General features: G+C 37.3%; 4 protein-coding genes across 6 annotated transcripts in view; 1 reads left to right on the forward strand and 3 right to left on the reverse strand.

The window, feature by feature from the left end:
• The first annotated feature begins 24,479 nt into the window (after positions 1 to 24,479).
• LOC132109903 (fibroblast growth factor 18-like) lies at positions 24,480 to 41,260 on the forward strand. The gene is made up of 5 exons (XM_059516353.1): positions 24,480 to 25,636; positions 35,230 to 35,269; positions 35,667 to 35,844; positions 37,573 to 37,679; positions 38,823 to 41,260. Exons 1-5 carry the CDS (start codon positions 25,605 to 25,607, stop codon positions 39,090 to 39,092), a joined length of 627 nt encoding a protein of 208 aa, XP_059372336.1. The 5' UTR covers positions 24,480 to 25,604; the 3' UTR covers positions 39,093 to 41,260.
• A 6,032-nt stretch (positions 41,261 to 47,292) lies between these two features.
• LOC132109904 (F-box and WD repeat domain-containing 11-A-like) lies at positions 47,293 to 71,218 on the reverse strand. Of its 2 annotated transcripts, XM_059516354.1 has the most exons (14): positions 71,062 to 71,204; positions 62,528 to 62,632; positions 60,881 to 60,949; positions 59,738 to 59,957; positions 59,189 to 59,375; positions 58,017 to 58,107; positions 57,753 to 57,890; positions 56,073 to 56,191; positions 53,527 to 53,776; positions 53,324 to 53,442; positions 52,094 to 52,204; positions 51,884 to 51,962; positions 49,203 to 49,367; positions 47,293 to 48,138 (listed from the first exon to the last, which is right to left on the reverse strand). In XM_059516354.1, the coding sequence occupies exons 1-13, from the start codon at positions 71,098 to 71,100 to the stop codon at positions 49,206 to 49,208; spliced, it is 1,689 nt and encodes a 562-aa protein (XP_059372337.1). In that variant the 5' UTR covers positions 71,101 to 71,204; the 3' UTR covers positions 47,293 to 48,138; positions 49,203 to 49,205. The 2 variants fall into 2 exon arrangements, with proteins under 2 accessions (XP_059372337.1, XP_059372338.1); XM_059516355.1 differs by lacking the exon at positions 62,528 to 62,632 and having other exon boundaries at positions 71,062 to 71,218.
• Positions 71,219 to 72,822: 1,604 nt separating this feature from the next.
• On the reverse strand, positions 72,823 to 83,201 carry LOC132109906 (eukaryotic peptide chain release factor subunit 1-like). 2 transcript variants are annotated; one of them, XM_059516356.1, is made up of 11 exons: positions 83,050 to 83,201; positions 82,669 to 82,762; positions 78,209 to 78,384; positions 77,299 to 77,438; positions 77,079 to 77,217; positions 75,975 to 76,165; positions 75,650 to 75,779; positions 74,505 to 74,678; positions 74,234 to 74,298; positions 73,251 to 73,398; positions 72,823 to 73,149 (listed from the first exon to the last, which is right to left on the reverse strand). In XM_059516356.1, exons 2-11 carry the CDS (start codon positions 82,752 to 82,754, stop codon positions 73,067 to 73,069), a joined length of 1,332 nt encoding a protein of 443 aa, XP_059372339.1. In that variant the 5' UTR covers positions 82,755 to 82,762; positions 83,050 to 83,201; the 3' UTR covers positions 72,823 to 73,066. The 2 variants fall into 2 exon arrangements, with proteins under 2 accessions (XP_059372339.1, XP_059372340.1); XM_059516357.1 differs by having other exon boundaries at positions 82,939 to 83,073.
• Positions 83,202 to 99,764: 16,563 nt separating this feature from the next.
• The window catches only part of LOC132109907 (testican-1-like), a 242,044-nt gene continuing 197,629 nt past the window's right edge, over positions 99,765 to 144,179 (reverse strand). The window contains exons 8-12 of the mRNA XM_059516359.1: positions 103,147 to 103,263; positions 102,308 to 102,529; positions 102,146 to 102,208; positions 101,926 to 102,063; positions 99,765 to 100,781 (exon numbers count right to left, since the gene is read on the reverse strand). Coding sequence (XP_059372342.1) covers positions 100,585 to 100,781; positions 101,926 to 102,063; positions 102,146 to 102,208; positions 102,308 to 102,529; positions 103,147 to 103,263 — 737 coding nt within the window. The 3' untranslated portion in view covers positions 99,765 to 100,584. The remainder of the gene's footprint in view (positions 100,782 to 101,925; positions 102,064 to 102,145; positions 102,209 to 102,307; positions 102,530 to 103,146; positions 103,264 to 144,179) is intronic.

Genomic DNA, 144,179 nt, shown 5'->3' on the forward strand with positions numbered 1-144,179 from the left:
GGAGGCCGGCAATGATTGGGCAAATCAGTGGCACCTGCGGCCCACCGCCGGTCTCGAGTCCCACGTAGGAGATGGAAGGATATAAAACTGGAGCGATGACAGTGAAGGACGAGAGAGGACCAGGCCTGGGCTTTTAGTTGTATTTTGGTTTTATTTTGTGTGCATCAGTCGTCCGTGAGGGGCTGGTGCGCTGTTTTGTAATTAAAGTTTCATTTTGATTGTCCGCCGGTTCCCGCCTCCTTCTTCCCGACGATTACAAAGGTTAATTCATTACAAACACTATGGCTAACATTCATTTCAAATGTAAAACAGCTGTTTTAACTTTTGCAAAGAGGTGCATCTTCTGATCAGACTTTAAACAGGATCCTCATGCAATCATAAACCTACTGTGATACTTTGTATAAGGCTGCTCCAGAAACACAGGTTCAGAATTTGTGCTGGTTGGCTTTGAGGCTAGACTTGGCAAACAAATATTCTGTATTTGTGTGAAGCTTCTGGGCTGAATTATCCTCGTCATTACAGTAAGAACAATGATATTTGACCTATGACCCATGACTCACTCCTGAATGTCAGACGAGCGCATCAGCTGACAGACTGGAGGGAAAACACATTTATTTTGCCATTTAAAAGAGGACTAACTATATATATTTATAAAAAAAATCCATGCACCACCCTGCAAACCCCCCATTATACTCCTACCACATACACACACTCATAATAAGTTTTCAACACCTCATTTCTCAACACTCAGATTATTCCCTAACGCGTTTAAAAAAGTTCTCTGTCTGTGTTTCATTTTCTATTTCTCTTTCTGTGTCTTATTCCCACATATTGTTCCAGAATTCTGTCATATTCCTTACATCCATAGTTCTATATGGTTCTGATGGTGTTCCAGAACTCTCTCACCGTTCCTTTTTTGTCACTTTCTAAAATTCTGCCACATTCCAGATGAGCGTCGGCCTTCGTATCGCTGTCGCATCTTATATTCCCAACTCACTCTAAACATAACGTGACAAACTATGCAACTAAGTGTGTGTGTGTGTGTGTGTGTGTGTGTGTGTGTGTGTGTGTGTGTGTGTGTGTGTGTGTGTGTGTGTGTGTGTGTGTGGAAAAACCCCATCAGGGACACTAAAGAGGAGAGAGTAATGGAGGAGGTGTCATCGGATTTGCACTTGTTTTTTCTCACCATTTCTTTTTACTTTCTGAAGAAGAAGGAGTGGAGAGAGAGAGAACAGATGGATAATAGTGCCAGAATTATTTTGTTGATTTTTATCTTGAACTTCAATACTTTAGACACTGAAGCTGTATCGAGAGGATCAATCCTCAGGTAATAATATCAATACTGCTTTTTCAATGATTTGATAACTTGATAGTTCAAAATAGTGAACAAGTTAAAATAGTGTCATATACTGTACGTACCATTAAGTTGTTCTAAACACAAAAGAAGATATTCTGAAAAATGTCCAAAGAACACTGGACCCTATTCATGTTTGCTACATATGAAATTAAATTAAATAAAATTAAATTGTTGCATATATACAAGAAAAATAATAAATATAATTAATAATAATAATAATAATTTTCTGTAATTAATCCTTATTTTAAAATTTGTAATCATATTTAATATAAAAAACAAAATAAAGACTGTATATTTTAAATATTTGTTTAACAGTATCTGTTTACTAAGTAATACAAATAAAAACCAGTATCATGGATAGCAATACTGATTCTTATGCCTCTAAATTTATTTAATTGATTATTTTTATTATTATTATTGTTTGATAAATTTCTGGGGTTAAAACGAGCAACTATAGCCGTGTAACATTACAGGAAAAAAATTTGGCATAATTTTGTAATATTTAATAGACCTAAACAACTGTTACACAAAATAAAAAAGATCTTAATTGTAATTTTTATAACAAACTTCATATAAACCAATCATAATAAAAGCCATACAGACAGACAGATAGATTTGGAGATACCTGGTATTGAGTTCAGGTGAAATTGGAGTTGACAAAGGGCCGTGTGCTGCTGGGGGGTCTGAGGGCATTATGACCCAGGCTGGGCCAAACCGCACGGGGCAAGAGGGAGCTCACGGCAGCCCCTCCAGATGGAACACGTTATAGAGCCGCGCTAATGAAACACAGACGGACATCAGGCTTCACGCCCGGCTATTCTAATGCTGCTTAATTTGTTGTAATATTTGTTGGACAAACGAGAGCTCTCAGATCTCTGGGGGCAGGGGTAAAGATTCAAAGGTCACGGGGTGGAGCGTGGAGACATGTCTTAAGCCCAGGGTTATGAGTGGGATCAGGAACATGTTTAAAATAACACACTGAGAATTTTGCTTGAACCAGTTTTAGAGCCTTGACAAGCATCGTACGGTTCTTTAGATCCCAGCTGTGTTGATGGTAGAGAATTGCGTCCAGCCGTCAGCGAGCAGAAAGACAGACTGAAAGAGATCCACATTAAAGCCCCTGTAATCTGTGGAGTGGTAAGTGATTGTGGAAGAGACAGTGAAAGGCACACGTGTCACGCGCACACGTTTACTTAGTCTAAATGGGGAAATTACATAGACTTTTATTGTTTTAATATACAGCTAGGTAAAAATATAATAGCCCAAACTTAATCTTACAATCTTTCTTACGGGTACAAATTTGTCCTCAAAATATGTAGATATACACACACACACACACACACACACACACACACACACACACATACACTCACTGGCCACTTTATTAGGTACACCTGTTCAATTGCTTGGTAACACAAATTGCTAATCAGCCAATCACTGAAGAATGGGGAAGAAACGGGGTTTAAGTAACTTTGAATGTGGAATGGTTTTTGGTGCCAGACGGACTGATCTGAGTATTTCAAAAACTGCTGATCTACTGGGATTTTCACGCACAAACATCTCTAGGGTTTAAAGAGAATGGTCAGAAAAAGAGAAATATCCAGTGAGTGGTAGTTGTGTGGACGGAAAGGCCTTGTTGATGTCAGAGGTCAGAGGAGAATGGGCAGACTGGTTAGAGAAGATAATAAGGCAACAGTAACTCAAATAACCACTCGTTACATCCGAGGTATGCAGAATACCATCTCTGAACACGCAACACATTGGACCCTGAAGCAGATGGGCTACAGCAGCAGAAGACCACACCAGGTGTTGCTCCTGTCAGCTAAGAACAGGAAACAGAGGCTACAATTCACACAGGCTCACCAAAATTGGACAATATTAGATTGGAAAAATGTTCCCTGGTCTGATGAGCCTTGATTTCTGCTGCGACATTCAGATGGTAGGGTCAGAATTTGGCGTAAAGAACATAAAAGCATGGATCCATCCTGCCTTGTCTCAACAGTTCAGGCTGCTGATGATGGTGTAATGTTGTGGGAGATATTTTCTTGGCACACTTTGGGCCCCTAAATTGAGCATTGAGTATTGTTGCTGACCATGTCCATCCCTTTATGACTACAGTGTACCCATCTTCTGATGGCTACTTCCAGGAGGATAATGCACCATGTCACAAATCTCAAATAATCTCAGACTGGTTTCTTGAACATAATGAGTTCACTTTACTAAAATGTCCTCAAAAGTCACCAGATCTCAATCCAATAGAGCAGCTCTGGGATGTGGTGGGTCGGGAGATTCACATCATGGATGTTGAGCCAAAAAATCTGCAGCAACTGCGTGATGCTATCATGTCAATATGGACCAAAATCTATGAGGAATGTTTCCAACACCTTGTTGAATCTATGCCACGAAGAATTAAGGCAGTTCTGAAGGCAAAAGGGGGTCCAACCCAGTACTTGCAAGGTGTACCTAATAAAGTGGCCAGTGAGTGTGTATATAAAGCCAATTATAATGACTATAGACCAACAGAAAATTATTTCACTTCATTTTTATTCCTATTATTCTCAATAATAATTCTCAGTAAGATAACAGTTTATTTCACCTAAATCAGCATGAATTTAACATACACCAAATGTCAACCTAATTTAAAACTAGGAAATTTAAATGTATGTAATATATATATATGTATATATATATATATATATATATATATATATATATATATATATATATATATATGCTCATTCAACTGATCAAAAGTGACAGTAAATAGTTAAACATTGTTATAAAAGTTCTATTAATATTTATATATTTATATATATTTATATATTTATATATAAATATATTCTATTAATATATTTATTTTATTTATATTAAGTTCTTTTTTCAACTTTCAGAGAATCCTGAAAAATATCTATTATGGTTTCCACAAAAATATGAAGTAGCACAACTATTTTCAACATCCATATTAATAAGAAATGTTTCTTGAGCAGCAAATCAGCATATCAGAATGTTTTCTGCAGGATAATGTGACACTGAAGATGATGCTGAAAATTCAGCTTTGTAGAAATAAATTACATGTAGAAATATTTAGAAATCGAAAAATAGTTATTTTAAATTGTAATAGTTTTTCAACATAATACTGTTTTATTGTATTTTTATTAGTCCTGTCAAACGATTAATCGTGATTAATCGCATCCGAAATAAGTTTTTATTTACATAATAAATGTGTGTGTATTAAATATATTTATCATATAAATTATATGAATATAAATGTAGACATGTAAATACATGTAAATAGTTTCAAAATAGATGTATGTTTGTGTATTTATATTTACATAATAAATATACACAGAACACAAACATATTTTTTGCAAACTAAACTTTACTTTGGATGTGATTAATAATTTATTAAAATAAAAAATTCAAATAGATGCAGCACAGGTGAGCATAAGAGACCCTTCAAAAACACACACACATATATATATAGGTATTATATACACTGCTCAAAAATAAAGAAACACATTTTAATCAGAGTATAGTATATCAAGTCAGTTAAACTCCTGAGATATTGAACTGGTCAGTGAAGTAGCAGAGGGGGCTGCTTATTAGTTTCAGCTGCTTTGGTGTTAATGAAATTAACTAGATGGGCAACAATGAGACGACCCCCAAAACAGGAATGGTTTTACAGGTGGAGGCCACTGACATTTTTTCCCCTATTCATCTTTTCTGATGGTTTTTCACTAGTTTTGCATTTGGCTAAGGTCAGTGTCACTACTGGTAGCACGAGGCGATACCTGGACCCTACAGAAGTTGCACAGGCAGTCCAACTCCTCTACATCAATATGTGCCATTGCCAGAAGGTTTGCTGTGTCTCCCAGCACAGTGTCAAGAGCATAAAGGAGATTCCAGGAACCAGGCAGTTACTCTAGGAGAGCTGGACAGGGCTGTAGAAAGTCCTTAACCCATCAACAGGACCGGTATCTGTTCTTTTGTGCAAGGAGGAACAGGAAGAGCACTGCCAGAGCCCTACAGAATGACCAAACAATCAGAAACATACTTCATGATGGTGGTCTGAGGGCCCGGCGTCCTCTAGTGGGCCCAGTGCTCACTGTCTGGCACCGTGGAGCTAGACTGGTATTTGCCATTAAACACCAGAATTTCCAGGTCTGCCACTGGCGCTCCTGGAAGCGCTCCTGGAAGGTGTTTTCACAGATGAGAGCAGGTTCACCCTGGGCACATGTGACAGATGTGAAAGGGTCTGGAGAAGCTGTGGAGAATGTTATGTTGCCTGTAACATCATTCAGCATGATCAGTTTAGTAGTGGGTCTGATAGTTTAGAGAGGAATATCCATGGAGGGATGCACAGACCTCTGGAGGCTATAGACAATGGCAACCTTACTGCCATAAGGTATCGGGATGAAATCCTTGGACCCATTGTCAGACCCAACATTGGTGCAGTAGGTCTTGGGTTTCTCCTGGTGCATGGCAATGCCTGGCTTCATGTGGCGGGACATTGTCAGGCATGCATACAAGCATATGGAGCCATACAAACTACTCTACTTTTTTTTACTATCATTCTGAATTGCTGAAATAAAATTTCAGCAAAATAGACTCGCCTGCTGCATAATTTTTTCACTTAGATTTCTGGCCGGATGTCTTTGAATTCAGCCCTCTGTAGGTTGATTGATTTCATCATCATAATCATGTAACACTCTAGACTGAAGAAATTGATGCTGAAAATTAACAAAAAGAAAAGAACAGGATTTAAAGAAGCTGGAAAAGTCTTACACTTATTCTTAAGTCAAACCATAATGAAGTACTACTCAAATACAGTAGGTCTAGCTATGTAAGATCAATATCAAATGTCACTGCATCCCAAAACATGCCAGAACACAATACTCAACAAAGGGCGCTGTAGTAGACGTAGAGTAAACCATCTTGTGAAGAAAATGTTAACGTAATCATAACTAACATTTGTATGCTTTTGAGAACAAAATGTACCAACATGTGGTGTCCTGTTATTCAGTGTAATTCTGACTGAGACCACTAGGGGGAAGTAGCATTTGAGAGGGAGATACTGGAAGGAAGAAGAAGAGAGATGAGCCCAAGTTGTGTGCGTTAAAAGATAGTGAGAAATAAAGAAAACATATAACCCATTCACTTGTTGCACCTGGCTTCATTTGATAACGAGAATACAACAAATTGGCGACGAGGCGACCCACTATTGCTGCAAAGATGGCATTGTCTGCACCATTTCCTAACTTATTCTTACCTGCTCCGGGCGATCCCGCGATTCCTTTCAAGACATGGGAGCGGATGTTCCAGAATTATTTGCTAGTGATCGATGTTGACGGACAGGAATGGTCGGAAGCCAGGAAAAGAGCCCTTCTGTTACATTGCCTGGGCACGGAGGGGCAGAGAATATTCTACACGTTACCAGAAACTGGCGATACAATGGCCACTGCTATTACTGCTTTACATGCTCACTTCACACCCAAGTTGAACGTGGTTATGGAGAGACACACATTCCGGAAAAGAACTCAACAAGCTGGTGAATCTATAATCCAGTATGTTGCTGCACTGAGAGAACTTTCGTCTACGTGTGAGTTTACAAATGCAGACGATATGATTCGCGACCAGCTGGTGGAAAGCTTTACTAATCCGCATATCCGAGAGAGACTTTTGCTGCATGATAAGTTAACACTAGCAGATGCTGTTACAATCGCACAACAAGTCGAATCTGCTGGAGAGCATGCTAAAGCAATATCAAATACACAGAACTTTCCCGTACAGACTGTGAATGTGCAAAGAAACGCAAAAGTACATGGACGCGGCGCTGGGGGATCTAAAAATAGAATGGCTGGCGCGCACTCAAATGCTTCATTCACATCGCCTCGGACGGTTACTTCACGTACCTGCTTTCGCTGCGGATCGGATAAACATCTTGCAAATGCAGTAGAATGTCCAGCAACCAAGGTAATCTGTAAAATTTGCAAGAAAAAAGGACATTTTGCACGTGTCTGTAGATCGACGCAAACTCACACAGTGCATGAAGTAGTAATGCCTGAGTACACGCTACTGTTACTACAAGGAAGTGATGTGAGCGCTAAACTCCACTGCACTGTTCAAGTTGAAGCAGGTGCGGTTCAGAGGCCTGTTACACTGGCTGTTGATACTGGTGCTTCTGTATCAGTTCTGCCAAAGAGCATGTATGATGATTACTTTGGGGAAGTACCTCTACAACCACCTGCAGCACGCTTAGTCACTTATTCGCGTACGCCAATTCATGTGATCGGCTGCTTGCACGCAACTGTAGTAAAAGAGTGCTGCAAATGCTCAGTGAACTTCTATGTGGTGGATAAAGGAACTGCATTAATGGGCATGGATCTCATAACAGCTCTCAACCTGTGCATTAAAGGAGATACAATCCTGCCAGATCATGCTACAGCCTCCACATTTCACTCTTCGGAACCAGTGTTGCAGCTTTCTACTCAAGTGGACACACCCTCAGTTGGCTGTGTTGAAGGGTTTATGCATAAAGTCAAAGTGTCCGATTCAGTTGTGCCAGTTAGACAAAAACTACGACGCCTTCCCTTTTCCGTGAGAAAAGCTGTGTCCGCTGAGTTGGACAGACTACTTTTTGCTGGAGTTATAGAGCGAATTGATGCATCTCCATGGGTGTCACCGATCGTGATTACAATGAAAAAGACTGGTGGCATAAGAATGTGTGTAGATCTCAGGGAACCAAATAAGGCTGTAATGTCAATGTCAATGTCACCTTTATTTATATAGCGCTTTAAACAAAATACATTGCGTCAAAGCAACTGAACAACATTCATTAGGAAAACAGTGTCAATAATGCAAAGATGATAGTTAAAGGCAGTTCATCATTGGATTCAGTTATGTCATCTCTGTTCAGTTAAATAGTGTCTGTCCATTTATTTGCAATCAAGTCAACGATATCGCTGTAGATGAAGTGTCCCCAACTAAGCAAGCCAGAGGCGACAGCGGCAAGGAACCGAAACTCCATCGGTGACAGAATGGAGAAAAAAACCTTGGGAGAAACCAGGCTCAGTTGGGGGGCCAGTTCTCCTCTGACCAGACGAAACCAGTAGTTCAATTCCAGGCTGCAGCAAAGTCAGATTGTGCAGAAGAATCATCTGTTTCCTGTGGTCTTGTCCTGGTGCTCCTCTGAGACAAGGTCTTTACAGGGGATCTGTATCTGGGGCTCTAGTTGTCCTGGTCTCCGCTGTCTTTCAGGGATGTAGAGGTCCTTTCTAGATGCTGATCCAGCATCTGGTCTGGATACGTACTGGATCCGGGTGACTGCAGTGACCCTCTGATCTGGACACAGACTGGATCTGGTGGCCACGGTGACCTCGGAACAAGAGAGAAACAGACAAATATTAGCGTAGATGCCATTCTTCTAATGATGTAGCAAGTACATAGGTTGTTATGGGAAGTGTTTCCGGTTCCGGTTTACCTAATTAATGCAGCCTAAAAATCCTTTAACGGATTTGGATAATAAAAGCATATTAGTATGTTATGTGTATGCCAGGTTAAAGAGATGGGTCTTTAATCTAGATTTAAACTGCAAGAGTGTGTCTGCCTCCCGAACAATGTTAGGTAGGTTATTCCAGAGTTTGGGCGCCAAATAGGAAAAGGATCTGCCGCCTGCAGTTGATTTTGATATTCTAGGTATTATCAAATTGCCTGAGTTTTGAGAACGTAGCGGACGTAGAGGATTATAATGTAAAAGGAGCTCATTCAAATACTGAGGTGCTAAACCATTCAGGGCTTTATAAGTAATAAGCAATATTTTAAAATCTATGCGATGCTTGATAGGGAGCCAGTGCAGTGTTGACAGGACCGGGCTAATATGGTCATACTTCCTGGTTCTAGTAAGAACTCTTGCTGCTGCATTTTGGACTAGCTGTAGTTTGTTTACTAAGCGTGCAGAACAACCACCCAATAAAGCATTACAATAATCTAACCTTGAGGTCATAAATGCATGGATTAACATTTCTGCATTTGACATTGAGAGCATAGGCCGTAATTTAGATATATTTTTGAGATGGAAAAATGCAGTTTTACAAATGCTAGAAACGTGGCTTTCTAAGGAAAGATTGCGATCAAATAGCACACCTAGGTTCCTAACTGATGACGAAGAATTGACAGAGCAACCATCAAGTCTTAGACAATGTTCTAGGTTATTACAAGCAGAGTTTTTAGGTCCTATAATTAACACCTCTGTTTTTTCAGAATTTAGCAGTAAGAAATTACTCGTCATCCAGTTTTTTATATCGACTATGCAATCCATTAGTTTTTCAAATTGGTGTGTTTCACCGGGCTGCGAAGAAATATAGAGCTGAGTATCATCAGCATAACAGTGAAAGCTAACACCATGTTTCCTGATGATATCTCCCAAGGGTAACATATAAAGCGTGAAGAGTAGCGGCCCTAGTACTGAGCCTTGAGGTACTCCATACTGCACTTGTGATCGATAGGATACATCTTCATTCACTGCTACGAACTGATGGCGGTCATATAAGTACGATTTAAACCATGCTAATGCACTTCCACTGATGCCAACAAAGTATTCAAGTCTATGCAAAAGAATGTTGTGGTCAATTGTGTCAAACGCAGCACTAAGATCCAATAAAACTAATAGAGAGATACACCCACGATCAGATGATAAGAGCAGATCATTTGTAACTCTAAGAAGAGCAGTCTCAGTACTATGATACGGTCTAAATCCTGACTGGAAATCCTCACATATACCATTTTTCTCTAAGAAGGAATATAATTGTGTGGATACCACCTTTTCTAGTATCTTGGACAGAAAAGGAAGATTCGAGATTGGTCTATAATTAACTAGTTCTTTGGGGTCAAGTTGTGGTTTTTTGATGAGAGGCTTAATAACAGCCAGTTTGAAGGTTTTGGGGACATGTCCTAATGACAATGAGGAATTAATAATAGTCAGAAGAGGATCTATGACTTCTGGAAGCACCTCTTTCAGGAGCTTAGATGGTATAGGGTCTAACATACATGTTGTTGGTATACATGTAATAATAGACAGTTATCCCCTGCCTCACATGGAGGAATTATTGACTGCTTTAGCTGGATCTACAATGTTCTCCACAATCGATCTTGACAGTGCTGTCATCAAGTGCCTTTACATCCTGAGAGTCGTGATTTAACAGCGTTTATCACGCATGAAGGACTGTTCCGATTTTGCAGGGTACCGTACGGTTTGGCGTCAGCACCGTCGGTATTCCAAAAGATGATGGAGTGCATACTTAAAGGTGTACCAAATGTGCAGAACTACCTCGATGACGTCATTTGCTTTGGACGCACAGCAGCGGAACATGACATTGCACTGAACACAGTACTGAGCCGACTGAAGTAAGCTGGTTTACAGTTGAACGAACAAAAATGTCAGATTAGGCAAAAGAGCCTGCGTTTTTTGGGACACTTGGTTACAGCACAAGGAGTTCAGCCAGATACTGAGCACTTACAGGCCATTGTACAAGCTCCAGCTCCTAAGAATGCGTCAACTTTACGTTCATTCCTGGGTATGCTCTCATGGTATAATAAATTTATACCTAATTATGCTACCGTAGTTGAACCCTTACGTGCATGTCTCCGCCAAGAGGGACAATTTCAGTGGAGTGAGGAAACGGAGAACTGCTTTGTCACTTTGAAGAAATTGTTGGTTGCCAGTCCAGCATTAGCATTGTACGACCCTAATTTACCATCCATTATCTCTACAGATGCATCAGATTATGGTCTTGGAGCAGTGTTTACCCAGATTCACCCAGACAACACAGAGTGGACAGTCACTTTTGCCTCCAGATCTTTAACTCAGACTGAGAGGAAGTATGCAACAGTGGAGAAAGAAGCATTGGCATGCGTGTGGGCGGTGGAAAAGTGGAGGACCTATCTCTGGGGGCGTAAGTTTACACTACGAACTGACCATCAGGCTCTAACGACACTTCTCTGTACAAAAAGGAGCAGACAGGGCGGGAATGCCCATAGCTAGATGGGCTGCACGCCTGTTATGCTTTAATTATGACGTGGTCTATCGTGCAGGTTTGTTAAACTGTACAGCTGATTGTCTTTCAAGACTACCCTTGCCATCTACCACAGACATGGACTCGGATGCAGAGCCTGAGTTAGTTGCATTGCTGTCAATGTCTCTTACATCAGTGACTCCAAAGGAGTTTGAGTGTGCTTCTATGGCCTGTTCTGAGCTTTCTGCCCTGCGTGCTCAGATTGAAAAGGGATGGCCAGCTTCAGCGAAAGCTCTGGATTCCTCGCTGCAAACGTACTTCAAAATGAGACATGAACTTTGCGTGACGCTCATTCTAGTGTTCAGGGGTTCACGGTTGGTTGTTCCAGTGGCATTGCGCAGAACCATGGTCACTTTGGCACATGAGAATCATCAGGGCATAGTGAGGACCAAGCAGCGGTTGCGCGAGCTGTATTGGTTTCCAGGAATAGATGCTATGGTTCAAACTCAGATTGCAACATGTTCGTTGTGCCAGGAGTCAGATAGGACGGCTAAGATTACTGCTTCTCCATTACAGCCGGTACCTCTTCCTGACAGTCCATGGTTGAAGTTAGGTTTGGACATAGTAGGACCTTTTGAGACAGCTGCTTATGACTGTAGATATGCTATCACGCTGACCGACTATTACTCAAAATGGCCTGAAGTGGCATTCATGCCTTCCGTTACAACACCTGTAGTCATTGGATTCCTGAATTCTGTTTTCAGTAGGCATGGAAACCCTGAATGTCTGGTAACAGATAATGGACCACAACTTATTTCTTCAGGCTTTATTGCCTTCTTGGATGAACGAAACATTGCACACACCAAAACATCCGTATACCATCCTGCAGCCAATGGGGCTGTGGAGAGATTCAATAAGGTTCTTAAGGACTGTGTGCAAATGGCCATTTTGCAAAAGAAACCATGGAAACAAGCAGTCTTGGACTTTTTGCAAACATATCGTTCCACTCCACATGCCATGACTGGTGTTTCACCATTTGAACTGTTGTATGGTAGGAAAATGAGAACCAAACTCACTGTGTTCACATCTCACTCCAGTCACATACGGGACCAGGAAGTCAGACAACGAGTGTCTATTCGTCAACACAAAATGAAGCAATACACTGATGCGAAACGAGGGGCTCAGGTGTCTACATTTCAGGTGGGGAATAAAGTGTGTATACGCAAACCAATGCATGTTCCCAAAGGATATTCAAAGTTCACACGGCCAGTGGAAATAGAGAAGCAAGTGGGCCCAAGCATGTACAGATTGGCAGATGGAAGACTGTGGCACTCTTCTCACTTGTCTTTGGTTCCAGAGGTCTTGAAGTCGACCTCAGATCAGTCTGCTGTTGATGTTTCAGTTGGAAATGTTCCGAACATGGAACAAAGCACAGAAAGACGTTCTGGTCGCCAGTGCAAACCACCTTTGTGGTTGAAGGACTATGAAACTACATAAGAGCGTAAAGTGGTTTGTATTACTGACTGTATGTAGGTAAAGCCAGTTGGAGATTGAATATAGTCATGTTATGATTCTGTAATTCTGTTGGAATTATGAAGACTTGAAATTGAGAATTTAACAGATGTAAGTACAGTTGGAACTGTAGGAACTTAGTTGTAATAAGGCAAAAGCTTACACTTATTTGTTCATATCAAAATTTAGAACTGCTTTGAGTTACTTGGTACTATGTGAAATTGCTTATGTAACGGGGGAGATGTGGTGTCCTGTTATTCAGTGTAATTCTGACTGAGACCACTAGGGGGAAGTAGCATTTGAGAGGGAGATACTGGAAGGAAGAAGAAGAGAGATGAGCCCAAGTTGTGTGTGTTAAAAGATAGTGAGAAATAAAGAAAACATATAACCCGGTCACTTGTTGCACCTGGCTTCATTTGATAACGAGAATACAACACAACACTTTAGCCAAAGTTAGTTAGTGTGTTCCATAACAAACCATGACTTGAGTAACAAGTAGAAGTAATAAAAAAACTACTGAGGGGATCATGTAATGAATCGTGTAATCTTTGCAGCTTAGTAGAACACTAAAGATTTTAGTCTCAATTAGTAGTGTTAAAAAGGGATGAGACGTTGTTCAACTCAACAAGCTGTCACTAAAGAGTGTAATTTTGCAAGTGTCGCCAGAGACTTAACTCAGTAGTGACTTTCTACATCTTTCTACCACAGTCTTCTATGGTTGAGCAAGTCAAAGTTAGTTCCACTGTTGACTTGTTGGCAGTCTGCAATGATCACACATCTGGTTTAATTACAGACATCTGATAGAAACTCTATCAGCCCCTTGAGTACTGAGGTTTGTTACCACCGCTGTAACACGTTAAGCGCCTCATGGCTGCAACGCATTGGTCAAGCGTCATGTCTGAGTGTTTGTTTCTGGCCTCATTCTCCTTGGTGATTATAAGGTGCTTTATTGACGTGACTAATGAAGGAAGCCGTTGCCAAGAGTAATTACACAGCACATTAAACGCTTTCATAAACAGTACAGTTCCTCCTTTGCAAAGCAGCAAAATGATGGAGAGGAGAGAGGAAAAAAACCAAGGTGAAAAAAGGAGGAATAAAGTTGTAACCTGACAGACGAAGAGGGAAGCAAAAAAGGTGAGGAAGAGAAAAAAAACGACATCCAGAAAATTCAGAATCCAACACAAACCACATCTGCTCTCGCCATCAGCAAGGTCTGAAAACCTGACCTCATATTCCAAATATACACAATCATACCATACACCTTACACACACACACACACACACATACCTTACACACATGTCATCACAATCCACACACCCATCTCATAACAAACACACATATGTCAGGACAATCTGGAACAGGTTGACACACACACACACACACACACACACAGGGTCATGCAGAGGAGACAGCATCCGCTCCTGCTCCACTGGCATTGGAACGATGTTAAAAGAGTGAGAGAACAGGTTATAAATCTTCTCAGCATGGCTCTTAATTAGGTGACGTAATTGATTTGCTGACAGGCAGGTAAGTGGCTGCTCATTATGGCAGGATTACCGCTTGCTCATTTGTTCAGTTTATTACTGATGCATTCGATTTCTGAGGCGCTGTCAGCTGTTTTGCAAACTTCTGATAGATTAGCACAGAAGACAAATCTTAGAGTCACAAAGCAGAGAAAACAGTCCCCCTTCAGACATGCAATTAAAATGCTTTTTGCATCCGGCTAGTATATCGATATTTTTAGGCTTTTATTGAAATTGAAATGTATGTTAGGGTGATCTAATAGCATTTATCATGCAAAATCCAAAACTTACAGATCACCAAATGTATTTTTTGTGATAATGTGCCTGTAGCACAAGCTATGTGCAAATTACAGGGAATGTTTTTTTTTTTCTTTTTTTTTTCTACGTAATGGGGCACTAAGTTACAACTTATGCACAACTATATAATTTGCATTGCACCATTTCACTTAGTTGATAAGTAACTACCGGTATGTATGAAATAAATATTTATGGAAGTGACCTGGAATAATGATTGGAATTAAATAACAGATTAAACAGCATATACTATAAGCTTTTGCTTTTCCTGTCAGTCATAAATAATGATGTTGAAAGCATTATGTGAATAAATTATGTTAATGGCTGTGTGTACATCAGTCCATGTCGTGCATGCCAATTAAAAACAATCATCATAAATAAATGTTATTTCCTATGTTTTTGTATCAGTATATATTTATTGATCCTTACTGATTTCAAATACTGTCTGACTTTTTTTCTTTTTTTTTCTACATATATAAATATGTTATTTATTATTAAGTTGTATCATAAATTTCAATGGAAATGTATTTTTACTGTCAATTACGTGAGGCAAAAGAATTGGAATCAAGAATAAACTGAGATTCACTGAATTTCAACACAGCTGCTTCACGTATTTGAAAGCTGCTATTGGATCATTGAAGATAAACATCATATTATGCAGCTACACATTACTTGAATTATAGCTTACGACCTACAGCGCTTTGAACAATGCTGCTAGGAACAAGTGATTCAACCAAATAAAGTACAGAGTTAGCTATACATTACCAAGTAGTTTCTAAGCTTCTAGTGTCGACTTACATTCCAATTCAAGAAACAACTTATGAACTTTAACATAGTAAAGTGCAATCCAGTCGTGATTGAATAACTAAAAAATGCCAGGTGTAAACAATATATCTGTCATATAGCAAGGATATTTTTTGCATGCTATTGCAAGAAAAGAGCATCTTCATGTCTTTGAACCACAGTTAAGAAAATCAAAAACTTTAAAATATAAAGATTCTTTCCCAAAACATTAGCGGTGAACATAAAAACTTATAAAAGAATTACTACATGCTGTAGCCTGCTTGTGTCATTTGTTAATCCCACCCCAGACATTACCAATGAAATGGCAGAAAGCTTAAAAATTCAATAAAATATTTGAGTACTCATATGGTATGTATGATTTCCAGGATATGATCTCCTTCCCCGAATGCTTCGCCGGGAAAGAAGCAATTGCACGAAACATGAGTTTTTCCGTTCCAGCAGAGGACAAATGCTGCCATTTCAGCTGTGGAAGGGCAAGACGATGATGTCAGTTTGCTGTTTCTGTCAGTGGACACATATCAGAGTCAGTCAGCCATTCAAAAACAATACCTGCTGCTAATTATACAATTACCTGTTAACCATCTCTGCCTGTGCTTTTCCTGCGAATCGAGGAGAACGAGTTCCAGGATCTGAGCCCTGCAACCCCCTGCGTACTGACCCCAAAATCCCTCCAACAAACACCAACAACCGCCGCGCTCCTGGGCTGCAGTGCCATACCTGTTAGTAATTGTTGGCAGCGTTTGCTGTGTTCTCCTCCATTTAGACAAGTTCATTTGGCTTGTCACTCTGTTTTCTAAAGCCAGCGGCACACATTAGAACTCTTGTGTTTGCTGGGGAATGTTGGCTCTCCGCGCCAGGAACTTCAGGAATAAATTTACTCCAGTTGCTGGTATTTGCGGCGAAAAGATGTTTGCACTTGCTAACGGAGCTTTGTGAATTAAACTCATAGCTGACATTCATTGGTCCTGGCAGCACAAGTAAGCCACTACCTGCAAGGACACACTACTCCTGTCAGATTTGCGCCAATGTCCAAAGGCTTTGCCGACTGGGTCGTTGGTCGCATTGAACGAGTTGATCTGCATTTGCATCATTTGACCCAAACACACACTGTACTGTACATAATATACAAAGAAAGATGCCATGCTCAAATGTTGCTCTTTCGTAGCTAGAGAGACTTAAAAGTATAAACAACTTAGATGTCAGATGCCCTAAAATTCCTTGGGAGAAATAAAAAGAGACACAAATGGGTCACTAGTTGTCCTAGTAAGAGTCTAGAGATGAGCAATGAATTCGGAGGAGCATGGATCATTTGATGAGAAATGTTGGAGTTCAGATTGATTGGAGACTTTGGTATCTTGGCGAATCTGAGCACAGATTATGACATTATTGAAATCTTGTATCTTCTTCGCAGTAGAAAGCATGAATCTTTATCAAAAGTCTTTGATTTCACTCTCACAGAGAAAAAAGCGGTGTAAATTGGTGTTTTCAACCCATTTGGTTTCCATAAAGTGACATATTTGCAAGTGATAGATAATCTTTAATACATATTTAGGTATCTTGGCTTGACTTCATAGAAAGTGTCTCTATGGGACAGGTGACTGTCAGATTCACATCGACATCCAAACATGCTGCAGATTGGGTCGCTGGCCATGCAGAACCAGTTGATCTGCATTTGCCTCATTTATTCCAAAAACACACCATACTATACAAGTATACAGTTGTGATATAAAATTTATGCATTTAGCAGACGCTTTCATCCAAAGCGACTTACATTGCATTCAGGCTAACAACTTTCTCCTATCATGTGTTTCCCGAACCCCCGACCTTGCCCTTGTTAACGCAATGCTCTAATACTTGAGCTACAGGAACACTAAGAAATACTTAATATATAATAAGAAAAAATATTTTATAATAATATATTATTTAATATTATATTTAAAAATTATTTATTATTATAATATATTATTTTATATTATATTTAAAAATACATTTTCTTAATACTAAGAAAAACTGATATCCCAAAGAAATGTGTTACTGCTCAGAAGTTGCTCTTTTGTAGCTTAGGAGGCTTCAACAAAATGTTTTTCCTAACATTCCTTGGAAAAAATAAACACAGACCCAAATGTTATCATACATAATGTGTCTAGGAGCTATAAAATGAATGTAGATTGAGATCTCTGGAATTTTATTCCAGACATTGGTATCTTGGCAAATGCAAGCACAGATTGTGATCTTTATTGAGATCTTCTCTCTTTTTCACAGAAGAAAGCAGGGATATCTATCAAAAGTCGTAATTTTTACTCACAAAAGATATTTAGTTTGGGACTTGACTTGTTAAAAAGTGTCTCTATACGACAGGTGGTTGAAAAACAAGAGTGACTGAAAAGTCAACTTAAAAGGTAAAAAAACAAACACTTAACATATAAATTGTAATAATTTTCTTTAGACTAGATATGTGTTACTTATGACTTCATGGCTGATGCATGCAATTTCTGCACCACTTAGTGTTGGGGTCTCAAACCCTGCTAATGGAGAGCTACCTTCCTGTCCATTTCAGTTCCAACCCCAAACAAACACACATGAATTAGCTAATCAAGGTGTTCAGGTTTACCTGAAAATGACAAGCAGGTGTTTTTGATTACTTTCATAACTAAAGTTTGCAGTAGCTTGTTTGGAGGGAATTCCATGAACTGAACTGAGTGTGTCAGATAAGAGAGACATACAAAATGTGCATAGCAGTGGGTCCCCAGAACCAGGATTTAAAAACCCCCGACTTAGTATCAGCAAAAAAAAGAATTGCAAAAATGAGGGGTTTCGAACAGGTTTCCCAAACATTTCCACCATTTTCCACTGGTTGTCAAACAGACAGTCCCATCCAAACAAATGCCTTTGGTTGAGTCAGTGTTGCTGCGTCAGGCTTCTCAAACAAATGAAGAGACATTGTGAAATCAGTGATACTCGAAATTAACTGCCTTACAGCTGTTATTGCAAATGAAGTTGGGGGCAATTACAAAAGTAAGCTTTATGTGATTTTCTGGCACATTATCTAAGACCTATCCTTATCTATAAATACAGTATTGACTGTAACAGTCAGTGAAAGAGCAATGCTTTAGCAGCACTTGAGGGAAGCCTATGCTGCACCATCTCACCGGTGTCATGTTGAAGTGATCACATTCAACATTTCACACTCTTTTTATAAGAACTGCACTGTGGCGAGAAAAGTAAAGTTATCCCTCATCACCAAGACAGCTGTGATGGATTCCAAACTCGAAGCGAAGCGCGGATTGATCTCCTAGCGCAAGAGTCGGCACCCTGCCACCTACATCGTTGCTAATAAAAACAATATTTCATCTCTTATTCTTGCTCGCTCGCCCCAGTCTCCTTCATCTCCTCGTGGTGATATCACACACACACACACACACACACACACACACACACTGCTTGCTTTAATTAATTCCTGACCCGTTCCCCTCACAGCTGTCCTCGCTTGCGGTACAAGTGGCTAACAGGTTCTCATTTCAAAGCTCCGCGCAAATTCCGCAGCTCTGCGGCACTTGACGGTTTCGCCAGGGCCCGTCATCAAAGACACTCAATAATGTGTCTCATACATTTACACATTGGGGAACGGTTTAGATTTAGTGAGTCACTGATAAAAGGGGTTTCATTGCAGATAACGACTTTATGATGAGATGTGACGAGCTAGTTCAACAGCCTTTCTATCAAGTGTGCCCCTAATGAGAAACATGAGACTGTGGACTACAATCACTGTGCTGCGCTGGAACGGTACAATACTACAACCCCCCAAAAACCACAACTGTGTTGCCACAGATCTTAATCCAGTTTAGCTCAGGTCAGACAGGTTAACCAAGAGACCAGAAGGTTTGTAATCACTTTGCATTAATGTAAGCCCAGATTCGTCCAATCTGGTTTTATATCTATCAACCACAGATCTTTAAAAAGACACGTGCGGTTTCCTTGTGCAGTTTAAAAAGCTCTTTACTGGTAACCTGCGGACTTACCTCCCCACAGAGGGACTGTTATTTCCATACCAGACCCACGAAGTTCATCCTGGCCTGTGAAAATCTTACAACCCAGACCGTGAAGGTGCGATCAAACTGAGATGTTTCTCCTGTTTGAAAACACGAGAGGACATTGGTTTAGCTTTCTTTTTTTCTTTTTTTGATGCAGATTCATCCATTTCTTTTTTTTTACCTGTGAGAGTTTGTCTGATAAAAACCATCAGAACAAAAACATACAAGAACACCAACATAATATACATTTCCTGTGAGGAAACCAGGGTAATTTGCAAAGTTCAGAGTTAATCTTAAAAAGTGGATCTTAAAAAGTTTGATTCATCAGTCTGAATGTAATGAGTATAATTGTATAATAGTATAATTTTCCTATTCTTCATTTACACAGGTGATGTGTTGAACCATTACAAAAACAAACTTAAGAACTATTTACACTTTCTAAAACGTCAAATTATTTATGATTTTGACATTTTCAATGGCCAGAAGATGGTCTACCAAACCTCTCCCTCCTCCTCCTAATTCAAAACATTATTGCTTTCTTACACATATTACGTGTTATTGAACGTATTATGAATACAATTTACTAAAGTCACACAATAGAGTATAGATATTCAAAATATACACAAATTAAAGGGCACATTATATACCCCTTTTTATAATATGTAATATAAGTATCAGGTGTCCCCAGAATTCATCTGTGCAGATTCAGCTCAAAATACTCCATAGCTTATTTATTATATCATTTTGAAAATGCCAATTTTAAGTGGAAGCAGAAACATGATGTTTTCGTAAATGTCTCTTTAAATGCAAATGGGATGCTGCTCCCCGCCCCCTTTTCCAGAATAGGGCTGTGCCTTTACAGCTGGTCCCTCAGATACTCTGCTAAAAAAATCATGTGTATCAAGGCGAAATCATGTGTTTTAAATCCATATCAGTTTAAATTTCTCATGTATGTTTTTCGGAGCACACACATCCGAAGCACGTGCACAGAAAGCGGCTGTCACATGGCATGTGAGCACTAAACTAAGTTTTTCATTTCCTATTTTATGTCTCTTTCATGTCACTTAAACTGTCAAATACACACAAGTTTGTTAGAAACACACAAGTTACAAAAACACTGTCAGTTATGTCTGTAAAGGTAAACAGCTGGGGAAGAAATCCCATGTTTATATTAGATTGGTGTATTAAGTAACAGCAGCATAATATCTATAAATAACCCAAACAATAAAATAAAAACATAAAATCACTTACTGATCTTGAATGCATAATTTCTGTAGCTCTAATAAGAAGACATTTCTTACTTGAATGCTGCTTTTAATTGCTCTAGCGTGAAGATAAACATGGCGGATTGTGTGTGGATCACTCAGGGCGGGCTCTCTGCTAATACGCCAGTGTCTGTCAACAGTCGTGGGTGGGGCATGTAAATTGTGAAAATGTGATTTATGGGGATTAAAAAAAAGGTGTGGGTGAATTTGTATCATTTTAGGGTGGTTGTCTATGCACTGCCAACACACATTTATGTTCAAATAACATGTTAAATTTGGGATAATGGGTGCCCCTTCAATATATAAAAATCACACTAAATATCCAGAAAAATATGTTATTTATGGCTGTAACAATGTAAAATGGACTAGACAAAATACCCAAATAAACAATCCTTGCTGGAGAGTAAAATGCAGTGATTTCCTATACACATGCACAAACACCGATAGGGTACATAATGCTATGAGATCTGATCTAACAAGTCAAAACACTGTGATTTTTATAGTTGCTGACATGTCAGATTGATTCAGCCAATGGTGGATGTTTGGGACAGTACTATCTGTATTGTTGACACTTAGATTGACCAGTGGTGGATGTTTGAGGCGGGACTATTGTTTTGCTGACTAATGGAAGATGGGAAATTGAAAACAGTCATTATTTTTAAAATTCTGTTTGGTGACATTAGTCCGTGCCTAAATTTGCAATATAAATCTGCAATATGCTTGACATGTTAATATTAGTGTGTATTTTGTGATGAAGAGCATGTAGAGAAGCCAAGAGCCCACATGTGCACTCACACACACACACACACACACACAGCTGGTCTCGAGTCTTTGTCTGACTCAGACTGTATTGAGCTGCAGTGATTGATGTTAATTGTAGAACAGAATGGAGGTATTAAACACAGAGAAACTCACAGCCAAACACATTGCCAAGACAGACTCATTAACCCACACCTCTCGTACCATCTCAGAGCAAGCCATCTCAAACAGAGACAATACGTGTGTGTGCGTGTGTGTGTGTGTGTGTGTGTGTGTGTGTGTGTGTGTGTGTGTGTGTGTGTGTGTGTGTGTGTGTGTGTGTGTGTGTGTGTGTGTGTGTGTGTGTGTGTGTGCAGAGCCTCAGCCAAAGATCAATAGCCCAAAGCTGGAAAAGCAAAGACATGGGCAATCAATACTGCTGCTACAAGCAGCGAGCAGGGACTGAAGAGAAAGAGAGGGGGAAAGATGAGAGAATTAATTAAAGGGACAGGACAAAAAGAAAAACAATCTCCACAAATCAGCCTTAAAATTCAGAGCAACAAAGCCAAAGAATCCAAGAGTTGTACACTTAGCAAAGGGATCTCATACTTTTTTGACCAATGAATTTCTGTGACTTTTCCATGACCTTTCCAGTCGTTTGTGATTACTGGATGAGGATTCACTAATTAATCATTCAGAGCAATTTGTGAATCAGTGTGACTAATTCATTGAAAAGAAGCAACTCAAAAAGAACAATTTTGCACACAAATCAGACATCACTATGGCTCATGAGCAAGCTTCACTTGATACAAGAACAACATCTACCCGATGAAATATTTTAAAGCATAATTAGTGCACAGTGTGCGTTTACTATAGAAATTTCCATGACGTTCATGATTAATTTCCATGGCCTGGAAAGCATGATTTTAACATTCCTCAATATTTCCAAAATTTTTGTGATTATGGGAACTTAATAAAACAAATCCTTTGTTAATTTTACAATGTTTCACCTGAGTCTGAGCACATCAGGACATACACATGGAAAAATATAAAACATATTTAATAAACTGTAATATTTTGACATATTACACTCATTATATTTTAATATAATATTAATATCTAAATGGGGGAGTTGTGGGCTAGTGGTTAGAGAGTCTGACTCCCAACCCTAAGGTTGTGGGTTTGAGTCTTGGGCTGGCAATACCACGACTTGAAAGGCACTGAACCCCCAACTGATCCCTGGGTGCCGCAGCATAAATGGCTGCCCACTGCTCTGGGTATGTGTTCACTGCTGTGTGTGTGCACTTTGGATGGGATAAGTGCAGAGCATGAGTTCTGAGTATGGATCACCATACTTGGCTGTATGTCACTTTTTAAAATTAAATAACTAAACAAGCCAGATTTAATCTAAATCTGTGTGGAACTGCTCCATTGTATACTGCATATTATGTCAGATTTACATAATATGCACAGTATGCATACCATGCATTATCATTTTATATAACGCAGAAATAAGAATGGTATGCTACTGAGAAATCAGCTTAGGGTGAAAGAGGCCAGAGGTCCTATAAACACCCTCTAGTGGAAGCACAGCACAAAACACCAGAGGAAACTGGATGTTGGAAGTGACGGACGTTGGGATGACCGGAGGGAAACAGTCTCTAAATGTCAGGTGGATTAATAATGGTTCTTATCTGCCTCTTCTTTCCTCCTCTCCTTCCCTCCTTTCCCCTCTCTTCCTCTGAAAAACAACTTTCTTTCCAATGGCACATACTTCACGAGGTGGGAGAGATTGAACAAGAAGCAAACATGAATTCATTTAAGTCGATGTGTGTGTGTGTTACAATGGGTGGAGGGGACCAAAGGGATGACCTGCAAGTCCAAATCACTCACTAAATACTGACCCTCGTATCCCACTATTAATAACTGTCTCCCAGCTCACACACACATGCACGACAGTGTTGTGTGTATATACACACTCAGTTATACTTTGAGCTCAAAAAATGTTAGTTAAAAAGATAGAAGACACGCTGAATTAGACAAACGAGTCCTAAATATGGTTTTAATTGGGTACCTGCTTATAAAAACAGTCTAAGCATGATTAGGCGGATCTGTTCTCGCTTGATTTGGAGAGGTTTGCAGCCAGTCATGCTGAGAGACCAGCAAAAACTCTTATGCTGGTTTAAGTTTTTCAAGGGTAGGGAGGGTTTGGTTAGTTGCTTTAAGTCTATATAAAAACAACAGATGTCTATGGTATGTCCTCATTTAGATAGCGAAGTAAAAACGGTGCGTGTGTGTGTGTGTGTGTGTGTGTGTGTGAGAGAGAGAGAGAGAGAGAGAGAGAGAGAGAGAGAGAGAGAGAGAGAGAGACGAGTGGAGGGGGTTCGGAGAGGGTGGGTGAGTATTGGCTTGGCTGACCGTCTGCGGTTCTGTCGCGGTGCTGAGAAATGTTCCTTTTGGATCGGACCGTGAGCTTTCATACCTTCCTCTCACTTTCAAGCGAACCGTCTTTCTTTACTCTGCCCTCTTGAGTTTTACAGTCATGAAACGAAGACTTAAAATGCATCAAAAGCACTAAACTTCTGGAAGCACCGTAAAGCGATCTGGCTGATGTTGTGCTGGTCCCGGTTTACGCGAGGTGGGGGATTTGGGTTTGAACCCGTGGCAGATTTTTACCCTCTTATAGCGGCTGACCCGGCCTGGGCTTGAGGTAGGGGCGCGATGCGTCCCGGTGGGACCGCTGGCGCGTGCGCGCGTGCTCCTTTGTTGCGCATGGTGACATTGGCGAGTGTTTTCGCTGTAGTCGGGCGGCATCACACAGAGGCTGAGTAATCTCGTTTGGATCCAATAAGTGTGTGTGAGGGGGGAAAGCAAAAGGAGAGGGAGCGAGGGAAAGAGAAGGGGGGCTGGGGGAGGGAGGGTGGATTGATCTGAAATCTTGTTCTGTTTTTCTTCTTCTTCTTGGAGTGATTTCTGCGCTCTGCCGTGGAGCTTCAGAAGACAAACGAGCGGAGAGGAAACAAGCTGCGCAAACGCTTTCCAGCGTTGTTAGTTTTCTATCCAACGTTTTACGTGAATTTGTGAATGAAAGCGGCTGAGGAAGAGGAGGAGGAGCAGGTTAAGTGGACGCTGCTTCCAGTGCACGGATCGCCTGCTTTTAATGCGCAAAAAGAATACGCGTTTTCCCTCACAGATCGAAGCGCTTTAGTCGGGCAGACTTTTGCGCTGTACTGGGGGGAGCTGCAAACTTTCTTCATTTTAAAAATAAATAAAAAGCTCAGATTGCATTCTTTCCCCCTTCAAACATTTTGGAGGTGATGTCATCGGCCCGTGTCTTGGCTGCTGTTGCGCTGGAGCTCCAGAATTGAATCCGGGAAATCAGGTGCAGGGAGCTGCGAGTGTGTGCCGCTTTCCTTCTGCTTTCACTTTCTCCCCCTCATTTGACCTGGACCGCGCCGCCGTCTCTCCGGCGCAGCAGTCATGACCGAGCACGCTCCGCGATACCCGGAGTCCAGCTCGCCGCCGCGTCTTCATCACTCCATACCCGTCCAGGTGCTCTGCCTCCCGCAGCGCGTCATTTCGCCCGTAGCGGACCAGCAGTGACACGAACTCTCATGCGTGCGCATGTACTCCACGGAGTTTTAATCCTTATCTGTGCAAAGACATTTTCAGTAGGCAAAGTTACGCTTGGACTGCTAGAAAAACACTTGGCGCGAACCTTTCGCTGGCTGTCGAAAAGTTTTTACGAGCGGAAACGGCGCATAGGTGTGGGTCGCGTTTGAACTTCGCTTCACCTGTTCCTCAGACTCCGGAGGATTCAGCTTCGCCCCGCCTCCTGCCCGTTACTGACCGCGCACCGCAACCATCCGTGTCGACTGCCGCGGCGCGCTCACACCCCGCTGACCCCTTGCCGCCCGTTGACGGTGAAAAGATGCAATCCACCGGCCCCAGCGGGAACATCCGCGGACCCTGCATTCAAACGGATTAAACAAACTGGAAAGACGTGAAGCTGTGACCCCCAGAGTCGTTTCGCAAGCGCGCACGGAGCCATACGGACGCGGAGGAAGCGATGTGGGCCTTTCTCTCCACGGTGGCTGTCTTGTAAGTCATTTGTGAATGAGATCATGCAGAATGAGTCTTAATGAATCGTTGCTTAAGTTGTAATACGTAAATTCTTAATCAAAAGCAGTCTGTGTGCCACACGCTTCACTTGACGTGACAAACTCCAAGTCTTGCATACATAATGATCTCATGACATCACCCCTCTGGGTTGCCATGGACACACGTCAATCACACCCAGCTCAGGTAAGGCCCATTCAAATGAAAACAGGTCACTCCAAAGGTGTGTTTTTCTTTCTTTTTGGTTGTGCACACATGGCAGTCATCTTGAGATGGTTATCATTCCTTTCCAAACCTGCGGATGGGACCAAAGGGCCTCTGATAATCCACTCTGCCCAGAATCCCGACGCTCCCCCGGGCAGGCAGAGTGGCTGTCTGGTCCTGTCCCGCCAAATTACTAATAATAACGCCCAAGAATGGTTGTTCTAGCAGGCATGGAGCTGGCATCTTATCTGCTGTCTGGATAGAGTGGAGTGCCTGTGACCTTCTCAGACAGGAAACTGCAGTTTAGAGACAGAAAAACATCAAACAGAGCTTAATATTCTCATATGGTTGTGCAGAATTAGCCGGGAATTGTGCAAGTGAGACAAGATCGTGTTTGCCGTCTTGTTCTCAAGGCTGGTGTCATTACAGGCTGATAATAGTGGTTTCGGTGGTTCAGGGTCTGGTGAAACAGAAGATGACAGCAGATGCAGATGTGTGAAGGTCTTATTTTCCTGTGTCAGATACGTTAGTTGACGTTTATCAGACACGTTTTATTCAAAGCTTTTCTCAGTGGTGCACCTGCGGTTCAGTCACAAGCTCAAGGCCATAGCGATAAGCAGCAGACAATGGAAAATGATTTGATTTTGTGCACTCAGGCAATCAGAACAGAAGTTTAACCACATGTTCTTCAAAAAGAAATATGAAATGCATGGAATTGATCCTATTTACAAACCAATCAATCAACTCAACTGAGCCATTTCTGAGTTTAAAGTAAATATTACACCCAGCATTAATTTTATTGCTGCATCATCCATTTCAAGTTTATATCTCACAATTATGACTTCTGAGTTGTTGTTTTTTTTAGTTTGTTTCGCAGTGTTGAGTGTTTATATCTCAATTCTGAGAAAATAATAGCGAGATTTTATAGTTTTATAGCTCACAATTGACATTTCTTCTCAGAATTCCAAGTTTGCATCTCATAATTTTGAATTTAGCTCACAGAATTAGCAATTTTTAAACAAACTTGTGAGGAAAAAGTCAGAATTTTGAGTTAAAAAGTCACAATAACCTTTTTATTTTGTGGTAAAAAAATAAGCTCCCATAGCTTTAGTGCTGGTCTGGCAAAAGTGCTGCTCAACCACAATGATTTTTCTGATGCATCTGGTGACCAAGGAAGTCTGACTCTTACTGGTTTACACTGAGGGGAACGTCAGCAAGCTTAGATGCAAAACAGGTTTGAAATGAATCATGTGAACTTTAACAGAAGGAGTGAAAACCTAGGAAAAGACATTCCCATATCAGGACAGATACAGTGACCTTGAGTGAGTGCTGTGGAAACCAAAGCTTTTACCATGACATATGTAACATGCAAAAGTCCACAGATGGGACTTTCTGTTCCTGTAGTTCTTTCAGAGAACATTAATCTTGAGCGCCGACCCGACTCGCAGCACCTACAGCCCTGACTGCATTTCTCTTCCCTTCCCTGTGCTGTTATATTGTTTAAACTTGGCCAGCGGTGTAAATTGTGCTTGAAGGGTGTGCGGGGTGATTTGGGATATGACTCCACCTCTCTGTGCTCAACTCTACACACGAACGCCTTCAGGAATCGTTCTGTCTCAGGTTTGATGATGTCATCACCCTGCTTGTTTTGGCCACCGACAGTAGCGCTTAGTGGAGTAAAGCTTGCAGCTACTTTCTTTCTCTCTTTATCCCTCTCTTTCCCCTTTCCCCCCACCTTTCTCTCTCTCTCTCTGGCAGGCCGCAGACTCGTTGCGGTTTGGGAGGGATATGGAGAATCCGAGGTTGCAGTTGAAGTAGGTTTTTTTTTTTGCATTTTCTTTCCCCCTCACTCGCGCTCTCTCTCAGTGAAACACTACTGTTTTAACAGCTGAGAGTTCTTACGAGACCCAGAGCCAGTCTCACCTGTGCAGCCAGGGTTTGGCAGCTACACCAACCGTACGTGCACAGATCCACAGCCAGCGTGTGCTGATCTGCAGCCAGCATGCACAGATCTGCAGTTTGCATGTGCATACAGTGTGTGCAGAGCCACTGAGCATGCATGACCTCTGAGAAACAAACATTTGCAAACACGTATGCCATCAAAGCTCACTAAAGCACTAAATATACTCAATAACATTCATAAGACCTTATTAATGACCACATAAAATGTTTGACAGGCACAGAAAATGGAAGCTACAGTATATGTCTATTAGCTATTATATAGATGGTACAGACAATACTATTCATAAGTTGGGGTCAGTAGGATTTTTTATTTAATTAAAGAAATTATTACCTTAATTGAGCGGGGATGCAGTAAATTGATCAAAAGTTACAGTAAATAATGTTACAAAAGATTTGTGTTTTAGATAAATGCTTTTCTTTTGAACTTTCTATTCATCAAAAATCCTGAAAAAAAAAACTGGCCATGGTTTCCATAAAAATTTGAAGCAGCACAACTGTTTTCAACATTGATATTAATAAGAAATGTTTCTGGAGCAGCAAATCCGCATGTAAGAATGATTTCTGGAGGATAACGTGACACGGAATTCTGGAGTAATGATGCTGAAAATTCTGATTTGATCACAGGAATAAATTACATTTTATAATATATGCATATAGAAAACCAGTGATCAAATAAATGCAGCATTGGTGAGCGTAAGAGACTTTTCAAAAGAAATGTTACCAACCCCAAACCTTTGAACTGTATTGTTCATTTGTTTAAACAGCTTCATACATATTCACATCAGAAATGCAGACAGCGTACATCAGTGCACAACGGGTATGCATGGATTAAAAAACTGCACATAGGTGTTTATGTGAGCAGGTGCACACACATAAACACACATGAGAACCTGGTCAGCACATGCACATCTGCTCAGTTATTATGCGAAGTGTGTGGCCGTTCAGGGACTCGGGTACGAAGGGTCAGAACGCAGGTGTGTGTCGGCAAGTCTGTGCCATTTAGCATCAGGATATACAGTGTCTCTCTTTCATTTACATTTTAAACGTGTTACAGTGAACACAGAAAAACACACTTGCTTGTGAACATATTGGGCCAGTATGAGTGAAGAAAAGGGCCTTGTATCTGTTATGGAGTAAGATGCTCATTTTACATTTTCCTACATCTTGTTTCTCTTGACGTGGAGGAGTTTAGTAGTGGAGGGAAATGTTTTGAGAGTGTGGTGACACCTGTGTTTCATGACTTGTTTTATGTGCTGATTGGATGCCAGGAATTGAAAGAACAAAACGCCAGATCATCTCCAAGAATCTGATTGGTTGGAATTGCTCACAGATAGTTCAGCATCAAGGGCTTTTCCTAGTTAGCATGGCCCTGTAACTAGACCATCTTGATGTAAAAACCATCCAAAGTAATAAACGTTTTTCCCCAAATCACTCTGGAGCTGCAGGGAAAATATATAAAAACCTTTTGTGGCATAAATCCCATATACACTGTAAGATCATATCATATAAATTGAATAAAATTAACTATTAATCACAGCACAGGGTTTGGAATCATGGCTGCATCCAAAATCGCACACTTCCCTACTATGTAGTAGGTAAAAAGTATTTTTCTGAAGTGCACATCTCATGGAGACTTTACTATCCCATGAGGCCATGGGAGAGGATTTGTCAACTGTAGTAAAGCATGGTAGGCCACATGACAATGACAACATGATGAATGTAGTAGACTCATTGGTCACATGGCATGAATGGCTCAGGTGACTGGCTCACAAAACCTGTATTCAAAATACAAGGATGGCAGGTTTGCGTGCACTTTTTATTCTGAATGGGAACTCTTAACACGTTGCCTTTAAAAGCTTTAAAAGTGTCTCAGTCCCTGAGAGGTTAAAGGTTACAATGGATATATCATAGCAAACATTGTTTTTCTTGTCCTTCGAAATGAGAATTTGCTGTACTATGCAGACACTCTAACAATCACAATGGAAACTAAGTTACAAAACCGACTTGTTCAGAAATCATCATGGTTTTGACAGTTATGACATTTACATATCAAAGCCTATTTTCTGAACAACCCACCAACTATTCAGCGCTGTTCAGCAACTGAGCCTGCCATAGAGAATGACAGCCTGAGCCTGGATAAGAGAGAACATTCTCAGAACATTGTTGGAAGGTTCTCTCAAAGTTATGAAAAAACATGCTTCCAGTAATGTTAACAGAATGTTTGTTCATGTTCTCAAAACGTTAGTACAGAAACGTTATTTATGCATTTTTTTTGCATTATGTATGCAAAAAAAAAAAAGATGTTTTCATAACTTAATGGTAAGATCAGCAAAATGTTCTTACTGGAACTACAGCAGTACTCAGAGGTTAGTCAATAATAACAGATACGAATAGACATCTCTAATAATTGGCACATTTATCATTTACAGTCTTCCTCCAAGGGACTTGCACTTTTGTGGTAGTTTAGTAAAAATGCAGACAAGTATACGATCATAAGACAGAATATTAGTATAAATCATGTGAGGGTAGTTGTAAAGCATACAGCAGAGGTGAACATGGGAAATGTGGTTTTTTTACATTGTGCAGCTATTATTGGGTGTGTGTTCCTGTGGTTTGTTGTTTAATGTAGGGAGTGTGTAACTTATGTGCACAACACGTTTAGTGAATGAAATGTCACACACTTATTGCATTATGTGACTATATTTTGTATGCAAATGTGCAAATGAAGCTGAATACAATATATACATAGCTTTATGTATAAAGCAATAATATGATTTACTTTTTTCTTCACTATATGTATCCAGGTAAGGTTAGTTATATTTATACTAATTATTAATTAATTAATTTTAGTTATTAATGTACCTACAGAAGGTACACCAATAGCTTCAGCCCAAAATTAATATTTAGTTATTTAATGACCATTATGTCATTAAAAATTTTGAAATGCAAAAAAAACAAAAAAAACAAAACTGAGATGCTGCTTTTCATGAAAGTGGGCATGTAAATAAGTAAATAAATCACTTTTTTAAATGACCATAACAGTAGTCCATTTGACTCGTGCACTACATTCTAAGTACTCTGAAATCATATGTTTTGTATGAGAAACAAATTCATTAAAAAAAAATCTTAATGAATATTTAATTTAATTTATATTTTATAGTATTTAGCAAAAAAATTACATAAACATACTTTACTTGAAGGCAAGTTAATTAAAAAGTTGTGAGTGAACCATATTAGCAGGGTTATTTTATACATGTATTATATATTTATATATATAATTTTTTTAAATTCTTTTCTGTTTTTATTTAAATGATTTTGTAATTTTCCTTTTTTATTTTTATTAGGTTTTAATTTTTAATTATGTCTATATAGTTTTATTTTTCATAATTTTTTTTATTATTATTGCATTTATATTCGTTTTAAGTAACAAGTAACAAAAATTATTTTATGGTTAAATTCTTAACTAATAATCCTGTCCTGGAGCATTCCTTTAATCGTGTTGTTTTGTGATGCAATATGAACATGTGTATGTTAAGTGTGCGTTGACAGGCATGATGAAGAGAGCGTGTAAATGTGTGTTTGTGTGTGTTTGTGTGTGTGTTTGTGGTTGCAGCTGTCAGCTGGTTAGATGCTACCTCTCTCTCTCTCTCTCTCTCATATCTCTTCATAGCTGAGGCAGTGTGGGGGAGTTGTTCAATCTCTACTTCCAGATAGGGAAACAAGAGAGGAAGGGAGAGAAAGAGCGAGGGATTCAAAACGACAAGATGAGAAACACTCTCTCAATTCCTTTCCTATCTCCTCCATTCCTGTCTTTTTCCCCTCTGGCGTGTTTTCCTCTGTTTGCGGCGCCTCCATTGACCCCGCCAGTGATTTCATTTGCGAGCTGAATTTTTGGGATGTAAACAAGCGATGGGCTGCAGCTGAATCATCCGGAATAAATCAAAAACTACCGTCTTATCGCGATCGACGGAATATTAATGTCGAAAAGAGCCACAACCCTGCCACAATTCTCACCGTTCATAAAGTCATTTGGAGGAAACCTCATTGACTGGGAATCTCGCAGAATGAGCTCAGCGATTCGCTGTTACATCAGAGGTCAAAGGGCATTTCTGCAATTGATTGTGTCAGAATCACTGGAAGCATCTTGCGTCTGAAAATATAATAGTATATAAATAATAGTATTTAAGAAAAATAACACTGGTGCTCACATTCTAATCAGTGTGTGAAATATCTGATAGACATATTTAAAAATATTCAGATACATTCTGGACATCTGATGAATGTTGTAACAACCTAAAGAAAATGTTTTGGAAATGTAAAAAAAAAAAAAAACTATTAGCGAGAACATTTTTGACTAGCATTTTGGCCTCACAAGTATGGCAAAAGTTGTCCACACACCCACACACTCATGATCTCAGACATTCGGTCATGAAGAGGTCGAGGGGTCACTGGCGAGACGATAAGGAGGAAGTGATGTGTTCTTCTTGGTTCACACCCACTCTCAGCTTCTCAATGAGTGACATAACACTGACCACACCCACACCACCCAGAGAGAGAGGGGGGGGAGAGAGAGAAAGAGGGGGGGGGAGAGAGGGGGGGGGGGATGGGACAAAAACTCGATTGAAGCCATGAATGCTGAGTTCTGTAAGAGTCTCCTCAAAGTACAAAGGAACACTACGAACAACGCATGCAGGGCAGAATTAGGCCAATACCCTCTATTAATATGCATTGAGAAAAGAACGACCCCAACTCTTACCATTTTAAAGCCCTTAAAAACCATGAAGTGAACCCTGAAAAAAAGTCCCCTGATTCAGACGCTCCTGAAGCTGCAGAAACAAACTAACACGACTAACAACATCCAGCATCGGGACTTTTGTGAAATATTCATCCACAAAATTCGGCCCAACCAAATTATAAAAGCACAAAGGAAAATTATCTAAATTATTGGAAAGAAACAACAGAAAAACAAAGTAAACTTGAATGTTATTTGGCCCTAAATAGAGACTACACAACTGCAGATTATCTGAGTACTACAGTGAAAGATTGTAAATTAAGAGAAATGAGGAGGTACAGACTGAGCAGTCATACTCTTGACTATAGAGACGGACAGATATAAACATCACTGGCTGCCCAAAGAGAGCTGCATCTGCCCTTACTGTAATCATGGGGAAGTGGAGACCGAGCAGCACTTCTTCACCAGCTGCCCCAACTATGAAGATATTAGAAAGACATTCTATCCTAAATTTGAAACACCTTGCCCTGACTTCAAAACAAGATTGTATCTTACTAGCAGCAAGATACATTAATGCCTTTCACAAAAAGAGGGAGGAGTCAACAAATCAGTGATGCGCCCACAAACACACACCACATTGAATTTTAAATTGTTCATAGAATTCTAAAATGTTGATTAGTTCTACTTTTCAAATGTATACATGCATGTTTTTGCTGCAGAAGATGGAGAAGTGTGTGCATTAGCTGCAAGAGAGTATTATTGGTTAATTAAATTATTGGTTTATTATTAGATTATATTATATTTTGTTTGTATATTATCAGTTTTCATTTGAACTGTAGTAACATTTATTTAATAAAAACTATAAACTATCAATCAGAAGACAGAAGGCATTAGTAGTGTGTGTCCAACAGCAACGTTTTGATCATGTTGATCATTTAGAGCCTTCAGAAATTTAAATATAAAAATATGAAACCATAAGATCATAGGGTTAATAGCTACACAGGAAATCCTTGCTGGAGACTCTGGCATCTCAGATTCATCCAAGATTACATGATCTGAGCTAATGTTATAGCTCCATACTCTTAGTGTAGACAGCGTTGAGTCATTTCTGTCTAGTTTTATTTCTCATAAGAAGGAATTTTAAGAAACTGCATTGTGATACAATAGTGTCATCATTCAGCTCAATTTAGTTCAATGTTGTTTCAATTTAGTTTAAATAATGCTCCGAACTCAAGCCAATGATTGATCAGATGTTTCTGTGTGCCGGGAAGCTGAAACAGTCTGTCTCACAGAGTTGAATCAGCTGACAAATGGTTTACTTTTATTTGTCTCTGCATATTAAGCCGGGACAGGAGAAAGGGTTTTTACATCAGAGAAATTGCACACGTCATCGTCAAGCGTCTCTGAGCAGAAGTGAAATCTGTTCCCCCGCTGGTGTCTGACGTTTGAGTCCGCAGCAGGCGTTAGTCCCGTAGGGGCCTGTGGTCTCCTCGTTGGCTGTCATAACATCGGACTTTTCACACTGACTTATGTTGAGCAGACGCACTGATCCGTCCTGCGGGCCTGTTCGATTTCAAAGTGGCGGTCCCTTGCCAGAACAGGGCCTGTGGTGATGGAGAAGTTTAGCGCGGGCCCTCAGCCACTCGCTCTTATACGCTTAAAATCTTACTCACACCCACGGCCTTCCAAGTTTCCATGAAAATGTGAGTTATGCTTCAAATGTCAGGTTTTTCCCTTTTCCAACAACATGTGGCGATTAAACCAAGAAGGGAAAGTAGTTTAGAATTGTCATTCAATTAAAATTCACATCATCTATTTTCTAAATGCATGCTATTTTGAACAATTTATCTGTGCATGTTTCATTTCTTTAAAGTGTTTTAGCCTTGTTTAATCAAAACCCAGTTAGCAAAAATATGTTCTAAGAACGTTTTGTTAATATTCCTATTAATTTATGAAAGGAATAGTTCACCTAAAAAATCACAGCATTTTCATTTTTGGGTGGACTATCTATTTGATTTATTTTTCCATTCACATTCTGAGAACCTTGTTACTGTGAAAAGGCTCCATCCGGTACACTCTGATGTACATCACAATATGAAAAACAAAAGTTCTGTCACTACCTCTACTGCATTGTGACATTTGAATTGTCCCCTACACATGGAAACGTAGTATTCTGATTGGCCAGTGACAACTTTTCTGTTTTCTTTTTGTATAAATGGCCAAAGAATTGCATAATATCCCTGACGGCTTTTTTTATTTTTTAAATGCTGCACTAGTTTCATTTCTCTTGAATCACTCTGTGCGCATCTTCTCGTCACATTTTAAAATAATTTAATTCAAACCATTATTTCATATTAATGCATTTTATATTTAATAATTACATTGTAAAAAAAAAAAAGAAAACATGATTGGAATTTTAATGGTAAATAAACCCCTCTAGCTTGAAATAAGACCCGTCTAATTTTTTTATTTTGATAATGAGTTTCTAACTCTATATAATCCTTTACATAAACTATGAAACTCAGACTAGAGGATGATGTTCATCATTTTGACTTCACTTTCCCCGTAGACCGGATCCGTCAGCAGGGTTTTGGGATGCTGGGTGGAACTGTTTGTGTTACCATTGTAACACTCACCTGACCTTGATTGCTTTCTCTGTCTTTCTCTGGTTTCTCAGGTATATTCAGATGATGCTGGTCATGTGTAATCCTCTACAGGTGAGTTAACCTTAAATCAAAATAACCTGATTCCTGGTCTTATTGTGCATGATTCAATCAGTGCATGTTAACTTATGCATGTTAACATACTGCTGGTTATTGTAAAGTGTTACAATTATTTAAAATTGTCAAAACAAAAATTACAGCTAGTATACATGTAAAAGCTCTGGAGGCTGAATTTAGGCAGTAGATCATCCACAATCCACTGCAAACTCACTTTCTGATATGAAATACCTGCTTTAACAACAACACACCATAAATTCAACCTAGGCTGATACCGTAGTGCTTTTCTTAGTAGTGATGAGTTCAGAATTGTTTTCACAATGAGTTCACTTGAGAAAAATGTCTGAATATAAGGGGGAATAAAGACTGGATGTGTGTGGTCTGTTGCCTGCAGGTGTTTGGAGTGGACGGGGTGAATTTCAGCGTGCACGTGGAGAATCAGACTCGTGCACGAGACGCCATGAGCCGGAGACATCATCGCGTGTACCAGCTTTACAGCCGCACCAGTGGGAAACATGTCCAGGTGCTCGGACGCAAAATCAGCGCACGAGGAGAGGACGGAGACAAATATGGTAACAACACATACACACATAAGAAAGACCCCCCACTCCACACTCACACAGGAAACAGGAAAAGACAAAGACTCGGCTACTGCTGATACAGTGATTCACAGACAGAGAGAAAAAAGGCCAATGAATTCTGTTTTCTTGTAGGTATGTGTTGACAGTCACATCGTTACAGTAATATAAACCTATCACCTTAGATTTTAGCCACACCACCATAATTCCCACTGGTGTCAGTTCCAATATCTACAGCACATTTTCACTCTCTAGATATCAGTATTGGTGACTGGAAAACCTCTGTCAGTCAATCGGTATCCTCGTTTAACCCCCCCCCCCCCCCTCCCATCCATTCATCCATCCCCCTCTCCTCTTCTGCACACAATCAATGGATGTGAAAGTTGAAAGAGGATATCGGCACTCAGATCTAACAATGGGCCTGATTCATTCATGGGTGAATCTCACAAAAACATCCAAAATGCACAGAATGAATGAATTAATTAATTAAATTATTTATTTTTTGTATTTTGAGAAATAATTTTCTGAATACTTAAGCATGTTTTAACTCAAATTCTTATTATTGTAATGCATGGATACTTTGTTATATTATTACAAGACTTTAATAAGCAGGTTAGTAGCAGGTTATGATAATGAAAACTAAAAAAGAAAGCAATAAACCATTCATTAATTGAAATAAAATAAATACTAACGGAAATAAAATGTAAAAAAACATGTTGCTAATTTCCAAAGCAACATTTAGCAATTTTCATTTACTAAAATAGCTAAGATATAAATAAAAATACACAAATTACAAAAATTTTAACTTTTAAATCTTTTAAATGAGAATGCCTTGAAAATAGAATTAATTATTGTGCAAATAATGTTAGAATTTAGAAGATCTTTGCGGGCTTTGTTTTAATGATATATATATATATATATATATATATATATATATATATATATATATATATAAAATATTACTCCTTTCCTGTAAGAACATATGACTTGAACACGATCTTGACAGTTTTTGTGAGATTCACCCTCATAATTCTTTCATTCTTTATTGTGAAAATATTATTCAGAAAGCTTCCAGAGAGCTTGAGGTTTTGTGATCACCTCTCCTCGTCAGGAAATAAAGGGAAGAGAAAGACCGGGAGATGGGAAGAGGGTGAGGATGAATGTATTTACTCAGCGAGTCAGGGATGTCTGGATCAGGAGAGATTGGAGGAAGACAAAGAGGTTATTGATCTCTGGTGACCCCTGCACTCATAAAGGTCACGCAGGAGCCATTTCAGAGCTTCAACTGCCATATCCTGAAACACACACACACACACACACACACACACATGGGCTGAATGACCTCGCTAGAGGCTGACAGTGAACTGTAGCTGGAGGCTTTTATAATGCAGTGACAGAGAGGCTGATCAGAGTAGCATACTGCTATACTAATATTATTTCTACAGCATATGTTCTGCATATTGCCAAAATGTATCCCATAATGCCATGGCCCGGATTAAGAATTAAATTGCTGATGTGACTTATAATAAGCTTGATTTGGTTTTAAACCATCAGGTTTTATCAGGCCTCTGTCTCTTTCTGAACTGTTATTAATAGTGCCAGTCAAGGCAGCTGCTCAAACAGATCCACTGCATCAAATTATAAACAACGTCATTGAAAAACCAGAGCTCACAGTGATATTTTAGTAACGTCTGTCTGTCTCTCTGCCTGTCTCTTTACAAGCCCAGCTTGTAGTGGAGGCAGACACCTTCGGCAGCCAGGTGCGAATCCGAGGGAAGGAAACCAATTATTACCTGTGTATGAACCGAAGAGGAAAACTCGTAGGCAAGGTGAACTTCACTGCTGATTTCTTTGACTTTCTTTCTTTCTTTCCTGTATTACCTATTGAAACAAATTTGAGGCAGGATATGAATATAGATCTTGTCATGTTTTATAAGTAGCCATTTCTTTCTTCTGTGAAAATACAAAAAAATATATATATTTTGAAGAATGTTGGTAAACCAATGGTTTCGAGTCCCATAGTATGTTCCATAGTATGGACAGAAATGCCATGAAAGCCAATGGGACACGAAGCTATTTGGTTACCAACATTCTTCCGAATATCATCGTTTGTGTTCCACGGAATAAAGTCAGTAATACAGGTTTAGAAATAACATGAGGGTGAGTAAATGATGCATATTTTTGATTGTTAGGTGGACCATCGATATAAAAAAACGCAAATCCCTAATTACTGTTACCTTACCAAGTGTGTATTTTATTTAAGAGCCAATATATTTTCTAGTTGTGGCAAGAGCTAAAATATTTTATCAGGTAGAAATGGCTGAGAAATTGCTGTTTTGAGTAAAAAAAAAAATAAATAAAAAAAATAAAAAAAATAAAAATTGAACGATTTTTTTTACTTACGGAGTTATTAAATTAAATTCAAATGAAAATTCAATTATTATTATATCATGTTGAAATGACTAAGAAATTTACATTTAAAATCATTTTTTAAAATTTGCAAAAAGTTCAACTAAAAATCCTGTAGTTGTGAACTACTGAAAACGAAATTTTTAAACTTGTGGAATTAAATAATTAAATTATCATTATTATAATGATTTAACTGTTTTAATATGTTAGCACTCATAGTTTTTGTATAAACAAAAAGGAGCAAATTTGTCAATACAGCAGAAGTAACAAAAAAGATACTGGTAATTTGCTGCTTCTAAGTTTACAGACATTTCTTCACCCTAACACAGTGTAATGCACTCAAACAATCAATTGTTCTTCATATTAACAGTACATATTACACAAGTCCTATTTTACATTATGTGTAATATTAGCCTACATGGAACCAAAAATAGTTAAAACAACTAATGCAGATAATCTCAAATCTAACAAACATATTTGTGAATTTTTTTAACACAATGTTTATGGTCAAGCTAACACATTTGTCTCCATGTGTGTGTATATGGACTTTTCGGTCTACCCAGAAGGCTAGCAATCGTAGTGCAGACTGTGTCTTCATCGAGAAAGTCCTGGAAAACAACTACACGGCGCTAATGTCGGCACGCTACACGGGGTGGTACGTGGGCTTCACCAAAAGAGGGCGCCCTCGCCGTGGTCCGCACACGCTTCCCAACCAGCAGGACGTCCACTTCATGAAGCGTTTCCCACCCGGAGAGCAGCCGGATTTACCGCCGTTTCGCTTCACCACTGTCAGCAAGAGGAGCAAGAGAGTCCGAGCGGCGCGACCGCGCTAACGCTGAGGCCAATGTCCCACTGCTAACATTTACATGAGGACGAGGAACAAACCAAAAGTCCCAGTGAAAATGACACTGCTAATGCGAAGCAGGACTGTCTTGTCTTATTTGAACAGTGACAGCATCACTTTATATTTCACTGGGTTGGACCTCTATAACCCTAATAATAAATTCTAGCTAAATTACACCAGAGCTGTGGTTAAGACAGCTTGCTTCAGACATGGAGATGACTAACCAAAGCAAACGTCTGGCCCAGTGGAGGAAGCATTGGGCTGCGCATACATTGAGCAGCTCACAATGAAGACATGAAACAAAACACAAGCACACAGGCCTGTAGATGCAGATCGTGTGGCAACTTTTCTAAGACAAGACTTGGACGTGATTCCGCCTAAGGGAGAGGAGCGGAAATCCCTGAACCTGCGGAAGAAAGAAATGGACACTGACTGGAAACTAAGACAGAAGGGCTGTTATATGGGAGCTCCTGGGATCAGACCTGCCTTAAACGATGCCCTCAGACAAAAATGAAAATTCGGGCATCATTTACTCACTTCAAGTCACTCCAAAGGCATATGTTTGTTTTTTTTTTGTTTTTTTCCACTGCAACAGAGAATAGCACGCATGTTTTTCAGACAACAGTTCATAGTTAACGTCTGTCAAGCTCTCAAAAGGACAAAAAAACTAAACAAAAAGTTAATTACGACACAGCTATAAGTTAATATTAATTGTGACCCTGGACCACAAAACCAAATTAAGCTAAATTAAGATTTATACATCTGAATGATGAATAAATAAGCTTTCCATTGATGTATGGTTTATTGGGATTGGGCAATATTTGGCCGAGATACAACTATTTGGAAATCTGGAATCTGAGGGTGCAAAAAAATCTAAATTCTGAGAAAATCGTCTTTGAAGTTGTCCAAATGAATTCTTAGCAATGCATATTACTAATCAAAAATTACATTTCGATATTTACCATAGGAAATTTACAAAATATCTAAATGGAAAGAAAAATCGATAATTTTGACCCATACAATGTTTTTTTTGGCTATTGCAAAAATATAGCCTTTAAAAATTATTTAATTATACTACCACTAGTACAAGTAGCATCAAATCCTTTCTTCCATATTGTGATGTACATAAGGATGAAAGTGATTACTGAACAAGAAAAAATGTAGGGCGTAGACTTGGTTCTATGCATCGGTTGCTGGCTGGATGTCGAGATGTGGGTGTGGCAATCAGGAAGGGGTGGAGTTTAAGCAGACTAAATCATTGGAGCATCCTGCATACATCAGCAAAGCGAAATCAGACGTTTCACTGGAAGATCCAGTTAAGAAATTATTAAACACTACAACGTAAAAACGATTTAAAAATGCATGGATGAATCTTTTATCATAAGACCAATGCATAATCATCAAACAGTATGACTTCAAAGACTTAGTGCAGTAGTCATGTGGACTACAGTTTTAGTGTTTAATTTATTTTTGGAGCTTGACATACTCATTATGAACTCTAATTTTGAGGTGAGCAAATAATGACGGAATATTAATTTTTGGGTGAACTATGTCTTTGAAGCTAATGAATAAATGAATGTAATTCTGTATAAGTGTGTGTGTGCATGTGAGTGCAATGGCGTATTTCAGGTTGCATTAAAGACCGTGAGGGATATAATCATACGTGACTTATTGCTGGATGGACAGGATTTACCGGAACTGGAATGTAAAGGATAATAAAGAGGAAACTCTCTTAAAGCTGCACCAAATACAAACCAAACCAAAGACAAGTGGTGACCAATGACAGAGACAACCTGAACAGCTCCGATCCCACGAGAGCACAGGACGGGTCGCCACGAAAAATGACACGAGGAGCAACGTTCCTGTTTGGATTTTAATGTGGAATGCTGCTACTGGGAAATATAACGGAGAACCAAAGTCTTATACCAGCTTATTAAAGGAAAAACATTACAAAACTTTTTTTTAAATATAAATATATATATATATATAAATAAATAAATATATATAGATTAATGCTGACTAAGTGATATTACTTTGACTGCTACTATCATTGTTGTTACTATAAAAGAATTCCACTTATTTATTTTATCTCTGTGTATGGCAAAAACCTTTCCAAAGCCAGTAAACTCTACAGAAACCTGTCTGTGTTTCAAAACATACATGTTGTGTGAGTCGTCATTATCATCAATCTGCTAACAAACATATGGTCAGGGATTCATGTTTTATGTAACCCAGGTCATATCTACAGACCAAAATATACTGCATTATAAAGTGCTAAATGCAACGAGCAGACAACCACCCAAATCATTCCAGCAACCTCAGTGTAGAAAACTTTAACAGCCACATAGCAATGCCCCAGCAATCTCCCAAACATTTTAGGAACCTCAAAGTCACGTGGGAAACTTTGTCAATCACATGACAACGTCCTGGCAACCACCCACAACATTCTGGCAACTCCCTGGCAACCACCCACAACATTCTAGCAACTCCCTGGCAACCACCCACAACATTTTAGCAACCATATAGCAACTCTCTGGCAACCACCCAGAACATTCTAGGGCCATGTCGAAACTAATACGTTTTCGTTTGAAAACCCATCTTTTTCTCTCCATTTTTACTGAGGAGTTTTTATCAAGGAAAACTGACCTTTTGGAAAACGCTCTCCAAAGTGGATAAATTTGAAAATGCCATTTTCGCGTTGTAGTGTAGACTGTAAAACTGAGGCTTTTGAAAACGATGATGCAAGTTAGTCATGTGACGCATATTATACCAATAAATATCCGTGTTTATACTGGTATGGTGCACGTTATGTGCTATGCACTTTCACACTATTGCAATAGATGTGTTACTTTTTGTACACTCATATTACAGTCCTGCAAAGATGAAGCAAATATACCCGCGATCGCTATTTGTGGCAAAACATGAGGGCAGTTGCATTATAGATCAGACATAAAATCGTGAGTGTGCGCGACCTGTACACGTGTGTGAATGTGTTCTTTTCATAAATCAAATTTCCTGTCAGAAAAACTGCATGAAAATGTCTCATGTCTGTTTCATGTGTATCATCCATAGTGAGATCAAAGTAACGCGGGAAACTTTAGCAATCACATGGCATTCCCTGGCAACCACCCAGAACATTTTAGCAACCACATAGCAACACCCTGGTAACCACTCAGAATATTCTTGGAACCTCGAAGTGGTGTGGGAAACAATGATTATTGCTTCGATTTCACTTTCTAGTATTTTTTTTTTTGAAAACATGAAGAAAATAATGTCAAATAAATATATGGAATAAAAAAATCTAAACTTCGAAGGACTGCACTAAATATTTCTAGATGTGGACTTGTTGCTTATAACTGAAGCACTGAACACACACACACACACACACACACACACACATTACTGTCACCAACAACCTGTAATCCCGGCAGTGTCTACCCAGCTGAGTCAGCGGGAAAAGCGAAGGATTCCGAGAGAGAAACAGACTGTTCTGGAGGCGAAGTGGTGGAAAGATTTGTCGGCCAAACCCAGAGGAAGGTGTATGGTAATGCTGGAGAAGGAAAGAATGCAAAATATGTGCGTGAGAACACAGGGGTGACCTGAGACCTGCTGGAATTATGGGAAAAAATATATCCCACCGACCCACAGGAAACACTCACACCCTCCGTCTCACACACACACACACACACACAATCACGGTCAGTTCCAGGCAGACACACAGAGGTCATGCTCACACACCCTCAGTATGACACACAACGAACACGTCTGACACACAACACACCCTCAACCAGATGGACACGCAGACCCGCTCAAGTAACGTGGCAGCTTCACACACAGATACAATATTGTGTTATATGTGGTTAATTAGCTACGAGTGAAAACCAGACAAACAGATGAATCACACAAAACTGGAAAAACCTGCCAAGGTTATATTTCACTTCAAAATCAGACAGTATTCTGCATAAAACAAAAATGAAGGCTATTTTTTAGGATTATTACAATTTTTTGCATTATGACATTATGATTAAACACATTGCACCCCAAAATTCTAATGACAAATTATTTTAATTAGTACTAGAATAATAAAATATTTCCTCATCATCAGTGGAACGTTCTATTTTTGTGAATGTGGCATTTTTAATTTCTACTGATTTTTATAATAATAATAATAATTATTATTATTATTATTATATTATACAAAGAAATAAAAAAAGTTATAGAAAGTTAATAGATTGTTTTTACTTAATTGGTTTTACAATAATACAAACGCAAATAAATATTATTATTTAGCATTAGTATTCAGACATGACATACTACACAATTTTTCACATTACGGTCCTATTTTACGGTCAAAATATAAGGATTTGTGAAAATAAAAATAAAAAACATGTCAAAAGTAATAATAATATACATATATAAAAAAACTATGCATTCATTCAAGTATTCAGACATCATATATTAATAACAATTACATGTTTTTCACTTTATAGTTCTAATAATTTTGGAAAATACAATAAAATAATGTCAAAGTAAATAATATTAATAATAACAATAAAAATAAGTATTATTATTATTAAAGTAATCAGACATGATGTGTTACAGTAATGAAAGTATTTTATTTTCACTTTACGGTCCTATTTTTCAAAATAAAAAGATTTGAGAAAATTAATTTAAAAAAGTCAAAATTAATAATATTAATAATATATATAAAATAATATATTTAGAAACAATGTTATTTAAGTATTCAATGTATTTATTATGTATTATTATTATTATTACGCTAACTTACATAACACAAATATTATTTTACCTTTGCTATTGGAGTGAAATATGAACAAGACATTTGCTCATGACACTCAAACACTCACACATCTAACTTTTCTGTAACATGGGTACCATTTAGCCCCAAATATTCACTACTAGAAGGCCACTAATACCGCAGCGTAGAAACTGAATCCAGGTCATACTGTTGTGCAGCGAGCAACCACAGCTCCATCACACACACACACACACACACACACACACTTTTCAGCACAGCAAACCACAACGAAACTGACGCGCCGCAGCCAGACCCACAATGTAAAACAACGAGCATTAAGTGCTCCTTCTCTCTCGCCGACACCACAAACAAATTACTTCTGACACACATTCCCTCTTTCCAATCCGTGAAGACGCACAGGCCCACGCCGATAAAACTCTCCAAAGACAAATGCCCTTTCTGAAGATGTGTTTGGCTGAAATGGGCTGAATCGCCTCAACATTCCCAGACAAACATTCTCATGTCGGCCGCTGGCTGTAAAGCCGGAGGAATTGTTTGAAATGGGGGAGAGTCTCGAGGTGCGCCAGGAACCACTAACAGGTGCAGCGTTTGGGATTGTTTGTGTTTGTTTGGGAATGTTGGGGAAAAGACGGCTTGTGGCCTCTTCTGAACCTGCCTTTGCTAAACTGTGCACTCTTCTCGCTGGTTTGTTGTGAACTTTTCCAATCTAATCTGGACGAGTGACATTTATGCATTTATATGCTTTAGTTTGCCAAGGAAAACCCATTGAGGACATATTAACATTTCCAAGCATAAGTCCACCCAGGGGTGAAGGTGTTTGGCAGGGGCCGAGCATAACGTGCTTTATCCAACTGGAACAACACTTCTATCGGCCAATCATATTTCAGGAACCTGTGCAGAGGTTGCACTCAAGCCAGCCAATCAGATCGCTGTTCAGGTCAAGGAGGACACTTGTTTATCTGAAGGGAGCTAGTATGGAGTTAGATTAATTATTTATTTTTAGTGGGGGAAGATGCTTACACTGTATTAAAAATAATAAAATAATAAAAATTAAGTTGGAAATAAAACGGATTACTTTTATTTTTTTACATACTATAGAAGCTGTTCAAAACATCAAAATTTAATTAATTGTATGACTTGCAATTGTTTTCTGAGTGAAAACTTTACCTTTTATTTAGATGTAGATCAGTTCATTGTCAAAATGTATTAAAACTGACTTTATTTACATTCTTAATATATCGTCTTATTCTTAATATATGTCTTATTTTGATGGATTCATCTATGAATGTTTTTATTATTATTTATTGATAATCAATTAGGATTTTCCTGAATCTTAACACTGTTAAAGGCCTGAGGTCAGAAACATACTCCAAGCCAAAGAAAAACAATGTACAAAAAAAAAAAACAGTGTTAAAAAAATTAAACAAAAACATAAAAAAGAATTAATAACAATTAAATAAAAAAAATAACGAGATTGAACTGAATAAATAAATAAAAACACATTAAAATCTAACAGTATGCTTTGTAAAATAAATAAATGTAAAAAAAAAAAAAATTTTAAGAGACTGAATATTTTCAAGATAATTTATAAATTTACAATATTATTTAGATGAACATATGTTCATTATTTAGGTCTCTGATAAAACTGACCCTGCTGAATAAGTTCCAACCTACAAGTAACCATCAAGTCTCATAAGCTGCTAAAAGAAAATGAGACCACTGGCTCCTATCTAATGGACTGCCTCTGTCAGAGCGTTTATTACACAAACCAAGACAAGACAGGATTTCTAGAAGAATTCTCTCTCTTGGCACGAGTTTAAAATAATCCCCAGCCCACGGCGCTCTGTCATCCGCTTATTACTGAATCAATCAAACGCTTTAACCAGCAGCTCATCAGCAGCGTTCAGGCTTGTTCGGTCTGGATCATAGACTGTAAACTCGGCTCAGTCTGAGGGAGAGAATGTTGATGCGCAGCGACACCTAGTGGTCTCTCTGACAAACAGCAAGACGACATGTCCTGCATCATTCAATTATTTAAGGACTACTCGGGTCACAAGGTCAAATTGCTTATTAATGTTAATCAATCAGGATTTTCTGAAGCTCAACTCTGTTACATTAAACCCCTGAGGTCAGAAACATACAGTGGTTTTCAAACAATAAATGTAAAAAAACTAATGAGAAAAAATGTAAATCGAAAATAACTATAATAATAATTCAAATACAGATTAAAATCAATTTGAAATTTTTTTAAATAAATTAAATACAAATTAACTAACTTGATTAGTTGAACTTGAACCCTAACTAAATTTAACATAAGATAAATATTCACCAGATATGGCATTTTAGACATATTTATGATTTACATTTTTCAGTCCTTGGTCCTTCGCACAAAGATGATCAATTATCAAAATTTGGTGGTATATGGCATCGAAAAGATTGAAAAGTCCTGCTCTACGCATTAATGTTATAATAATTACATTAATCTAAAACAATAAAAAAAATATATATTTTGATTACTTGAAATATAATATATATATACACACACACACATTCGTATAATAGTGTTTATTATATTTCAAGTAATCAATATACAGTACAGACCAAAAGTTCAGACACACCCTCTCATTCAAAGAGTTTTCTTTATTTTCATGACTATGAAAATTGTAAAGTCACACTGAAGGCATCAAGGGCTATTTGACCAAGAAGGAGAGTGATGGGGTGCTGCGGCAGATGACCTGGCCTCCACAGTCACCGGACTTGAACCCAATCGAGATGGTTTAGGGGTGAGCTGGACCGCAGACAGAAGGCAAAAGGGCCAACAAGTGCTAAGCATCTCTCGGGGAACTCTTTCAAGACTGTTGGAAGACCATTTCAGGTGACTACCTCTTGAAGCTCATCAAGAGAATGCCAAGAGTGTTCAAAGTAGTAATCAAAGCAAAAGGTGGCTACTTTGAAGAACCTACAATATGACATATTTTCAGTTGTTTCACACTTTTTTGTTATGTATATAATTCCACATGTGTTAATTCATAGTTTTGATGCCTTCAGTGTGAATCTACATTTTTCATAGTCATGAAAATAAAGAAAACTCTTTGAATGAGAAGGTGTGTCCAAACTTTTGGTCCGTACTGTATATATATATATATATATTTTTTTTTTATGCAATGATTGTAAGCCTGATTTATCGTAACTTCACACGTCTGTGACTTTAAAGCATGTGTTATCATTTAGGAAGCTGCTATAAATATGACATCAGCTTAATAAACTTCAACTAACCTACTCAGAAAGATTCTCTTCAAACCTTCAGTCTGCTACAACAGCAGCTGATCTGAAAGAGAAAGAACGGAGCAAAGAGGAAAACGCAACTGCATTTGAACCACAAGAAATTTGCGCACTTGTGTAAAGCATGTTTCAGGTCAAGTCCTTTATTCACAATATTTTTTGCTTAAAAAAACTCTCTCTCTTTTTTAATATACAACACAATCTGACAAGACAATTTTGTTTACAACTAGATTCAGCCCTCGATGAGCAAGCAGGCAGAGAGAAAACAAACCAGACACTGAGTGACAAAGACATACAATGCCTAGCAGAACCATACAGGAGAGACGAAGAGGCCAATTAAATAGAAAAACAAAATCATAAAAACTAAAGACAAAAGGAAAAGAGGCATCAGTGCAGACAGTCACCAAGCTGATCCTCGCATGCATGCAGACGGACTCTGCTTCACGCCGTCATCCTGAAAAACACGCGTGTCCCTGGTCCTGAAGAGAGATGTGGCATGAAAGCCAAAGGCGGCAGACGTCCTGAGCGAGAGTTTGCTGCCATCCGAGTCCCTTTCTCTCGCACAGCAGTCCGAAAAGTCTCTTTTACCTGTCCTTCATCCGTACGTTACTCCCAGAATCCCAGCTTCAGTGATCCCCGTGTGGATATGAGCTATTAGTAGTGCAGATTTCCAGATTATTTGAGCAGCAGTGGTAGTACAGATAAACTTTGAAGCTGTTTAAATTGTGTGTGTGTGTTTGAGAGAGAGAGATTGTGCTTGTCTTTTCCCCACTGGATAAAGCAGAACAGTGCTGAAACCCAATGGTGTGTTTGTGTGCGTTTGGCAAAGCATGAATCGGTGTATGTTTTTCTGTAAGTTTATAGTCAGATAGAGAAGAGGAGGCGGATCCTTAGGCACCATTCTGTGATGGACACGACCAACAACCAATCAGCTCTCAGCTCTCCAGGGCACACTGGCACATAGAAGAGGCACCTGAACAGATAAAACAGACATAATTCAAACAATATTTAAAAGAATGAAAAATAAATTACAAATATTATGTGATATTATATGAACTTGTGAAAAACACATCTGTTTTTGTATTTAATACTTACTGTTTTAAAATAACAATATAATGACTATCATATGGATGGAAACTAAATAGAATTACAGACAAAAACACTTTAAACCAATTTTCTAAACAATGAAATATAAATTGCACCGCACAGCAACCGTTACAATAAAAAACTAAAAAGAAACAAAACTATAGAGAAGAGTATTTAAAGGATAAATAAATGAAAACAAACTGAAAAATATTTTATTTAATTGTTTTATGGTTTCAACAGAATACAAAATAACATGGTATAAAATAAAGACAATAAACTATATCAAACACTACAATAACCCTTAAATATACAAAATAATTATGTAAATAATTATTGACAAAAACATTTTTATTAATTGTATTATATAATTAATCAGAACTATTGCGATATTAAATGAACAAATAAATAAAACAACTACCAACGGAAATTAATGAACAAATTAATTAAAAAAATAAACACTACCAATGAAAAATATTTTTATGGATTTAACATAAATAATACAAATATAAAATAATAACAAATAAAAGACAAAGACAACTATAATAATCACTAGAAAACTAAATTGTAAATATATTAACCATTACAATATGAACAGAAATGAAACCAAATGACAAAAGAAAAATATTTAATGAATAAATTAGACAAACTAATAAACAGACAGATAACTAAATCTACCAATGGAAATTATTTATTTAATATTTTGTGGTTTAAACATTAATATTCTTAATATAAAATAATATATTACAAACTATAATAAACACTATTGTATTAATGAAAACTAAACAAAATGAAACGCTTTAAATAAATAAATGCTTGGTGGTCAGACTTAAAGTTTGCAAACCAGATTTTGGACAGGGTTTTCTGACAAACATGTAAAACCACCAAACACAGTTAAAGCTTAACTAAACCTAAACTCTGGCGAATGACTGAAGCTCTGTGCTGTGTGTGTACCTGCTATCTGGAGACGTATGTATATGTCCTCGAGGGCGATCGCCTCTCCGGCTGGCCATTGGTGGAGACGTTCAGGAAGTCCCATATAAGGATGGTGTCGTCATGGGAACTGCTAATAATCTGGAACTCATCAAACTGCAGTCGGAACACACGGCCGGAATGCTCCTGCGAGATGTTACCATGACAACACACACACATACAGTAACGCACACGCAGACACTGCAGACGTCTGTCAGAATCAGGGAGCAACACTACTGATGTACCGACACACTACTGCAGCGTATTAATTGCTCAGCTGCTGAAGTAATGATTCATGTATGCAAAACAAAAATCCTGATTCACAAATCAGCAGTCACCTAGTGCTGGGGAAACCACTTTGAAACTAGTTCTTCAGTTGCTACTAGAAATACTAGTATTAAAAGCACAGGGAGTTAAAGAAATACTGTGATGAACCAACTGATTTGGTCAATCGATTCTTTTTAAAATAGTTTTTTTTTTTTTTTTTTTTTATTAATGTTTTTTTACAAATGGTTTGCTTTACAGTTTTAATAGCCATTAATCTAGTTCTTTTAGTGAATCAGTTTAATTATTTAAGTGAATCGATTTGTTTCAAAGTTTGTTTTACAGTATAGCTAATAATCTAATTCTTTTAATGAATCAGTTTGGGAATTCAGTTCTTTTAATGAATCATTCTGTTTCCAATTTTGTTTAATAGTATAGCTGGGAATCATATTCTTTTAGTGAATCAGTTTGGAAATCAATTTTTTTTTAAGCAATCATTTTGTTTCAAAGTTTGTTTAATAGTATAGCTACGAATCTAAAACTTTTAATGAATCATTTTGGGAATTCAATTATTTTAATAAATCATTTTGTTTCAAATTTTGTTTAATAGTAAAGCTAGGAATGCCATTTTTTTGTGAATCTGTTTGGAAATTCTATAAGAACAGTGAACCAATTTACTTCAATGTTTGTTTAATAGTATAGCTACGAATCTAATACTTTTAATGAATCATTTTAGGAATTCAATTCTTTTCATGAATCATTTTGTTTCAAATTTTGTTTAATAGTATAGCTGGGAATCACATTCCTTTAGTGAATCAGTTTGGGAATCCAATTCTTTTAATGAATGGGTTTGTTTCAAAGTTTGTTTAATAGTAAAGCTAGGAATCAGATTTGTTTAGTGAAGCAGTTGTTTCAATGAACCTTTTCAACAAAAACTGATTAACTAATTCACTTTATTTAGGCTGCCACTACATTCCCATATGTCCCTGTGTTTCCAATACTATTATTTCTAGTAGCCTGTAGCTTGGCAAACTGGCTTTAAAGTAGCACTCGGTGACTGCTTATTTAAGAAGTATGAATTATATTTAAAGGGTTAGTTCACCCAATAATCAAAACTCACCCTCGTGTTGTTCCAAACCCATAAGACCTTCGTTTATCTTCGGAACACAGTTTAAAATATTTTAGATTTAGTCAGAGAGCTCTCAGTCCCTCCATTGAAACTGTGTGAATGGTATACTGTCCATGTCCAGAAAGGTAAGAAAAACATCATCAAAGTAGTCCATGTGACATCAGAGGGTCAGTTAGAATATTTTGAAGCATCTGTCAGACGTGTCCGATTCGAGAATCGAGGAGCTGATGATACTGCGCATGTGTGATTCAGCGTGAAGCAGACTGACACACCGAACTGATTCTTTTGGTGATTGATTCTGAACTGATTCTGTGCTAGTGTTATGAGCGCGGGTAAACCGAAGGCTTGAATCAAGGGCAATCATCGACGCCAATGAACCGATTTATTTATTTTAGTTTTCTTCAACTGGTTTATTGAATCGAACTGTCCGAAAGAAGTACTGGTGATCCGAAAACCGATGCAACCGGTTCTTGAGTTGTGAACGAGTCAGTCTATTGTTCGTTATCTGGCTGGGCTCGGTGTTCATCTCTCTCTTCACAGCAGTTCAGTCAGTGTACTGTTTGAGTAAATGAATTACTCCGGGATATTGGTTTGTTTGAACTCAGAGGGAGTGTAAGCCACATTAAAAAAGTTAACAGCTTAAGTCATTTGTGGATTAATGCGTATTGGAGACGCGAATCGTTTAAAACGATTCAGTTCGATTTGGTGAACTGGTTCAAAAAGATCCGGTTACATCGAATGATTCGTTCGCGAACCGGATATGACAAACTGCTTTGTTTTGAACTCTCTCACACAACAGACACAGAAGAGAAGATAATGCTGAATAAAGTCGTAGTTTTTGCTATTTTTGGACCAAAATGTATTTTCGATGCTTCAAAAAATTCTAACTGACCCTCTGATGTCACATGGACTACTTTGATGATGTTTTTCTTACCTTTCTGGACATGGACAGTATACCGTACACACAGTTTCAATGGAGGGACTGAGAGCTCTCGGACTAAATCTAAAATATCTTAAACTGTGTTTCGAAGATAAATGGAGGTCTTATGGGTTTGGAACGACATGAGGGTGAGTTATTAATGACATAATTTTCATTTTTGGGTGAACTAACCCTTTAACATATTCCCAAACTTACGAAGGTAACTAGCAGTGACATCTTGTGGTTTATCAGTTTTATCATATGTGAATGTAACGACAAAAAAAATATTAATAGTAATATAAAAAAAAAGATTAAAAAACATTAACATGAAATGGCATTATTCAGACGCACCACGAGTGTACGCAGACATAACGTGCTGGCAGGGGCCCGAGGATCCAGAGCGGCCTGTAAATCCCAAACTTTAATTTTCCTGCAGAGGAATAGAGAGAGAATGAGAGGGTGAGTTATGGCTGATGCATGATATTACCCAATTTGACAGATGAACACCCTGTCAGTAACAGATGGTGCAGTGACTAAGTGTGTGAGTGTGTGTTTATTCACCCATCATATGCTCCGCTCACGATCCTCTTGTTGTCGAATCTGATGCAGCGCACAAGCTCCTCATGACCCTCAAGCACACGCAGACAAGCACCACACTCAATGTCCCACAGTCTGAACACATACACAAACACACACACACACACACACATGTATATTAAAGATTTGAGAGATTTTATAGAGCATTCATAGATATTTTAATGATCATCATTTACTCATACCAAACCTGCATGACTTTCTTTCTTTAGTGGAAAAATAAAAAATTTGAGAGGTTATATAGAGCATTTAAAGGGTTAGTCCACCTAGATTTTTTTTATTCTGTAATCATCTACTTATTCCAAACCAGCATGTCTTTATCGTTCTGTGGAAAACAAAAAATTAAGACTGCAGAATGAGTCGTCAAGGACTAAAAAAAAAATCATCATTAAAAAAATCATAATAGAAGTCTATACAACTCGTGCATTATATTTCAAGCCTTTTGAACGCTTACGATAGTTTTGTGTGAGGAAAACATTTAAATTTAAGCAATATTTACTGAAAAACAGAGGAAAGGGCAATGATTTCTCACACTCAGATTTTATATGACTTTATAAAGCCAATCATACTGTCTATCATAAATACTTTTATGATGCTTTTTTGAGCATCAGTTCTTATGAAAGGTACTTTTGTATCTCCTTACACATAAATTCTTATAAATACAGTAAAGTTCAAAAGTTTTGGGTCACCAAGAATTTTCAAATTCAAATTTTATTCAGGAAAGATGTATTTAATCGATAAAAGTGTCTAAACACCTTTGCAATGTTTCAAAAGATTTCTATTTTAAAGAAATGCTGTTCTTTTGAACTTACTACTCATTAAAACACCCGAAAAAAAATTATGAAGCTGTTCTCAACACAAAGAAATGTTTATTGAGCAGCAAATCAGCATATTAGAAGGATTTCTGAAAGATCAATGGAAATTCTGAAAATTCACCTTTGCATCAAAGAAATAAATTTCATATATATTTTATTTTAAACGGAAGTGTACGCCAATGTGAAATTTACCAAATTAAATATATTATTAACACTAAAATAATTACAATTTCTTCAATCAATACATATTGTTCCAATTTCACACTCTATATTAATGTGTTATGATAAAGAAATTATTACTGTTTCAATGTATTTATCTATTAATAAACAAAGCATATTTAAAAAATGAATAAACTCAATATAATAATGAAATGTAATAAACCTGATGGTGTTGTCCGAGGACCCGCTGACCACGAGTCTGTCTCTGTACTGAAGGCAAGCGATGCCACGCTTGTGACCGTTAAGCGTCCGGACAAACTCACACGTGCTTGTGCTCCACACCTGCAAACAGTCGAAACGTCTTTCATCTACATCATCATCATCACACTACAGCTGCCAATCAACCATTACTAAAACCCCGCCCACTTTTATGGTTCTGTCTCCAGATGCAGACACGATGTATTTGTCATCAAAGTCCACCACGTTGACGGCGGCGCGGTGTCCCACGAGCACACGGCGCAGGCTGATGTCGGTCGCAGACGCCATGTCCCACACCGCGATGGAGCGATCTTTCGAACACGTCACCATGAGACCGTTCCAGAAGCGCAGGTGCAGAACCGCCTCGTTGTGATGGATCAGAGTGTTGAGAACCTCACCAGAGACAACATCCCACACCCTGAGACAGACAGACAGAGAAAAATAGCACAGATAAGGACACATTATGAAGGGAACAGGAGTACAACTACTGTAAGGGAGTTATTAAGGTTAAAACTAAAACTAACACTAAAACCATTACAAAACAACATTTTGTCACTTGAAATAAAAATGTCAAAAGAAATTAATTAAAATTAATAAAATAAAAATAATTATCTAGTTTAACTTGATGTACTGAAATAACTAAAACCGAAATAAGAACATTTATAAAAACTATATAGACATACTTAAAAAAAAAAAAAAAAACTCATAAGGGGAAAAAACAAACAAAAAAACAGTAAAATTACAAAAAACTACTTCTAGTTAAAAACTAAAATAAAAATATGAATTACTAATATAAATTATTAATGAATAGAAATGAAATAAAATAAATATTAATAAAAATATATATTAGTAAAAAATCATATTAATATCTCAATGACATTAAAATAAGTATTAGGTCCATTTTTACCCATTTTATCTTTAGAAATTCATTTAGAAAGAATCGCTGCGGAAAAGCCATTTCTATCTAAATATTTTCGATATGAACACAAAATGTGTACTGATTATTTAAATTTCTGTCTGTTTCTAATGTTTACAATAAAACATTTTATATTAAATTTGAAAGAATTCTCACTGACTCAGTAAGATTTTCTTAATGTATTTGAAAGAAGTCTTCTACTCACCATTTATTTGATCAGAATACATTGTGAAATATTACAATTTTAAATAACTCTTCTATTTGAATATTTTGTCAAATGTAATTTATTCCTGTGATGGGAAAACTTTAGCTGCAGCATTACTACAGTGTCACATGATCCTTCAAAAAGGATCTGCTCAAGAAACATGTCTGATTATTATCAATGTTGAAAATAGTTGTGCTGCTTCATATCTTTTTAGAAACTGATCAATTGTATTTTTCAATATTCTTTGATTAACAGAAAAAAAGAGCAGCATTTATATATATATACATAAACACGGATGGACCGTAAATGACATGTGAATGACCTCACCAGCAGCCAAACTCAGCCAACTGAAGTGTTAATGCTCTGTAAACACCATCACATTTCAAAGACGCTTCCCTCTCCAGGTGTTAAACGTCCGGCTGTTTGCGCTTCCACTCGGAGTGACGCAAACCTGATTTATGCAGCTGTACAGCTCGTTCCCTCAAACTCTCACAGGTGAGAGAAACACACACATACTCGCACTGGAAAAGGTGACAGAGCTCCGGCTCGAGCTTTAAATGCTTCTAGGGAAGTGAGGTCATTGTTTCCATGGAGATTCTGCAGCTGGAGGCGGTATGTATGTGAAACATTTAAAATAATTATCTAAGATTTGCAGCACATCATATTTTTATTTTCCGGCATAAGGACTCCCATACTTTTAGACTTTTATAGCTGTTCAGCACTACTGGATAAAGATTTTTAGAAAGCATTTTAAAGAGATGAATGTGAAATTTAGAAAAATGTGAACTGATTAAAGAATTATCTAATGCTCAGATCAGATATGTTTTAACTTAATTTCAATCTGTTTTAGTGTTTAGTTAATAAAATATCTATCATTAAATTTCTTAGTCTTAATTATTTTAGCACATCAAGTTAAATTAAATAATTTTTTTTATATATATTTTATTTTATTTCAGTTAACATTTATTTCATTACTTAAAATAAAAACGCTTTTTTTGTTTGTGATTTTAGAAGTGATAAAATACTTTAAAAGTTATTTATTTTAAGTAGTAAAATAAACTAAAACCTGATAATAAAATGCATAAATACAAACTGAAAAAAATGTATACATCCATATCCTACTATAGTTTTGTTTGAGTTATTTTAGTACATCGGGGCAACAAAATAAAAATAAATGTTTTTTATAGATTTTTATTTCTGTTAATCAGGTTTTTGTTTTATAAATGGCTTTAGTTTAACTACAATTACCCTGCACGAACCCTTTACAGTAGAACCAGCGTCCTTCAGAAATCATTCTAATATGATGATTTGTTGCTCAAGAAACAGTTCAAATTATTATAAAATGTAAATTTGTTTTTGAAAACCACGTTACATTATATTTTTCAGGATTATATGATGCATAGAAGGTGCAAAAAAGCAACATTTGAATCGGAAATCTTTTGTAAACTTATAAATGTATTTTATGTCACTTGTGATCAATTTAATGCATGCTTGATGAATAAATGTACAAATTTCTTAAAAAATAAAAAAAAATCGAACTGAGGTGTAAAATCTGTTAGCAATTATGCCACTGCAATATTATTGTGCAAGTACCTGACAGTCGAATCAGAGGAGCCTGTCACTATCACTCTATCATCGTACTGCAGACACAGAACCGAGCCAGTGTGACCCGTCAGGACCTTCAGACACTCCAGAGACTGTTTTTCCCAGATCTGACAGAGACAGAGAGAACGTGATAATCACCACAACAGACAGATCAACAGAGAGACAGACAGATCAACAGAGAGACAGACAGATCAACAGAGAGATCAACAGAGAGAGAGAGACAGATCAACAGACAGATCAACAGAGAGAGAGAGAGACAGATCAACAGACAGATCAACAGAGAGAGAGAGAGACAGATCAATAGAGAGATCAACAGATAGAGACAGATCAACAGAGAGAGAGACAGATCAACAGAGAGAGACAGAACAGAACAGAGAGATCAACAGAGAGAGACAGATCAACAGAGAGAGAGACAGATCAACAGAGAGAGAGAGAGACAGATCAACAGAGAGGCAGAGACAGATCAACAGAGAGAGAGAGACAGAGAGACAGAACAGAGAGATCAACAGAGACAGACAGATCAACAGAGAGACAGACAGATCAACAGACAGAGACGGATCAACAGAGACAGACAGATCAACAGACAGAAATACAGACAGATCAACAGAGAGACAGATCAACAGACAGAAATACAGACAGATCAACAGAGAGACAGATCAACAGACAGAAATACAGACAGATCAACAGAGAGACAGATCAACAGAGAGAAAGACAGACAGATCAACAGAGAGACAGACAGATCAACAGAGAGAAAGACAGACAGACAGATCAACAGACAGAGAGACAGATCAACAGAGAGAGAAAGACAGATCAACAGAGAGACAGATCAACAGACAGAAATACAGACAGATCAACAGACAGACAGATCAACAGACAGAAATACAGACAGATCAACAGAGAGAGAGACAGATCAACAGAGAGAAAGACAGAAATACAGACAGATCGATCAACAGAGAGAGAGACAGATCAACCGAGAGACAGATCAACAGACAGAAATACAGACAGATCAACAGAGAGACAGATCAACAGAGAGAAAGACAGACAGATCAACAGAGAGACAGACAGATCAACAGAGAGAAAGACAGACAGACAGATCAACAGACAGAGAGACAGATCAACAGAGAGAGAAAGACAGATCAACAGAGAGACAGATCAACAGACAGAAATACAGACAGATCAACAGACAGACAGATCAACAGACAGAAATACAGACAGATCAACAGAGAGAGAGACAGATCAACAGAGAGAAAGACAGAAATACAGACAGATCGATCAACAGAGAGAGAGACAGATCAACAGACAGAAATACAGACAGACAGATCAGAGACAGACAGATCAACAGATGGAAATACAGACAGACAGATCAACAGACAGAAATACAGACAGATCAACAGACAGACAGATCAACAGAGAGAGAGAGACAGATCAAAAGACAGAAATACAGACCGACAGATCAACAGAGAGACAGACAGATCAACAGACGGAAATACAGACAGACAGATCAACAGAGAGAGAGACAGATCAACAGACAGAAATACAGACAGACAGATCAACAGACAGAAATACAGACAGATCAACAGACAGAAATACAGACAGACAGATCAACAGAGAGACAGATCAACAGACAGAAATACAGACAGATCAACAGAGAGACAGACAGATAGGTACTTTGATGGAGTTGTCTCGCAGGCCGCTGATGATCTTGTCGTCGTCGTACTGAAGGCAGTAAACACCTTTACTGTTCTCTGACCGGCACTGAATCCGCTGGAGATTGTGACGTCCACAACGCCAGTTCGCCTCAATAGTCTAAACAAACAGAATGAACAAACAGGAGACAGAATGAATGATAGGGTGGATGGATGGATGAACAGACAATCGGATGGATGAGGTTGTAACTGGACGGACAGATTTACAGAATGGATGGAGGCTCACCTCAATGTCTTGTATAATTTTGGGATAGAGTGAATGGTAGTATGAATTGGGCGGAACCTCGTTAGTTCGGTTCTTAAATAAATATTTCTCCCTGGGAACGAAGACAAGAAAAACACCAATCAGATACAAGCAAGGGATAAACAACCCAAATGTTTATGGTGATTGGCATGGCATGACTTTATTTCAGTTACTGTTTAACAGTAAAAAAAAAAAAAAAAAAATTGTTTTAGTTAACTTTAATACATAGTCTTTTTAAAATATGTCTACATAGTTTTTACTAAGTTGTAGTTTTAGTTATTTTATTGCTTCAACTTAAAATAAATGCCTTGGCAACTAGCTGAATTAAAATAAGATGAAATAAATATAATTTTATGTTTATTTCATTGGTAAGGAATTTTTTTTGTGGTTTTCATTAATGATAATAATCCTGTGTGGTAAATATGGTATAAGTAGATATTAAATTAATGAATAAATAATAAGAGGAATGCACACCCACCACCTTCATTACATTCATGATTAATTTATATATTTTTTTATATTAACATTTTACATACAAATGTTTAAAATACTGTCAGTTTGTCGATGATCTCACAGGACTGATGGGCCTTGTAATTAATCACAATCATCACACGCATATCTGAGTTCGTCAGCACTAATTATGATTCACACCAAAGCACATGGTCCTAATATTTTAGGCATGTGTTCAAACTTGAAGTCAACAAAAATAAGAACAAAATAAGAAACACTGTTCTGACTGACATAAGACAGATTACATGGTATTATAAGGAATAACTGAAAAAAATTACTGACATTTAATTACTGATGCACACCTGGAGCACATTTATTTTCAATTATATATATATATATATATATATATATTTTATTATTATTCTGCCTATTAATATTATCTTTATCTAAAATGAAAACCATAAAAAACAGCTAGTTTCCAAGTAAACATTTCTTATTTTCGATTAGCTTAAATTTAAACACTAATTTATATATATAATTGTTTACAGCTATTAGCCAAGGCAACATTTCGCATTTTCAACTAAACTAAAGTTTCTTGTGGACCGTATAATTTTGTACTTGTCTTTTGAAGATTGAAGATTGCACAGTTTTACACAAGTTTGCTCAGAGTAACAAAGCATGAGCATCAGTGTGTGTGTTTTTACCACTGGTGGCGCTCTGACAGGCCTTTCCACAGCGGGTCTGTGCGCACCATCCTCTCGATGAGCTTCTTCCAGAGCATCCCGTCTGAAATGACCCGCTGCCATTCTCGACAGACCAGCTCAGCAGAGCACAGAGAACGAGCGTCGAGAAACGAGAGGATGTTCTCCGCTATGTGATCCAGACCCTGAGCTACAGACAAAGAGATTCAGTGAGAGCTACTGTAGCTTTGTGCAGTCACGGACATACCTATATATATATATATATATTATATATATATATATATATATATATATATATATATATATATATATATATATATATATATACATACACACAAATATATATACCAATAAAAAATGCATTCACATAAAAAACCTAGAATAAAAACAAACTGTGGTGCATGTTGTCAGATGTGTGTAAGTGATGTAAGTGGGCGGCTCTGGCCGTGTGCCGACGCACACATTTCTGACTCTGATGAAGCATGTGTTGGAGTAGGAGGATTTGTTATAGCTAAGGCTTGAGGAACGTGTGTTTACATGGGTGTTAGTTACCTGGCAACGCAGTGATGAAGTCTCTCTGTAACATGGGTTTAAGGTACGAGTTTATATGGCCGTGCTGGTAGTGACACATGCGTGCGATCAGATGCTCCACAAACTCCACCTGATCCGATTCGGACCACTGATCAAACAGCTGGATGCACAGATCTTTCTCCTTCTCGAAGCTCCCCTGCGACATCCTCTTCCTCGAACCCGCTACTGAACCATTCCCAAACTGAACACACAGACAAGACATAAAATAGAAAAAAAACTTATTGAAAACACATTTCAGCTACTTGATCGAAAATAACCATAACTAAAAATGATAAATAATTTAAACTACAGCCATATAAAAATAATAATAATAAAAAAATATATTAAAAGCTTTTTATCTAAGTTTTTAATAAGTGAAAAACCTTTTTTTTATTTCAGCAAGCTGCTTAATTTCTTATTGTAATTTAGCTACTTATTTTAATCTGAAGTACTAAATTAGCTAAAACTGAAGAGAAAAAAACAAACATTTTTTAAATATTAATGAAAATTGTTAAACTTGAACTAAAATGAAAAAGAAAACAATATAAAGATAAAACCTAAAATATCAAAATAATATTAAGAAAAACTATAAAACTATACTATAGAAGCGTTATAATGAAATAACTGCTACTTGGTCAACTAGTAAAACTACAGTAAAACTACAGTAAAACTGTAAGCGGCAATTTATCTAAAAGTATATTATATACTTATTTAAGTATTTGAAAACTGTCTTGTATACCTGTTGGTGCTACAAATGTACATAACTTCATAGTCTTTTTACTCCCACTTACTGTAGTTGATCGGTGAGGGAACATTATTCTTGTAAACACTTAGCATTTAAGAAAAAAAAAAAAAGTCTATTTTTATAATCCACACACTTTACAGTAAAGCACAAGAGTTACCATCATTTGCTTCTCTACTGATTTCTTCTTAGAAGCTCGGAGGGCAATTAAATTACCACATGAGGCGTGACCTTGGTCTTTGTCAAAAAACTATTCGGCTGGGAATTTTTTTTTTTGTGGTGGAAGACAAACATTTTCCGGATATTCTGAATTCGGACGGGAATAAAATCAAAGACAAGTCTCTGTAGATGTACATCTCTCTCTTTCTGTCACACACACACACCTTGAACACTGTTGTCTTCTTGGGTGAGACGTCACCGGTGTTATTCTGTGACTCCATCACCATCATGCTCTACAGAGAGAGACACACAAGAGAGAGCGCCGGGTGTTAAACATGTATCTGACTGAAAGAAAGCTAAAGAATGGTGCATTCTGGGTAAAACATTCCAAACACGTTTAACATGCACACAGAGACGGCAAACACAAACGAACAGTTTGAGCTCTCAAAACCCTCTAATGTGATGTCTGTGGAAACAAACTTTGAATCTTCTCTCAGATCCACTCAAACTCTCACAAAATGAACAGGCGTGGGAGGGGAGGGGCTTAAGGACAAGTGGGAGGAGTTTCATTTATAGCTGAACTGTTGCTTTAATTGGAATCACACAAAGGGTTAAAAACACACAAGTACATGCATGTGCACATTTCATAAAGCAAACACTGAAACACAGATAAAGACAGACCGATGAAACCTGATGTAAATACACACAGCTCACTGATTTCCCATAAACACTTGCACTGTGACTTGAGTGAAATGTCTGAACATTTCTGTAGTAGAAACTACAAGTGTGTTTGTGTCTGAGAGTTTCAAATGCAGCGGGATCTTTTCTCTTCACTGATGTTGACTTTATTTTTGAGGTTTAGATGTCTTTAAATCAGCTGGTATTTTGGCAGATTTAATGGATGTATAAAGTCAGTTCTTCTCAAAAACCACATAAACTAGCAACATCATCCACTAACTACACTAACCACAAACAAACCATACTGACTGACTGTCTGCTTCACCCATGAGCTGCAAGCTGAACTTGAGAATCTGGCAAAAGAATGGCACAAAGGGAATGGTCTGATTCATGAATGTTGCATTTTTAGATATATTGAACTATTTAATCTACACTTTCTGGCAAAACGTGAATTAGAAATGTAGTTATAATTAATACTTCTCTCACTTCATCTGCATCTCGGGTTTTTATTTATTTATAATGCAATGCATTATGGGACTTAAAACATCACTACAAAAAACTAAAATGTTATTAATACTGTAAAAGCAGTAACATTGTGAAATATTATTACAATTTAATATAACTATTTTCTATGAGAATATAAGACGTAATAAATGATCAAAGCTGAATTTTCAGCATCATAACTCTTCAGTGTCACATGATCCTTCAGAAATCATTCTAATATACTGATTTGATGCTCAAGAAACATTTCTGAAAATGTTGAAAACAGTCATGCTTCATATGTTTGAACATTTTTAAATAGATTTTTTTTTATATAAATGTTTTCTCAATGGCAAAGGTTCAGATATGAGATGGTGAGACTAAAGCATACACAGACAGGCAAGCAGAGAGAGAGAGAGAGAGAGAGAGAGAGAGAGAGAGAGAGAGAGAGAGAGAGAGAGAGAGAGAGAGAGAGAGAGAGAGAGAGAGAGGATGGAAACAGACAGCCACTCTGCTCTTCAGCACTTCCTCTTCTGTTCTCTCGCAAAAAAAAAAAAAGAAGCAGAATAATAGAGACTATATTACAGCTCAGTAAACTTAAGACATCTACACATTTAATTCACATCTAGCCAGACACACAGACACACAACCAGTGTGTGAGACAGACAGGCACAGACAGGAAGAGCGGAGAGGAGAGAAGAGGAGAGCAGAACCTGGTTGTGGGCTCGGGAAGACGGGAGGCTCTGCAGGCATCTGAGAGCACACAGACTCTCTGCCACCGACGAACAACCCAGCCAGACAGAACGAGGCAAAGAACACTGTGTGAGAGAGAGAGAGAGAGAGAGAGAGAGAGAGAGAGAGAGAGAGAGAGAGAATATGCCATACGAGAGGGAGTGGTAGGCAAAACAGAGAGAGACCCACAAAAAAAGTCAGAATGAAAGTAAACCGTAAACCGAGGAGAAAAACAATGAAAGACAGAAAGAAGAGAACAAATAATATAAAAGACACGACAGAAAGAATTAACATATTAAGAATTTGCAAAAAGGAAAGAATAAACAGAAAGAAAGAAAAAAAGAAAGAAGCACGCAGTGCATATAATGGCAGTGACGTGAGGGTTGAACAAGTGAAACAATGTGAAAAAGAGAAAAGAGAAGAATCAGTGAGGAAAGTGAGGGGAAAAAACTGTATTAGAGCAACAGTGAGAAACACACACACACACACACTTCTGCAGACACTGACCAAAAACACAATTATGAGTAGGCGGAGTGGAAAAGAGGGAGTGACCTAATAAGCTCCTACCTCTGCACTCCATTGAAATATGAGCTTGTTAAGAGTACGGACATGTGAACAGACGAACTTTACACACTCAAGACTGTTTGTGCATGACACTCAGGGTGCTTTCACACCTGCCTCATTTAGTTTGGTTGAATCGTACCAGAGTTCTATTCCCCCTTTGGTGCGGTTCGATTGGGCAGTTGAGAAAGCAGCAATCGCACTCGGGTGCAGACTAAAAGTGGACCAAACAAGTGTACCGAGACCTGCTTGAAGAGGTGGCCTCGGTACATTTTCAAACGAACTCTGGAGCGGTTCGTTTGTGGTGAGAATGTGATCCGACCTCGAACAGACCCAACTGCAAAAAGTATTGATCATTTTTGGACTAAACCGGCTGCCGTAGTCAGCTGCGTTGTGCATTATGGGATGAGGAAGTGTTTGTTGACAGTTTGCCCTTTAGCATGGCAGCTCGTGGACAAACTTGGAGTAGTGAGGAGGTGCGGAGCCTCATAGAAATTTTGTCAGATGACCATGAGCATGTCAGAGTTAAGAAGAATTAATGCACGCATTAATGCAGTGCATTAGAACGTTGTTTTCAAGCCGCATCCGCGCTTCATTATAGAAATTTATTTTTTGCATATTGTGGTGTATGCAAACAATGTAATAGATTATGGCCAGGGACAAAACCAGTCCACGAAGTCATGTTGTCGTGTAGTTGTATTGTCTCCGTGTTGTTTGCTGGCTTTTCCTCTTATGTTGGAATTTTCCCACACGTAAATTCTGACCAATCGAAAAGCAATTTAGGAAATACGTCATGGCCAATCAGTGATTTAGATGTTGTCATGTGACTGCATTTTGGTTCGTTTCAACTGGTACGGACCAAAGCAATCAGTGTGGTGTGAAAAGGAACCAAAAAAGCTGAAAAATGCTACAATGTATGGGTGCTTTCACATCTCTAGTTCGATTCATTTGGTCCGAACCAAGGGCAAACAATTATATGCTTTCTCAACTGCCCAATCGAACCGCACCAAAGGGGGAAACGAACTCTGGTACTATTCAACCGAACTAAATGAGGCAGGTGTGAAAGCACCCTATAATTGTTTGCCCTTGGTTCGGACCAAATGAATCGAACTAGAGATGTGAAAGCACCCTCAATGCAGTCCAAATTTAAAGATGGTAAATTATTAATTAATTTATTATTTTACCATTTAAAGGGGTCGTATGATGCTGCTAAAAAGAACATTATTTTGTGTATTTGGTGTAATGAAATGTGTTTATGCGGTTTAAGGTTAAAAAAACACATTATTTTCCACATACTGTAAATTACTGTTTCTCCTCTATGCCCCACCTTCTGAAACGGTCGATTTTCACAAGAATCATCATCTATCTGAAAAGCAAGGTGTGTTGTGATTGGCCAGCGAGCTGTGGCCTAATGGTTAGATAGTTGGACTTGTAACCCAAAGGTTGCAGGTTTAAGTCCCGGTGCTGGCAGGAGTTGTAGGTGAGGGGGAGTTAATGAACAGCGCTCTCTTCCACCCTCAATTAGAGCTGAAGATCTTTGCACGAACCCGACGGGCTTAATTTATATCATCTTACGCGGGATCAGGCCGTGCTCGGGCTTGCGCTCCGGTTTGCGAGGTAAACGAGCGGTCATTTGATGCGTTTCGATTAGCGCTAGAAAGATACGAAAATGGATGCTGAGTAGGTGTAAGGGAGGCTTGCCTCTGGCGATGACGTTTTGGTTGCACCAGCAACTAAAGCAAAGTCTGAGGTGTGGAAAAGTTTTGACCATGTTTATAATGAGAATAATGAGTGAATAATGATGCACCATCAGTGAGCGCAGGAACACACTGAAGCCATCTACAGTGGATTCAATCATTTTCCTCCACAAAAACATGTAGGCTTAGCCTAATCTCTGTGAGTAAAGGTTTTTCAAATGATAACTAAATATTCATTGAGTCTTAAATGCATAATGTGGACAGAGTATATACGCTAATGTTGGCATTATTCTTTTATTAAATGTCAGATGCTAGTGGCGAAGCAAATCAGGCAGAGCCTTTATCTTAATTTCGTAATTGCCAAATACCCATCTTAATTTAAAATTTATCTTAATTTAATTTGTTAAAAAAAGACTCGTTTTTATTGGTACGTTAGTCTATTTATAGGCTAAATGAGTCTATGTCTATTTAGAGTGCTGAGATGTTAAGATGTCACAGAGGACTTATTTTATTTCTTTATTCCAACTTCCAAGTGGTCTAGTCTACGTTAGTTATGAATACATTATGTTAAAACATGTATAAATGACTTATTCTTGACAAAAGGTAAATGAGCTGTGTGTGCGCACATTTGAAAAATGTCGGGCTGTAAACGGGTTTGGGCTTTTAAGCTGTCAATCAAAATGTACGTGTCAGGCCGAAATCTGTTGGGCTCGGGTCCTGTCGGGCCTAACTTTTATGGCCCGATTACAGCTCCACCCTCAATACCCAGTGCTGAAGCACCCTTGAGCAAGGCACTGAACCCCCAGTTGCTCTCCGGGCGCTAGATCTATAGCTGCCCACTGCTCCGGGTGTGTGTTCATGGTGTGTTCTCTTCTCACTGCTGTGTGTGTGCACTTGGATGGGTTAAATGCAGAGCACCAGTTCCGAGTATGGGTAACCATACTTGGCAAATGTCACGACTTTCACTTTCACTATCCAGCGATTGGCCGAATGCCTCAAGCGTGAGATGATTATGTTACGCCTCTTAACATATTGTGAAGCCTTGTCCTGCAGGAGCGACGAGACAAAAACATAAAAGTCTTTGTAAAAGTGATATAAACATGATTTCTAGTCATGTTTTCTTTTGGAAGGCAAAAACAAAGTAGTTTTGCTTTCACAGTGAAGCACACAGAGTCTATACGACATGGCGGCGTCAACAATACTACAATGAGAATAAAAGGTACGCCTTCTTTCTCTGCGTGAACATCTGGGCGGCGTTATGCAAATCTTCCCACGCAGTGACGTAGAGATGTGGGGGCGTGTTTGAATGAGCAGTTTTAGGGGGGTGTGGACGAGTGTTAACTTTTATAAAGAATATGTCTTTGGATTTGAGACTTTAGTCTTTGCAACTTCACAGAGCGTCTTTATTCACCAAGAGCTTGTAAAACTCCAGAGAGAAATGAAAAAATGTAAATCGCATCATATGACCGCTTTAAATGATTAATTATGAATTATAAATATAGTATTCATAACTTATTTAGATTTATCTAATATATATTTAATTTTTTAATTTCATTTTTTTTAATTTACTAAAACATAACAGAAGATATTGTGAAGAATGTTAGTAAGCACAAAGTTGCTGGTCCCCACTGACTTCTGAAGGATGGGAAACATGAGGGCCAGGATCTCTTTGGTTACCCACATTCTTCAAAATATCTTCTTTTGTGTCCAGTAGAAGACATAAATATATACAGGTTGTAACAACTTGAAGCTGAGTAAATGATGACAGAATTTTATTTGTGTGTAAACTAAACTGTTTTCCATTGTATAAGACAATTCGGCCATTTCATGTTTTACTATTTTACTAGACCTCACACTAATATTAACCATTCATAAATCTGCATCCAAACCAGTAATAAAAGAATGAACTCCAAATCCCGTGGAAACAACCCAGGCACTGTGTCTCCAGGCAGCTGGCCTTTAACAGAGAGGCTGTTGTTGAATTCAACCTAACATGACCCCAGATGAAGACTAGCATAACCATGACAGATCTAGAGAGACTGAACTGGTTACACCCTCTTGTGCATCATTTACATTCAGATTCAACTATGCATGACTTATTAGGGCACAGATGAGTAGAAACAATAGTGCATGTGACAGTTTAGTAAATATGAATAACATAAAAATGACTAATTAGTCATTTAATAGATGTTTATATGCAAAGTGGACAATTTCATAAGCATGAACAGACTTGCATATAGACCGTAATAGTATAGATAATATATACAAATACTGTGATAAATGAAGTACATAAACTGTATAAAATGATATCCAGGACAAATATAAGTGGTATTAAATACATATTATACAGTTTACAGAGTGAATTAAAGGCATACAGGTTGTGTAAGGTAAATTAAGCACATATAGATTCTGTGTATTCGGATTCAGCATATAGCAGTCATACATAGGCAGAGGTGGGTAGTAACGAGTTACATTTACTTCGTTACATTTACTTGAGTAATATTTTGGGGTAACATACTTTTTGGAGTATATTTAAAGATGGGTACTTTTACTCTTACTTGAGTAATTTTTTGGGGGAAAATCTGTACTTTTAGTTCGTTACTGTGGGCGACGCTCCTCTCGTTACTTTATCTTAATGCAAAAAATGTTATAAATGCTTCAGTTTATTCCAAATGCGCCATCTACTTTTCTCTGGACAATGAGCAATGCTCATTCCCTAATGATTCATTCTTTTGAGTCAATTCTGTTCAAAGGCTTGATCAAACCAATTGGCAAACGAGTGAATAGCCTCATGAATCAGTTTGAATGATTCGTTCAGTTCCCTGCCGCACGCGCTGAGCGTCTGAAGCGGTTCACTCAGAGTTGTAACGTTTAACATCAGCAGCGTTGAAAACGTGGAAAAAATAGAAAGCAAATTTGCAAAGGCTATTATTTTCTTGCGATGGAGATCCTTACTAGATGAACACCGCGTGTGCGGTCTACTGTTTAACAGGTATTAACTTGGGCTATATTCGATTACAGCACACGATACCTGTGACATTAGTTTGTTGTACGTGTGTGGCTTATAACAGGGGGGAGTCAAGTTGAATGCAGCTTCTGAAAGACAGAAAATAGCCGATTAAGATTTTATTAATTTTAATACAATCACACCGGTGCGAGTACGTTCAGCAAGTCATATCATCAGCAGATCTGTGATTGCTTGCTGGCGCTGAGCCAGAGATAGATGCGTTTTTACAGCGCTGCGCATTATAACCAATCACACAAGATTCTGTTGAGCTTTTGAATGCATTGGCCAATCAGAGGTGTTCCGATGAGTCATCGCTAAAATGTCGGTGCTTCCTTCACTCGCTCGCTGACTGGAGACCTTTTTATGGCGAATTCTCTCGTCAGAAACAACAAAGTGCAGATGTGTGTACGAATCTTTAATTAAGATATTGATTTCACAGTGTTAACAGCTTCAGTGATTTTAATGGGAGTTTCTGAGAGTGATTAAACTCTAGACTGTCAGTGAAAATTATCTTTAATAATGTAAATGTTATTTGCTCTCTTTCTGAACAATGAAAGATTAGTAGCAATTTTTATATCACATTAACTTTCAATGTTAAATTCACATTTAATATAAAGTCAGTCATATTAAAAATAAAAACTCTGTATATATGACCCAAAGTAACTAGTAACTAACTACTTGAGTAGATTTTTTATCCGATACTCTTATACTCTTACTCAAGTAACTATTCAGACTAGTACTTTTACTTGAGTAAATATTTCTAGAAGTACTTTTACTTGAGTATAGTTTTTGGGTACTCTGTACATAGGCACATATGGACTGTATGTGATATATGAAATAAATTTGGATTGTGAGATGTGAAGTGCACAGAGAGAGAGAGAAAAATTCTGCATATATAGATGATATGTGACACAAAGATTGCATATACACTGTTTGAAGCACATATAGACTATCATATGGGACCCTGGACCACAAAACCAGTCACCGGGGGAATATTTGTAGCAATAGCCAAAGAAAATTAAAAAAGAAAAAAAAAAACCTTGTATTATCGCTTTTATGCCAAAATTCATCAGGATATTAAGTAAAGATCATGTTCCATGAAGATAGTTTGTCAATTTCCTACCATAAGTTGCTAAAAATTTAATTTGGACAACTTTAAATGTGATTTTCTCAATATTTTAATTTTTGTTGCATCCTTGATTCCAGATTTTCAAATAGTTGTGTCTCGGCCAAATATTGTCCGGTTCTAACAAACCATACATCAATGGACACACACATCATATGCGTGTATATAAATCCTTTTTTTATTTACCATGCTTGTAATTTCCTATAAGGTATTTGATTGGCTTAGAATGATAAAAATTGTTCCACTCTTTCCAATTACACTGATTGCTGTCCTATTTAAGTGGCGGTTTGAATGTTGGTTTTAATGTATCAAACATGGAATCCAAACCAAGAAGGGCGAGAAAGCCAAACTGGAGAGAGGAACAGTGTTTACTGTTAGCCCAGTTAGTGGATGAACTCAAGGCCATTCTTAAAGGAAAATTCGGGCCGGGTGTCACAGCAAGGGACAAGAAGCAGACATGGGAGCGTATAGCACAAACTATTAACGGTTCATTTCCCCTGATTGTGCGCACCTATAAGCCTGCTATATTCATAAATGCAGTTTTTTGAGCCTGCAAGGTGGGAATCTCCAGTGGAAACGAAATGAACTGTGACACAAAAAGATGTTCTGAAAGTGCTGTAATTGTTTGTGTGATCACTCTGCTTACAGAAGGTTGTGACAGACCCAAATCATCACTATTGCATTGTTGCATTTTCCCAGTTGCCAAATATCATAATGTAGCCTAGTGATTACTTTAATTTCTGGCGCTATGGCATTTCTGTGCTGTGTCGGAGATGTTAGCACGACTCTAATAAGATCAGTCACAAACATGATCCCTGCACGATCTAATCTATAGCGTCTTATTAACTCACTGTCATCCATTGTCTGCAACACATTTCTTATGCCTCTTCGTCTTTCTGCCATTTTCTCCTCTGCTAAAGAAACTCTTAAGCCTCTTAAAAGTCCTCGCCTGTGCTCCTAACAAGTTTGACCTTAAGACCTCTTTTAAGGGTTAAGATGCTTTCTGAATTACATTTTTCTTTACTAGGATTTTTTCTTTAATTTTAAGAGTAAACGCCCAAATTTCTAAGAATTTTCTTAGAATTTTGTCACTAGGAGCTACTTTTTGCATTAAGATTCTTTATGAATATGGGCCCAGGTGATTTTTAGATCTCAGTTTTTTAGGAAATCGACCCTTATGACTTATTTTGCGGTCCAGGGTTACATATGAGAAGAATATGGATGAAATATATAAAAAGTGAATACATTCATAATTTGCAGTAGATTTATACTAAGTCTATATTTAAACCAGATTGCATATGACGCGTATACAGATTAATAAATGAAGCTCATACAGATAGGAATATAACGCGCTGATAGATTATTTATATATTAATACGGACAATGCGATATATGAAGCCAATATAAATAATTCAGTATCCTATACGAAGCGCGCACAGACTGTTAAATACATTAAGCTCGTATGAACTATATATGAATCACATATAGATTGCATGTTATTTTTGAAGCTCTTACATATCGTTTAATAATGAAATGAGCACGGACTGTTTATCATATGAAGCTAAAATAAATAAATTGTGATTTATGAAGAGCATAGACTCCTTAATATATAAATCACATATGATATATATTCATACGAAGCGAATATAAACTGATATGAAACGCGTATAGATAAATCACATATTGTTTACTATCTGAACCGATAACGTTATACACAACGCATGAAGTGCATATGTACGTAATATATGAATCACATATAGACTGTTTACAACATATAAAGTCCATATGTATATGATAAATAAAGCGCGTAACGACTGTGATGCAGTGGCGCAGCGGTGCCGCAATGATGGCTTCGATCCTCCAGCGAACACAAACCATCCCTCGACATTCAAACGCGACAAACTCGTCAAATCATGAGCGAAAAATCGTTTTACCGACAAAACCAATCATTATTGCTCAACACGAAACCAGGCGATTGTTTCACATCGATTCGGGCCGACGCTGTGTTTTTGTCTTCCTCCTTCTCTATCCCGCGTTATACTGCATTAAGTTATTACACATATAAACATCCACGGCAGCGCGAGCTTCACATATTCAGATCGGTCGAGTATTAGACGCACGTACCATCAGCTCCAGGGTTTTGTCCTCCATATCCGGATCCATATTATTGTTGTTCTGCTTGAATTCAACCGTGAAAATGGAAACCCGTCGATGAACCCGAGCGAAGAAAGAGACAACATACGCCTACAAAACACGGAGCCACACTGACGTCACAGCAGAATAAGAGTCCCGGTCCGGTTTGGATAATACTCAAATAATATTTTACTATACTTTCCATTTAAAAAAAGCGAACAAGAAACGCCAATATTAGACATGATTAAATGTTCAGTAAAATAAATAAATAATAGTACAACATCGTAAATATACCATGTGCAAAATTATACATAGATAATAATAATAACAGGAAAAACAATTAACTAATGATATATTCCTACTAATATAGTAATATATTATTTGTTTATTATAATTAGTAATAAAATTATATATTAGTATATTTCAATAACATATTACATATTTTATTTGACATTAGTCTTCTAATTTCACTTCCCCAAACAAATAAAATTAAGAATACACATGCACAAATTTTTTTTCACGCTCGAGTTCGGACTTCTATTTTGCAAAAGCAGCGACATTGATTGGTTTTGTGTTATGCGCTGCCCAGGGGTCACGTGCTCTGGAGGCGGCGCTATCTTTAAAATGCAGACGCCCTGATTGGTCAAACAGGGTTGTAGTGAAGCATGCTTCCAGTTGATTGGCTCCTTCTGTTGTTGGGAATTTCATCATCAATAGAGAAAAACAACAAATGAACACCTCGGACCTCTTTAGATCTAATAATCTCGCAAAAATAATTTATAATATTAATTGTTAGTTGACAATTAAAAATAAATGTAAAAAAAAAACCTGCATACATTTTCTGCAAGTTTGTATTTAAAATTTTTATTTTGTCAATCTTTACTAAAATGTGTTTAAGATCAGATGTTTTCAATCTTTCATATGTAATGAACCCCCAAATGGGATTATCAGGGACTCTAACCCCATATAAAAAGCATGTGTGTGTGTATATGTATATATATATATATGCCTTTTATACAGGGTATGTATTTTATATAGGTAATCTTAATTTATATTGGGAAAAATATTATGGTAAAATTTGATGGGTAAAATCAGCTTCTTTTACATTAGATTTTAAAGTCTTTGTTATCACTACAGTAATGTTAGATGTATAGTCAAATCTTATTTAAATGAATTGGATTTCTTTAAGTAAAATGAATCAATCAATATTTTTACTAATTATTTTTTTTGACTGTTTATCCGTAAACTTTCCACAGCCCCCTGTCACTTTTGATTTTAAATACCTTTAAAACTAGATTAAAATTGTTGTTTCTAATAAGTTCACCAATAACTGTATTTATATTTATTAACTGGTGTGTTAAAAAGAATGAGAAAAAAACGTTTTTGCTATAGTATTAATATTGTGGAAAAGTAAATGCTCTATAAATAGAAAAATGTCAATCTAGAAGCACAAAACAAGGTTTCAATAAAAACACATTTTTGAGGAATATACAGAGCACACATCAGTAAAACACCAACAGAAAGAAGCTTACTTCAGAATTTTTAAATTTATTTTGTTTTCCCCTATTCATTACAGAAACCTATGTAAAAATACCACACTGTCAAAATACAGCAGCAGCAATGGCCAATGATAATAATAAAAATACTAAAAAATAAAGGAAGAATACTATTTGTGGATTTATGGTGGATAAAGTTGGCATGAGATGAACAGGGAACTAAAAATAAACATTTCAAATTAAATCCAAACAGTCAGAAGGTTCCTGTGATTTTAATTCAAACAGGGGAAGAGAATAAACAAATGAATCCGGTCCAATCAGAACACTCTAAAAGCCGGGCTGTATAATTATTCATGAACGGTTCTGTCCTTCATTTGTCTGACAGACGACACACTTCTCAAACTGTGTGTTTTTGAGTATTTGGTAAAAAAATGATTTATTTTTTTCCCCCATGATTTTTCAAATCTTCACTGATTTCTCTCAAGTTGTGTCTCGACTACCTAGTAGTCATCCAAATCAAAAAACTCCTCATCTTCTGCCTGGTATTCCAACCCCTGGAAATCCACTCGGTACCGCAAAATACCTAATAGAGAGGCCCATACTTTGGTGATTGATAAACAGTAAAAAGATTCTAGATCAACATCTTTTCATTCATGCACAAATCCAGATTCTTCGTTTGCTCACCTCCGATTCCTCCGAAACCCTTGACGAACTGCGATCCCTCTTGACTTTTATCCGTCACGATCTCCAGAGTCGCTCCGAACTTCTTATAGCTGTTGGCGAACCACTCCAGCAGCGGCATGCACTCGATGAGCTCGTGTTCCTGACCCGTCTGAGCCGCACAACAACACCACAAACATTACACATGTCAGGGCTGTCAAATGTGTAAGTGTGTTATGATAATGCAACGCAAATTACTGCATATCTTCATTTGGTGGCTCTTCTTTACACATGTAAAAAGTAAGGGGGGAACAACTGTTTCATCATCAAGCAACCAAGTGCATTGCCTGACACTCACTAAAGTCATTCAATCGGAAAAATGTCAAATAGAAAAAATAATAAAATAAATTATAAATTATTGAAATAGTAACTTTTAATCTGAAAGGGGACTTCATTTTTGTTAAAAACATGATTTTGTAAATATTTTATATAAAAGGGGTTCAAGCTGACAGAAAAGTTTGGAAATCCCTGATGCAGCAATGCACATGCCATTAAAGAATAGAAATTCCTTATTATCTTTGACTCATCATAGTTTTATTTATATACAATAAAATTTAAAAAAATATATATATATTAACAGAGACTAGCTATCCAGCTATTCTAATCAAATCTGCATATACACTAGAAGAGCCAAAAAAAAAAACCTAAGAACTTAAGACAATTATATAGGTTCTTAATTAATAATATATAAAAAATAAACAAGAACTAAAACATAGAAAATAAATACAAAAATAATTAAACCTAAATAGTAATATTTACACATGAATAAAGCAGCCAAAAACAACAAAATTACCACCAACAAAAAAATGTATTTAACAATTACAAGTGAAAACTGAAAATAAAAAGTAAAATGTAAAATATGAATAAAAACTATGAAAGTAATTGTTTTCACAGCACATACAACCTTTGACACACACACACACACACACACACACACACACACACACCTCTTTGTCTATGAAGTGTGATTTGTCCTTCTCTTGTTCTGGGGTCAAATGAATGATTTTCTCATCTGAAACACACAGCAGTGAGGAGAAATAACAGAAGCACTGCCGAATCTCTTACTGTCTGCTGAAACAACAACCCACAGTAGAAACAAACACTCTGAATGTAAGGACCGCTCGTGCTTACACTGAACACAGAGCCAGAAGGCAAAAGAGTTTGGAGTAAATAGAGAATATTATTGCATAATATGAATTATTTTGTGTGTGTCTATACCGTTCTCCAAGCCGTTGACCTCCGCGCCGTGCAATCTCAGGACATATCTCATCGTGTCCAAGTTTTCATAGACAATGAGAATTTCAGCAGCTCCCATTTCCAGCGCCTTCAGTGTGTCCTCCACACCGAAACAATACTTCCCCGTGTCCTGACTGATCTCATCAAAGTATCGCCCTGAGACACAGAGCACCCCCATAAATGCCTTCAGCTCGGTTTAGGATTGCAAACTAGTCAAACATTTGATTTAGTTTCAAAATAGGGTTTTCTATGCAAATATAGAATTCTTGTGAATTTTCAGCATCATTACTTCAGTGTCACATGATCCTTCAAAAATCATTCTAATATGTTGTATTTCTGATCAAATAAATGTAGCCTTTTGACAAGTAGAATACATACAGTATGTACTGAAATGAACTAATGTGTCAATACATGGATTTTGTTAATGTAAAAATGTGTTTAAAAATAGGAAATAAAAATATTTTTTTATGGTTGTTATTAAATATAACAACCTTAAAAACTAACGTAATGCATAATGCAGGACTTTTAATTATAAACAAGAAAGTCTCTTAAGGACTCTTATTTTGAAATTTAAATGTTTTACTGCTACAATATGATAAAATATGGACTCTTACAACCATCAACAACATGTTACAATATAAACACATAATATAATTCATTAAAAGTCAATCATTATTGATCACTTTGCATCACTTTGAACATAGCAATCACATTTATAGAACTTAATCATCACCTTTGATTAATAATTATATTAGGTCGTATCATGAATCCTGCTTTTCAGTCTCAAATTGAATATGTGCCTTAGAGTGATCAAGACTTTTCTTACAGCACTTAAAGGTATAGTTAACCCAAAAACAGAATGTTAGCAAACAAATAATTTACTTCCATTTATGGAAAAACAGTCTGTTTGGGTACCTAGATTCATCCAAATATCTTCTTTAGAAGTAGAAAGAAACTTTGCTTGAGGGTGAGTAAATGGCAGAACTATCCCTTTAAGATTTTAAATTTGATCAAACCGAATTTAAGAGTTTAAGGACTCTGGGGTTTGGTTGTTTGGTTCTAGAATGATCTCTGAATGCAGAATAAGACTTTGGCATTGTTAGAGACTCAAAAGAATCAATATTTACCTATTAATTTTTTCTCTTGTATGAACTTGACGTTGGACAGGACCTCAGCGGACAGTTCGATGGCCTGATTGAAGCCGTTTTCTCCTCCGTAAGAGATGTCGACCAGCTTCAACACTTTCGCCTGTAATCTCTGCGAGAGACAACAGACCGATGTCAAAAAGACAGACTTTGGCCAAACGCCAAGAAACTGCGGTTAGGTCACATCCGATGATAAGCTATGTACAGAATAATATTTCTACATATTACTCTTAACAATGACTTCAAGGAAAGTGAATTCTTCTAATCAGAGAACAACAAATGCCAACCAGTCTTCATGCTTTCTTACCGGGTCGAACATGTCTGATTGGCTGAGCTCGGTCTTGAAATCTGCGGATCCGGCCAGCACCAGTCCAGCCACGTTGACCTTATCATTGGACACGAAGAGCTGCACGGCCGTCTCTGCCACCTTCCTCACGTAATTATGTCTCTTCTCCATCCTTAACCGAGCGAAACGCAGCGCAGACTGGCCGCCTCTTCCTGAGAGAAAATCATCATATGTTTACACACACACACACACACATATATATATATATATATACAGTACATATGGATTTAATTCTATAAAATAGTATTCAAGAATACCAGAAAAAAAAAAAAAATTATATATATATAAATATATATATTAGCTGTAGTGTCCAGTAACAATTTCAATATTTATGCTTCAAAAATTTAAATAGTAATAATTAGGAAAAAAAGAAGGATTTAAAACGTTTAAGCACGTAGTAAAATTTAGAAAATACATCTACAGTAGTCTAGAATAATCAAGGAAGGTTTTTCACTAAATAAACACATAAAAGGATAATATTTAATATTTAATTATTTTAAATCATATTTTCAACTACAGAAAGTTTATTGTATGAAAAACAGGTAATGATGCAAATTAAATGGGAATCAATTAACTGAAATAAATATGGGGTTAATTCCATAAAATAACACTCAAGAACAGAAGAGCAGAGAAAACTTGGGTAAAGATGGCAGTTACTGGACAATACTGATAAAAATGATCAAATGTCAATGTGAATGTTCAAAGGCTAATCATTCAAAATATCTACTAGTTTTCATACTAAACCAAATAAAAGAACAATACCTATTCGTTTTCATTTATATAAGCCAATGTTACATAATCAGCACAGATCTTTAAAAAAAAAAAAAAAAAGCAATGAGTGATCCAAACGAATCATTGAGTAAGACTTTAGAATCAAATCAATCATCCTTTACCAAATCGAACACTGATTTGATAATAATTTTTGAAAGACACATGAGTCTAAAGATGAATTATGAAAGTAGTTTAATGACACAATCTCTAAGAAACTTCATAGCTACATAGTAAGTACACTGAAAGCACCTGGACGCAGCTGTCAGATCAGAGTGAGTGTTACGCTGTGATCACCGTGTTTTTTGGGCAGGTCCACAGTGAATTTGTGCAGCACTTCTCTGGTGTTTCCCTGCAGAGTCCCGAACAGAGCTCCACTTCCATCAATGACTATGAATCCAAACTTACTGTCGTCTGACAATAACGCCGTCAGAGCCTAGAGAAAGACAGACGATTATACAGCATCTCAAGAACAACAAGCTTCATGAAACAGGCTTGATTTGGACTGGGATTGTACCTCGGTGTGGAACTTGTTATCACAGAGGTACAGAGAGGTGTTGATGGGTTTGAACGGCTCAAAGTCAATGTTGACTTTCTTCTCTTTGCCTTCTTCTGTCACTATGGTGCCACAGTAAACCACCAGACCGTTATGGGGCACTACAAACACACACCAAAACAGGATCAAACTCCAGCTGTATATTTGCTAAAGTCTGATGATCAACTATAAGAGTGTGGACTCTGGATGTGGTTGACATGAACAAACCAGAAAAACCAAAACGTCAACATGCAACGCTGTGCAAAACTCATTTTACTTCAGTACCGTGAAACTAAATATTTAATGCGAAAAAAGTCAGTGCAGGATATTACTCACCACACAAATAAAACATCTTGACTAAACATTTAAACTGCAAATAAGGCAACTTTTTAAAAGGTATTATGACGCTTTTACTCCAATTCAATGCTGAAATATAAACATTTAAAAAGTGGGTATAATAGAAACTTGTTTTCATAAAATATTTATTCAATCACACTCAAAAGATATGATGAATATGTAATACAATGCATATATTTGCTCCATTTTGGTCAATGATTTCTGCACTTCGAAACGTGTTGTGTCCAAAACCCAAAATTAATTTTGTGGCAGAAAATGTTTTGATTTCAGAATATCGATTTCATACATGGCCTACAACAAAACAGACAATTGTCCATTGGTTGCGGTGAATTTCCCCTCTGTGCCATTGGAGACGTCAGGTACAAAAAACTACTTTTTAAACAAACTTATCTATGAATGGAATGTGCCGAAAAAGATCCGCAAGTACCTAATAACATTAACATTGTTCTAACAAGCAAATATTTGACCAAAAAAGCACCAATTAGAATGCATTTAGCACCGTGTGTTTGGTTGTGGAGTGTAAAGACACACACACCTTTGTTGTAGAGTTTGAGTCTCTGCTGGACTGAAGTAATGGCTCCCAGCACTGACAGCCGGTTCACTCGACTCTTGATGTTTGACGCTGTACCGAACTCATCCGCCAACATCTTGGCCACTCTGGAGATCTGATCTTTAGGAGGAATGATGAGCGAGATCATGCTGGTCCCATTACTGACAGAGAGAAACAAACGACAATGCTATTCATTTACATTCATGAATTTGGCAGATGCTTTTATCCTAAGTGACCTGCATTGCAGTCAAGGCACACATTCTATCAGCACATGCATTCCCCGGGATTCAAACCGCTGTCATCTACTGGAGACACAGGAACTGATATTCATCAAACTGACAAATTACTGTCAATTAAACGTGCAGTATGGAATTTTTGGCCACCAGGGGTCACTCAATCAAAACAATAACATGAGACGTACTTTGATGACATCGGGAAAGAGCGTAGGCTCATGGGAGTTGTTGTTCGTTGGAACACGCGCTCTGTCGCTCCCCACATTCCTCACTCATTTTAACTGAGGCCGGCGACACACTGGATGCGTGGCGCTAGCGTCTCAGCTGCGTGGCGTGTCAGTTTTTAATTCGGCTCCCATGTTAATAGGTTAGAGCTTGCAGACTGCCTGCGTGAGACCCGTGTGCATGCTAGAAATAGAACCGACACCTATTTTTCACGCGACACGCACGCGTGTTGGAAGCGTTTCCAGGCAAAATATAATAGGAAAATATGTTTATATGTAATTTTGTACACAAATACATATTAATTCATGACATTTTGATGTTTGAAAGTCTATAGGTTGACAAATTCAGATACAAATGTAATTTAAAAAATAAATAAATAATTATCGATTTTCAAATATTGCACCTGTCAAACATCGTCTATTTTGCCGTCAATACTGTTGACGGTGTCCTTTATCAGTAGGCTTTATATTTATGTTCAACATGAAGTATAGATATTGTTGTCATGAAGACAAGAGCCTGGTCTGTCGGCGGTCTCCCTCTATGTCACCTACAGCAGGAGCAGCGCGCCACGCTTCTGGCACGCAGCCAGTGTCACCGGCCTTAGTATTTTGACAATCACGTATTTTCGAACGGAGAGATATATGAATTATCAGACCCCTATCAAATCAATATTCCATCTAGCTAGTAGTAATATATGTTAAAAAAAACACGGTTGCCTTTCGTTAATAATTATAATTAGGCTACGTTTATACTATGATATCGAACAAGATAGTGAACTGCATTTGAAGCTACTTTATCCAGCTAGATATAGAACACATGTAGATTTACATTATACTCTACATGAGAGCTAGTCCGTCTGCGTTTTACACAAGACATCATCGTTTCACAAAATATACGGATAGATATAGTTAGCTGAATGGATGCATACGTGTTTATTAGAATGCAAGCATCTCTCTGTAGTTTCAGCTTGTCACGAAGCTTTCTCTATCTTGGAAATGCAACTCCAATATTTACCCGTGTCTCGTTTCTTCTTCGTCCCAAAACCTTCTCAGGTCATTTATTTCATCCGTACGTTTGCGCTTCACAGAACGTGCAGGCAAAGCATAATCATGATCCATAACTAAGTTATTGATTGAGTTATAATTACGAATATAAATATAAAATATAATAGTCTCGATCAAGGCTAGCTACTACTTTTTCTTCTTCGTCTCGTCTTTGCTTCTGTTCACCTTTGTATTTGGCGGTTCCGCAGGAAGTTAGATAAACTAGAGGGGTCAAAGTTTATATGACGCCACAGACGGGCGACAAAACGGAAATGAAGAAACGTGCCGTGTCTTCTAATTAAACTATAATTTTCTCCGGATTTTAAAGTTCGTGGAAACTGTCGGGATAATGTAAGTACACAACAAAAAAATATATATAACATAGATATAGTGATATCTGCTATTTTTAAAGCAGAAAAATTACATATTGTGCCTTTAACCAAATTACAGAAAGGTGACTGATTCGAAACACTAGTTACCATTCCTTAATTTGCATAACAACAGAAACATTTTTATGTTCGACACAGAAGTACTGCTTTTTGAGTAACTGAAACTTTTTATAACTGAAAAAAATGCAGAAATTATTTTCTACACTAATCCGTTTCACAAATAATAAAAGAATTGACAAATATCATAAAAATAATTTTATTCTAATAAAAAGTAAAAAAAAAAAAAGGCATTTGCACACAACTTCACTTCTGTAATGTGACATTACCAGATTAAACATTTTTCAATGAGATAAAGGGTCATGAATAGTCAAATCTTTCATTATTTGCCATACTTGAAGTGTATTAAGTGCGTTAATAAACTGGGGAAAATATGGTATAGAAACAAACTTTGTTTAGAAATGTATAGACAATTTTACAAATGACTGGGTCAAAGATAACATCCCATTGTGGTGTCCGCATCAAATTAAACTCACAAAAGTGATTTTACATTCATAGAAAGCATGTTTATATATATATATATATATATATATATATATATATATATATATATATATATATATTTATGATCTACTGTTACACTTAATGACATTTTAGTGGGCACCTTCTATAAATCATGGTAAAACTGTATCGTAGTCATTATTTTTGCTCAGAAAAAAAATTCAAAAATAATTTAAACAAGACACATTCAAATGTACATAAAAAATATTAATAACAAAGCTGTAATAAACTTTTATTGTTTTAATGCTTAAAAAAACACTATCTTTCCTTGACTCAATTACAAAGAATCAGCAAGTAGCACATCGAATTAAAGGTGAAACCATTAAGCGGAAAGACCGAAATGGTATTTTCATGTAAAACATACTTTTACTTATATATATATATATATATATATATATATATATAAAAATACATATTTTAAAAAAACGTCTGTTTTTTTGTCCCTCTTCGATTTTTCATAACGGTGCATTCTGGGATTGCCTTCTCTGTATGTTATCAGCTATCGCATGCATGATGCCTTATAATGGTGCCTAGATTGGTAGCTCACTAGTTATTACGACAGAGTCAGGGAGTAACTGAGAGGTGAAAGGCCTCGGTATTATCAGCGGACAAAAGTGGCATTTCTAGAGTTACTCTCACACAAACTGCTGCTAAAACACAGAGACTGACTTCAAACGCTGGGTTTACACCGTCCACACGGAGTAGTGAGGAGTTTTCAGGGTCACAGACAGACCAACACGCTCTCCTTTATTTACACACACACACGTGGCAACAAGGTCAGCGACACGCAGGCATAAAAACAAAGCGTTTCAGTTTTTGATGTAGTATTCGACACGTCATTGTGTGTCTGCGAGTATTAATTACTCTTATCTCATGTGCGCATACACAGAAGTTACCCTTGAGTGAAGGTTCATATTGTTGTGACGCTCAACATAACTACCTGTCAGAATGAAAGCACGAGTGTCATGCCGATGACGCATTTACACTCTCTCTCAGCGGTTCTTCTTCAAATAGACCCATGTACACTTGCTTTAACCTTCATCAAGAGATCAAGAGCTCACGGATGCACATTCTTCATCCAGCAAAGCTAATCTCTGTTGCAAAACCAACAGCAAAACGCCTGCCAAAAAGTAGGGTGTAGGTTCAAATCCAGCAAAAGCTGACCGTGAACAATCACAATCGTGCCCTTGAGCAAAACTCTTATCTGAACCTATAATAAATGCACTGCAAGATTAATATGTGTGATTATAGTCATTATGAGGCTAAAAACACACCTCACTGTGATCCAAAACTCAAACACACACACACAGGAGGTCTGAAGTGAAGTATCTGACACCATCATGAGAGCTACCCGGCCCTGCGGCTGCTAACCTGTCATTACTGCTGTTTACCAAGACAGAATCACCATTACTACAGCTCACTCTGAAACACCAGAGGTCAGGAAGAAAACCACATTACATGGAGCTCTCTCTGCATGCATGTGTGTGCATATGCTTTACCCCTTCTGCTCCAGATATAACTTAAATATTAAGTAAATATCATGTTTCATTAAGATATTTTGTAAAATACATAAAACAATTATTTTGATTGCTAAGGACTTTATTTGGACAACTTTAAAAGCGACTTAAAATGTACCCTTATGACTGGTTTGTGGTCCAGTGTCTTATATACAAGCTGTATAAAACTTTATTTTTTATAAATACATGTGGTGACATGATAAATATTTGTGGGGTTTGAAACTATAAGCTTTCAGTTCACAGTCCAGATGTTAACACTAAACTAACGCAACATGAAAACACTTTTATTATTCCGTTTATCGTTCAAACGCTTCCACATAAACACTCACTCTCACACTCACTCACTCGTCTCTCTCACTAACTCTATCTCTCTCTCTCTCTCTCTCTCTCTCTCTCTCTCTCTCTCTCTCTCTCTCTCTCTCACTCACTCACTCACTCTCACACTCTGTCTCTCTCTCATTCATTCACTCACTCTCTCACCCTCTCGCCGCTTCCAGACTCTTGATGAGTTTCTTGATCTTCCAGATCTCCACATTTCTGTCCGCCGCGCTCGGATCATCTGCCATCTTCAGTCCTACAACAGCGGAGAGAAAGCGCCGTTAAAACCGGGACTGACCCGACCTGGTGATCGGTGTCTTGACGCCCCTCTTGCTCTCCAAGGCCGCATCAACTAACAGTACAATGTATGGTATTATACTAATTTCGGACACGAACCCCGAAGGTTTTATTGTATTCTTCGAAGTAACTTACCATATAAACAGCAGGGGACCGTACAAGTCGATGAACACAAACCGAGTACTCCTGATCCTCTTTAAAAACCCATATAAACCTGTATGTAACATATTTGTCCGTTATAAATACCTGTCTGTCTCTCTCCGGTCCGCCGGTCTCTTCCACCCGCCGCGTCACGCCGGTTCCTGCGGATACACGTGGGGGGAGGAGCTTCAGCGTTCACTTCCTAGTTACCTGCCTAGAAACGATTGGGCGCCACGTCAGAGATCCCCTGCGTCCCAGTGTGCATACTATCCACCCCAGTGTGCATACTATCTACACTATCCTCCCTAACTAGTATTGAAAATGACTAATATCACATAGAATTTAGCATGGAGAGTGCGCACATTGGGACGCATGCATATTACAGCCGTGACGTCATTGAACTTCAGTCAGAGTTTTGCGACACCTTAGTCACCGTTTACGGATACCATAGAAATGAATGAGAAGTGCCGTAAACTGAATCCCAGCTGTCGCAAAAAGTCAGTGACCTGTCTCTCATTAAACGGCATTAAAGAAGAAGAATGTTAGCCAAGTTCCAAAGTACTTTTGTGTTTCCTATTAATTCTAGTTACACGTGTAACATAATACATTAAAACACGTTTGTGACATGAGTGTATATAATGTAATAAACTGTCAGTTTAGTTTAATGTATTGGTTGACATAATTTCTCGTTCGTCGCCAGCAGAGGGAGACACTGTCTGTCACATGTCGCATGGCAATGAGGAATACCTGATAGAAACACAAAGACTTGATTTAGGTGTTGTATATTTCAGTGTTTGTTTGTTTGTTAAATTCAAGTGGAGTGTTTACCACACACCCAGTGCAGCTAATTATTGCACACATGTTAAGTCTGTTGTCAGTTTAAATACCGAATAAAAACATATACGTTTTAAGAAGTCATACATATTAATACACATCTTAATTAATCGTCCATATCATGGTTGACAATTTGTATTAATTAAACAATAGCTCTCCAAACTTACAGGGGATATTCTGTTTATGTAAAGAAACTCCCATATAGTTTTTCTGGCCAAATATATATTTTAAATATATGCTAAATAAATGTTGTAAACAGTTAAACTTAATGAAATATGATTTTGAAAATAATAATATACTTAGTCAATATTACAGCCAATCTTACAGTAGCATATAAGCTCAATGTGTTGATGACAACAAATTAAGTTTTTTTTTTTTTCAGATGTGGCGTATGTGAATCTGTTCTCTTGGATTGAAATAAATGGGGGCAAAATAACTTTAAGTGATTAAATTTTTTTTATTTACATTTATTACATTTTTTTAAATGTATTTTCAATATTGGTAGAATTGAAAATTGGTAGAAGTCTATATTGGTAGAAATATATTTAAGTAAATATATTTTAGCAAAAATATTTTTGTCCTTTTACTTTAATATATTTTGAAATTATACAGTCGTGGCCAAAAGTTTTGAGAATTACATAAATATTAGTTTTCAAAAAGTTTGCTGCTAAACTGCTTTTAGATCTTTGTTTCAGTTGTTTCTGTGATGTACTGAAATATAATTACAAGCACTTCATACGTTTCAAAGGCTTTTATCGACAATTACATGACATTTATGCAAAGAGTCAGTATTTGCAGTGTTGGCCCTTCTTTTTCAGGACCTCTGCAATTCGACTGGGCATGCTCTCAATCAACTTCTTGGCCAAATCCTGACTGATAGCAACCCATTCTTTCATAATCACTTCTTGGAGTTTGTCAGAATTAGTGGGTTTTTGTTTGTCCACCCGCCTCTTGAGGATTGACCACAAGTTCTCAATGGGATTAAGATCTGGGGAGTTTCCAGGCCATGGACCCAAAATTTCAACATTCTGTTCCCCGAGCCACTTAGTTATCACTTTAGCATTATGGCACGGTGCTCCATCGTGCTGGAAAATGCATTGTTCTTCACCAAACTGTTGTTGGATTGTTGGAAGAAGTTGCTGTTGGAGGGTGTTTTGGTACCATTCTTTATTCATGGCTGTGATTTTGGGCAGAATTGTGAGTGAGCCCACTCCCTTGGATGAGAAGCAACCCCACACATGAATGGTGTCAGGATGCTTTACTGTTGGCATGACACAGGACTGATGGTAGCGCTCACCTTTTCTTCTCCGGACAAGCCTTTTTCCAGATGCCCCAAACAATCGGAAAGGGGCTTCATTGGAGAAATGACTTTGCCCCAGTCCTCAGCAGTCCATTCACTATACTTTCTGCAGAAGATCAATCGGTCCCTGATGTTTTTTTTGGAGAGAAGTGGCTTCTTTGCTGCCCTTCTTGACACCAGGCCATCTTCCAAAAGTCTTCGTCTCACTGTGCGTGCAGATGCGCTCACACCTGCCTGCTGCCATTCCTGAGCAAGCTCTGCACTGGTGACACTCCGATCCCGCAGCTGAATCCTCTTTAGGAGACCATCCTGGCGCTTGCTGGACTTTCTTGGACGCCCTGAAGCCTTCTTTACAAGAATTGAACCTCTTTCCTTGAAGTTCTTGATGATCCTATAAATTGTTGATTTAATATTTTTTTGCATTTATTTCAAAATATACAAAAGTAAAATAGACAAAAAATATATTTGCTAAAATATTACGTAAATATATTTTCTACCAATATAGGCCTTATTTGGCACATTTCTTTTAAGTACATTTTAAAAATGTAAAAATAAAATGTTATATATATATATATATATATATATATATATATATATATATATATATATATATATATATAATATAATCTTGTATTATTATTATTATTATTATTATTATTATTATTATTATTTAATTATTATTATTATTATTTTTTGTTATATGGGGTTTTCTGGCTAGCCAACAGAGAACATTAAAATGTCTGGTTTGGGAATGTTCTGGGAGCTAGAACTGTTAACTGGGTATAAAATATGTGTGTTCACACAATTCACACTCCAATTGGAACAACTGAAAATACTTTGACGATTTAGCATGTTTATATTTAGTGTTTTTCCATGTTAACACACACCTAAATCTGTTATCCTAGCACAGGCCAAGAAAATCCCAGCTGAAACTATCTGTGACAATAGCGATTTAAGGATGACAATCTCAGTAATTCTCGGCTCAAACACTTTTGAGCTCCCTGAGACTCTGGCGTTATGCTGGGGTTATTTTGGGAAGGCTGGATGTGTCTCCTGGAGGGTGTGAGGACGTTTGCTCCCAGTGATAGTCAGGTCAGTGTTTACGAGCGCAGAGATTGCCGCAGCTATCAGACGAGGCAGATGGTCATTACCACCGCATGAGAGCCTGGTGCATCAGCACACCAATTATTACACTATCCACATCTGAATGATGCTTTAACCTCATGTCAAATTAAATTGTCAGCGCATTTATTCTGGAAATAGAACGAAAATAATTTAACAAACAGAAGGATGATGGGTCACAGGAGGCCCTGTGTTTTGCTGATTGTGCACTTGCATTTCTACATCTATAAATTAAAATATCCACCTTATTTTAATAAGCTGAAGTTCAATAATTAATGTTAGAGTTTTGAGATCACTAGAAGTACTCAAAGTATTGATGATGCTTGACAGTAGTCAGATGTGAAGATGCAGTTTCTCTATAGCATCATTCTCAGCAGCACTGCTTTCCCGGGACAAACCCCAAACTAAACAGCAGAATTAAGATGGCCGTTAGCTGGATAAACTCACCGTGAAGACTTGGAGAGACAAACACAATTATAAACACAATTTTCAGATCTCTCCCCGAACGATTCGAACAGGAACAGGTCTAATCTGGTTTGCTCGTTGGATGTTAAGAGGTAATTTTAGAGGCCTTTTGGGCCGTCGCGCGTCCAAGTCAGAAACTCCGGCCAACAGATTTGTTCCAAATGGAAAAGCTATGTACCAGATGACTCTGAGAGGAATGATAGATCGTTGCGGGGGAGATGCAGCGCTTTCAGGCCTTGCCAGGATCTCCTGGCAGAGAGGATGCTGGGTAACCAACAGAGTTCATGCTTCAGGTATACAAATGTATCTTAAGCACAGATGACCTCCTTTAGTCCTGTTAGTCTGCACAAAAAATCCCATTTTTGGTAACGTCAGCTTTTTTCGCTCATGAAAACGCTTCCTCAGACACCCCAGACATCAGTCTGAATGTCACACACCAGCCGTCAACATGACGAGATCAAATGGAGACTAATAGCTGCCGTCTGCAGAGGAACTGATGCGATTATGTGTCAACAACAGCGCGTCTCTCCGCTGGCACTAATTGATCAGACGTGATTTCCCATCATTCCTGCAGGGAAACTCGTGTCCTCAGCGCTGTCATGGTTATGGTTCAGAATTAAGGTCAAAGGTCATGATTATTTATGTAGCTTTATAAAATACAGATTGGTTCAAATCAGCTTTATAGAAATAAACAGGAAAACAATTATTTTTAAAAAGCAGCACATTTAATTTCAGCTGTAAAGCAGAATACAGTCATTATTTAGTTCAGTGTTGATTTAATTCAGTTTAATAGCAGTGTGTTTCAAAGTTCATCAATTATGAAGGATTATATTTCAGCTGTAAAGCAGCTCTAAAAAAGACAGTAACTTCATTATTAAATTCACTTTAGTTCAGTGATTCAGTTCAGCTTAAAAACGGTCAATATTGACAACAGAGTCCTTATTATATTACAAACCCGATTCCAGAAAATGTTGGGACACTGTACAGATTTTGAGTAAAAAAGGAATGGAATAATTTACAAATCTCATAATCTTATATTTTGTTCACAATAGAATATAGATAACATATCAAAAATGTGAAAAGTGGGATATTTTGAAATGTCATGATTTCATGAGAGCTACACATTCCAAAAATGTTGGGACAGGTAGCAATAAGATGCCGGAATAGTTAAATGTATATACAGTATAAGGAACAGCTGGAGAAACAATATACAGCTTATGATGCCAACATGATTGGGTATAAAAAGAGCCTCTCAGAGTGACAGTGTGTCTCAGAAGTCAAGATGGGCAGAGGATCACCAATTCCCCCAATGCTGCGGCGAAAAATAGTGGAGCAATATCAGAAAGGAGTTTCTCAGAGAAAAACTGCAAAGAGTTTGAAGTTATCATCATCATAATATCATCAAAAGATTCAGAGAATAGGGAACAATCTCTGTGCGTAAAACCATACTGGATCCCTGTGATCTTCAGCCCTTAGACGTCACTGCATCACATACAGGAAGGATACTGTAATGGAAATCACAACATGGGCTCAGGAATACTGCCAGAAAACATTGTTGGTGAACACAATCCACCGTTGCCGGCTAAAACTTTATAGGTCAAAAAGAAGCCATATCTAAACATGATCCAGAAGCGCAGGCGTTTTCTCTGGGCCAAGGCTCATTTAAAATGGACTTTGGCAAAGAGGAAAACTGTTCTGTGGTCAGATGAATCAAAATTTGAAAAACTGGAAAAATTTGGAAAACTGGGACATGAGGGCCGATTGTTGGTGGGAGGAGTGTGGCCCAGATCAGTCAGGTGATATTTGGGCCAAATCAGGCAAAGATCTGGCAGCATATTATGTGACCCATGATAAACAAGATAAATACAATATTGCATGATAATGGTTAAATGATCACATTCATTTTAATGAAGTGTATTACTGTTAAAATGTAGTCTTTGAAATGGCAAGTCAAAACAGAATGAAACATATACCGGTAATTTAAAAATTAAGCAAATCAGTCAAGTGGATTAAACTGCACTTAATTATAATTGTATTAAATTTTATAATATTATTCTTGGTACAAATAATCTTAGAATCCTTACATGAAAAGAAAAAGAAAGAGCCAGACCACATACTGCATCGATTAAAACATCATGGCTGTATAGAAGAAGGATCCGGGTACTGAATTGGCCAGCCTGCAGTCCAGATCTTTCACCCATAGAAAACATTTGGTGCATCATAAAGAGGAAGATGTGACAAAGAAGATCTAAGACAGTTGAGCAACTAGAAGTCTGTATTAGACAAGAATGGGACAACATTCCTATTCCTAAACTTGAGAAACTTGTCTCCTCAGTCCCCAGACGTTTGCAGACTGTTATAAAAAGAAGAGGGGATGCCACACAGTGGTAAACATGGCCTTGTCCCAACTTTTTTGAGATGTGTTGGTGCCATGAAATTTAAAATCATGTCATCTATGTTGTATTCTGAATAAAATATTGAAATTTGAAACTTCCACATCATTGCATTCTATTTTTTATTCACAATTTGTAGAGTGTCCCAATTTTTTTTTTCATCAATTATGAAATTATTTAAGCAGTTAATCTACAGGACACAATAATGTCATTATTCAATGATAATTCAATTCAGTTCAATATAAGTGTAGCAAAATTAATACATTTTGAAAAATGTAATTTCACAAGCAGCACTACAGATCATAATTCAGCTCAGTTTCGTTCAAATTTAGTTTAAATCGACTTCTGTAAAATACTTCAGTAAATGTTGCAAAATTCATCATTTATTAAACAAACTCAATTACAGATGTAAAGCAGCTCTATGGAGGACAATATAGTCATTATTCAACTCAATTCAGTTTGAATCAGTTGTGTTCAATAAGATTCTCAAGGTGGCAAAATTAATCAGTTATGAAACCGATTCAAATTCAGCTGTAAAACAGCTCTAAAAAAAGAGTCGTTATTAAATAAAATTTAGTTCAAAAACTGTTTATGTTGCGAAATGAATCAATTATGAAGAATTTGCAGCAATAAAGCTGTTCTATAGAAAATTAGTGTCATTATTCAGCTCAGTTTAGTTCAATGCTGATTCTAGTCAGTCCGATGTGTTAATACATTATTTAACTCCGTGTGGATTCAGTTACATAAGGTCACAGTTAGAACTAGATTTGCAGTCGAGACATTATTTTGTAGATGTTCTAAAGAAGTTTCAGAAATGATTCATATCCTTAATTATTTAGTAATTATTTAGTAATTGGTGTCACATCTCTGTGATAAAAGGATTTATGTTTTTCATTCATAAATCCATCATATGCACTGAATCACGGCAGAAGTAGTAGGTCATCCAGATATTTTTTGCCCTCTCTTTCATATGAATTCAGACATACATCTTTTATCACATACAGGTTTTTCTCCTGCTATCTAATAGGGAAGTATGTTATTTCAGATGTAGCCTCAGTTATTTGAGGCCCGTTGACCTCAAGGCCAGATGTTAAAGGTCAGATTGAGTGGTTAACATTTGTTTTATTTATATACAGTGTGTGTGTGAAAAGACCCACAAAGCAGTACAATCTGACGGAACAGAGAAACAGCTCATGGTTGACTCGCCTGAATCTCTCTCTCTCTCTCTCTCACACACACACACACACACACACACACACACACACACACACACACACACACACACACACACACACACGTCTGCCACTGTTCCAGTCTGCTCTAGTTTTCATATGTAGCCATCTGCTATTATAGTTATCACTCGAAAAAGTTATGATTTATGTTTTTTATTTGCAAAAAAACCCCACGCATTTGGATTACAGTTTAAACAAACTAAAACATTTAATATAAGACATATTTGTCAGTCACATATCAATGAAACAGTTCAGATTTCTGCACTTCAAATAAATGCATTGTTTATTTTGAACCATTTGCATTTATTTAATTACTATTCTTTTTTTTTAATGTACACTTTTGCATTAATCTGACCTGTTTCAATGAAGAAAGACTGACAAATATGAGTCACGTTAAATTCATTCGTTTTTGCTAAATCTGCATAATACAGATGCATGGAAATTGTATATGGAATTCAAATACATAAATCTTATCAAAAGTCCTAAACATAAGTACTGCTTGGTGCTTTTATAAATAGTATATGCAACAGTAAAACATTTCTTCCTGGGTTGCATGTTTCATTATTTAGCTTTTGTTTATCAGTAAAGCAGCATGATTATTTGTGAGTGACAGAGGCAGACTGAGTGTATCACTCACACGTACGGCTCGGTTTGGTCTCGTCCAGCTCTCAGAGGATGGTATTTGTCCATCAGGTGGATGTGGATGTGTGTCTGGGTTATTTCAGGGGTGAGAGACGACATCCGCTCGGCTTTCAGGCTTGAGTTCACCATGCCTTCGGTCTGATATAATCCCTCCGGGGACTCCACTCAGTGAATCACATCTTCCAGGAAACTCAATGAAAACTCTTCCTCAACTCCAACACGTCAGCTTTGAGTCGGTTGACAGAGCAGCATGAAATATTAAGCCTGCACAGGCTCGTCTGCTGAACATGTCTGTCATGTAACATGTCTATGAGCTGCTTTAGCTTCAGAGAGGACTCAGTCTGAACTGTGCTGAAAGTTCTTTGCAGTCAGATTTGGAATCATATGAACGCTGATTGTGTTTAGGACTCTTTTTGTTCAGATCTGTTCATTTCTTTAAACACGCATTAAAATTGCTTTCATAAAATATTGACTAGGTGTGCTACAGATACATAAAAAATACATGGCCACTGGTGCCCAGAAATGTAAAATCAAAAAAATGTCAAGGTGCTTGTGGTGAAATGTAAAAAGCTCTTAATAAATTGGGTTAGCCATTAGTTTTAATGATCAAAGCCCTTGGAATGTTTTGATTTTACATTAAAATGCTGTTCAAGCAGGTAATGGACAGATAAGAACATGTTTTAAATTCTTGAATTCAAATGTGAGGTGTTAAGGAAAACATATCTGGGTTGTGTAACCATCCTGAGATTGTAAATGTCTATATATATTATCATCATTAAAAATAATTATATAGAAACTTGTTTCTAAATTGTATTTGTAACTATATGTATAATACTTTTTAATATTTTAACATCAAAACAAACAAACAAGCAAACTTTTTCCCTGGTAAATCAAAGGAAAGAATATTTCTGCCAAATAGTAAAAGTAGTATTCAAAATTCTGCCTTTAAAATATCTAAATGGTATAACCATATTGAGATCATAAAAATTGCTTGCGTTTATTATTATAAAAATAAAAAAATGATAAAAAGTGAAGCAGCTTTTTAAAAATATAAACATTTTAATAAAAAATAAACTGTCTGGTATTTTATAGGCTAAACTGAAAATAACATGAAAAAGGGAAGCAGTCCTAACAACCTGACACATTCATTTTAAACTATAGATTTTCCTGTTTATAATCTCCAACTTCCTTATTTGTCATTGATCTTGTGTGTGTGTGTGTGTGTGTGTGTGTGTGTGTGTGTGTGTGTGTGTGTGTTTCTTCCCTCTTAATCTCCATGAGATCATTCCTGTCACATCTGACAAGAGCTGCGTTATGCTTCAGCTCTGAAATATTAAGTGGATTAATGAAGAATTTAAGAACGTCGGTGTAATAAATATAAATAGGAGTTTTACAGACAGTTGAGATCAGGCTGGTGCATGAAGGCTGGATTTGCCGTGACACTGCTGCAGGCGTATGTGTGTGTGTATGTGTGTGTGTGTGTGTCTTTGTGTGTGTGTGTGTGTGTGAGCGTATTTCAAGCAGCGAAGGTCAAACACGAGGGAAAGCAGAAGTTCAGTGCCTTTTAGGCTTGACTGACAGGCTGAATGAGACCGTTATTCTGCTTTAATATGGCAGTGTGGGAAGAGCAGCACGTCCTCTAGTGGTTAGTGTATCTGATCCGAGTAAGAAACACCTGCCCGTCTTCATCATTAGTGCAGAAAAGCCTCTGAATTTATCTCCTCACAATCCACCTTTCAACATGAATGAGCTCGTGCTAGTTAGTGATATTCACCAAGGAAAAGATTAGCACATGGTTATGACTAGGGATTTTTCCAAACTCCAATTTAAATTTCTAATGAAAATCAGTGTGTGTCCTGCGATATCTAGACACTAGATATCACTCTCATAATGAAAAGCACATTCACACAACCTAAGAAAAATGATTTTGTAAATCATATTTATGATGTTCAAATGATGATCAAATGTCATAATTATGAGATAAAAAACAAAATTATGACAAAAGTTGAAATTCCGAGATAAATATATCTAAATTGAGATAAACTGAAATAATGAGATAAAATGTCATAATTATGACAAAATTTTGAAATTATGAGATAACTCAAATTTATGAGTAAGAAATTTGAAATTATGTAGATAAACTGAAATTATGAAAAAAATATATAGATTAAAATTACACATAATTATAGGATAAAAATCTAAAATTTTAAAGTCAAAAGTTAAAATCAAAACAAGTTAATTATGAGATAAACGTTGAATTTATGATAAAGAGTTTAAGTTATAGGATAGTCATAATTACAACAGTTGAAATCATGAGGTAAGTCAAAATGATAAGATAAAAAGTTTAAATTATAGAGATAATTGAAACTTTGAAATTTAAAACTTGAAATTATGAGATAGTTAAAATTAAATACTACTGTAAGTTGAAATTGAGATCAATTCAGTTATGAGATAAAAAGTCAATTATGACAGTTGTGATACAAAAATTAAAACTTGTGAGATAAACTGTTAATATGAATATACTACATAGATATGAGTTAAAAAGTCAAAATTATAAGATATATAGTCTTAAAAAGATAAACAGAAATTTTAAATTATAGGATAAAAAGTTGAAGAGTCAAAATGAATAGATAAAAGTGGAAATTATGGGGGAAAGTTTCTTGGAAAACAATTTCTTTGTCATTTTCGGCATAATTATTATATAATTATGATATACGTCAAAATTATGATTTACCGGATATTGGACACAAAACTGGAATAAACACAAAAATCAAGTTTTACCTTTTAATTCCATTCATCAAATCTGAATCCCTGTCATATTGGCCCATAATACGGGGAAATAATAGACTAATGCTAACTGCTGTCTCACTCATAGAGGGAACACACGTTCTGGCATGTTGCGGCTAGCCACAATCCCCCTGGAGACCTCTGAAACAGCTCTGTTGTTTTCGGACGGACTCTGAAAGGGGACAAATTGACATGTTGAATGCAGGTATTTTAAGGAGTCCAGATGGTACAAATTTCCATCCTAGCGTCTGTAAATAAACCCAACGGCCGCTGTCAGCTCCAAATTGCTGAGAGTGAGGAGATCCCACTTCAATAAAGATTTCTGGAACAAGAGGAACATTCTAGAATCCCACTGAAACCATACCAGTTAGCACGTCCTAAATGGAGGGAGACGAGAGAAACGAGTGAGAGAGAACGAGTGGGCGACACAGACGCTTAGGAAGAGTGACTGACAAAATAATGGATTTTTCTGCCAGCCTAATGAATTAAAGCATAGAAATCGGGTCTTATGAAATCAATGGGTGAATAAAGCTTATCAAATGAAGACAAAGGAACAGCATCTGCCGTGTCGGCTGGAGATCATTAGCTTTGACGGATGCGTGCCGTTCTGAGGGCGTATCTACGGGAAATAGAGCCTCAGACAACAATCGATAATTTTGACCTTGTAATGTTTAACCAAAATGTCACAAATGGACCTTCTGCTGAAACAGCAGTTAAAAAAAACTGAACTTAAAAGTCAAAATTATAAGATAAAAAGTTAAAATTATGATCTATCCAGTAATTTATCCTGCATGAACAAAACAACAGTGGGAATTGTGATATACTAAATCAAAATTAAGATATAAAGTTGAAATGATAAAATACTTAAGTCCAAATTACGAGATAAAAAGGTGACATCATGCATAAAAAAGCTGAAATTCTGAGATGTAAAGTTTGAATTATGACTTATCCAGTCAATTACCCTGCTTGAACAAAACAACAGTCAAAATTATGATATATTTAATCAAAATTATAAGATAAAAAGTTGAAATTATAAAATACTTAAGTCCAAATTATGAGATAAAAAGGGGACATATTGAGATAAAAAGGCTGAAATGATTATATAAAGGTTCAAATTAAGAGATATAAATTAGAAATGATGTCTTCTCCAGTCATTTACACTGCTTGAACAAAACAACAGTGGAAATTATAAATATACTAAATTGAAATTGAGATATAAAGTTAAAATGATAAAATACATAAATCCAAAATATGAGATAAAAAGGCGACATTATGAGATAGAAAGTCATAATGACATATAGGTTCAAATTATGAGATATAAAGTTGAAATTATGAATTCTCCAAGCATTTATACAACAGGGAAATTTGAAAATACTAATCAAAAGTATGAGATATAAAGTTGAAATTTATATCTAATACACTTTTGAAAGCCACCCGCACTCTCATCCATCAAAAACCAATCAGCTGATGCACAGAACCAAGTCCTGCCCTACATTTTATTTTTAGAAAATGGATATAGATCACAATATGGAAGAAACTATTTGCTGCTACTTCATTTTCTGTGTGACTTTAAATGCACAAATCTGGGCCAAATATTTGTTGACACCATTTCAGATATTCAAAAACTGTTTCAGTTTTTGCGATCAGTTTCCTACAAATACACACAAGCAGAAAATAGCTTCAAAGATGGAGAAGAACTGGACGAGGACAAACTCCAGTTTTATTCAGACAAACAATTTCTCAAGGAACCATTTTACAGCTAAAAATAAAAATAAAAAAGGAAGAGAAAGAAAGAGAGAAAAAAAGAGAGAGAAACCAAATAAACCAAACAGAGCAAACAAATCAGCCCAGAACAAGAACATTCCACTGGGACTCTCGATCAGGAGGGGAAATGACGGGAAAACACCAGAACAGAGAGAAATCACCGAAGTGGTGCCGGCATTCGGCCGGAGAATCTGCAACACGTCTGATGTTACTCGGGCTCACTTTTCAGATCTGATCCAGAACAGGCCATTTTTGAGATCACAGACCACGTGCACTGAACTCAAAAATCTCCTGTTTTGTAGTTTAGTGATTTTTGAGCACATCTATAATGTATAAAATACACTCTTAAAAATAAAAATCTCAAAGGGCGGTTTCACAGCGAAGCCATAGAAGAACAATTTTTGGTTTCTCAAAGCACCTTTAAGTAAATATTCTTTTGAAAAACCTTTAACATCCATGGAACCTTCCATAGACGTTAAAGGTTCTCCACTGAACCATCAATGCCAATATAGAACTTTTAAGAGTTTTTTAAGAGTTTAGAATGTTTCATTTCAATAATTTAATTTCACCTCATTCTCAGTCATTAAATCTGATCAGCCACCTAGCTATCAGTTTTGGCTGTTAAAAACCCACATTGGCTCAGATTGAACAGTGAATCCGGTGCGAACAGCGGCACTGTGACGGTGGAGAGAGAGAGAGAGAGAGAGAGAGAGAGAGAGAGACACGGGGGGTCTGTACACTGAACTCAGGACCACAGGAGGGTTTTTACACATCCAGACTCAGGCAAGGCAAACGGACGAAGCCACATGACGTCATTAATTACATCTCCAGTTGAACATTCAGCATTTTTCTTGTTTTTTACACATTAATTATTGTCTTTACAGAGTAAAAAATATAGAGAATTAACAAAGGAAACTCTTGCAAATATGGCCATCGACTGTTTCATCTGTAGCTGCAGGTGTGAGCGGTCAGATCGCCTGTGTATGTGTGTGTGTATGTGTATATGTGTGTGTGTGTGTGTGTGTGTGTGTGTTTGCGGTAAAATATGTGAAAACATCTTGACAAAGCTTTTCTTGCACCTTTGTACAGGAGCGAAGCAGGCGTAGGCGGGATGGGCCGGGGGAAGTTTACAATTGCAGGCCAGGCATCAGAAACACAGCAGCACTAGAGGAGGGGAGAGGTCACCTCAAAGGTCAAAGGTCATTGTTATCATCAGAAGTCCATGATGCAGTTCTACAGAGATCAGATCGGTGTGTGTGTGTGTGTGTGTGTGTGTGTGTGTGTGTGTGTGTGTGTGTGTGTGTGTGATGCTCTCAGCTTATCATGACAACAACTGATTTCATCTGAGAATGTGATCAATAAACAGAGAGAGAGAGAGAGAGAGAGAGAGAGAATGAAAGGATGGATATCCTGTAGCTCATATTTCAGGATAGGGCTGCATGATTAAACAAAATAAAACCAAAATCCCAATATGGCTTAGTTTAAATCAAAAAGGCTGTGACTGAATTAAAAATATAAACGTGCTGTATATTTCAGAGTGAAGTGTGACGCTGTGTTCGTTTACACGTGAGCAGCTCAAAAAACGTCTTCCTGCCAAAATAAAAGCTTTGAAGTTTAATTTGTAAAAATGAACAAAATAAGAAATCCATAAACAGCAATGTAATTTTTATAGTTGATATTATTTATAACAATATAATAGTATTAATAATATTATTTTCTTAAATATGCTATTTACTGTTCTACACTGAAATATTATTTAATATTGCATTCATTTAATACTGTATTTAACATTTCATAAATATTTGAAATCGTGCAGCCCTGTTTTAGGGTATCTTAAAAAAACAGAAACCGTGTGTTGTTCCAAACCTGAAAGATTTTGTCTTCCCACAGCTCTCAAATCTCTCCAATTACATGAAAACTAACAGCGTCTGTTGTTATATATCATGTTTTAAACACATTTAATAAAATACAAATGAGATTCTAGAAGTGCATTTCTTAAACGCAATAGAAATGCAATTCCTCTTAGAGAAAAGTTCTTAAACATCCATTTTATCTCCATTTTATCTCCATTTTTTCACTATAAAGAACCTTTTGTGGAATAGATGTTCTTTGTGGAACCTTTGATGTCAATAAAGAACCTTTCATTTCAAGACTGTATGATGCTTTTATGTTTTATTTTATTTATTTATTTACGTGTGTGCTATTTTGTTTAGTCAGCTTTCTCTGTAATGTATGAAAGCAGTGGAATCTTTCTTCAAAAACCTGTTCATACTGGTTTAGAACAACATCAGTGTCAGTAAATGATTTCTGCCTGATTATTCACTCCTCTTAATCTATTAAATGTATCTCCTACTCCAAGCTAAACCACCATTTAAATGGGAATGAAAAGGTTCAGTGGGGAACACAGGAAAAAAGAATAGAATAAAAAGGTGTTAGGAAGCCATAAGCCCATCAGTTCGTTCCTCTGTTACCCATAATCCCTCAGGAGCACCCAGAAACTTCCCCTCTGGGTGCAAAATGCCTGGTAAAATCCATCTGCAGTGGTGTCTATGATCACGGAGCGAGACGTCTCCTTCTGCGGAGTACTCACCGCTGACATGAGCGGGAAAAGACATGCCAGAAAGCTGAGAAACGAGTGTGTGAATATAGTCAGAGGAACAGAACTAAGCTGCTGTGATCTGATATCAGCACTAAACTCTTCTGCAGTGTTTGTGTTCATCCGATCCGGTCTAACAGCGGTGCATCACCAGTTCCTTCTCTAAAGGAGCCGAGCGGGGAATTGCGCAAATGCTGAGCAAGTGAGATCAAAAAAAAAAAAGTGAAATTCAGAACTGTATGCAAATTAAAAGCGTGTGCTTATAAAACTGTTTAAGCTTGACATATCCATCTATTTTGATCAAATGACGAATGCAGAATGAGATGAAGATTCGAGGCGGACGTGACTCCAGGGCCTAGAGTCTCACGGATACGCTAACGACGGCAAATTCATCTGCAGACAGCCGTCACGCTGTTTCATTCGCCTTCTGTTTTTCAGCGAGAGGAAGCTTTCGTTAATGGTTTGAAAAGGTCAGGCTGACGAGCCGTTTGATCACTTCTGAATTCTGTCAAGCCGAAACTCTCCAGCTTCAGCGAACGGATCACACAGAGAGCCGACGCAAAGGTCACGATCTACTTAAACACTGCGAGACGGTGAAAGAAAAACGGAACAAAACAGAATGAAGGACTCTGAAATGAAATCATCAGCTGAAGACAACAAACAAATGATAATATCAGGTTCACGGTCGGCGTGCTCAAAGCTGCGCTCACATCACGTCACAATTACTGCAATTACCAGATTCTGTTCACACGCTTGGACACAGATGGTATTTCTCACTATGGCATCCCTGAAAGTAAATACATGAATTTATGCTCAGATTCCTTTGCAAAGATTTGAAAAACAAAGAAAAGGCTCCAGGCGAAACTGCAATAAAATGAAATTATATCAAGCAAGCAGTCAAATAACTTTAGTCATTTCAGTTGTTTTACATGATGTCACAATAGTAAACACTGCAAAAAGTGCTGTTCTTCCTCAGTATTTTTATCTTGTTTTCCAGTATAACATCTTTAAATCAATTTATATGAACTTCAAATCCAAAATGACACATTGTCTTGTTTTCTAAGATTTTTATGCTAAGATTTGAAAAGGTTTAGAAGTTTATGCTTAAAACAAGAACAACTATCTGCTAATGGGATTTTGCAGATATTTGTTCTTGTTTTCAGCAGAAACTCACTTAGAGTCTTGTTTTTAGACATATCTAGCTAAATTAAGTGAGTTTATCCTTAAAAAAAGAACAAATGTCATTAGGGTCAGAAAAATAATCTTGAAGGCAAGTTCATTAAAATGAAGATTATTTTTCTGACTCCACAACTAACTGAAATTAAGTAAAAAGTACTAAAATAAAAAGCTAGGTCGAAATAAATAATATGAATTATTCATTTATTTCAAAATGTAAAAAGATTAATTATAAAAAATAAAAATGAAAAATAAAAATGACTAAAACCATTAGAATTTTTTTTTTTTCGAAAATTGACATTAAGCAAATATAAATGTTTTATTGGCAACTGAAATAAAATTTGTGCTATAAAACAAGACAAAAATACTGAGGAAGAGCAGCACTTTTTGCAATGGAGTTCATCTATAAGTTCACAGTCGCATGCATGGGATTTGCTACTTATAATTACAGTAATTGTGAACTGACGTGAAAGCAGCATAAAGCCAAGCACACACAACCCGACTGAAGCTCATTGTTCTGTGCACATTTACACCGTTTATTGTTGTTTTTGTGCACATTATGCTCAACTAATCACAGTCTACATGCATTAATTACAAGATCATCCTGCACAAACTCTCCTCATTCTCACACAATATGGGCTTTCAGGTCATTTTTGCATGGATTTAGCATGCAACAAAAAATTCAAAGAAATCAAAAAAATGCACGAGCCAGTGCTTTGGGAGAAATTCACAATTTTCTTTCTCATGCAATCTCATTACCTTGTTGCTCTTTTCTCAGATTTGAGATTTTAACTAATATTGTAGTTGTAAGGTGTCTCACACAGAACCAACATTAAAGCTGTAAGTTCACTACAATCCGCAGCCTCTTGTGGCAGATTTAAAACATGAAAGCGCGATGAGCTTCGGTCTTGTAGTGTGCGTTTGGCTTAAGCCCACCTGATCCTTGCCCTCGAAGGTCTCAGACGTCGTCTCCTGCATTCAGCAGTGGCGTTCATGCATATCACCACTGAGAATGAACCCTTTAAAAAGATCCTATGTAGAACTGGTATGAAGCCCCCGAAATGCTGAACAATCTCGTCATGCACGTCTACCGTCTAGAGCCGGTCTAGAATACGCAAGAGCGATCCAGGAGAGTTTGAACGAGGGAAAACAGAGGACAGAACATGAAGAGGCGGCTGAGGAAAGAGAGAAAGAGAGAATGAGAAGGACAAGTTTAGATCCAGAATGAGAAGAAGGGGGCGTGTCTGAGGGGGCGGAGCTAGAATGGCTTCAGAACTGTGCATTTTAACATGGGTCCCTGGTTAATTAGCGGAAGATGGGTGGGCGGAGCTACCAAACGTAGCCCATCTCGTCGTCCTCTGCGTCTTCATCGTCCTCGATCGCCCCGCGGGGGTGGAGTCGACCCCGCCTCTCTTTCTGTCGGCCCCGCCCACGCTGTGGAGACTCCTCCTCCTGATCATCCAGTAGAATCACAGCGCCACCGCCGCCGCTGCCGCCGAAATCTCCAGAAGTCTCCTGATCCTCCTCTACAGAGGCAGATGAAAGGGAAGGTGTCAGGCGGATAGACAGCGGGTGCACGTGTGTGTTCTGAGAAGATCATTTATTATATATAAAATATGATATTTTATACATTTTGAACGAGAACTCAAGAAACACTGTTGAATAATGCAGCTTCAGATGTAAGAGTTTGCTGCAGGAATCAAAATGTGTGTGTGTATATATCAGTGTTGACTAAAACTAAAATTAAAAATGTTTCCAAAGTTAGTTAAATTTAAATATAAATATTAGATGAAAAACTTAAACTTGAAAACAAAATTTATGAAAATTCGAAATGTAGCCTTGGCAACTAACTGAAATAAAAACAAACAACATTTCTGTATAAATATTAAAAATATACACAAAATAAAATTACCAAATTATTAAAAGTCTTCAGTAATTTATATATATATATATATATATATATATATATATATATATATATATATATATATATATATATATATATATATATATATATATATATATATATATATATATATATAAGCTATACAGAAATATAAAAAATTATGAAATCACAAACACAACAAAAGCACAAAAACCCATTGAAACCCATTGAAAATCATTTTCAGTAAACTAATTAAAGCTATATATATATATATATATATATATATATATATATATATATATATATAATACAAATGTAAACTGAAATAAAACTAAAATTAAATAAAATATAAATATAAAAGCAAGCATAAAATGTTGCTTTGGTAAGTGGGTGAAAATAAAATAAAATTCAAGTACTAAAATCAGTAAAATTTAAATAGAAATATAGCCATACAGAAAAAAAAAGAAAAAGGCAAAACCACAAAATAATTACTGAAAATAACTGAAATTAAATCTGAAAATAAAATATAAAAATAAAAGATAATTTAAAATATTAATGAGTATGTAAAGCTATGATCCACATTTTAAAAAAAGTCTTCTTTTAAAGTTATTTTTTACAATCATCAGTGTGTGATTATAAAACAGTGTGAAGTAATTAAATAGATCGATGCCCCCAAAATAAAATATTAAGTGACAAAAGAGCGAGGTGCAAATAGCTATGTGAACTATGAATAAATGCAGTAGATAATCCTAAAACGAGACTGATGTGTGTTTTGGAGTCTGTACCACAGGTAGGGTTTCCCTGTCTGCGGGATCCTGCGATCTCATTGCCGTATTTGTCGACACACCAGCACTGACCGCTGCTGCCATGACACTGAGTGGCCTTAAAATACCCGTCTTCAGAACAGCGCGGCACATACGCCCCTGCACACACACACACAATTACAAGTCATTTCATGCTGGATTCAGGGGGAGGAGCTAACAGCTGTTCATCAAATCCACCCACCAATCAGAGTCTTCCTCCGGCTCTGAGAATGAATCCTGTTCATCTCGTTCTGACATGGCATCCCTGGAGAAACACATTTAACAGTTTTTTCTAATTCAAGTTATGCCTAGCTCCCCACTGTGAAATACTCCTCATGTTTTTGTCTAATGTCATATAACTCACCGTCAGGTTTCTGGAAACAGTAGCACCACTCGTTGTTGGACAGTTTTCCGTCTTTGAAGGAGTCGCAGGAGTTGAACAGTGGCCGCATGCACAGCTCGTATTTGTCAAGGTAAATGGCACTGAGCTCTGATTGGTCGAGCAGAAGGTCGTAATTCATGTCCAGCTTGTTGAACATCCACCCGAGAGAATCTTTACAGATGGGCAAAATACTGGTGTCAAAACCTACAGAGAGACAGAGAGAGAGAGAGAGAGAGAGAGAGACAGAGAGAGAGAGACAGAGAGAGACAGAGAGAGAGAGAGAGAGAGAGACGCTCAGGTTCACACTGGTGCACTAAAGTGTTATGTTAAATAAATACGTAAGAAACTAAATAAAATAAATGATCTTCTTTGAGTAATATTGATTGGTTTTAACACTAAAATAAAATAAAAAGTTACATTAAAATTATGAATATGTTTTGGAAATTAGAAATGTTGCCTATGCAATAAACTGAAATAAGTTTAAGTTAAAGTAAAAAACGTACTAGAACTACAATAAAAACAAAGGTATACAGAAATATATAAAGTAAAAACTAAATAAAATCTAATAAAAATGAGAACATAAAAAAATATAATAATAAGAATAATATATAATGCTTTTAATTCACTTGTGTGTGTTCTAAAATCTACTTGCATGTTTGACACATAATAGTAGACAAATTCTGTTTCAGTATGATTTTTTTGTTATTTTAAAATCAATGAATATATATATATATATATATATATATATAGATGGTGGACGGAAAATCCAGAATAAAGTGGTAGTGACCCTGAGCTTGATCTGGACAGACAAACACACTTACGTCCTTGTGCAGTGTCACTCGTGGTGCTCTTAAGGTCTCTGTTGGCGTCCGTGTGCAAAACCCCAAACCAGTCTTTGAGTCTGGATGCTAAACTTTTCAAATCAGCATCGCTGCAGCCTACAGAAACACACAGACACACATTTAAATGAGCAAGTCTGTGAGCTGATGATATATTTATCTGTCTGACTTCACAATAGTTGTGCGGGAGACACACACTGAGGAACTCTGATTACATTCAGCTCTCCGAACAATGCTGGTTTCTATTTACAAACTATTTCCAGTCCCTGAACAGAGAGACTCAGCAGACACAGGTCAGAGATCAGAAGAACATTTCTCCTTCACGGCTCTGGAAACTGAATGGAGTTAACTTCTATTGTCAATAAAATACGTTTCACCTAAAATTCCAGACCTAAATGAATAACTTGTCATCTAGTTAGAGTCTAGAGCTATAAACTGAATGTAGAGCAGCTGAAATCATCTGTTCATATTGAGATCTCATTGCTATCTAGAAGAAATAACTCAAGCTCTCATTCGTGATTCTTCTGTTATTATGAAGTGTGTGAGTGATTGGAACAGCAGGAAGCCTCAGCGGAATAAAATCAAGGGCTTTATTCGGAGGGTAATTGTTTTTTTGTGATGGTTTAAGGTAATTTCAGCTCTTACTTCTGCTAGTCTGTGATTTTATTGCCGTCTGAATCGGAAATGTCAGTGATTTTCTCCTAAAAGCCCAGGAGATCATTCCAGACCGAATATGCTAGTGTTTCTGACAAGCATTGAGGTCGCATGTTAAATTAATTCTCATCTGAATTGACATTGAAGAGCGCCGTAGGGCGGCTGTTTGACACTTTCACTGTAACGAGAATGTGAGTTTTTGCCGTAATGGGGGCTTGTTTCAGAGAATTGCTCCAAATGAACTACATGAATAAAATGATGTTGTTTCCTCAATGTGATTTGCCACGCTGGAATAAGGTCACGTGACTCCCTGTGAATTAATTGACATTTGAATGTTTTACCACGAAAAGAACAATTCAGAACGTATATATATATATATATATATATATATATATATATATATATATATATATATATATATATATATATATATATTTATTATATATACATAATAAATATACACAGTATAAACACATGTATTATGTAAACTAAAACTTTTATTTTGGATGCAATTAATCCCAATTAATCGCTTGAAAGTACTAAATTAATATAAAAATATATTTACTAAAATGAATATAAAAAGATAATATAATATAACTGAATTTACAGCTAGAAATAAAAGCTTATTAGTAAGCCAGAAACATAACAAACATCAAGGAGAAAACTGACAAAGATCTATCCATACAAACACATTTATTTACATTTTTTAAAAGATGATTTAAAACCAAAAGCCAAAGCTGAAGCAACAGCTCAATTGACTCTATTGATGCAAAGGAGGCGATTTAATTTTAAATGCAAAGTCTTGTTTTGTTGGTCTATATTCTTACAGCACTGTAACACACGCACACACACATATGCTACTCTGTATAATCCTGTATCTCTATATCCGAGAGTGTTGGATTATTTTGGTAGCTGTGTGAATCACACCTTTGAGCAGGATCCAGATAACACTGCAGTGTAATTCCTCTATTCTGCTGATATATCTGTGCTATGATACATTGCATCATATCTCTGTGTGAGTGTCTGTATTGCAATCATGACTCTGGTTTACACTACTCATAAAGCAGCAGAAACACACTGTGCCAGTGGGGAGGATTATGGAGATTACCTTTAGCATGTGTCTCTCTGTGTGTGCGTGGCCAGTAAACACGCTGGACTGGGAAAACATTAACAAGTGTTGATTTTATTTTCAGAAATAGCTGAAGATTAACCAGCTGACTGAAACTCTTTGAGACTGTTGAAACGGCGACTGCAGTAAATCTATGAAACAGCTGAGACGAAAATCTGCGAGATGACACACTTCACCTCTACAGACGAGTGTGCTTGACTGCAGTCATCTGACAAAGATTTTCATGAAGGAGGAGGAAGTGCAGTAAAGGCTTTGATGGTGCAGTAAAGCACCATGAAGTGCTGTATAACGGATCTCGTTACTGTGGCGACTGATGGGTGTTGTGTACGCACTCTTATGAGCCTGTAATGTAATTAACCTACACAGAGATAAACCCTAATGAAACGACACGTGCTGCAGCTTAACCAGAGACAGACACACAGCTCTGCTGCCAACGCCTGCCAAAGTCTCCAAACAATAGACCAGCTCTGAACACACACAATGTGCTTTCACACTGCTGCACTTACAGAGAGGACCTCAGTGAAAGCATCTTCTTACACAGAACAAGCGCGGGTTTAACTTTAGTATAAAAGTGGAAGTCTGCAGGAGTCGACCTGAAGTGTTTAAAGTGCAATAATTCAGCTGAATTGTGTTGTTATAGTTTTGTGACAGAAACATGTCACTTCTATTTCCACGAACATCAGCGCAAAGCTGCAAACTGGAAATTGGCAAGTGTCAGGAGGGAAATGGCTTTTCAGAATAAGCCACCTGACTGATGAGCTCAGCGCTGTCCTTGTTCCTTAGATAAACAGCCAGATCTGAAAGCAGAGAAGAAGATTGGCTCATCTAGAAATAGAAATGTGTTGTTTCCTTGTGGCTTGAAACATACTCTAGATTCAGATTGTCTTTCTGATAAAATACGGTCATGATGAACCAACAGTTCATTAAACTAAATGTAAAATGAAAGAGTTAACAATAGAATGATATTTAGTCTGAGATATTTGACTCTAACTGAAGTCTACCTCAGTGCAGGTTTATCATGTGCAGGAACACATCATTATGTCTGTGTTCTTGGGTAAACAGTTGTCTATAAGACACTATTGCTGTGTTTAGGGTTATTGTCCTGCTGGAAGGTAAACCTCTGCCCAGTCTGAGGTTCTGAATGCTCTGGACTGGGTTTTCATTAAGTCTATTCGAATATTTTGATGCAATGAACTTTTCTTCAACCCTGACCCTTAAAAGTCCCTCAGTCCCTACCGCTGAAAAACACTACCAGCACACTTTACTTTTTGGATGGTACTCTGCAGGTGATGAGCAGTGCCTGGTTTACTTCAATTATTATGATTGGAATTGAGGTTCATCAAACCAGAGAATCTCATTTATCACAGTCTGAGGGTCCTTTAGGTGCTTTTTGCAAATTTCAAGGGGGTTTTTGTGTGTTTTCAATGAGGAGAAGATTGAGTCTGGCCACACTGACATAAAGCCCAGATCGGTGGAGTGTTGCGGTGATGTGTGTCCTTCTGCATATATGATCATGGAGCTCAACTAGAATGACCATCAGGTTCTTGGCCACCAGTCTAGACAAGGCCCTTCTCCTCCATCAGTTGCTCAGTTTGGCCAGGAGGCCAGCTCTAGGAAGAGTTCTTGTTGTTTCAAACATCTTCCATTATGGATAATAAAGGCTACATGATTCTGTGAACCTTCAACAAAGCAGATTTTTTTTTTTCGAACTCTTCTCCAGATGTGTGGTTTGACGCAAACCTGATTCTGAGCTCTACAGGCAGTTATTTTGACCTCAGGGCTTGGTTTTTGCTCTTATAGGGATTATTAGCTGTTAGACCTATTATTAAGACATTTGTGCCTTTTCAAATCATACCCATTCAATTGAATTTGCCACAAGTTAATTCACTCAAAGTATAGTAACATCTACAAGCAATATGAATCCTCCTGGGCTAAATTTCAACTGTCCCAAAAAAAGGGTATGAATACTTATGCTATGAAATCATTTACGAGTTCTTATTTATTTATTTATTTATTTTATTTATTATTATTTTTTTTTTTTATGAATTTGCAAACGTGTTAAAAACCTTTTGTAGGTGGTTTTTTTTGCCATTATGGTGTATGGAGTGTAGAATGATGTGGAATAAAAATGAATTTTAAAGCAGTTAAACATAAGGCTATAACATAAAAAAATTATGGGGTATGAATACTTTTGCAAGGCACTGTATTTGCAATTAACAGCAAGCATGCAAAATGTCAATACTATTATTAATTGTTTTTTTTTTGTCTCTCTTTTTTCTGTATTGTTCTGAATACCATTAAGTTTATAACCTTTGTTTTGGATTGAAGGCAACTATTTTACATTACTTTTAAAATGTACTCATAAAATGTGATTTACTGTATCTTTCTACTGTATCTCTCTCTCTCAAATATTTTGACCCGGGTGCAATATAGTCAGATTAGATCTGTATAGATCTATCTATAAATACTTACACAATCAGAATCTTCTTGAATCAAGAAAGGAATTGCACCTAATTAAATTTGCTATCTCAACACCCCCAGTTTCTATTAATAAAAGGTTTCAAAACATGCAGCGTTTTAAAAATTACAGCCAGTGCTTTAAGTGGCCCAAAAGAGGTGCCGGTACTCTATTATAGCCTATATATATATATATATATATTTTTTTTTTTTTTTTTTGATGACTCCCCTCATCCCCTGAGGTAACAACAACTATATTGAAGGGGTTTTATATACAGCAGTCTACAGACGACCTTATGAAAAATTATAAATCCTTTTATAAGTTTGTGGATTTGCTTGAGCTAGAAAGAGCTACTGAACATAAAGAAAATGTGCAAAAGGATTTTGAAAAAATACCCATAGAAAGAGCTACTGAACATAAATAAAATGTGCAAAATAATTTTGAAAAAAAATACCCTTACAAAGATCTACTGAACATAAAGAAAATGTGCAAAAGGATTTTGAAAAAATACCCATAGAAAGAGCTACTGAACATAAATAAAATGTGCAAAATAATTTTGAAATAAATACCCTTACAAAGAGCTACTGAACATAAATAAAATGTGCAAAATAATTTTGAACAAATACCCTTAGAAAGAGCTACTGAACATAAATAAAATGTGCAAAATAATTTTGAAAAAATACCCTTAGAAAGAGCTACTGAACATAAATAAAATGTGCAAAATAATTTTGAAAAAATACCCTTAGAAAGAGCTACTGAACATAAATAAAATGTGCAAAATAATTTTGAAAAAATACCCTTAGAAAGAGCTAACGTAGACTAACCATGTTCCGTACATTTTTCGCTATTCACCGCACGCCAGTGATCACTCCTCCATTGTTGACAGACATACAAGCATGCTTGTGCGCTCATTCTCCGGGGGAATAGAGCATCACAGTCCCGCCCACAGCCGGAGCCGGAAGTAAAAATTCTATACAATTTCTGCATTGACAGTTGGGGTATAAGCCATAAAAACGTAACCATACATGGTAGACTTAAAACCAGCTACGGCTGTACTAAGCGATAGTATATGCTCATATAAACGCCAAAGGTTCATGGGGCACTAACCTTGTTTTGAGATAAATGCCTTTTATTCGCGATGTCTCGGATAAGTACTTCATTACCCACAATCCTGAACAATCCCACAGTGATGCATCTGATTGGTGGAACTTGTTTAACTGTCTTGTTAAACCCCGCGAAGACTGAAGATCATTAATAAAAAAATAAAATAAAATAAAAACCTGTGTTGCGTTTTTGAATGGTAGACTTATCAGTGCAACAATGATTTCCTTGGCTGCCATAATGGCTTTTTTCAAGGAGGAAAACAAAAGTGTTCAAAGGGGTGAAAACCACTTCAGATCGGGTCATGTAGTTGAGTGTAGCGTGTCCGAGGGTCAGCTTGTGGGTTTTGTAAGGGCCAGCATGAGGGAAAAGACCTACAAAGTTTTGGTGAGTTTTGCAGGGAGGTTGGTAACGTTAGTTAGCATTATCGTCCACTATAGCTAGGCTAGTGTAGCCTTTATATGGTATGAGTCATATCAAGCATTTTATGATGGCACTGTCAAAACAATATTTAGCCTAGGCATACCTTTTTGTGCATTTACTGAACATTTGTATAATAATTAATGGCAACGACACGTACTGACCACTGAGCGGTGATTGCAGTCAGGTACAAAGCACTGCACCATGTTGCTGACGTTATCGTTAACCGCTTTCACACACGCAGACAATATAAAATACACGATGATACATATAAAATTCAATACACAACACCTATATAAAACACTATTTATTTACACGATTAATACTGAAAGAACTGCTATTAACTGCACATTCAAATAAAATTAACTGGAGGAAAAAGTTTGCGCGGCCGTCATCAGATTTGGAAGTCGCTCAAAAGGCTCTTTCGTGGTTGTGGCTTCAGTCGAATTCAGTGAGGTGCGGTGGTTTATGGGATGAGTAGTTCCTTCGCTCGAAATGAAAATATGTACACAGTCTTGTACCTTTGACTTTTTTTGGATTTTCTCTTCATTTTTTCACTCGAAATGATATGTTGTATGCTTATGAGTTCAGCCGTAGCTGGTTATCCTCAGACATGCTCTAAAACTCTTTAGATACGGATATTTCCAAAAGTCAATGGGAGAAATGAATGGGAAATTTACTTCCGGCACCAAAGCTCTCTCGGGCTGTGTGCGGGACTGTGATGCTCTATACCTATTATACAGTCTACACTTTGATTGATGTCTTTAAGACCAATAGTTTTTGAGAAAACTGGGGAAAAGTACCACCTCCGCCAGTGTACAGAAGATGATAGGAGTTAAGGGTGTTCCGTACAGGCTTATAATGGTGTTCCGTACAGCGCTCATAACTTGATTTTATCGGCGAAAATTGACATTTAACTGATCAAAAATGAACTGTTTATTTATTTTAACTGCAAGAAAACATAATTTCAATGAATATCAAAGATTAGTACCTTTTTCTTTGATTAAAATACAAGTTAATTGCTGCTTTAATAAAGGGCGCATGCACGTTAGGCATGATTGTGTCGTGATATTAATTATGACATGTGAGTTAAGCATGAAACATGTGAAAGGTCAGTGAACATCATTTCCATATCTTTCTGAAGATGAAGAAGATGAGAAGGGCAAATAATTTGCACTGATTAATAAAAAAAAAGGTTAACCAATGTGAAAACTTCATAAAGTAAGAGATCTCTGCTGTCTGTCTCAGGTGAGAGTGGCGCTAAGTGGTTATCGCCCACAATCAATGATTAAACATTCCCATTTCAAAGCGTTTATTTAACTAAAGGTCATATATTTAACAATTTGTGATAACATATTTTTAATTTAATAAAGGCTGTAGTACTGTAGGAAACATAAGTGGAATAGAAATGTAAATTTTTGCTGCTCTAGTTGTCTTGCCTCCCAAGCTGAAGTTTTGAAGTAAATCTTCCCCACCGTCCATTTTCAAGCGCGGTGGGCGCAACGAACAAACTTACTCAAATCTTACTGACACAAACAGTGGATGGGTCTCTGTTTAGATCGGGGGTGAAAGAGAGAAACATAAGGATGACACAGATATATAGTCTATGTACGAAATGTAAATATTTATTTTGCAATCGGCGCAAAAACGTCACCTGTACAGAACATCGTTTTGTACGGAACATGGTTAGTCTACGTTACTGAACATAAATAAAATGTGCTAAATAATTTTGAAAAAATACCCTTAGAAAGAGCTACTGCATTACTTCATTAGCTTGCGTCTGACCTGCAGCGATATCATTCTGGCTTGGTGGGGTGTCAGCCAGCGAGTCATCTGATTCTGACCGTGTTCTTTTCGTACTCAGAGTCTGAAGCCAGGAGAGCATTTTAAGTGTTGTTCACTGTATTTGTATTTTTACCGAGCCGAGTGTGCGCGTTTCACACACCCTCTCCGGCCACGTTGAGTGGTTGACACTGACAGTGTCAAAACCGACGCATGCGCTTTTCACTTGTAAAACTCAAGGGTGTATGGGTAATGTAGTCTCTGCTCTCGGTGGGACGAATTAGGAAGCGTGCATTGTGAAGGGCACTCTGAAAAGGGGCAGAGCAGGCAAAGGATTAAAACCTCTATTAAAAGAGATGCCCAAATGAGTGTACCGGTATGCTAAAAGCATGTTCTGGGCGCACGGAGAGGTGGCGGTACGCTCAAGAGCTATACTTGGAAGTGGCGGTACTGAGTACCGGTGCGTACCGGCCCACTTAAAGCACAGCAGAACTATAAAAGAAATATCTTAAAAGTTTTGTTGGACAATGGGGTTTTTTGAGTCAAAAAGGGGTCTAAACAAGACAACACATGTATTAACCCTTTAACCAACACTTTAATTCACACGTGTGCAGGTTGAGATGATATAAATAGTCAAAACTTAGCTCATGAATATTAATGAGGCGAGGTTCTCTTTAAGCTGCTGCTGTTGAACAGCATGTTCTCTGGACTGTCATGTCGGGTTTCGCTCGAGATCACAGGACTGGTGAGAGAAATTACAGCAAAGAGTCTAATTAAATCACTGCATTAACTAGTTGTTTAATTTAGTTCCATTACATACGTCAAAGAACTCCGTAAATCAAACATGTAATTTAAAAAAGACTATTGTTGGGAGAAATCCAACCATGTTTAACAGTCAAACTTACACTGATTTCAATATATACAGCACCATGGAAAAACTCATGCAGTGAAATAGTAAAGTAAAAGGTCTTTTAGTTTAATTGTACAAATGTCTTAACTTAATCTTAACTGATTTTCAAGCAAACCTACAGGGTTCCACTGAAAACCTGGAGAGGTTTCTAGTCTTCTGTTTGATTGACAGGTGAGTTTCAGTGCTGACGCCGCCAGGCTCTGATTGTTCCCGTATGCTGCGGATGATAACTGCTGATGCTCACGTGGGACAGTCGTCCTCATCTTAAAAGATATACGCTAACAGCACCATTCCCACTCTCTGCTCCAGACGAGATGATGAACGCATTTAATTCAGACAGATGTAGATATTAGCCATTCCTTCCCAAACCATCTCTCAGAGCGATTAACGGCGGGATGGGCGAGATTACACACAAAACGCTTCTCTCTGTCTGCTGGGTCAGCGGTAATGACATCAGATCGACCGTTTGATGTCACATATAGAGTGTGAGAGATAGATCGTAACATTTAATTAAAATCATAGATCACATATTAATGAAAGCTGTCACCGTTCACTCACCAGCGCGCATCCCTACAATGAAAGTGGATGCTGACCAAGGCTGTTAAATCTACTCCAATTGAAGTTTTAAATGTCACTGTATTGTATATTAACAGGCTATTAATAGAAAATAATTAATTATAATTATTAATAGAAATTAATCCTGGAATTTGATGACTAAAAAAAATAAATAAAAATAAAATAAAATAAAATAAATGCACTCCAATTGTTTTATTTTATTTGGAATTTATAAATATTTATAATATTTATAATATATAAAAAATTTATAATAATTTTATAGTGTATCTGTTAAAAATCTCCCACTGCTCTCAAATCTTAACTGAGAAGATCATAAAAATATTTATAATATTTGGTTCTAAATACAAAAATATAATAAAATAAAATATTTCTTATTTTCTTATTTTCATTTAGTTTAATATGATACACTAAAACAACTAAAACTAAAACTTAAATAAAAAGGTGTGAAAACTATAGACATTAAAAAAAAAAAAAAATTAAAAGAAGTACTAAAGCTTTAACTAAAATTAAAATGAAAACTAAAATTAAAATGAAAAAAGTAAACTAATCGCATCCTAATACTAAAATTAACCTGCATTTTCTAAGAAAATATTTAAATTGTTCTACTTCAAAAGCTACGTGTGATTTCTGATTAAAAACTCTTCCTATACCAACTTTTCTTTTTAGTATAGGATACTTTTATGGGGTGTTTTGTTGTTTTTGGAGATCCACAGCATTCGTCTCCATTTGCTTTCACTGTAAGAAAGAAAGCTGCTCGATATTTTGCCAATAAGTGTGCGTTTCAAAAAATAAAGTGTCCTACGGCTTTAAAACAATACGATAATGTTTCTCTAAACAAATCTTGCACTCAAGTGTTTTTAAAACATTTATTTTAATCCACACACACACACACCCACACACACACACACACACACACACACACACACACACACACACACACACACACACACACTGTAATCTAATATGATCATTTAATATCATTATGCACTTAAATTAGATCCCAGCAGCTGAACAGAGTTTGCTCAGCTGTGGCGGTGAATCATGTTTAATAAGAGCTTTCAGATGACAAATGTGGAGGTGTGTGTTAAAGTTCAGTATTACATTCTTCAGTATTCAAAGAGTTTTAAATGCACACTGAGACTTCTGCTCTCTAAAGAGGCTAAACGAGCATAATTTAGTCTTGTTTAATTAGGAAAGAACAGGTCAAAGACTAAACATTTGCATGATCCCAGAGACATAGAGAGGAGGAGATGCTTCAAAACTTATAATTAGGCATCTCTGTACTCAACCCTTAAGAGTTTACATGTTCAAGATTTCTGTCCTTCATGATCTGAGAAAATTAATAATGGAGAGAAAGCAACCAAACACAAATTACCAAACTTTTTTCTATCTAAAACTAAAACATTTACTCAAACTTGTCTGCCTATCTTTATGTAACACAAAATAAGATGTTTCCCACTAGAGGGTGACACGGGAGTGGATTTTCAAATCTGTCCCGTCCTACTCCCGCAAAAAAAATAAATAATAATAATCCCGTCCCGTCCCAATCCCACGGAAAAACTGGGGGGAAAATCCCGTCCCGTTCAATCCCGGAAGATTGAATCCCGTTCCCGCCCACTCCCGGGTTGTATATTTTTTGGCTGGAATCTCTCTGTTACAGAAAAAAAAATAAAAAAATACAGTAGGCAACAGATCACAGCATGCCAATTTTGGTAAAATCCACTCCGTGGATAAAGTATTTCAGTGTATTTCAATGTTATGTTCATAACGTAGCCTATATTAAAATAAAAAAATTAAAAAAATAAAATAACAGGAGAGTTTCAAAGTGGCTTAGGCTATCGTATGCAAACTTTTTTTATCCTACCACACTCCAAACTAATAACATTGTCAGCATTAAAAGGTATAATTGCTGCTTTCTGCTGTGCAAATTTTGTTTGTGATGAAAATAACAGTACACTTTCGTCAGTTATTTTATCTACAGATCGATGCATTTCTTACAGATTTCTGCTTATTCAAAATCAGATACAGATGAAGTAGCACTGTAAGATTACTTTTTTAAACGCATTACTGGGAAAGCGACTGCGTATGAATGTGCTGAATCTATTTAAATCATGCTTTAACCCGAAAATATTTAGTAAAAGGAACAGACAAACTCCTTGAGAACTAGCTTGTATATAACCGGTTATTGCCGTCATTATTACCTTCTGATCGGAGAGAATTGTACTCGTGATGGAGCGTGCCTGGAGAATCACAACGCTCCTGGCTCCACTCTGGCTCCATACTCTGCTCCTCTCACAAACTCTAGTCGGGTGAATGCGGCGCTCAGAAAAAGCACAGGTCACAGCAGCGCGCGAATGAAACATTTAAAAGCACATGTGAATGAGAGAGTAACTCTAGCGCTGAGTTTACACTGCTGTGAATGATGTGGTGTTGTTCAGTATACGGAGGAATGCGCTGGATAGAATGATAGAATGCGCTGGAACACGATACTACATTTGTTCAAAAGCAGATTGCAGAGACTTTTTTATCGTCCACGATCAAAAATCTTCATATCGCACACCCAGTTTATAGTTTATTTATATAAAAGGTAGGCTATATTTGTGTATAAAGTTGGGGATCCAAGTGTATTCCCGGTCCCGCCCACTCACCTAGGTTGTTGAGACCATCCTCCAATCCAGAGCTCCCTCAATGAGGACACTGTATGCCTTGAAGTGGAAACTTTTCACTTCTTGGTGCGGAGATCGCCAATTTGACCCAATTAACTGCCCAGTTGGTACAGTACTGGAATTCCTGCAGTCTCGTTTCTCCACATGGTTGACTCACATTGCGGCCTACCGCACCCCTCTTGGTGGCCAGTCAGTGGGCAGACACCCCCTAGTTATACGTTTCCTCCGTGGTGCGCTGAGGCTGAGGCCTCCGGTACCATCTCGTGTCCCCACATGGGACCTGGCTTTGGTGCTAGAAGCTCTTTGCAAGCCTCCTTTTGAGCCTATTGAAGAAATTGCTGATCGATATCTCACTATTAAGACTCTAAAGAGAGTTGGGGATCTTCAGGCCCTCTCAGTGGCCCCTTCCTATTTAGACTTTGCGCCCGGAATGGCCAAAGTGTTTCTCTACCCTCGAGTGGGGTATGTCCCTCAGTTACCCCACAGCCTATCGTACTACAGGCCTTCAGTCCTCCTCCCTTCAGGGAGCCAGACCAGCAGAAGCTAAACTGTATGTGTCCAGTGCGAGCATTCGCCAGATTTTATGGTTTAGATCTGCGAGCCACTCCCGGCTCTTCTATTCTCTTGCTTTAGCTGTGCTTCTTGTATACACACTAGGCAGGGACTTGCAAGTCTGGCGGCGTCGGCAAAGGGCATTCCCAAAAGCATTCTCGGGCGCAGCATCTCGTTCCATTCGGGGAACCATGGTTACATATGTAACCTGGGACGTTTAATATCATCTATATATTATTATAGTTTCTATTTTTAGATTTTCTGTTTTCATTTTAATTTGAGTTAAAGGAGCTATGTGGAGGTTTTTACTTAAAAATGTATGAGCCAACCATGATGTAAAAAAAAGAATGACATCTCGACTGTCCACCATGGTTGCCTCTGTCAGCCTGTAGGCTCAATTGTGTGTGGAGGAGTCGGGCCCAAATTGGCGCGAAAATTCACAAAATGTGACGTCATGCGCGTTCTCGTCTACTTGGGCTTACAACGGTACGGCACGCCAGCCATTATAGTAAGCAGCGGCAATAATGTTTTCAAATGGACTCTGCGGATGGAAAGAAGCGACCAGCCTCCAGCACAATTGAGACACCCACGGACAGTCCTCGTAAGTAAAAAAAAAAAAAGAGCGTGCGCACTGAGAACGAGCATTAGACTGGATGCAGTTCCTCTAACGGCCACTGGTGTCAGTAATGGTTAGAAATTTCAGAACCTACGAAATGCTCCTTTAAAGCTTTAGTATTTTTTAATTATTATTTTATCATCGTCATTATAAGTATTTTAAATAAATAGTTTTTAGTTTTATTTTATTTTTATTTATTTATTTACCTCAACTTTAAATAAAAAAAATTTATATTGTAAATTGTAAAAATAAATAAATGTGGTACCAACTTAAACATAAGTCAAAGACTGAAACAGAAGAGCAGAAATTGTTTAAATAAAGTTGTTATTTTTGTTTTCTTTGCACACAGAATTTATTCTCGTAGCTTCATAACATTATGGTTGAACAACTGATGTCGCATCACTATTTTAACAGTGCATTTACTATTTTACTGGACCTTGAACATGGTAGTTCCATTGCTGTCTATTCAGGGTCATAAAGCTCTCTGATTTCAAAAATATCTTAATTTGTGTTCTGAACAAAGGCCTTATAGTTTGGAACGACATGAGGGTGAGTATTTTCAAGTTCAAGTTCAAGTTCAAGTCTGCTTTATTGTCAATTCTTCCACATGTACAGTACATACATACAGAGAATCGAAATTGCGTTACTCTCAGACCCCCGGTGCACACAGATAACATTAACATTAAAGCCTAAAAATCTAGATCAAAATATAAAATGTAGATACAACTATACAATAAGGGAATTGTGGCGAGTGGGGCGGGGCCGAGGGACGTGGGAACAAGGAGTGAGGCCGGCAATGATTGGGCAAATCAGGGACACCTGCGGCCCACCGCCGGTCTCGAGTCCCACGTAGGAGATGGAAGGATATAAAACTGGAGCGACGACAGTGAAGGACGACAGAGGACCAGGCCTGGGCTTTTAGTTGAGTTTTGGTTTTTATTTTGTGCGCATCAGTCGTCCGTGAGGGGCTGGTGCGCTGTTTTGTTTATTTTGTGATTATTAAAGTTTCATTTGATTGTCCGCCGGTTCCCGCCTCCTTCTTCCCGATGATTACAAAGGTTGATATCATTACAGGAATGTTAAAAAAAGACATATAATAAAATTTAAAATAAATTTAAATAAAGCAGCGCAAGGCAAAAGGCAGATAGAGTGCAAATCAATGAAGTGAAGAACAGTGCAGATAAAAGATTATTTAGTGCAAAAACAAAAGCTTATTAAGTCTGATTAAAGTGACAAAGGGCTCAAGAGCAGTTATTTTATTTAACTGACTGATGAGGTAGTGGAATGATGTCAGTTTCATGGAGAATGAGGTAGTGAGCAGACCAATGCTGCACAAAGTGACTGGTGCATGTCATCGTATATTAGTGGGGGGGGGGGGGGGTCATAGTTCAGTGGTGCCTGGGGCAGAAGAGGGGAGGGGGGCAAGTTCGGGAGTGAGTTCAGCTTCCTGACAGCCTAAAGAAGATGTGTGATGGGTGAGTGGGATCACCTGTAATGCAGAGGGCTTTGCGGGTGAGACAGGTTCCATAAATGTCCTGGAGGGAGGGGAGAGAGACACCAATGATCTTCTCACCTGCTCTCACTATGCGTTGCAGAGTCTTTCGGCAGGACGCGTTGCAGGCACCATACCACACAGTGATGCAGCTCGACAGGATGCTCTCGATGGTGCCTCTGTAGAAGGTGTACATGATGGGGGGTGGGGCTCTGGCCCTCCTCAGTTTGCGGAGGAAGTAGAGACGCTGATTTGATTTCTTGGCCAGTGCTGCTGTGTTTTCAGTTCAGGAGAGGTCCTCTGTGATGTGCACACCAAGGAACTTGGTGCTGCTCACTCTCTCCACAGTCGCACCATTGATGGTCAGAGGAACGTGCTGAGTGTGTGCTCTCCTGAAGTCTACAACAATCTCCTTCATCTTCTCCACGTTCAGAGAGAGATTGTTGTCACTGCACCACCCGGCCAGGCGGCTCACCTCGCTCCTGTAGTTTGTCTCATCTTTGTTGCTAATGAGACCCACCACAGTCGTGTCATCTGCAAACTTAATAAAAAGGTTGGAGTTGTGTGAAGGTGTGCAGTCATGGGTCAGCAGAGTGAAGAGGAGGCGGCTCAGCACACATCCTTGGGGGGCCCCAGTGTTCAGTGTGATGGTGCTGGATGTGTTGCTGCCGACCCGTACTGCCTGAGTTCTTCCAGTCAGAAAGTCCAACAGCCAGTTGCACAGTGAAGTGTTGAGCCCCAGTTGGATTAGTTTGTAAATAAGCTGTTGAGGGATGATTGTGTTGAATGCTGAACTGAAGTCAATGTCAATGTCAATGAAGTCAAACAGCATTCTCTTTTGTTTGGTTTACTATCCCTTTAAAATTGTTGCATCATATGGCTACATAGGGTTTGGAGTACGGTGCATGAGTCAGATGGATTATTTTTATGATTCTTTTATGGTGTTTCTGTCCTTTCTGACAGTGTCTAGTCACTGTCCACTTTCACTGTATGAACACAATCAGTGAGTCTCTGGGCTCTTGTTGGCTGATGGCCAAACTCAGCCAGCAGACCACTCGAACAAAAGCTTGTATTGCTGAAATAAGTTTGACAGACAGCAGAACCTATGGTCATGGTCACATCTTTTTGTTACTGGACTGTTGCAGGGGAACAGGTGCAAAACACAGGTGTGGCAGCACAGGTAGGTGAACTCAAAGGTCAAAAAGGCATCTAGAGTTAAAGTCCTGCTGCTATGCATCTGAATTCAATTATGACTCATATGGTGTTATGAACACACACACACACACACACACACACAGAGAGTAAGAATCTGTGATAGGGAGTGAAATGTGTCATCACTACAATCTCAACTGACTATGTTAATTTGCCAGATAATAATTATTTTGGGTATTTTCTCCAGGGATCTGCATAGCATACTGTAATTACAGTCAAACTCTTTCTTTCTTACTCAATTTTTATTCATGAAAAGACATAGAGTGTAGCTTAATTAAATAGTTTTGAATTTTAGTTCATTAAGTATTTTGAAAATAATACATTTCAAATTAATACTATAATAATAATAATATTATTATTTTGAAGAGAACAATAATTTTTTTCAATGTTTTAATTAAAAAAATAAATAAATTTAGTAGACCACTTTTGTTTAGCATACAAATAAAAGGACTGTTTTCTTTTTAAACGTATTAAATGTGTAATATAATAAATTGTTCAATTGATCTTGGTAGATTTTAATTAATTGATTGATTTAAATTATTACATTTATTTTTATATCATCATCATAAAAAATAAAATAAATAATAATAATAATTAAACAATTAAAACATAATTCCGAAGCTTTTAAATGGGGGGGATCCAGAAGCCAGAAAAAAATGGAATGTAATTTGAAATAAATAAATAATTAAAGATTTTATTAAAGGGCCCTGTTTTGCTGACATTAAAACCCTTACTTTTCTCTTGAGTGCATTTTGGTAATCAGATAAAACTACTTGGATATGGATTACTGATGCAAGTTTTATACTACATTTTAAAATAGCGCTCTCATCTTGGCCTTCAGCCCCAGACTTTCAGCAAGGTTCTCCCGCAGACATATGGCAGAGTTAATTTGCTCTTATCGGAGGGCTTTGACATACAGCTGCAGAGATTTAATTCCTGATGGAGGACCGTCACTCTGGCATGTATGCGTTTCTCTGCCTGGAGCTCTGCTTAATTAAAATTAAACTGGGAATCTGGTTAAAAGAATTAATCTCTTTAACAGAGCAGTTTCGGTAAATGCAAAACAAGCGTGCAAGCGTGTGTGTGTGCACGTCCTGGGTAGAAGCATATGTTGAGTGGGTGTTGTCAATGATTCAAAAAACCTTTCTCTTTCTCTTTCTGTGTTTCTGGAGGCTCAGGATCTCATCCAGACCATGAGCAGGAGCAGCAGGAGCGTGTGAACATTCAGAGGATGATGCGCTCGTGCTGCTCATGGCTGGTGGGTGTCCAGTGGATGAACAAGAACAGTTCAGAGAGTGATGCACTTGAGAAAAACTCAGATCTACAGTGATTCATCTCCTGCCAGAGTGAAGGATTATGGGTGGTTCGCGACGGAACACAGATCAGCAGGTTGGAAAATACAAGTGCATCAAACAGAGAAGCTCAAGCACAAACAAACACCAAACAAACTCAAACTACGCTCTGAGTTACAAACAGCTCAGAATGTAATTTCTGCACTTCAGAAAACAATTTGATTTTCACAAGCTGAAAAATCCAAGCAGTCTCCCAAAAGTCCCAAGTTCTCCTTCCTATACCTTACATTTCAATTAGTTATGTGCAATTAGTACAATATCATGATGTTTGCCATTATATGTTCCTGAGACGCAACTATCAAATAAACACACACAACTACAAACTCTTTGCAAAGACATTTTCTCAATATTTAATCAGTGAACGATTGACATCAAGGTATACAGACACAATCCTTCAGTTGTGCTAACACTCATAATTTATTCATTTATTCCTTTCCCAATTGAATATACGAAGGAGGTGGCTGGAATTTATTAATTTTGAAAACGTCTTCAGTATATTTTTACAAGTTGATAACCTGAACAGAATAAAATGAATACAGTCTACAATATAATACACATGTAAACTTCATTATCACTTGAATATATTAAATATTTGATATACAGTACAATACGTCCTACTTTACCTGCATACCATGCATCAGAGACGAGACATCACATTTTGGTGCAAGTGATTCTATATACACAGAAAGCATATCAAATGCAGGTAAAGTGTCTACTATAATGTTTCAAAAAACTTTTTTAAAAATTAAATATGAAAATATGAGTAAAATAATGTTCCATCTCTATTCATCGTAACATATATATTTATGTAGACATTAAACAACATACTTATTCTGCCCGGTTATTATTAGAATATATAAAAGAAAGACTGATCATACAAAATTTTATCATAAATTAGATAATAAAAACTTCTTGCTGACAAAAGGGTAGAACCTAGAGATAGTGGTAAAGACCACTATTTTCAATAATGCAGTGTAACTGCACAGCCATTGGTTTCTGCAGTGTATTATAAAAGGAACCAATTTCTCGGCAGTGGAGCTGCACAAACCTATGGCCATGAGGCCCGCCAGAGCACACCAGAATGGGTACTTTTATTAAGTTTATTTAGAAAAAGTTTGGAAAATTTTTTGTTTGTTAAATATAAGTTGTTGTTTTTTATCTTTAAAGTACAGCAACCAAGCGGCCAGCAGCAGACAGTGAGCCAATTTTTGATCTATTTAGCCTTCTCAAATCATCATGGCTTGCCTAAAATAATATCTATAGATATAAAACAGTTCAAGCATATAAAAATGTTCAAAATTTAAATCTAGATAAATGTGCGCTAAATCCATTAGTTTGTGTAGAGAGTGCAAGCTAAAGCATGTTTTGCAGGACATGGAGACGCCAGCGCAATCACTTGCATTTTTTATTCAGTAGATACGCATAAGTTTTGCTCATAATGGTAAGAGTAATATATTATTTGTAACTGTAAAGGGTCTACTTTACTTGCTATGCACTCACAATAACAACAAAAAATTGCTCTTTTATAAAATAAAGAATGTGCTTTTATAAAATAAAGAAAACAAACATGATGCGCTTTCTGCCGTGTCATCTTGAACAGTAGCAGAACTATTTCATTATAATCATAATTCGTAAAGATGCACTTCTCTCCAAAGGAATGTTTAATGAGAAGATGGTGAGTCAGGATCGGCAACTTCATCGTTGCGACACAGACTCAGAAAACACTATTTATTAGCAAATATTTCAAATATATAAACACATTTATGGTAATTAATTTTGCTGATGTTTTTGCGGTCTTGTGTTGTTTCCACCAGCATGGCATTTTTTGTCATCACTAATGATGGATGTCTAAAATATAAAAATAAGGAGAAGCCTAAAACAGGCCTGCGTCTAAACTGTGACATAAAAATTGGCACGAAGCCCTGCCTGAGGGGCGTGCAAAAGTCTAATGCCCAACCAATGAGAGTTTTTTCAAGGGGTCAGAGCTGTTACAAGGGGTCTGTTCAAGGGGTCAGAGGTCTGTTCCACCTTGATATATAGGCATCTGTGACGCCATGCGCGGGATGGAACCCATGGTTTAAGCCTGTACTGAAGGGGCTGCATACAAAGCACGCTCTGGCGTGACTGAAAAACTGGTCCCAGGAACAAAATTCATTGGCTGGGGGACAGTGTGCACTTGGCAAAATTGACCCTTAGTCCCAAGCATTCTAAGTGGTTGAGGAGGAGGAATATATGAGACAGCAGCTCTGCCTCTGACTGGGCTAAGACAAGCCAGTCATCGAGGTAGCTGAGAATGCGGATTTCCATCTGCCTCAGATGGGAAAAAGCCACATTCATGCACTTCATAAAAATACGAGGAGCCAGAGACCGTCCGAAGGGATGAACCATGTATTTATAAGCCACTCCCTCAAAGTCGAATCTCAAGAATTTCCTGAGATGGGGGCTATCTGGATGTGAAAGTAAGCATCTTTCAGGTCAAGACAAAAGAACCAGTCCCCTGGGAATATTTGTGAAAGGAACTGCTTCAATGTAGTCGTCCTTAATGGCCGTTTCATAAGGGCATGTTTTAAGTGTCTGAGATCGAGGATGGGCCGCAGGCCGCCATCCTTTTTGGGGATGAGGAAGTAATGGCTGTAGAAGCCTTACTCGCTCTGAGCTGGAGGAACCGTTTCCACGGCTCCCTTTGACAGTAAATTTATCACCTCGGAGTGCAGGATTTATGCATCTTTGCTCTGAACTTTGGGAACCACACTGCTGAAACGCAGGGGTCTTTGAGCAAACTGAAGTGAATAACAACTTTATTGTCCCCAAAATCCAGTCTGACGCTACAGGGACGGCCTGCCAGGCCTTGGCCCATGTGACAAGTCTGGGTGAGAGAAAAGGACATAAGAAGTCTCTCTGGCTGCATCCGACAACTGTCTTGCTGCCTCGCTGCCGTATGAAGCAATGACTTTGCAGGCAGCGTTTTTGTACAAAGGCACCTCATGAAACTGATTTTGGACAGACTTCTGAGGCAACATAATGGTTTAATGATCTACAACAAAATAGAAAGAGTTTTGTGATAACTAAACGAATATTTAATTCTCTGAAAAGAAAGCTATTCGCAGGCGCAAAGAGGTGAGACTCATGTCCTTGCAGTGAGGTCTTTCCGTCTCTGTGAGTGCCGGTTCAGCATGGGATTTCCCCAAGTATGAAACCTACTCCCTGTGACCGTCAGTGGCAGCACTACATTTGTAACAGTGCTGTCAAATTTGCTATTTTAAAAAGCTCTTTATGTCCCCAGATGGCGGCAGGACGCTGAAACAGCTGAGAGAGCGGCAAGTTAGCCGAGCAGAGAGGTCTTAATCCACTGTGAGGCTTTTCAATGGCGAAGGCTTCGAGTCTCATAGAGCGAAGATCTTGCAGTCATCACTGAAGGAGAAGAAATCTGAGGATCCTATGACAAAACACCCACTTACATAACCAGAAGGCTCTTCCCCGCTGCCGAGCCATCAGTTATTTTTATAATACACTGAATGAACCAATGGCCATGCAGTTACACTGCTTTAGGAAAAAAAAATACTTTTTCCTATATCTAAAGGGAACCCCACTTTATCATCGTTGACCCACATACAGTATACTCATGTAAAATTATATATACTACATCACAAATTTCAGCTGTGTGACTGTGTTTATATTGTTGCAAAAATGAAAAATGTATTACCACAGCTCTGTTTTATTTATTAACATATATATAGTCATGTAAAGCGATATAAAAATGTGTGATTTCTTTATTTTGTTGCAAAATTCAACTATATTATCACACAGCTCTATATTTGAAGTTAGATATCTAATTACATCCAACTTTATTCACATACATACAGTATAATTAAATATTTTGTATCTAATATAGGATGTGTGATTGTTTTTTCATCACACAAATTTGACTTATATAAACATACAGCTCTATATATAAAGCTGGACTTATATAACTTTATTCACATACAGTACTATCGCACAGGGTGGTATATACTATAAAGCAAATCTCAGCTTGATTTTAAATTTTTTTACAAAATATAACTATTATCGCATGGCTCTATAAAGATATATAATATGTCCAACTTTAATCACAGACATACAGTACACTCACATAAAGCAGTTTATACTACACAGTATATCAAATATACAGTTTTTTTATCACAAAATGTAATGTATGAAGTAAGATATATAAGTATATCCATCTCTATCTCTATACATACTGTATAGTCAAGTAAGGTGGTATATACTATGTCAAACCTCAAATGAACGTAACTAAATGCAACTAAATTTTTTTCCAGCTCATCTGCTAAATGCATCTCTATAAGAAATTAAGATATTAGTATATTATAGACATTAACATCATGATTTTCTGTCAATATTCGTGCAATATTAAATGTGCTATATAAATAAATCTCCCTTGACACTTTCAGGAAGCCTCTGCAGGCTACATGTATGACTGGGGGTTTAATCTCAGAAAGTCTGATTAATTAATTGGCTTGCAGTCAACGACTGAAAAAGAGAGAATAAAACACCAGCTCTTACTTGACTTATCGTCCTTCCCCTATCATTACGAGCAGAACTAACAGAGGGAAATGCTGATAACGAAGATCATTAATTAATTAGTTACACTTTCCTTTTGTCCCTTTTCAGTTTCCCCGTGTTGAACTTTGAGCCTCTTTTACTTCTTTTAATCAAAGTCCACAGTATTCCACTGGGCCACCACTAACAGTATGTGCACGAGATTTCATGAGGAACAGAAGAGCACCGTGGTTTTCTGATGATTCATAAAGTCTGGCAACAATGCAAATTCAGGTTTTTACATCCACACACACCTTCCCAACAGGATTTGTGCAAGTGTGTGTGTTGGCCACATTGAATTATGGGTCATCAGAGTATAAAGTAGGACGTCCAAAGGCAGAACACTTCTGTTAAGCAGAAAAGTCACCTTCAATACACACACACAAATGTAAATGATCAATGCAAATGTGCAGGATCTCAGGTGGTCTGCTCCACTAAAACTGCTGAAAGTACTGAGATCTGTAAGTTAAATGTGGCACTGATTCCACAATGTCTCATTAACAGTGTTTGCTAAGACAAGCATCACTAGTACTAATATAAAACTGAGCGTTTGTGCTCTAAATCATGTCTTGTTGAGGAGAGTTGTGCAGATGCAAGATTTTCACTCACTGGGCCAGGAAACAGGTGAAAAATGACAAAAAAAAATTTCAAGGTGCAAATAAAAGAGATTATTGGACTATACTATTTCAGTCATTCTACTTCAAAATATCACATTTAATTCAATGTATTATGTGACAAGTGGGGCGGTGCGAGAGCCTTGAGAGCGGAGCGAAGCCGGTGGAGTTTAATGATAATGAGCGACACCTGTGCCACTCACTGGCCTCGAGTCCCACAAAGGAGCTCAGGAAGGATAAAAGGAGGAGTGACGACAGAGGACCAGGCCTGGACTTTATTTTGTGTTTTGTGTGTGGCAGTCATCCACGAGGGGCTGCCGCTTATTATCTTTTTATTGTTTGTTTATTTTTATTATTAAAGTGTTTAAATGTTCGCTGGTTCCCACCTCCTTCTTCCCGTATCTACGAACTGTGTTAAATGTTACGTGTAATTTTTTAAAATTAATTAATTAATTTTTATTTAAATTTACTAGCAATTTCACGTTATCTTCAGAACCCTAAAACATCTATTATGAAAAATACCATATGAAAAAAAAACCCACTTTGATTTATGACTTTGCTGGAACAAAGAATAAAGAGAAAGCTACCAAAATGCAACATATATTAAATATAATATTTAACATTATTGAAAATATAATATTAAAGAAAATATATTTTTCAGTCTTTCTACTTTCACATTGAATTCCTTGTGTTACTTTATAAAATTTACTAGCAATGTCTGAGTGAAAATTGTTTCAAAATAAATCTAACATTATTATTGTTGTAGTTATTTATTTAACATTAATTACTTAGTAACATGTTACTGTAATTTGATTACTTTTTTTAGTAATGGAGTAATTGAACGTGTTATAATTTTCAAAACAGTAGTTAGAGTATAGTTACAAGCCGAAGTCTCTGTGCGTTACTGCTGCGTTATATTGCTGACGGAATGCAGTGTTTTATAAACTAGAGATTGTAAAAAGGATGTAGCACATGCACTGTTGAGTCAAGTAACAGTTGATTTGAGACCTGCTCAAGCAAGACTTATAGGCTATAAGGCTAGTGCATAGACTTGTGTGTGTGCGGGATGTAGGAAAATAAAATGATTCACAGGACTCCTGCAAAAAAATATAAATATCTAAACATAAAATATCTAAAACAAATAAATTGTTATTCATCTATTGCACAAAAGCATCATGAAGTAATGTTAAACATAAATGATTAACAAGTGAAAGCTTATGCAGAGTTTCTATTAGGCTATAACACGTGGACTGAGATTTGAGTCTTTTAGAGATTATAAATGCAGCGCTCTTTGCTCGCATTCAGTGATTACTTTCTAAAGGAGTAATCAGTAATGTGATTACATTTTCAGAGTAACTTGCCCAACACTGATCACGAATATAATCTCCTTAACATATGACCGCCCACATTTGAAGCACATTTAACACTACTGTCACTCAATTAACCACAAATAAGCCTTAAGATACAGTAGCATGAGCTAGAGAGAACAAAAAAATAAATAAAAAATAGCTGATTTTGGTGCAAAAAACTCTGACAAACATTAGAAGCACACAAGCTGGTGTTAAATAAATGAATTCAGACACAGTCTAACGAAAACCTGTAAACAAACAGCGCTGAATAGTGTATTTATCATCTCCTAATGTGAAGTACAGACAAGAATAATGTTTGGATCACATCAACCTGCCTCAGAGAGCTATTGATATGTCTGACCTTTAAAATGAAGTGTTTATGACTACGAGAGAGTCAAACACTCCAGTGACATTTATTCTGATGTATTAAAACCTTCATATTAATGCTCGACAGGTGCACCTGAGATTCAGGAGGAATTACAGGATTTCCAGAATGTTCTGCAAGGTTGTGAAGAAGCCCAAAATAAACAAGACATTCACATCTGTGTTTGATGAGTTTCTGAAGCCCTTCATTTTCAAGATTAAGCTCATAAATGGTTGTTTATTATAGATACAACTTAAAAGGTTAGTTCATCCAAAAATGAAAATTAGCCCATAAATTACTCACCCTCAAGGCATACTAGGTGTGTATGACATTATTCTTTCAGACCAATTCAGACAGAGTTATATTAAAAATTGTCTTTGATCTTTCAAGCTGTTTAATGGCACTCAGTGGGTGTTACAGTGCTTCAGTCCGAAAGAAGTGAAATAAAAGCCCCCATCCACTAAAAAGTGTATCATCGGGGGGTGAATAAAGGCCTCCTGTAGTGAATCGATGCGTTTTTGTTAGAAAAATATCCATATTCAAAACATAATAATCACTTTAATCTGGCTTTCACCAACATTTGTACATGGAAGCAGCTCCAGGCTGATAACGTATAAGCTCGGCGTTGCACATGCGCTGGTGAGTCTCATGAAAACCAACATTTGTTAAGTTTCCTCACTTTAGCAAAAGGAAAACCACTCTCCTCTTGGCTTATATCGAAATCCTCCAACATTCTTCTTTACAAAGCCTCGTTTTGTACCTCTAATTAGCGACTGTTGTTTTGTTTTGATCTCTTCCCTGCGCTTCCGTATTCGTCACTTCTGAGCGGCGCATTCGCAATGCTGACCTTATACATCAACTGCCCGCAGCTGCTTCCATGTACAACAGCGCAAGCTAGATTTAATTGATTATTACATTTTAAATATGGTTTATATAATATAGGACTTTGTTCACCCCCAGAGCTTTTTATTTCATTTCTTTTGGACTTATGCATGCAGTACCTGCTGAGTGCCATGTAACAGCTTGGAAGATCAAAGACAATTTTTAATATAACTCCAACATGATTGGTCTGAAAGAAGAAAGTCATATACACCTAGGATGACTTCAGGGTGAGTAATTTATGGGCTAATTTTCATTTTTGGGTGACATAATGGAATAAATGGAATCGGCACACCAAGACAAAAATGAGAAATGTATATTCACTACCATCTAAAAGTGTGTGGTCAGTAAGATTTTTTTTTTTCTAGTAAAGATGCATTAAATTGATCAATGTTACAAAATATATAGTGTACTGTAATCAATGCTGTTCGATTTTATACTTTCTATTCATCAAAGAATCCTGACAAATAAAATGTTTCATGGTTTCTGCAAAATATGAAGCAGCACAACTGTTTTCAACACTGTTAATAATCAGAAATGTTTTTCAGCAGCAAATCAGGATATTAGAATGTTTTCTGAAGGATCATGTGAGACTGAAGACTGGAGTGATAATGCTGAAAATTCAGCTTTGCATCACAGAAATATATAACATTTTATAATATATTCAAAAAATAGAAAACATTTGAAATTATAATACTATTTCAAATTTTTACTGTTTGTATTGTATTTTTTGCAGAAGTGACTTCTTCTAAAAACATTATAACATCTAAAAAAAAAAACTTGAACTAAAGACTTAAAGCTCAAAATCCCCAAATATTTAATATCCATAAGTTTTTAAAAGGATGGAAAATGTCAATCTTATTTTCCTATTGTTATTATCATTTGTTATTAACTATCTTCCAGAGAAAACGTGTTTTGCTGGAAACATTTCAATTTTCATTATTTTTAATTCATTTTTTCATTCCTGGAGACACCATACCTTGTGTTCGGTTAATAATGAAATTATGATGAAAGAAAAAAAAACTAATATGTTTTACATCTGTTCTATCCAGCATATGAAATGACCCAGAAACACACACGAACTGACACAGATTTGTGCAGATGTAATTTTCCACTGAAAGCCTCATATTGATGTTTTTCCTCTAAGGCCCAATGAAGAAAGAAGAGCGTGTGTGTGTTTGTTGTATTATATTGCAGTGTAGAGCGTGAAAAACGATTCTTCAAAACACAATAAGCAAGTGTTGGACGCCGCGCACACTCATCTCACTACAGTATTTTCTCTCAGGTGATCCCTCTATTTTTCACTTTCCTTTCCTGCTGTGAGTGAAAGATCTCTCTGGTGTTTTTCTTCAGATCATGTCTCTCTCCTGCTCTCCATCCATCCTTTTATCCTAACAAACCCCATTGCCCATCTCCACCCCCTCTGGCTCCATCTGTAATCATCTCCACCTCTTTGTCTCTCACTTCCAGCACCTCCAGGAGTTTCTACAGATCAGCTGGTTGAGATCACAGGTTTGATTCCATGCAAGTTGCATCAGATAAAAGCCTCAGCTAAGCACATACATATAAATCTCCTGTAGGGCCCTGTAACCCCCCTCCCACCAATACATTTTTTTTTTCTGGATTCTGTGCTTTCTGAATTTATTGTTATGGTAGAAAAAAAGTATGTCTAATTTAAAAGGCACTTTGTATGCACCTTTTTATAAGACTTAATATAAATCTCAGGTGTACCCAGAATGTGTTTGTGAAGTTTCAGCTCATTATATTTTTATTAAAAATTTATTTATTTGTGAAAAATACCTTGTCATCTAAAGTATAATTGTTTATTTTACATATTTATTTTTTAATCCATTGTCAAATGATTTCAAATTTCTTAAATATGAATTACATTTTTTTTTTACAAATAATATCGGATTTATATCGGCCATTGCCCCCCCTGCTTTCTAAGATATCGGCATTGGCTGTCAAAAAACCTGTATCAGTCAACCACTAGCTCTAATAAGATATTTCTTATTGAATGCTGCTTTTAAATGCTCTGGAATGAAGATTAACATGACAGATAATGTGTGTGCGTCAAACTAAGGGTGGGGTCACAGTTAATATGGCAGTGTCAGTCAATTATTATGGGTGTGGCAGTTAAAGTGTGATGTCACATTTTACAGATTCTGAGACACTGTTCATGATTTATAGAGATTAAAAAAATGGAGTGAGTGGATTTTTATCATCATAGGGTGATTGTGTACACACACTGCTAACACACGTTTATGTTCACACAACATGTAAAAGTGAATTTTGCATAATAGGTACCCCTTTAACAAAAATAAATCTTTTGGGTGAAGGAAATACAATTATTTTGTACAAATCTTTTTTTTTTTTTTTACATTTTAATGGTTGAATTAAGTTATAATAAACAAAAAGCGTGTCTAATAAATTGAATTCATGAAACTTTTACAATTGAAAATTTTTAAATGTTTTATTTGTTCAGAAATTCAGTTTTGTCTGCTAAATTTTTCTGTTTTCTGTTTTAACAAAAATTTATAATAAAAATAGTGGTAATCAAAAGAAGGCATAACACATTACAAACATATTAAACAAATTAAAAACATTAACATATTAAAATTAAAAAAAGGGAATTTTTTGATATTCCTTAAAAGTTCTAATAGTTTAATTATTACCACTTTAAAAAGTACATTCTACCGTATAGTAGGCAAATATACAATGACTAATACTGATATATTGGCATTTTTAAAATATATTCAGTAAGTTTTTCTGTTTGGTCGATGCATTTGAGGCGGGACTTTTATTTTGTATAAGTATGTTTATTTTACAAATCCGTTAATCCGTTTTCAAATGACTTCAAATTTCTTAAATATTAATTAAAATAAATACAATTGTATTGGCTTTATATTGGCCATCTTCCACCAAGATATCAGCATCGGTTGTCAAAAAAACTATATCAGTCGACCACTAGTTTCAAGCTAGAGAAGATAGAGAAAGATATAGATAAAAGAAAAGAGAATATATATAAGTATTCCAGACAGGGGTTGGAAGATCATTCCACCAGCCATGAATGGTAAACAAAAATGTTCTGGAAAGTGATTTTGTGACTCTGTGATAATACCACGAAACGTCGCTCACTAGTGGATCTCATACTTCTGGAGGGGATGTAGATTCATAAGAGTGAGTGGAAGTAGTTGGTGCTGAGCCTGAGGCTGATCTATGTGCAAGCATTAATGTCTTGAACTTGATGCGAGCCGCAACCGGTAGCCAGTGCAAGGAGATAAAGAGAGGCGCAACATGGGCTCTTTTGGGCTTGTTACAGACCAGTTGTGCCGCTGCATTCTGAATAATTTCTAAAGGTTTGATTGTGCATGATGGAAGTCCAGCCTGAAGAGCATTGCAGTAGTCCAGACTAGAAATGATAAGGGCCTGGAAAAGAAGTTGTGACATTTGCCAAGTATGGTAACTCATAATCAGAAATGGTGCTCTGCATTTAACCCATCCAAGTGCACACACACAGCAGTGAGAAGTGAACACACACCCGGAGCAGTGGGCAACTATATCTAGTGCCCGGGGAGCAAATGGGTGTTCAATGATTTGCTCAAGGGCACTTCAGTCATGGGTATTGACAGTGGAAGAGAGTGCTGTTCATTCAATCCCTCCCACCTACAACTTCTGCCAGCACCAAGACTCAAACCGGCAACCTTCGGGTTACAAGTCCAACTCTCTAACCATTAGGCCACAGCTGACCCCAGCATGCCTGATTTTCTGATGTTTTGCAGTGCAACCCTGCACGATCTAGCAGTTTTTGCAATGTGGTCTTTAAAAGTCAACTGGTCATCAAATATTACACCAAGATTACTGCACTTGATGGGGTAATTATTGGGGTAATTGTTAATGAAATCATGCTGTACATTTGGAGTGATCAGGAAAACAAGTAGTTAAGTCTTTGCCAGAATGAGCTGTAGGTGATGTTCTTTTATCCATGCCGATATGTCAGCCAGGCAGCCTGAGATCCATGCAGCTACCACTGGATCATTTGGTTGAAATGAGAGATAGAGCTGTGTGTCATCTAGCATAGCAACTGTAAGAGAAACCATGTTGCCCATATGATGGGTCCCAGTGATGTAGTGTATATGGTGAAGAGGAGGGGTCCAAGAACTGATCCCTGAGGAACCCCAGTGACCATTTGATGTGCTCTGGATACCTCTACACCCCAGGCCACCCTGAAAGACCTACCAAGTGAGATGGGGTTCAAACCAGCAAAACGTTATCCCAGTGATGCCCAGTGATGAGTGTGGAAAGGAGGACCTGATGATTCACAGTGTAAAAAGCAGCAGATAGGTCCAATAAAAATATTAACTGATGATTTGGAATCAGCTCCTGCAATCTGCAGAAGTAACAGTAGCACAGTCTTAGTTGAATGGCCACTCCTAAAGCCTGACTGGTTAGGATCCAGTTGGTTGTTCTGGTTCAGAAATAATGATACCTGGTTAAAAACATCTAATTTGAGTGTTTTTGCTATGAAAGGAAGGAGACTGATAGGTCTGTAGCTATCTGTAAGTGAAATGTTTAATGTAGGTTTTTTGAGCAGTGGGGTTACCCAAGCCTGCATGAATGCTTTGGAGAAAGTGCCTGTGAGAAGAGATGTGTTGATGATGTGTGTGAGTGGTGGTAAAAGTGTAGGGGAGATTGTTTGGAGATGGTGTGAGGGGATTGGGTCTAGTGGTCATGTTGTAGGATGGCTGGAGAGGAGAAGTTTGGATACTTCTGCCTCAGAGAGGGGACAAAAGGAGAGGGGAGAAGTGGTGGATTTGAGTTTGTGTGAGTGTGGAGATGAAAACTGATTACTTTTGTCTGTGAAGAATGTGGTGAAATCCTCAGCTGTTATAGAAGTGATGGGAGGTGGTGGAGGAAGACAGAGTAGAGAGGTTTTGAAGAGGTTACATGTGTCTGTAGCACTGCTGATCTTGTCGTGGAAATATGAAGATTTGGCAGTAAGTACTTGAGCAGAGAAAGATGAAAGCAAAGAATGAAGATGAATATGAGACAATACTATAGTGTCCCGGTGCAGGGTGCCATCTCAGCTTCCCCTGCGGTCTGTGTTGTCCTGTCTGTTCGGTAGCTCGTGGTCTGGGTAATCAGCGCTGATCGTGGCAGGGTTGTGCAGATCAAGAGCTGATTCTTCCCCACCTGTCGCTCGTTCCCCCACTCCCTTATATGTCTCTGCTTTTCTGTCTGTCATCTTGAGTAGATTGTTTTGTCTTTGTCCATGTTTTGTATGGTATCCAAGTTTCAGTCTCACCTTCTGTTTTCCTGTCTAAGGATCCATAGTTCAGAGATCCGGCAGCGCGAGTGGTCCGCAGTGTGCCGGCCAGCTCTGAGATCTCTGTCTGCGCCAGAGCATTTTATTATTGTTTATGTAATTTTCAAACAAAGATCACAGCACTGTTTTGCATCTCTGAGCAATGGATCAGTGTTTACTTATTGAATGAATCAGATTTTTTAATGAATCGGATGAATAAATTATTCAGTGATTCATACATTAAATACTTTATGAATTTTTTTTCATAATCCACCCTGGCGGTTTTGATTTCACATTTCAACTTTTTTTCTTCTTCATGTTTTAAATTGTATCCAATGTTAATATGTTAATATGTTTAAAAACAAAACATTGGGCCTTTTAAGTTTAAATGAATCCATGGCCCCTCTTAGATACATAAACTGTGTAAATACATGCTATTTCAGATGCAGATTCCAGGAATGTTTTCCTATTTTGGAATGAAAGACACTAAGTTCCGGATGAAGTGATTCTTATTCTTAGCCAAAAATACAAAATGAACACAATCTTGCTACTCAAACTGTGTATGAACATTTATATTTATAAATAATTGTTCCTTTTTGCATTTACTTGTACCTTTACTTTCAATACTTAAGTTTAAGATTTAAAAAATACTTTTTTTTACTTAAGTACAATAAATATCACATACTTTAAGACTTTTACTCAAGTAATATTCTAAACGGTGACTTCAACTTCTACCAAAGTCATTTTATTGTGAGATATCTGTACTTTTACTTGAGTATGTCTTTCAGGTACTTTATACACCACTAATTAAAAGCTATTATTTTGTTGCAGTTCCCCTTGCATGCATTCAGAGCAGTGAGTCTGCAACCCATAGACATCACCAAACTCTTGGTCTCATCCTTTGAAATGCTTTTCCCCAGCCTTTAATACCAATTACACCTGTTGCTTGTTTTGGTGAGTTTCGTCTTTAGTCTCCTCTTCAGCTGGTGAAATTCTTGTTCAATTGGATTTAAATCTGGAGGTTTATTCGGGCAATCTAAGACTTTAAATTTCTTTGCCCTGATAAACTCCTTGACTGAACTGGCAGTGTGTTTTGTATAATTGTCCTGATGCAATATGAAGCACTTATGCAATATGAGTCTGGTGGCATTTTCTTAAATATGGGTAACCAAGATAGTTTTGTACCCTTCAAATTCATTCTGCTGCTGTCATCATACATTAAGTCATCATTAAAATTGAGAGGGCCTGTTCTAGAGACAGCCATGCATGCCCATGCCATGACACCACCTCCACCAAGCTTTACAGATGAGGCTGTATGCTTAGGATGATTTGCAGTTCGCTTTTTTTCTCCACACTTTTGCTTTCCCATCAATTAAACAAAGGTTAATGGTTGTCTCATCTGTCCATAAAACTCTGTTCCAAAACTCTACTGGCTTTTGCAAACTCTAATCTTTTCTTCCTATTTTTGGGGCTTGTCAGAGGTTATGATCTTGCTGTGTAGCCTCTATAATTCTATGTCAAAGTCTCCTGTGGACAGTAGATTGTCAGAGCATCACCCCAGGTTTCTAGAGGTTTTTTTTACAGACACGTATTTTTCAGGTTCTTTTTCACAGCTTTTATGATTTATCTGTCATCAACTACTGCTGTTTTTCTCTGCCGATCAGGTCTTTGTTGGTTGTTGATGTCTCGGGTGGTTTCCTACCAGTTGATTTCTACATGCCCTTTGTTTTTAATTGACTTCCAAATCCGAATTGCCTGCTTTCTCCCAAAGTCAGCTCACTCGTCTTCATCCTGGTTTGTGTGTTGTCACTGAATGCAAGACTCAGAATGCAGAAGCAATGGATATAACTGATGACACATTTCCTGCTTTTAATATCTGAACAATTAATACAACAGGACACAGCTGATTGCTCAGAAAGACCTGTGAGTTAAATGTTCCAATACTTATGCTCACATCAGATAGGAGGATGAAACTTTAAAAGCGCTGATCTTTTTATTTGATAAAACATGTATGTGTTAAAACACCCAATAATAAAACATGTAGTTATGTCTCATATTCATCAGAGCAATTTTGTCTTTATTGTTTCAATACTGATGGAGGGCACTGTATCTGTAATAAGTTAATTTCAATAGCAGTTGTCACATCACAGTTTGATAAAGTGTACAGTCCTACTTTTTATTTATTCATCTAAAATTCTGCCTTATACAGTTAATTTTTTTTTATGAACTGTATTCTGTGATTCTGTCCACATTTTCCACTTTGCAGAAATGTTATGGCCCTAGTCCTGCCCTCTATCACCCGTCTTTCTAAACGACGATGTAGCTCCAGTGAGAATCACATGGAGGAAAACAGAAGAACAGATAATAGTTGGATGCTGAAAAGAAAGATATTTTCTGCAAACACTGAGGAATAACTGCTTCATCTGAATACCGAACAGAGACACATAAAAAAGCGTGAGATGAAAGTCAGGGATAATATGACAAAAGATGAACAGGTCAAATAAAGAGAAAGGGAAGAGGCCGTGAGACAATAAAGATGAGAGGAAATGAAAGAGAAATTGACTTTCAAATGACACGTTCTCTCTTTTGATGGTAATTGCTTCCTGATGCATGCATCACTTTTCCAATTAAAGATCATGTCAGTGATCTGAAGTCATTAAAATACAGACATCATAACGCTGCTATCAGACCGAACCCTCATCTCTCCTCACATCTCGCAGCAGAACCCACAGAGAGAGACTGTGCTGTGTGGGGAAGCCTTTGGGAAATAAGTGCAAACAGGCTAGAGGTCATGAATCTGAATTACAGCACAACAAACCCTTAGAAATATCAGACTGATGGCATCAAAACACTGCAGGAGGAAAACTTCACTGCTCAGAGTTGCTAACGCATTGAGTTGCTCATTCAGCACTCAGAATATGTGAGGGAACTAGGGCTGGATATTGACACAATATTCACAATTTGAATGAATAAAATACATTTACAATTCTGTATCTAATAAATATAGTCAAAATGTATATGTTTAGACTGTAAACAGATTGTTGTGGTCTCATCTCGTGTGCTTTCTTTCCCAAGCGCAGCCTACAATCATTTTATCTGCACTGTTTGTTTACTTCATGTGCCATGTGCCTCGTGCTGCTTTATTTAACTGTTTTTTATTTGTATTTTTTTAACATGCCCTTATTTCTATAGTTGTATTTTATATTTAATCTGTATCTATCTATTTTAGGCTCTACTGTTAGTGTTATCTGTATGCACCAAGGTTCTGAGAGTAACGCAATTTCAATTCTCTGTATGTATGTAATATATATGTGGAAGAACTGCCAATAAAGCAGAATGGACTTGACTTGACTCAAAGTTAACTCTCCTTAAGTAACATAAAGTAAAATAGAAAATTCTATCTGGTTTTAGTTTCACCTGTTCATACAATACAATATGCAAATGTACATTCATCACCATTCAGTTTGATTCAGATTCATAATCTCTTTTTGATTCAATATCAATTAATTTGCAAATGTATTAGGTACGTTAGTTTTTCTTAGGAATTTTTTTTTTTTTTTTTTTTTGAGATGAATAACATTTAAATTGCACATTAGGCTTTTTTTTTTTTTTTTTTTTTTTGATATATGCAATTACATATGCTATTATGTTTCAGTCCTCAGATAAGTTTTATGTAAGTATGAAGAGTATTGACAGATTTCACAATTCAACTTTATTTTGATTCACAAGCTCTTGATTCAGTTTGGTTCTGATCTCAATTCAATATTAATTAATTTGGAAATATATCAAATACATATACATTTTCTTTAAAGAAAACCTCATCGAAACCTGGTGATGATTTTTTTTTAAATACAATAATTAACACTGAAAAAAAAAAATAATAATCTAAATAGCAGATAAGGGGGGTTTATATGTTTATGTTTCAATCATATTTAATACAAATATTACGAATATTGACACAGATTTCAAAGCTCTTGATTTGATTTGATTTGATTTGATTTGATTCCAATCTCAATTTTATTTAATATTGATTCATTGGGATATGTATCAGGTAAAAAAAAAAAAAAACCTAAAGCAGATATATTTTTTTCTGATTTATTGCTATAGTTATTGCTAATTATTTAGATTTTACAATTAACACTCAAAAACTAATAATTAACATTTAAATAGCACATAAGGCATGTTTTATATTCTATTTATATTCAAATTTGTTGTTGAAATATACACATTTATAAAGTGGCTTTAATTGAAACCGTTAACAGATTAAGTAAAAATATAATGAATATGTAATACAGTGCATATATATTAAAAAGCTCATCTGAGGAGTATTTCCGAGATAAATTTGATGTTACATGACATTATTGTGTACAAGCTGTTTTATTTATATCTTTCAGCGGTTCAAACAGATTTCACAGTACGTACATTCAGTAAGTTGTTGTTTTTTTAACACCTTCTGAACAAACTCTTTTGGTGCTGTAACTAATGGTAAAGACATAGAGATGTTCGTTCACATCTACAATGATCTGTCAAGCCACATTAAAGAGTATCAAAACTGCATTCATTTTTTTTATTTTGTGATTAAATACACAAAACTTGAAAGCGATCCTTTGCTTTATATTAAAGTACAAATATTATTGTGATGTTTAGTGAAGTTTGGTTCATGAATCAACCGACAACAGTATCAATCTTGGGATTTAAGATTAAATAACTTCATTTAAATGAAGCATGTTTAGTCAACAATTGTCAACTGAACCCTTGTATCATCTTTATCTCACATGTTTCTTCTGTAGGAGACCAAAATGTGTCACTGGTTGATAAAATTAATGTGAAGTGCAGCTCATCAGTCACTTGATGAGAAATGTTCAGGTTCGAGTAAGCCCACAGCTTAAGAAACCATCTCTAAATCCAGCACTTCTAGAAAACTACAGACCGGTATCCCTTCTTCCATTCATTGTAAAGACACTTGAGCAAGCTGTGTTCAACCAGCTCTCTATGTTCCTTGTACAGAACAACCTCCTGGACAGCAATCAATCTGGCTTCAAAAGTGGCCACTCAACTGAGACTGCCCTGCTCTCGGTTACTGAAGCCCTGCGACTGGCAAGAGCAGCTTCAAAATCCTCAGTACTCATCTTACTGGACCTGTCTGCTGCTTTTGACACAGTTAATCACCAGATTCTCCTGTCCACCCTCAGAAAGATGGGCATCTCTGGAACCGCACTCCTGTGGTTGAAGTCCTACCTCTCCGATAGATCCTTCAGGGTGTCTTGGAGGGGTGAAGTTTCAAAGTCACAACAACTTTCTACTGGGGTTCCTCAAGGCTCAGTACTTGGACCACTTCTCTTCTCCATCTACATGACATCACTGGGATCTGTCATTCAGAGGCATGGCTTTTCTTATCACTGCTATGCTGATGACACCCAACTCTACTTCTCATTCCAACCAGATGACCCGACGGTAGCTGCTCGCATTTCAGCCTGTCTGAGTGACATTTCTAGCTGGATGAATGACTATCAACTTCAGCTCAACCTTACTAAGACAGAACTCCTGGTGGTTCCAGCTAACCCATCGTTTCATCATAATTTCTCTATACAGCTGGGTTCGTCAACCATAACCCCTTCCAGGACAGCCAGAAACCTAGGAGTTGTGATGGATTATGAGTTAAGCTTCACAGACCATATTGCTACAACGACCCAGTCCTTGCAGATCTGCCTTATACAACATTGGGAAGATTAGACGCTTCCTGTCAGAGCAAGCCACCAAACTTCTTGTCCAAGCTCTTGTCCTCTCCAGACTGGACTATTGTAATGCTCTCCTGGCGGGCCTTCCTGCATGTACTATCAAGCCTCTGCAATTGATCCAGAATGCAGCAGTGAGGGTTGTCTTCAATAAGATAAAAAAAATCTCACGTTACTCCTCTCCTCATCAGGTTACACTGGCTACCAGTAGCCGCTCGCATCAAATTCAAGGTACTGATGCTTGCCTACAAGTTGACCACTGGCACGGCACCAAAATACCTAAATTCACTAGTTCAAACTTATGTGCCCTCCAGAAGTTTGCGCTCTGCAAGTGAACGACGCCTTGTGGTGCCATCCCAAAGAAGTTCAAAATCACTCTACTGACCTTTTCCTGGACTGTACCCAGTTTGTGGAATGACCTCCCACTCTCAATTCGTACAGCTGAGTCTTTACTCATTTTCAAGAAACATCTAAAGACTCATCTTTTTCGCCAGCACTTAACCAACTAATACTAGGAATTTTCTTGTCTTTCATATATAAAAAAAATAAAAAAATAAATACCTGGCTATGCGTTCTGTACTAGACTGAGCTTATATTGTTCTCATTTGTAAGTCGCTTTGGATAAAAGTGTCTGCTAAATGATTAAATGTAAATGTAAATGTGAGTTTATTCTGAGACTTTTGATTGAGACACTGGCTACGTTTAAATGCAACCAAAATATCTGTTTGTAATCAGATTGACGGCTCAATCAGACTAAAAAATGTTCATATAAACACCTTAATCGATACGATTGAGCTCAATCGGAATTAAATTGCGATCGGATTGAAGGGGGTGGATTATTCCTCTTCTAATATGATTGAGAGTGCATTAAACACTCGATCGGTTTCAATCACGAAACTGAAAGGACTGTGAATGTGCAAGGATGCAGAAATAACGTAATGACATATGATGCACGGAATGAGCGGCTCTTCCTTTTGAATAAAAAGTTGTATAAATGCGTGTCCTGTCATTATAAAACTACCCATTCACTCGGCAACTTTGAAGTTCCTTGAACTTAAACAGTCCCACACACAGAATTATCTCAACCATTTCATCAAGAGAGGTCTTTAAGAGATCATGGCAGGACGCATGCGGACAGGTGCTGCTGTCGCCGTATACGCAAACAATGCTACCAACCACGCAAAACACTATTTTTCGTATAAAACTGGCTCACGCCATCTCATACAATCAAGGCAAAGTGCTACGATCACAAAAAGTCTGTTTGTAGCAAGTTTAGTCGTTGTGCTACTCCTACTGTCTGTGCGATGTTGTTGTGCCGGTTCAGCTGGGCTTGGAAAGTCTAAACGCCGTCCAAACGCATCGAGCCAACATACTATTTACGAAGCTCTGCTAAACAAAGGCCAAGCTACCCTGCCAAATCATACAGGTTCCCGAAGGAAAATAAAATCAAGACGGCCCTACCAGGATATTCTTTTGCTGTTGACTATCCTTCTCTTGGCTGGAGATGTAGAGCCTAACCCTGGTCCGCACGGAGCCGGTATTGGTGATGCCGTCCTCTCCATGGACGCGCACGGCTGTCGCCTGGGACCTGCCCTGGATTACCGGTGGGACAACGGCCGCAGTCGGAGTCTGAACGTGGGAGGAAGCCGAGGATCACGCGGGTGCTCGTGGATGGCACAGGTGGACGGCATGCTGCGGTCTTCCCTGGATGCGCTGAATCCATGTGTGGCCTCCGGTTTGGATTCCACCTTACACGGAGCGACACGTGAGGAACACTTCACAACTTTGACGCATGCCAGTGGTAAGCTTTCATCATTCATGTCTCCGATGCTGGGGATCTCTACACCGGTAATGCGGCCTATTCGTGATAAACGAAAACTTACTGATCTCAATCCAGCTATCAGGAAACATCGTAAGTTTAAATTTTTTAAAACTTTAAACCAGGCAAAAATTCTATGGGACCCACGCTCCAAACCAAGGGGATTATTAGGCGGACATATTAATGTCCGTAGTATGGTCTCAAAGAGCGATCAAATGGAACATCTACTAAATAATTCCAACCTGGATTTTCTTGGTGTCTCGGAAACGTGGTTAAGTAAATATTCCCCAGAGGCTGCTGTTAATGTATCTGGATACAATGTTTTCAGAAAGGACAGAGACAAAGGGCGAGGGGGAGGCGTGTTAATCTATGTGAAAGACACAATCAAATGTAATCTGATTGAATGGTCGCCTGGATTAGATATTGAATGCCTTGGACTGAACGTTTGGCTATCCCCTGAAATGTCATTTATTTTAATTTGTTTTTATCGTCCTCCTTCATCTACCATTGCTTTTTATGATAATTTACACAAACTGTTAAAACAATGTCAAGAAAGAAAGGAGTTAATTTTAATGGGTGATTTTAATATAAACTGGGAAAATAAAATTGATCGGAAAAAACTTAAAGATATAACAGACAAATTTGATCTCACCCAGTTAGTTCTTGGTCCCACCCGCATCACTCACTCCTCTCAGACGCAAATTGACTTAATGTTTACAAACAGACCGGAAAGGATAACAAAATCATACAATTTATTAACAGGTTTATCTGACCATAATATAACACTATTAGGAAGGAAACTCACCAAAAAACGTTTTAAGAAAACAATCATAGTGAAACAACATCAATTGAGTATTCCTAAAAATGATATGGACAAATTCAAATCTGCCTTAAATGATATCGACTGGACTGATCTTCTGGTTATTGAAGATATAGAGAACAGTTGCAATATGTTTTCAAGCACTATTAATACTATAATATCCTTATATAACAGAAGAATGTCACACAGACCAAGACAGAAAAATTCTCAACCTTGGCTCAATGAGGCTCTCTGGAAACAGATGAGGGACAGAGACTCCTCACTAAAGATTGCACTTAAGTCAGGACTCAGAAGTGACTGGTATAGCTATACATCCCTCAGAAATAGAGTAGTAAGGAACATAAGGAAAGCCAAAGCAGATTTCTATATAAAAGTAATTGATGATGCAAAGGGAGATGGGAAATTAATCTGGAACAATCTTAATAAATTAATTGGTAAAGATACTCAGCACTGCGCACCGGCACTTGAACTGAAATTAAATGGAATCATAACCAGAGAAGAAGATATTATAGCAAGCACTTTTAACAAATTTTTTATCCAATCAGTTGAGGAACTGGCACAGAAGTGCATTACTAGTAATATAGTGAGCATTCCTATTGATAATGACAAACCAGTTTTTAGAATTGAGGAAATTAGTGAACTTGAGGTAGAGAATACCATAAATTCACTAAGGAACTCAAAAGCTAAAGATGCTTTTGGTCTTGATTTTGTATTTTTTAAAACTCATAAACAGTCTTTAATTATACCTCTTACACATTTAATCAATTTATCAATTAAACAAGGTATTTTCCCAAGTTCCTGGAAAACAGCCGTGGTAACCCCCATTTTCAAGGCCGGTGATAAAACACTAGTAGAGAACTATAGGCCCATCAGTATACTACCTGTAATATCCAAGGTAGTAGAGAAATGGGTGGCGAAACAGCTGACTGCTCATCTTAGTAAAGGCCATACACCACTGCACCCAATGCAGTTTGGCTTTCGAAGTAATCACTCCACGGAAACAGCCAACTGCTTTTTTATCGAGAACATCAAAATGAATCTAGATAAAGGAGGCGTGGTGGGTGCAATATTTTTAGATTTCAAAAAAGCATTTGACACCGTCGATCATGACGTTCTTTTGTCAAAATTATCCTACTTTAATTTCTGTGGGAATGCAATTAAATGGATGAAATCATATTTAACTGACAGAAAACAAAGCACACGCATTAACAACACTCAATCCACATATCTAAACTCTAGAATAGGTGTCCCTCAAGGATCTATACTGGGCCCCCTTTTGTTCAGTCTCTATATAAATGACCTGCCCACTGTTTGTCCATCTGTACATTTACAAATGTATGCAGATGACACAGTCCTCTACGTGCATGCTAAAAATAAACAACAAGCTGCACACCAACTGACTGAGGCCATGAGCAAGGTATCCATATGGCTAACTAATTCATGCTTACATCTGAACATAAGTAAAACAGTATGTATGTATTTTACAAAACAAACTACTGTGACTTATGACCCTGAGGTAATTGTTAACCAAGATAAGGTTAGAGTGGTATCTGACTTTAAATATCTGGGAATCATCCTAGACTCACAACTCTCCTTTAAAAAGCATACAAAAAAGGTTGCCAATATTGTTAAATTTAATCTTGCAAATTTTAAGCATATAAGATCATATCTAACATTGAAGGCTGCAAAGCTTTTCTTGCATGCGATGATCTTATCACATTTTTCTTATTGTTTAACAAGCTGGTCGCAAGCCAATAAAACAACATTGCAACCATTGGAGTCACTCTATAAACAGGCATTAAAGACATTGGACTGTAAGGCTAATAGCTATCATCATTGTCACATAATCAAAAAACACAATATGTTTAGCTTTGAAAACTTCAGACACTTTGCTGACGCATGTCTTGTCTTTAAGGTACTCCGTGGGCTTGCTCCACCACCACTGTGCCAGTTTATAAAACAGAAAGATAGGGTCAATAGAGTAACCAGAGCAACCACCAGAGGGGACTGCATAGTTCAATATAGAAAAAGTAGGATTGGAAATACAGCCTTTTCTGTCAGAGCTACAATTTTTTGGAATAGCCTACCCAATGAGTTAAGGGAGTGTAATAGTCTCTCCTCTTTTAAAAACCAGCTTAAATCTTGGATTAGGGATAATTATAATTGTAACCATACACCAAATGTTTAAGTTTATGAACATGTATGTATGTGTGTATGTATATATATATATGTATGTGTATGTATATATATGTATATATATATGTGTGTGTATATGTGTATGTATGTATGTATGTATGTATATTTTTTTATTATTTGTTCATATACTGTATCTACTTTATACTGTAATTAAGTTGAGGGTTGATGATGTGAACAACATATTGTCTGTTTGAGAGTATGCCCATATTGTTTTAAAATTTCTGCTGTATTTATTACATTGCTACTGTATTTTAGTGTATCTTTATTGACTTTTGTATTTTAGGGTGCCTGTTAAGATCTGGCTAGGGACAACAGATGGAAACTAGCACTTGTAGCTAACTCTGGCTTGTTTACAGCAAATAACTTGTCTGTTGATCAATGAGCATTGTCCCTATCAAATAAAAAAAAAAAAAAAAAA

This window comes from Carassius carassius, chromosome 29, assembly GCF_963082965.1.
Source record: "Carassius carassius chromosome 29, fCarCar2.1, whole genome shotgun sequence".
Classification (NCBI taxonomy): Eukaryota; Metazoa; Chordata; class Actinopteri; order Cypriniformes; family Cyprinidae; genus Carassius; species Carassius carassius.

Coding starts and splice junctions, on each gene's coding strand:
- LOC132109904 (XM_059516354.1), bottom strand. CDS start 71,100: ATGGATCCGGATATGGAGGACAAAACCCTGGAGCTGATG. Junction 59,958..60,880: donor AGAAGACAACAGTGTTCAAG/GTGTGTGTGTGT, acceptor CTGTGTGTTCAG/TTTGGGAATGGTTCAGTAGC. Junction 59,376..59,737: donor CTTCATCACTGCGTTGCCAG/GTAACTAACACC, acceptor CTTTGTCTGTAG/CTCAGGGTCTGGATCACATA.
- LOC132109903 (XM_059516353.1), top strand. CDS start 25,605: ATGTGGGCCTTTCTCTCCACGGTGGCTGTCTT. Junction 25,637..35,229: donor CTCTCCACGGTGGCTGTCTT/GTAAGTCATTTG, acceptor CTGGTTTCTCAG/GTATATTCAGATGATGCTGG. Junction 35,270..35,666: donor TCATGTGTAATCCTCTACAG/GTGAGTTAACCT, acceptor TGTTGCCTGCAG/GTGTTTGGAGTGGACGGGGT.
- LOC132109906 (XM_059516356.1), bottom strand. CDS start 82,754: ATGGCAGATGATCCGAGCGCGGCGGACAGAAATGTGGAGATCTGGAAG. Junction 76,166..77,078: donor GGACCTGCCCAAAAAACACG/GTGATCACAGCG, acceptor ATTTTCTCTCAG/GAAGAGGCGGCCAGTCTGCG. Junction 75,780..75,974: donor AATCAGACATGTTCGACCCG/GTAAGAAAGCAT, acceptor TGTCTCTCGCAG/AGATTACAGGCGAAAGTGTT.